Source organism: Rhinolophus hipposideros (genome assembly GCF_964194185.1).
Source record: "Rhinolophus hipposideros genome assembly, chromosome: 17".
Classification (NCBI taxonomy): Eukaryota; Metazoa; Chordata; class Mammalia; order Chiroptera; family Rhinolophidae; genus Rhinolophus; species Rhinolophus hipposideros.
This window is the reverse complement of record NC_138063.1, coordinates 9,568,507-9,687,067: the sequence shown is the minus strand read 5'-3', so window position 1 is coordinate 9,687,067 and position 118,561 is coordinate 9,568,507. Positions and strand designations below refer to the sequence as shown.

General features: G+C 38.9%; 2 protein-coding genes across 8 annotated transcripts; both read left to right on the top strand.

The window, feature by feature from the left end:
• Positions 1 to 35,429: 35,429 nt before the first annotated feature.
• On the top strand, positions 35,430 to 66,367 carry SERPINB2 (serpin family B member 2; the record flags this gene model as incomplete). The annotated part of the gene is made up of 15 exons (XM_081078222.1): positions 35,430 to 35,597; positions 37,497 to 37,613; positions 39,366 to 39,494; positions 40,002 to 40,119; positions 43,056 to 43,198; positions 43,803 to 43,967; positions 44,921 to 45,305; positions 49,557 to 49,614; positions 52,229 to 52,406; positions 54,214 to 54,279; positions 54,754 to 54,891; positions 55,851 to 55,968; positions 61,377 to 61,519; positions 63,337 to 63,492; positions 64,996 to 66,367. The coding sequence occupies 15 exons, from the start codon at positions 35,430 to 35,432 to the stop codon at positions 65,398 to 65,400; spliced, it is 2,487 nt and encodes an 828-aa protein (XP_080934348.1). The 3' UTR covers positions 65,401 to 66,367.
• Positions 66,368 to 66,578: 211 nt separating this feature from the next.
• LOC308509930 (serpin B8-like) lies at positions 66,579 to 87,316 on the top strand. Of its 7 annotated transcripts, none has more exons than XM_081078547.1 (8): positions 66,579 to 70,635; positions 76,067 to 76,189; positions 76,360 to 76,543; positions 77,859 to 77,996; positions 79,819 to 79,936; positions 81,690 to 81,832; positions 83,176 to 83,328; positions 84,884 to 87,316. In XM_081078547.1, exons 3-8 carry the CDS (start codon positions 76,376 to 76,378, stop codon positions 85,286 to 85,288), a joined length of 1,125 nt encoding a protein of 374 aa, XP_080934673.1. In that variant the 5' UTR covers positions 66,579 to 70,635; positions 76,067 to 76,189; positions 76,360 to 76,375; the 3' UTR covers positions 85,289 to 87,316. The 7 variants fall into 7 exon arrangements, with proteins under 7 accessions (XP_080934673.1, XP_080934674.1, XP_080934678.1 ...); XM_081078548.1 differs by having other exon boundaries at positions 76,067 to 76,203; XM_081078550.1 differs by lacking the exon at positions 66,579 to 70,635 and adding an exon at positions 70,691 to 70,786 and having other exon boundaries at positions 76,067 to 76,203.
• Positions 87,317 to 118,561: the final 31,245 nt, after the last annotated feature.

Sequence of the window (118,561 nt, the reverse complement as noted above, 5' to 3'; positions counted from 1 at the left end):
ATGGCTCTGTGGTGCTTAGTGCCCGACCTGGCTTTCAACAAATATGGTGGAATCCATTACTATGACATGAGCAAATCAATGTGTCATGATTTGAAAGATGTAGAAAAGACCTGGACCGCAGTAATTTGATCACTAACTTGCCACACCTGAAATGACTATGATGTCTTTCAGAGACCTTTACAGGGAGTGAATTTAACTGGTATGCAGTGGTATGTTTCTTGGGAGAAACTAATTTTTCTGATTAACTCTATTCCCACCTACTGCCATTCAAAAGCAACATACCTAGACTCTGTCCTTAGGTGGTAATCAGACAGGAATGGGACTCAGGAGCTTGCATCCCAATGGCGACCATGCAGAGCAGAAGCAGGGGAGCTTGTCTCTGCTGATCAGTTCTCTGGGAAAACCATGTGGGTCTCCAAACCACTTAGGTTTGAAGCAAATGTTGGAGAGAGTGAGAGGCATGTCTGTAAGGAAATAGTACAGAAAAACTAAATACAGTCTTTCCCTATAATTTTGGTTGGGCACCCAAACCAATGAGGTGGATATATGGACAGGTCCATATATCCACCTCATTGGTAAGGGCTCCAGCTCATGCTGAGATGGGCTACATCGTCAAGTCAGGATCTAAGCTTAATTTGTTGGAACTTCCACAAGCTTGAAACAACTTCTGAAACTGTGCAGTTGGAAAGAATTGATGTTTTTGGTTAAACATTGTCCATACACATCTCAATGCTAGCAAAGGTAACAGCTGTTCAACTTCTCTCTTAACACTGAGCTTCATGTTTCTGGGGCAGGAATCATGTCTGATTTGTTTTTGTGTCTCCACTTCCCTAGAACAATAGTTAACATACGTAGGCCCTCAGTATGTGTTTAGGATGAATACAGTCGTTTGTCCCAAGTGTGTGATTTGGGATGGAAATGAGACCTCAGGGACCAGTTGGTATAAGTCCAAGCCATTGATATTGTAATGAATTTCTTTTTATCCAAAGATGACTTTTTATTTATCATGTTTCCTCAATCTGATTTAACCTATGTGTTTCCAAAGCTCTTCTCCTCTTAATCAAAATTCTCTCTCTGTACGATCTCATCTGGTCACATGGCTTCAATAATAGTTGATGACACCGATCTATATGTTTAACTTCATCCAAATGCATAACTGCTTCCTAATTAAGTCCACCTGAATGTCCTAGAGTAAAACTAAACAGTCTGAGATGAAACACATCACTGTCCTTCGTGAGTCAGCTATCCCCGCTTGGGTGCCCACTTTTGATTAAGGACAAATTTCACTTATCTTCCTAAAACACAGATGAAACCAAGTCAATCTTCTCCATGCATCTGAAGATATTGAGTGGCAATTACTTATGTCAATTCAAAGATGGGTCAAAACCAAAACAAAACCAGGGAAAACAATTCATATTCCATGGCTGACCAGGTACGATATACTGCTACTCTTCTCAGAGGTGAAATTAAGGCCATCTTGCCACTCAACAGCCTCACATCTTCTGATCAGTTGGTACTGGGTAGTGCCATCTCCTTCAAAGCGACCTGAAATGTGCATTTTAGAAAGACCAAACCAAAACAATGCCTTCCAGGTTGGGTGATGTAATCTCACGATTTAATTTGTTTTTCTCTTAAAGGTAATTCTCAAAATTTTTGCCCTTAAAATATATTTAATTATTTCTGGTCTTAGGGAAATAATAATTTCCAAGTGAATATCCTAGCTACATACTTAATAAAGTATAGGTTTAGATTTACAAGACAATTTTAAAAACAATTATTGAAACTTTAAAAAAATTTTTCCATAGTACTTTTATCATAATTTGAAAGTAGACATGCTGTTTTTAGCACTATAGTTGTAAAATTAAAAAGTGATGTAAAATACAGATTTTGAAAGATTTTACAGTAGGTTTGGACTTTAGGCTAAGCTTAAACCATTATTAGGCAAATTACTAACTGTAAACTGGAAATAAAATCAAGTGATGGGAACACTCCTGGAATTAAGAGGCAGGTCCTTAAACTAATAATGTAATATTGGATGTGAACAGTAATTAAAAAAAATAAAAATAAAATATTCAGGAAAAAAACAAACAAAAACAGGCAACTCATTTGCAAAATGGGTGTGATCTTAAGCAAAGCAAAACTGGTGAACAAGATTCACAGTCCAAATAGAAAGTTCCAGATACACTGTATTTCTATCCATCAATCTCTCCAACTTCTTTTATTAGTGCTCCAAAAGTGCTAAATATCAGGCTGCCACCAAAGCAAAACATGTTATTTAATATAAAAAAATGGACCTATAAGTCCTATAATGGACCTATAAGTCCCTAAGCTATCAAATGGATTTCCTCTGTCAAATGTATTACCAACAAATGTTTGAAATTATTGGTCAATTTAAAATTTGTTATAGTCAACCGTAAAAATAAAGAGGGTGTATACTTCTGAATAAATATTTTTCATGTACAAGAAACAGTGAATGACTTTAAGGAAAAAATAATACTCCAGCCAAACGTATCAGTCACATCTGGAAGTATGGAGAACTCTTATTTCAAAGAGTATTGCCATCAGATATTGAGGTCATAAAGCAAATAGTGAAATTATAGATATTTTATAGCTGTGCTTTTTTTAAAACAAAAATTAAGATTCCAAGGCCATGTTCCTGAATTTCTGATTTGCAAGAAGTGCTTGAGTATATGTATTTTTAAATAGCCCCTGTAGGTCTGTTCAAGGATCAGCCCAGATGAGGAACCACAGTATAAGGAAAATGGAGTAAAAGATTTTAGCAGAATTCATAGAGATACTTGAAATAGTAAGCATACCCCAAAGTAAACATACTTACTAGAGGAAACAGTTAATGAAACAGAATCTTTAATTTTACTGTAAAATCTGGTCCATTTGGTTGAGATATACAATGCAGATATCTTTCACCAGTTCAATAGCATTTCAAAGAGAAAAACATAAAATATAGTCTTAACTAAGTTTCCTTAAAGTTGCCTCATTATGTAGAACTCCCTTAGCACCTTATTACATTCTTAGCTAATTTGTAACTATTTTGTCTGCAACTCAATGCTTCAGATTACTCAGATTTCACTTGAGCTGGAGAGATTTCTAAATTATATTCTTGAAAGGACCTACTGGACTTTCTAAAATGGTCATCCGGATAAGATCTTATGGTACATATTTCTCAGCTCTTTGAAGTGAATTAACTGCTTCTGGGCATCAAAAAAGGACAGTTGAATAAAAACTATCTGGTGGCAATCATTCAGAGAGACAGTTTTGAGTATTTTTCCCAGATATTTAAAATCCAAATTGTTTCTCTACTTTTAAGTGAGCTGGGGACACACTTCAGTTTACAACTAGTTCAATACCATTGCTCACGTCAAATCTTAAAAAAAAAAAAATTGCTATTATTCAACATTAAATTCACTGATATAATAAACCTAATATTAACCATTTACCTTAACTCACTTGATTGGTAACTTCTATCAGGTGAATCAGTCCAATGATGGTGGTTTATTGTAATGAGATTTTTTTTCAATCTCCACTACCTCACGGTTTAGATTTTAATAGCTTTAGGTTGGATACAGTAATTATATATTGACAGAACTGAAAAAAAATCTATAATGTGTAACCACTGAGGAAGTATTAGTAATATTGCACTATAAAACATTTGCTAATTGTCTAGAGTATTTGCATTGAGTAACTTTGCACGCCCTGTGCTATACAAGTGATGGAATGAACCCTGATAACACATTCCCAGAATCTATTGTAAATACCTTCCATTGTCTAAGTTGACATCTGAGTCACCATAGTTTCCAAATGAAGCACTGCCAAAAACAGCCAAAGAGGTACACAAAATCAATTAATGCTGGCAGAGCCAAAGAAGTCAAAGAAAGGTAAGGGGCAAGAGAGAGTAATCAATATGTTGAAACATTTCAACTTTGGTTATTTTCATTTCAATGTGGGGATTTTTCTTCTTGTTAAATTTTTGCATCTATGCCCCTGGTCAGCTGTACAGGAAAAAAACCAAAACAAAAGAAAACTATAATTGGGGGAAGTGGGACTCATAATAGTTTTTGTGAACTATTTTCTATAAAAATAAAATTCTGGAAGTCTAATCGTTAGTGCAAACAGAATGCATAGAGGCTGAGTACTAAACCAGTGTGTCTCTAATGTAAAGAAAACAAGCAAGTAACCCCTCCCCAAGGCTTTCTTTGCCAGGGACATGTTTTTGGAGGGTGTGGCAGCCAACTCTACTGACAAAAGCCCTTTGGTCATGGAATGCCGTCCCTGCTCTTCCCAACAAGTAGAATCCTGAAGCTTAATTTGCCATGATTTTTTTCGTGGTGCCTTTGGTTCCACTCATGAAAAAAATGTTATTGGTTAAAAAAAGAGATATTTAAATAATTTTAGTATTTCTTTCCTAAATAAATTTACTAAATGCAAGAATTTGTCCCCATATGAATCCATTGATTATAGTTTGTGAATTCTACATTGGGTTATGCCATCAGTTGCCTAATCAGGTGCCTGTTCTAGTGGTAGTATTTTTTTTTCCTCTTCTACAATTCAGATCATTTTAACTTTTTTCCTAGACTTGCACTTCAATATTGATTAGGTTATGTGGGGTTGTGATTTCATCTTTATTCTACTCAAGTTCTATTCCTCAAGTTCCTCTGCCTTCTCCCTCTGAATTCTGTATCACTTCACCCCGCACAGTATCCACATTTCCATACTCCTCCTCTCATACCATTTTTCTGCCCTTCGCCACTCCTCCATCTTCATTTTTTCAGCTATGTTTACTTTCTGCTTCTCCTTTGGGGAAAGAGAAAATTTTCTGGGTTCACTAGAATGTCAATTATTTCTTGATAGATTTACCCCCAAAAGAAAAGCTGAAATATTACTCCATGATGCCAAATATTACTCAATAATTACTAAATGATGCCAAACATTATGTAAGAATAAGACATTTTCTTCCCACTACAATATATTAGAATTTCATTTTAATCATAAAATCATTGCTGAATATATAAGTAGTTTGTCATCTTTGATTAGTATACATTTGTTTAAACAGCATAGGGTCCACTTGATAGACAGAAACACAATGCAATCAGAATTGATTGCAATTTCTATTTCCTAAAAATAGGTATAGATAAGAGTGTTGCATACAGGACACACCAAGAGTGACATAAACTAAACACCACCCATGAATACACTAAATTTGTTAACACCCAAAGATAGAAATTGTAAATAGAATTCTGCGAATTTCACCTGCCTGCTACAGACAAAGAAAACAGAAGACAAATCTCCACTTACTGAGATGAGAGAGAGAGAGAGAGAGAGAGAGAGAGAGAGAGAGAGAGAGAGAGAGAGAACTGTGTAAAATGGAAAAGACTATACACCCCAAAAATCATTAAAAAAAGTAATAAAGAAAATTTGGAAATCTAAATAACATTTAGAATTACTCCTAACAAACACAATTTTTGAAGATGAATGCTTAAACAAACAAATAAACAAACAAACAAACAATGGCTCTGGTAGATAGCATAGATTAAAGAAAAATGCCTTTACTTCAAATAAAAAAGATATGATTCAAAAGAGTCTGGAATGTGTGTGGAATACACACCAACAGGGAAAAATAACCATGGAGTTATATAATAGCATGAATAATAGGTGAAACAAATCCTTATTTCACATTTAATAAACATATTTCATTTCTATTCATCAACATTTATATCTTTACATGCCTCATCTTGTATAGAGCTTACTCTCTCCCTTAATGTATAGTTACATTTAGATCTATATATGAATCAATGAGAGTATTTGAGAAGTTAGTAAGTCAATCAGCCACCACCTGTTGTTTGAGCTTCTGTAGGAAACGTGGCGCCATCCAAAGATTTCTCCATCTTCAACATAGCAGCAAGGATACTTCGTTGCATGCAAAACTGAAACTCCCTCACACAGCTGTCATTCCAGGGAGGAACGCCCGAGGGCTGTTCTATGTGCAACTCTGTTCTTGTAGGTATGCGCTGGGCTATTGTGTCTCTCTTTTAAGAAAAATATAGCATAAGATGAAAGATAAAATTTGAAACAAAATATTTTATGAATGAATCTCTTTGATCTTGACATTAAAAAATTGAGGACAAGAAACGAGGGGAGGATATCTGCCAAAACAAGTAAATTATTAATCAACACTAAAAATAAGCTTCACCTGCCACTGCCTTAGACCAGGCACCTGGATGCCCAAAGGACCAGGAGTAACCAGTTGTAATTAATTGTATGGCAGCAATTAAAATTTCAGAGCGAAAAATTATACATTTCTATATGGAGAATAATATTGTCTGAAAAATAAAATTTAAATGTTTTTCTAAGTTGCTGTTTGGAAACAAGTATTCTACTTAGGAAATTGTTTCTAAAACAGAGAACCATAAAAAGCTATGGACTGTAACTTGTGCAGTCTCACATTTTCCCTGGGGCAACATAGAAATTTCTTAAAAAAGAACCATCCCTCCACCCTGTGACTGTTCTACAGAATTTTAACAACCCATGACACGCAATTTACCATCATGCTGATGAGCAATTTTAATATAGGCAACAGAATTGAAGAGTAAGCAATAACAATAATAAAGATTAAAACAAAAATAAGAGAAATGGTATTTGTTTGCCTCCAATTTTAATGAATAATTCTATCATGATTTGCTTACGTCAGAGGCTGGCACTAGTGTTTCTAACCTAAGTAGGACTTTTGATCTGTGAAGAAATAAAATGAGAAGGTTGAAATGAGGCAAATGCCTTGAATTCATACAGCTCTCCTGAAGAACTGAAAACTCTTTACTGCGGTTGCCTCACATCTTCCTTTTCGTGACACGTGGCACTTTCTCTTTAAAGAAACAACCCTAGCATATGAGTTTCACTTCTAAACTGACCAGTTATTTAAGTTACAATGTTCTTTTTGTTATAACTGTATGTGAATTAATAAAATACGAGCTAATAAAGTGAGGAAATGTATTTAAAACTATATTAGTATTTCCTTTAGCATACAGATTTTGCAGATAAGTCAGTTTACTCTGCATAGCTCTCTTTTGCAATAAGCTTCATAGACTCTATAAATAAGAATTCATTACTCAATCTTGTTATATTATACATTATTATAATATATTACAAATTTGTTATTTAATAAGTACTATATTCTTATTGCTCTATATTTTGCCAAACTAATAAAGAATTGGGAGGGGCTATTCATGTGTATTAACAAGAAGAAACAGTGGAGAAAACTCAGTGAAATTTTTTTTCTCAAAGCAGTTTTTCCATCAAGACTCTGCTTAAGGTAGTTATTTCCTTGTAATACTGACGACCATTTCCACTTTCACTGTGGCCATATTTTTTTCTCAGTGTGAAAATTCATTTCAGTTACAGCTCATACGCCACTTTTAGAAAATACAGTGATTGGAATGAGAGAAAGAATTTTCAAGTACATGATACAAATGTTGCAGTCCCATTTTTAATTATAGCTTTCAAATATTTATCATCCAGTAACTTGAAGTGGGCACAGCTGCCCATCAACACACTCTAGAATCAGACAAGTTTAGAGAGAATTGGTAATTATTAATGACAGCACCAAATAAAGACTGATGTCACTTTAATAAAGACTATGACGTCACATAGTCTCTAGATAAGAATAGGAAAGGAAATTGTGCCAGAATGTCCACATACTTTCCTTTTCATGTGGAAAACAAACAAAACATAAATTCTTTGTACTGTTAAATTGCTTTTGTTTATCACAGCAGTTCTATTGAAAAAAATTATGAATTTGCTCTATTTCATAAGGTGGAAAATCCTAGATGTAAAAAATGTAGCAAGTTTTTGTTTGTTTGTTTGTTTAATATTCTTAGGCTCAAAGAATGAACAGGCGGAGTCCTTGGATCTCAAAAGGGCATTCCTGAGGGAATTCTTCAGTGAACTTGAGCCTGAGGATTTTTCAGTTACCAAATCATTAGAAAAGACCCATCTGTAGGATGGTGGATAGAAATATGAATACAGAATAAAATACATTTTTTTTCTTTTTCAGTGATAGCAAAAAGATACAATGATTTCATTTTAATGAATGGCAATATGTTTTGCTCCAAGAGTTTCCCTGAATTAAATATTACATGCCTCACATTCATGAAGCAAATTGCTTAAACTGGCAAACCCACACTTAGCATAAATATACGCGTACATAGGTTGTGAGAACCTGACTGAGAATTAACTGATATAAATTTCAGTGATTTTTGGGGGTGGGAACGGGAGTGCAGCAAAGGGAGAAATATTAATATTGAATAAAATCACATGGAATTTTATTGTCTTCATCTTTTGAAGTCCATCCCTGAATTCTAGTAGGTTCACCTCCTTCCAGTGGCTGTAGCTGCCTGAATGTGGCTTCCACATCTGGGGATTCGAGAGCCCTGTCAACATTGAGCCCATGCCTTCTTCAAACACAGTGTTTTCTCCTTTGGGTACACTAGGAATCGTCTAACCAAGCTTACCAGTCATTCTGTCAATAGATACTTGTTTCTATAATACTTGTGGGGTGCCAGGCAAAGGGTTGGGTACTGGATAAACAGTGAGAACAAAAGAGACCCAACTACTGCCCTTACGGAGCTTATAAACTTTTAACTAGCAATTACAGGTGTGTGTATACAGTTATTCCATTTTGATGAGCACTGTGAAGGAAAAGTGTAGTGTGTAAGGAGAGAAACCAAAGAAAATTTTCTCAGAGTGAATTCCTGGAGAAGGCTTCTTTGAGAAAAATAAATGAATCAGAAACGGAACCCTAATTTGAGTGAATATCAGAATTCTGCCTGGATAGTGTGGATATTACCATAAAATCACTTTTCCTGTGTGCCAAAGGAGCTGTGCATAGCAAATGACTGACCATATTAATCAGCTCATCTGAATGTTCTGTGGTTGTTGGAAGATTACAGTGCACCTCCTTCCTTTGGGTAAATAACTGCAGAAAATCAGTGCCCCAAACTAAGCACCACCAATGGACATGACTGGGCAAGCTGTGTGTCTCATGTGGAGCGTTTGTAAGTGGCTGAAGGTTCAGGGGTTTGAAAATCTCATTTTATATTTTAAAATTTAAGGCTGCTTACCTCAAAGAATGAAGAAGGGGGTCCAAGGCATTGTCCTCTGTATCAAAAATACACTTGTATATACACTGGAGTCCTTCAAAAGCATTGGAGCTGAAGAAAAATTTTACCATTGTCAGTAATGGTCATAATAAAAGACAAAAACTTTCTTCCTTATTTTTCAACTGCCATTGCTGATGCAAAAACTCTTCCCCCTCCCCTTTTGTTTTTGAAAAGTTTCAAAATTGTAGAATGAACATCTGCATACTCTTCATCCAAATTCACCAATGTTAACATTTTGTTACATATGTATTTTATCTATCACCTATTTGTCTATCTACTCTACTCTATCTATCTATCTATCTATCTATCTATCTATCTATCTATCTATCTATCTATCTATCTATCATCTATCTATCTATCTATCATCTGTCTATCATCTATCATCTATCTATCTAATCTACTATCTATCTATATGCTTCCTGAACAATTTGAATGTAAGTTGCAGATACCGTGATACTTTTCCTTAAATTCTTTAATGTGTCCCCAAATAAGGACATTTTCCTTAGTACTATAATACCATTATCACACTTGAGAAAATCAGCCTTAATCAAATATATCATACTTGGTATCATCTATGGTAATATTTACATTTTCTCAATTGCTCTATAATATCATTTATAGCTATTGTGGATTGGGGGAATCTAGGATCCAGTGAAGGATGTCTTCATTTCTTAGCTCTTTCATTGGGAATTGAAAATTAATTGACATGATACATATCACATATCATATATGTGTATATATTCATGTATTTACATTGCTATCTGCAAGTCAAATCCAGCCACGCAAGGCTCTTCCTCACTTTGCCCCATTTCCTATTTGTAGTCCCGCTACTCCCACAGTAGAGAGACCTGGTTCTTCAAAATATATTTACTCACTTCCTGCAATACATGCCACAAAATATTTTAGAATCAATGTGGAACTCTTTTTAACAGGTTGAAGATTACTAGGGAGGTGACATTTCATGAGTTCTTGCTGACCTCTAGTGTTTTCTTTGTTTCATCTGTAGTTTTCACATGGTTATCCAAAAAAGGGTGGCCTGTTCTACATCAGGTTTTGTCAACCTCAGCACTGTTGACATTTTGTGCCAGATGATTCTTTATTGTGATGGGCTATCCTGTACATTAAAAGGTATGTAGACATATAGCAATATCCATTGCCTCCACCTTCCTCCCAAGTTGCGACCGTCAAAAATGTCTCAGACACTGCTAACGTCCCTTGGGGGACCAAATCGCCCCAGGTTGAGAACCAATGCTCTGCCTGGACATGTAGTAGAGACAAATGCTGTTCCAAATGCTTTCTAAGCATAAATATCTAACTTTCTGATAACAAGCAGGAGCTATTTCTAAAAATTTTCAGTTTAGTTCATTTAATGGTATTTTCCAAAGTCCCCAGGACTGAAGTTTGATGAATTGCTAGGCAGTTTTCCAATAGAATAATGTTAAAATATAATCAACTGTAGAATATGAATATGACCTGAACGTACCATTTCCCCATCAAGATAAGACTCATAGAGAATTTTTGCTTTGAATTGCCCCTTTCCCTACTTCCTTCTAATAGCCCAAATAGGAGTCAGGGGTAACCCCTTCTTCAGTCTGGCCCAGTGGTAACGTACAGGGAGAGGGTGGGAGTCAGAAACTCATACCCTCAGGAATACTTCCCCATTTTCGGGTGCTTGGATTCTACCTCTAAATCACTCTTGCAAAGCTTTAAAAAAAACTTTTCCTATTACATTTTATATTTTTGGATTTGATATGCCCTGAATGTATTATACAAACTTTTCCTTTTAGATTCTTGTCTTCTACAAATTCAAACAACTCATCATCAAGGCCTTCTATGAAGTCATTAAATAATATATCTAATGACTCTTTTCCTTGGGTGTGATATGAGGAGCCCTTAAAAACCCTCTGGCTCCAAACTTCAGCCAAAGCTGAAAATTGCTTATATTAGGAAACTATGCTTCTGGGTTAAGGCCTGGGAAGCCTTGTTAAAATAAAGGTGTAACATCCTGCAGTGGTAATCAAAGTATTGAAGGCAACAAGACCAGGGCTTGAAGCCATGGGGATTTGGAGCCCTAATTTTTCTCTCTGGCTCTCTGCTTCTTCCCCAGTGAAAACAGAAAAACTAGCATCAGCTTCAGAGAGTTGTAAGGATTAATATGATGGCATATATAAATGCACCTAGAACAGTTCCATGCACATAGTAGACCCTCAATAAATTATTGCTCTTGATTAAATTCTTCCAACATTCACTTTGACAGAAAATAACCTGAATAGCTAGGGGTGTCTGTTTTTCCCAAAGTGCTTCTGGCTTAAAATCTTCATGGAACCAGAGGTTCCTAATTTAAGATCTCTTTTGGACTCCTCTAATAGGTTCACCTCTCATCAAATGGTAACTGTCACCATTCTCATTCAGAAGACTACTCTTTTGGGTATTGGGGAGGCTCTTATACTAAACCACACCGATTTCCAATTTGTTACAAATTAAATACACACACACACACACACACACACACACACACACACACTTCTCCCAATATATCCTAGGGCTACTGCACACAGTGAAGATGAGCCAGTGTATTGACCAGCTTCTACAATTATTTTTATGGAATAAGCCTGACCCCTAGAGGACAGGCTTTGCATGAAAACCAACAAGAGCCAATGTCAACTACTAGTAAGTTATGGAGTATTCAAGCGGTATACCGAGTCAGACAGATGTTGGGGTTGGCATGGTGTGAGTGTAGGATCTTAATTCTGAACCAACTAGCTTGAACAGAATTTCATAGCCCCTTGATCTCAAAAGTGTACATTTTTTACAACCTTATGGACGTATGTTATATATAATAAACTGCCCGTATTTAAAATGAACCTTTTGGCCGGTTTGACAGTTTTGCGCACACCAGCATAATCAAAAAGAGACATTCTCTCATCTGCTTTTGAAATCCACCCTGCCTCCATCACCATCCTCAGACAACCACTAATCTGCTTTCCGTTACTATAGATGAGTTTGCATTTTCTAGAATTTTTTTTATAAGTGGCAGGATACAACATCTACTCTTTTATATTTGGCTTCTTTTATTTAGCCTAATGATTTTGAGTGTGTGTGTGTGTGTGTGTGTGAGTGATTTGTTCCTTTTTGTTGTTACATAGTATTTCATTGTGTGGCTGTACCACATCTTGTTTAACTTGAGGTAGATCATAGATCTTAGTAAGAGTTAAAACTTCTAGAAGAAAATATGGGAGAAAAATTTTGTGATCTTTTGGTCAGCAATGCTTTCTTAGAATATCAAATGAATAGATGATAAATGAAAAAAAGATAATTGGACTTTATCAAAGTTAAAACATTTGCTCTTTGAAAGAAGCTGTTAAGAAAACAAAAGGCAAGTCACAGGTTGGGAGCAAATACTTATTTACATATATCAGAGGAGTGACTTGTATTCAAAATAATAATGAACTCAAAGACAAAGTGTCATGCAGGGTCTCTGGTCCTGTTCCCCGCACCAGAACGCAGCATATGGTAAGGTCAAAAAAAAAAAATCACCAACAGAGCCATAGATAAGGGAGTGTGGGGACAGAGCCAGGAGTGCAGTTTCCAGGCTCTCGGCTTCACGTGGAAAGATGCTGACTCAGGTAGTAAATGGTCATCAACTGTGATTGGATGGTCATCAGCTGTGGCTAGTTGGCCGTCAGCTGTAACCAGTGAGCCATTGGCCACTAATATAACTGCTGTGGCTAGGCTAGCAGAAATGGGGGGCTAGCAAAAAGATGGTGGCTAGCTAGCAAGAGCAGATTGCAGCTAGCAAGTGAGGTTGCCTGCCAGAGAGAAGTGGACGACAGGTTGCAGATAGTGTGGCTCCTGCTTCCTGTGTCTCCAAACCAGCGACCAGTGAGAGTATAGTGGTATGGTTCCCCTACCTATGGCTCTGTGTGTGTTCCTTTTTGGGCTCACCATGTCCTGCGTTCTTGTGCGGGGAGCAGGACCAGAGACCCTGCATGATACCCCATGTGATAGGGAGTCATACCACTATATTCTTGCTGGCAGCTGGTTTGGAGATACAGGAAGCAGGAGCCACACAATCCTCAATCAGCCATCTGCTTCTCTGACAACCAACCAACCAATCAACCAACCAACCACCCACCAACCAACCAACCAACCAACCAACCCCTTGCTAACTGCAATCCCCTCTTGCTAGCTCAGCCACGGCAGTTATATCAGTGACCAATGGTTAACTGGTTACAACTGATGGCCAACTAGTCACAGCTGATGGCCATCTACTACCTAGCCAGCACCTTTCTACGTGAGGCTGAGAGCCTGGAAACTGCTCTCTGGGACTCTGTCCCTACACAAAATTTCATTTTTTAAAAAATAGGCAAAACATTTGAGCAGACAATTCACAAATGAAAACATACAATTGGCTAAAAAGCACATGAAAAGATGCTAAACATTTTTTTTTTAATCAGGAAAATAATAAAGGTATAGTTTAATGCCTCTGGAATTGGGTTATATTTTACAATTGATGAACTTGCAATTGGTGGGCTCCTTTTCATGTGAAGTTAAGTTTAGAAGCTAATATTTATTGAGTATTAAGGTTTGACAATGTTCTAAGCATTTTGCATGCATTGTTTAATTTAATCTTTACCAAACCCTGTGAAGGAGGTAGCATATTTCAACCTATCTTCACTATGCTATTACTGTTACTAATTTAATCAAATTGTAGTCTTTTCACACAAAAAATACTGTCTATATATAAGTACAAAAATAGGGGAGGGCAAATGAGGAGATTATTTCAGCTGAACATTAATGGATGAGGACTGTGGGGTGTGGGGAGGAAGAAGAAAGAGATGACATGATTACTGGAGCGTTCACAGAGAAGGTGCTGGAATGGACATGCAAAGAATTGGGTAGCTGGAGAGCTTGATTCAGTACCATAAAAATAATTCCGTTGAAGTGAATTCACCCAACATTCACCGAATACCTGCTTTACTCAAAGCAAAGGTAAAGATGACTTACTGTAAAACACAGCCTATAGAACAAGATGGACATGTAAAGCACTACCTGTTTGAATTTGAGGTGAAGGAACCAGGTGTGTGTGGTGAGAGGTTTGGGGAAGTTCTCATCCCAGGAAAGAGTCATATCAAGAATACGGAGAAGATGACGTCATAAAAGTGGCGGTGTGAGGTGAGCCTCTTGAAATCTCCCCTGGAATTTACAGTAAGGGAATAACTGTAACTCCACAAAGGACTCCCAGCACAGCAGACAGGCAAGACGAAGAGGCCCACTACTGAATTCACCTCCAGGTGGGCAAATTGCGTGAGCGGGTGAGGAGGGAAGGGAGAAGCGCGGAGATGGAGCCGCGGGGGCACAGGACGCAGACCTAGCTCAGTGCTCAGAGCCCGCTGCTCCCGGAACTACCGCAGCTGCGGGAGAGGGAAGAACTCGGACTGCTAGGGCTCCGCTTATGGCCCACAGGGCTGAAGGGGCAGCATATAACACAGCTGAACCCAACGCAGAGACCTCCGAGCAAAGACTGAGGCAAGAAGGCTGAAAATGGTGGTTTAAGCCCTCACTGCCGAGCAGAGAATGGAAGCCTTAGGCACTGAGACTAGCCGCCCCCTCCGTCCCCTCCCAGATCTCACCCCGCCCCCACCTGCCCGGTGCTAGAAGCGGAACAGTAGCAGTGTCAGACCAAAAGAACAGAATATTTGCTGTTCTGAGAACTGTGGACCACAGACACAGATTCGCAGCCCAACTAGTTCTGGCAAAGGGGAGGGATCCATGGAAGCAGGACTGGCTGTGGTGGAGGTCACTGCCATTACTCTGGGCCACCTCTCACAACCCACCCCGCCCCTGTCCCCACCTATCTGGATGGATCCCTGCACTCTAAATGTAAATGGACTGAACTCACCAATAAAAAGGCACAGAGTAACAGATTGGATCAAAAAACTAAACCCAACCATATGCTGCCTCCAAGAGATACATCTCAGCTACAAGGACAAATATAGACTCAAAGTGAAAGGGTGGAAACTGACACTCCAAGCAAATGGTATCCAGAGAAAATCAGGTGTTACCATACTGATATCAGATGAAAAATACTTCAGGATAAAAAAGGCAACAAGAGACAAAGATGGACATTTCATAATGATAAAGAGGACTATACAACAAGAAGACATAACAGTCATCAATATTTATGCCCCCAATCAGGGAGCACCAAAATATACCAAGAAACTACTAACAGAACTAAAGGGAGAAATTGATGAAAACACAATTATAGTAGGGGACCTAAATACATCATTGACAGCTATGGATAGGTCATCCAAACAGAAAATAAAGAAATAGCAGCCCTAAATGACACATTAGATGAAATCGACATAAATGACATTTATATGATTTATAAATAATCATTTATACATTTATATGATCTAGCACATCATCCTAGAACATCAGACTATACATTTTTTTTTAGTGTACATAGAACATTCTCAAGGACAGACCACATATTGAGACATAAAACTAGCCTCAGCAAATTTAAGAAGATTGAAATCATACCAAGCATATTCTCTGATCACAAAGCTTTGAAATTGGATATCAACTGCAAAAAGAAATCAGGAAAAACCACAAATACATGGAGATTAAACAACATACTTTTATAGAATGACCGGGTCAAAGAAGAAATAAGAGGAGAGATCAAAAGATACATAGAAACAAATGACAATGAGAAAACATCCTACCAAAATTTTGGAGATGCAGCGAAAGCAGTTTTGAGAGGGAAATTTATATCCTTACAATCCTATCTCAAGAAACAGGAAAAATCCCAAATAAATAACGTCATGTTATACCTTAAAGAACTAGAAAAAGAAGAACAAATGAAACCCAAGGTCAGCAGAAGAAAGGAAATAATAAAAATCAGAGCAGAACTAAATGAAATAGAGAACAAAAAGACAATTGAAATATTATTGTGACAAAGAGCTGGTTCTTTGTAAGGGTTAATAAAATTTACAAACCCTTGGCTAGACTCACTAAGATAAAAAAAGAAAAGACACTAATAAACAAAATCAGAAATGAAAAAGGGGAAATTATCACAGATGCCACAGAAATACAAAGGATCATCCAAGAATACTATGAAGGACTATATGCCACCAAATTCAATAACCCAAGAGAAATGGACAAGTTCTTAGAAACATATAGCTTTCCTAGGCTGAATCATGAAGAATTAGAAAATCTAAATAGGCAGATCACCAGTAAGGAAATCGAATCAGTCATCCAAAACCTTCCCAAAAGCAAAAGTCTGGGACCAGATGGCTTCACTAGTGAATTCTATCAAACCTTCAAAGAGGATCTAATACCTGTCCTGATCAAATGGTTCTGAAAAATTGAAGAAGAGACAATACTTCCTAGCTCATTTTATGAGGCCAACATTACCCTGATACCAAAACCTGGTAAGGGCAACACAAAAAAAGAAAACTACAGACCAACATCTCTAATGAATAAACATGCAAAAATCCTAAACAAAATTCTAGCAAATCGAATGCAACAATGCATTAAAAAGATTATTTATCACAACCAAGTGGGGTTCACAACTCAGGGGGACAAGGATGGTTCAACATACGGAAATCCATCAATGTGATACATCATATAAATAAAATAAAGGACAAAAATCATATGATTATATCAATTGATGTAGAAAAAGCATTTGACAAGATACAACATCCATTTATGATTGAAACACAATAAAATAGGTATAGAGGAATATAACATAATAAACGCCATACATGACAAACTCTCCGCTAATTTCATAATTAACGGTGAAAAACTGAAACCCTTTGCTCTACATTCAGGGGCATGGCAGAGCAGTTTTCTATCACCTCTGCTTTTCAACATAGTGTTGGAAGTCCTTGCGGAGCAATCAGGCAAGAGAAAGAAATAAAAGGCATCCAAATTGGGAATGAAGAAGTTAAATTGTCACTCTTTGCAGATGACATGATGCTATACCTAGAAAACCTTTAAGACTCCACCAAAAAAGTTATTAGAAACAATCAAAGAATACAGTAAAGTTGCCGGCTACAAAATCAACGTACAAAAGTCCATTGCATTCCTATATACTAACAATGAAATCTCAGGAAAAGAAATAAAAAAACAAAACAATTCCTTTTGCAATTGCAACAAAAGGAATAAAATACCTAGGAATAAACTTAACCAAGGATGTGAAAGCTTATATGCTGAAAACTATAAGACATTTTTAAAAGAAATTGAAGAAGACACAAAAAAATGGAAAGACATTCCGTGCTCATAGATTGCAAGAATCAACATATTAAAAATGTCCATATTACCCAAAGCAATATACAGATTTAACGCAATCCCCATCAAAATCCCAATGGCATGTTTTAAAGAAATAGAACAAAAAATCATCAGATTTGTATGGAACCACAAAAGACCCGAATAACCAAAGCAAGCTTAAGAAAAAAGACAATACTGGAGGTATCACACTCCCTGACTTTAGCTTGTACTACAGGGCAACAATAATCAAAACAGCATGGTATTGACAGAAAAACAGAGACACAGACCAATGGAATAGAATTGAGAACCTAGAAATAAACCTACATAAATATGGACAGATAATTTTTGACAAAGAAACAAAAAACATACAATGGAGAAAAGACAATAAATGGTGCTGGGAGACCTGGAAAGCCATGAGCAAAAGAATGAAACTGGACTGCTATCTGTCACTGTGTACCAAAACTAATTCAAAATGGATCAAAGACCTAAGCATAAAAACTGAAACAATAAACTGCATAGAAGAAAACATAGGTACTAAACTTATGGACCTTGGGTTCAAAGAGCATTTTATGAATTTGACTCCAAAGGCAAGGGAAGTAAAAGCTAAACTAAATGAATGGGGCTATATCAAACTTAAAAGCTTTTGCACAGCAAAAGAAACCATCGACAAAATACAAGGGCAACCAACTGAATGGGAGAAGATTTTTTGCAAAGAGCGCCTCCAACAAGGGTCTAATATCCAAAATATACAAGGAACTCATGAAACTCAACAACAACAAAACAAACAACCCAATTGAAAAATGGACAGAGGACCTGAAGAGACATTTCTCCAAAGAGGATATACAAATGGCAAATAGACATATGAAAAAATGCTCAACATCACTAATCATCAGAGAAATGCAAATGAAAACCGCAATGAGATATCACCTCACCTCATTTAGAATGGCTATCATCAACAAGACAAATAGTAACAAGTGTTGGAGAGGCTGTGGAGAAGAAGGAACCCTCATACACTGTTGGTGGGAATGCAGACTGGTGCAGCCGCTATGGAAGGCAGTGTGGAGGTTCCTCAAAAAATTACAAATAGAATTACCATATGACCCAGCAATCCCTCTCCCTACCCCAAAAATATGAAAACATTTATACATAAAGACACGTGTGCTCCAATGTTCATTGCAGCTTTGTTTACGGTGGCCAAGACATGGAAACAACCAAAATGTCCTTCGATAGATGAATGGATAAAGAAGTTGTGGTATATATACACAATGGAATACTACTTGGCAGTAAGAAAAGATGAAATAGGACCATTTGTGACAACATGGATGGATCTTGACATTATAAAGCTCAGCGAAATAAGTCAGACAGAAAAGCAGAGAACCGTATGATTTCACTGATATGTGGTATATAAAACTGAAAAGAACAAAAGAACAAAACAAACAAATGAAGGAACAAAAACTCATAGACACAGACCAGGGGTTACCCGAGGGTAAGGGGGGAGGGAAGCTATAGAAGAAGGTAAACGGGGTCTAATATATGGTGATGGAAAAAGAACTGACTCTGTGTGGTGAACACACAATGTGAGATAAAGACAATGTATTACAGAACTGTACACCTAAAATCTATGTAAATTTACTAACAATTGTCACCCCAATGTTAGATGGGAAAGTGTTTATCACCAAAAAAAAAAAAAAAAAAAAGCCGAAAGGGAAATTTAAGAATTGCCAAATCCAAAGGAGGTCAAAAGCATTGATGAAAACTGGGATCTGAAACCAGAAACCGGAAGTCAGGCAGGTATAAACAAGTTTCAAAAACATAGGAGTTAGCTGGGTGGAACGGGGCAATGATGAAAGAGAGGCCAGGATTTTGCACAGCTGTGTGCGCTCATGGATGAGTTTTATAACAGTACCAGAACACTTTTTAATTAATACGCGTATACTGTAAATTTTCATTTTAAATTGAATTAAAAACTTTAATGATTTATTGAATTAAATGCATACATTAAATTAAATTAATGAATTAATAATGCAGGAGTGTTCACAATCTCCCTCACCCTTGCTTCCCTCTATTCCCTTTGCTTCTATTATGTGGGGATGTTTCTTGCTTCATGGATTAGCCTCCAGGCAGGAGAAGATGAGTAACATATATAACAAACTGGAAATGGAAAGAAGCCAGGAAGCAAATTAACCAATGCAATGAAGAGCTGATTAAAAAAAAGAGAAGGGAGAGGCAGGATGAGTTGCTGTCGCATGAGGGGTCCTGGATGAATGAGAGGAAATGTGAAGATAGAGAATAAGAGAGTGGGAGGAGAAAAGGCAAGAGCTAGAGCAAGACACTGGGCAGGGCCTGTGCTGAGGGAATTGGAAAAGAGTCGCAAAGAGATTTACAAGGTGGTACTGTGTATGTGTTCGCAACTGGAAACCCTTTCATGTTCTTCCAAGAGATGGAAGTGAAGGGTGGAATTGCTTTTTGATTATTTCTGGTCACCATACTGTCTAGACAAAGTGCACTGAAGGCCGCACGTTTCTGTTGGTTTTAAGTGTAGAACTTGGGAGAGCTTTACCTGGATGGAACCTTGAAGAGTGGATATCAGGAAAGACCCAGAGACAGAAAATGTTAACGTTAGGCTTCAGAAGGAAAAAAATGTGCAAAATAACCAAAGTTTCCCAATTGATGGTAATCCATTCATGAGGGAGAAACAACTTTCCTGTATCCCTATGAGAGTCACAAGGGTCATGGCATAGCTTCAGATATAAGTACAACAAAAATCGGAAATGCAAGTGTTTCTCTTAGGGAGTCCCAGTTTATTCAAGGTTTGAATATTTAAAAAACCATCACCAGATCTGAACATGTCATTAATTACTTCAGGATGCATTTCTTTCTCCCTAATATGTGCTTTATCATATTGGAAGCAAGAAGTGTTGGTTTTTGTTGCCACACTAACAAGGTTTTATAGTCTATTCCAAAAGCATGGAGGAATAGTCAGAAATGGACGTAGAATGGGCCAATGCTACAATAAACCATTACACGTGAAAACTGAAATCAGCAGATGCAGACAGCAAAGCAAAATGTAAATCAGAGAAACGCCCTGCCACCCACGTGTATAGGAGAGTGTGTAGGGCGAACATTCTTTGTCATTGATTTCGCTCCTTTGAAAGCCCAAATCAGGTGCTTCAAACTTCTCCTGAGGGATGGGAATTGCTACTTGGCCAAAGTAATATTTATTTTGCCTTTTTATGTTTGTGTTCTATTGTCAACTGCATCTGGAATTCTATTATTTTGCATTGTGTCCACATGGGCCATGATACATTTTCACTTTCTCTTCCATTTCCTATCATGTCGCACAATGATTTGAAGGAACCACGCAAAACAAGATTTTGTGGACATTTTCTTCAAAATGTTCCATGTTAATTCATTGTCCTTAGAATGATGATTCTTCATACAGCATGCATGTGTGCTGGGCCTGTTTTCCAAAAAATATTGCAAGAATACTGTGCGCTGCCGGATTGCCACATGACACAGCAGCTCTGAGATACGCTATTATTACAAATACGCAGGAAATGGGTTTGGCATGTGGAGTGACCTTCCTGTTTTATCCCATGATTAGAAAGACACATTATCAAAGAGAAGTGCCGAGTCAGCAGCTTGGTGTTGATGTGGCGATTACTAAATGTTCTGGTGTTCTTTCCTGAAGCGGGGGTCAAGGGTGGGGCAAAAGGTTCAAGGGCTGGTGTGCCAGTACAGATCTATGTTAAAAGAGTGGGATCTGGGGACATTTGTCGCTGAAATGTCTGTACTTTCTAGAGATTGCCAAATAGTATTTGGGTGGTTGAAGGTGAGGGAGCGCTTGGGCCAGCTCTGCATGGGCAGGCACTCAGGGAGATGGGGGTGCAGGTTCTGCCATGATCAGAAAATCAGGTAAGGTTTCAAATCAACTCTCTCAGGAAATTTGATTCAATCATTCAATAAGTCATCTTGTCAAAAGATAAAAGTACACTTTAGTAAGGAGTTCGATGTCTTGTGTTCGAGGAAAAGCAATCCATGGACGGAGGGCAGGGTGCAGTGCCTCCCAGCAGGGAGCACTCTTCTGGAGGTATTTGGGGCAGGAGCAAGGTCTGTGGAGCCTTAGAAGAGGCAACGCGGAAACGGCACGCTGAGTTTGGAGTGGGCTCTCCTTGCCAGGCCAGCAGGGCCCCACAATTTAAGCAGGTAACACAGTTGACTCAGATATGCATTATTAAGGAGTCATGACACAACTCATACATGAGAAGAAACCGCTTCGGTAAAATATGTTGGTCACCAAAAGGCCCCCATCAATACAAAAATGTTTCTCGAAAATTCCTGCCATTCCAGGGTCACAATGCAGTTAGTCAACTAACATAGGGACACGGTCTCCAGAGGGGTGCTGCGGATAATTTTGGGAGACATCTGGTTTAAGATGGTTGATTACACACTTCATTTCACCTCATGTCCTTCCTAAAATCACGCAAGAAAACAGTAAAGTTTTCTTATTGTTGCTGCTGTTGCTTTAAAGTATTAACTAGGAAGATAAAAGTAATCAAAGAGAGTATAATAGAAATAACTTTTTTTTTGGGGGGTGCTAAAAAGTAGATTGGTTATTATGAGTTCTAGAAAGTGGCAAAAGAAGAAGCTGATATTAGTTCATTTAATGTACCCACAGAATGTCTCTGAAGGCTGGAGATTTGGTAGACAGGTACCTCAGGAATGGACAGTGGAACCCAAAACAGACAAATCGAAGCAGTTTGACATTCAGATCCTCTCCCACACTCCACACCATCAGCATACTGCCCTCCTTCACCAGGAAGGAAGGAAGGCAGGTGACTAGAGGTTGATACTCTAGAGAGAATAAAACAGAGGGTTACCTTTTGATTGCAATATACCAGACATAGATTAAGATCAGGTTGCCGTAATGAAAAAGGATGAGTAAGTGAAAGTTTAAATTCTGAACTGTGCAGATTCGGAAATCTGGCAGCCATTACCTTGTAGGCAGAAGGTAGGATCTGGGCATTCAAAGATAACAGTGTGGGGATATCCCAAAGATATCCCCTAGGCTAGAGCATTCTCCATTGAATACTTTTTTTCCTTTCTAAGCAGAGATTCTAGTAAGCTTTTTTGGAACACCATTCTAAAACAGGAGTAGTAGACTGACAAGTATCCACAAGCATGTAAGGAAAATATCCAAAAGGGAAGAATGACATCAAAGCATTTTCCATGTTAGAGATGCTCCTGCCAGCAGCTCTGCGGAGAGGGGCTGGGAAATGCAACCCAGAAGCTGAAAGAGTTAATGTGCCACACAACAAACTTGAATGTGAGAGAGATAGGAGCCTAGAACAAGCCTGTAGGTAAATCCCTCTCATTTTCATTTTGAAGGACTGTTCCAAGCTATGTTATTTCCATACAGCTTCTCTGAGATGTCCTCTGTGAATAAGCATCTGCCTGGGTTTTCCAGTGGTGAACAACCAGGTAATAGTTTTCCTTCCTTCTCTGTATCACTTCCCCTCTCCCTTTCCTCTTGATGCCCTGGGATGGCCCTATAATAACCATTAGTTGTGTAAGCTTTGCCCAAGGCTCTTTTCCTAGATAACAAGGAATCTTACATCTGGGTCTGGGAATGATTGCATAGAGCAGACCAGTCACCTTCTACGCACTGATCCACATGGGACCATGGAACAATTGAAAAAAATCTTTTACTGTATTAGGGAATTGATTTTTATTTTACTTTTATTATGGAAAAAATTAAATATGTACAAAAGTAGAGGTAACAGTTTAATGACTCTCAATATACTCATCAACCAGCTTTGATTATTATCACCCCGTGCCTTTTCTTGTTTCACCTACGCCTCCACCCTCTCTCCCCCTCAACTTTGATTACTTTGAAGCAAATTCAAGGTGTCATCTCATTTTATCCACAAATATTTCAGTACGTCTCACTAAAGGTAAGGACCCTTAAAAAATCATAACATAATATCCTTTATCATAACGAAAAGATGATATTTTTCATATCATCAAGTGGTGTTAAAAACCCCAAATTTGCAACATGGCCAGGGGAAGATCCATCTTAGCATGCTGATTGAAGACCAACCATTTGCTAATGACATTGCTAGGCCCTGGGATGTCGGGGGTGACTGCGACGTGGTCTCTGGCCTTGGGATTCTAACAGCTCCTGACGCAGTCAGAGAAGTGTGGAATCACACATTTCAAAACTGAGAAGAGCATGAAAAGTAGTGTCCATGGAAAGAGCATTGACCTAAACCATGTGGGTTTAATTGAATTCTTACCATTCATTAACAGTGAGGCAAATCCTTTGACTATTCTACTCTTCCATTTCCTCAGCTGTAAAACAAGTTTATCCTAATTAAACAGTCATTGAAAACATTAAATAATGTGCATTGAAATGTTTCATAAATTGTCTGGGACTTTTACAATGTAAAAAAGGGAAACCCGAAGAAGTTAAATGACCTACCCAATGTCACACAGCTATCATCAGATGTTGGTATGACATTCAAGAAGAGAAAATTACCCATAGTGCTTCAATAGTGATAATAATAATGATAATGATAATGATAAAAATAATAGGTGCTTATTATGATATGACATTCTGTCTAAGGCTTCGCCTAAATTATTTTATTTATAACAATACTTTAGTTTGTATATAGAATGTGTGACTTTTTTCAAATCTCTTTATAATTACAAAAAAGTTATAATTTACTTCAAATGTCTTTAAAATTACTTTATAATTTTATCTGGAGCTGTTGGAACTCATGAGCATTAATATATTTTAGATGAGAAATGAGAAATTTGGAAACACAGGGTATGTGCTTAACTTTCCACATTAATATGATAAGAAGCGTGAGGCTCTTACTTCAAGATCATGAAAATTATGAAACACAATTTCAGTATGAGTCACAGAAGTAGGCCAAGGGGTCATGACTCTTCATTAGAAAAGTGTGATGACCGAAGTTCTTCCTTGATGGTGAAGTTCTCCAAAAATGTTTGAAACGGGCTTTCTGTGCTCATGACTAGGCAAACAGGAATTTGTCATGGAGTAAGAGTGGTTCGACATTTGTAACTCTAAGAGATGGTTACAAAGATATGCATACCTGAGTGCTGTGGGAAAGTCTATGACTTTCCTTGAGTAAATGATATGGATTTATTCCTTATTCTTCCACGTTCTAGGGTTTCTCAGGACCTCTTGATGAGACATTAGACTAATACAACATGTAGCTGATTCTGATGAGTCAAAGAGCCACAGAACACTAAGAAGTCACTGTCATAGAAAAGGTAAATGATTGTACTCAGTACCATCCCCTGCCAGTGTGTGAAAAGAGGGAAGCACACTTTCATATTAAGGCAACAAGCACATGGGTGCCAATATTGAAACCACCAAGAACATGATTGAAATAGTGTTGGAAGGGTGATAAGAGCAAAGAATACTGAGTAATAATACTTTGGGGAAGATTCACTCCTTTGACTCGGACCTCAGATAAGCAAGGACTTCCAAGGGGTAGATTAAGTATCTAGAACAAAAAGTCAGGGGAAAAAAAATACATCACAAGTCCAGACCTGATGGAAATCTGAGATGTTCCAATCTGTGTATGATCTCACTACCTTCTTCCCTTCAATATCTAAATACAAAGATCATTTAAATTATTTCCTTCCCTGAAGCCAATATTCTTATCATTCCAATGTAATTAATCTATTACCTCGTGTGTGGTTTTTAGCAGCATCTTAAAAATTTTTCTTTTCCATTAAAAGTTTTGTTTCTCTTTGTAGTCAAGTGTCCAATACAAAACTTGGAAAACGGAGGCAAAGGCAAACGGAGTAGACTTGTTACTTTGTGAGTCGTCCACCTGTGGCCTTAACCCTTACCATTTTCTCTTAGCTCTGTGCCTTCTTCCTCTGTGCTTGATATTTGCTCACTACTTAGAATTCCGGGGGCCCCAGCTCCTATGACGCCTTCACCCATGCCCTGGAGGAGAGGAGACATTTCTGTTTCCACAGGCCTACCTCCTCTGTGCCAAGATCAAGGCTTCTGTTTCTTTGCCCCTGTCCTGTCCCAGTAGCTGCCCCTGAGGTTCCCCAAGCTCCTAACCCAAAACCCCAACATTCACCTCAAGGGACTCACTCTAATTGCTCCCTGCCCTGGAAGATCAAGTTTTCTATTTTCATAGAGAAGGGGGAAGAGAAGGAAGGCCACACTTTGAGGCTATCTCATTAGTGCTAGACAGGATCAAAATTGGGATACAAGAGGTTGTGTTCAGTTTAGTTAAAAAACATGATGTAGACATCCGCAATGAGCACATATTATACTAGGTGTAAAAATGAGATATAGTTTCTGCTCTTAAAAGACTTACCTAGGAAAATATGTAAAATAGAACTTTAATACAATTTTCTAAGTACAGCAATAGAGGTAAAAGTGATAGTAATCATCAAAGCTAACAATTCTCAGTACCAGCTATGTGCCAGATATCATGATAAAGACTTATCTAGAGTCTTGAATTTAATGTGAGTGGAGAGGAAGGCGGGAACCAGATCACGGATGATCTTGGACTCATGTGGACCCATTTAGGACTTGATCCTGTATTTAATGGGGACTGATTGAAGACTTTGAAGAGTTGTGGCTGGGTCTGATTTAGATTGTAAATAGATCAAGCCTATGGCTTAAGGGACAAGACACTAGAGACAGGTAGATTAGGTCAGAGATGATGAACTAGAGCCAGGACAGTAGTTTTAGAATAAAAAGAGGAGCTTGCCTCAAAAAATATTTCAAAACTAAAATTAGTGGGACTTGTTAAATTGTAGATGTGAAAATGGAAAAAAAAGAAGAGTCAAGGAGGATTCTGCTCTGATTTTGGCTTGGATGACTCATAGACAGATGGGAAGTAGGTGAGGAGAAACAGGGACAATAGTGGCGAGACGATGTGTCCAATTTTGGACATGTTGAAACTAGAGTGGCCAAGGGCAGTCAAGTGGGAACGTCTGTTAGGCGGCTAGGTTTGGCAGTCTCAAGATTGGGGGAGAGGTCAAGGCTGGAGACAGAGTGGTATGAGCCTTTTTTGTCTCCTTTTTCTTTTTTTCTTCCCAATCACCCACACATCCATTCCCATATTCCTGTCAATGCAGTGAATGGATTATGACTAATTAACAGGGGAAGAGCTGAGCAATAATTTCCTTTTCCTCCTCCTCATTTTCACACAAGTCTAAATAAGACTATCGCGATTTGAAGACAATGTAAATTCTCTGGCCCAATCCTGTGATAAAATGCATCACCATCTTACAATTAATCTAATTTTTATTTGACATTTCCTCCCTAGAAATCAAGGGATTTTCCCCAGTCATTTTAGATGGTCCCAAACCTGAAGTCTGTGTGTGAATTGTGTGTATTTTAATAGTAAGTGTTGATTGGTCTCTGGTATTTTATTTACTCTTAATGAAAAATAGATACAGAAATCGGTAAGAGGGTAAATAAAAGTAATTGATATCTAGATTTGGAATGTATTTTATGATTATATGGTTCTATGTTTACCTTCTAAGTATGTTTTATGAAAGGTAACATTGAAATGTGTTACTTTTACTAGGCATACAGCATTGTCTGAGATGTGCTAGGAATATGCTAGAGAAGAGAAAGGCTAAGACTTGGTAAGTAATATAATACTCCATTAATCCATAAATAATCTACATGGATAATAGAGAGTTGAATGATACATCATCCATTGTGGTTACGATTTCAATGTTATATCATTAGATCCTTGAAGGAAATGTATGACTGTCAGCATAGAGTTTCACCTGGTGTATAACATGAGTAAATCCGTGATTCACAATGCACACTGAAGCTGCTCTGAAAATGCAATTTCTCTTTACATGCTTTGGCATGACAAGTTCTAGGCAGGTTATTGGCTTTTTCAAATAGTTGACTCACAGAACTATGGATATTTGTTCCCATACTTTACCAACCATGGCATTTGTGTTAGGGTTATCACTTGGCAACAAAATAAATATTCTAACTGCGGTGTTACACTCCCTAACAAAGCTTGTTTCATGTGCAAACTTTCTCACACTCATGGCTGGCCCAAGGCAATATCTTAAAATAGGCTAGGTTTCCTTTCTGTTGCCCTGGATTCTGGTCTGCCCCTCCATGTGGCCTAGGCTCACTGTTATTCAGAGCCTTCTCATTCTTTTGCTTATCTTCTTCACACACCCCGAAACTCCTGTCTTCCTCCCTCCACCCCATCAGAACCCTCTCTGCAGGAACTTACACACACACATTATTTCTCCAGGAGCCACTACCATGTTATTTTATTGCTAACTGTAGGAGATGTTTATTCTCTGACAAAAATATTTCAGTAAGTATACAATAGAGGATGTTTTCATCAAGGTGACCCCAAATTCACACCTTGGAGGTGATCACCTTCACATATATTCAGTCCTGCTCACAGCAACAGCTGCTTAAATTTCTAGAGCAAATCATGCTGTCTAAATACTAAGGCTAATTAGTATTAATGATCTTTGTTAAAAAAAGTGTTTCAATATATTTAACTGAAAGCCATTAATAAAATGAGATTATTACATGGAATTTTATGTCAAAACAAGGCTTCCTTTTTGACCTACAATTATATCATGCTTTGAATAATTTCAGTGGGGATGTTACTTCTGCTGTAGCAGTGATACAGTTTTCTAATTTGTATATTCCCCATCTACCAATAAATCACACATGAAAGGTAATTACGGAAGCACCAGTGGTTGCTCATTCAAAGTAGAGAGGAGAATAGAAATGCATTGCAATGTGCTGAGCATAAGTAAGTCATTTAGCAAACACTTCATGGCACTCAATATGAGCCAAGTGCCTGTTCTAGTCATTGGGGAAGACTGTCATGATTGTGAAACTCGTGGTACTTACCGTTGAGCAGTGAGCTAGACACTGAACAGTTAACTGTACGGGTCATTCTGTTCCAGCTAGATAGGTATTTCAGAAAAAGAGCACAGTGTATGTATGCCACCTCCAAATTAGAATATTAAACTTTATACATAAAATTCTTATGTTGGGTATTGTTTCTCCTTTATACGTGATTCACTGCAGTACTACTGGGGAGAAAACAAACACCTCAATGTAGATACTTTGATACAGTATTTCTGGCTGAATTCATGTCTATCATGAAAAATGTGGAAAATTTTTTTAAAGTATAAAGAAAACAATGACAGATATCTATAAAGTTACCACCCAAAGATGACTCTTTACATTTTGACATATTTCCTTCAAATCATATTTCTGCACATATTATATATACATATAGTTGAGGTCATACTGCATAGATAATTTTATATCTTTTTTGCCACTTATGATCATCTCATACACATTTTCCAAGAAGATAAGAAAACGAGAAGGTGAAAGACTTTGTTTCACTATTCTCAGCTCCCATAGACGTGATCTGCCCTACAGCTGTACGTGTACAAGTTCAGGTAATTTGAAGGCCCTTAATCTTATTTATAAATAATCTTAATCTTATTTATAATGGAAAGAGACACTTTGCAGTAGCTGTGCTCTTTCTCCTAGTTGGCCTACTGACTGGGTTACTGGAGTGATCTCCTAAGAGTTGTCTCACCCTTTGGGTTCTTCTTCTTCTTCCAGAATTTCCAGAGTTTTCTTCTCCAAACACCACTTTTTACAAGTCACTTCTCTTCTCCAGAGTTTGCAGTAGGCTGCCTTTGATTAGCTCTCAACTCAGTCTGGAATCAGAGGCCCCTCTGTAAAATGCTGTCCCCTTTCTTCTCTCTCCCTCCCCTATAACACAGACTCTGCTCCAGGCAGACCACAGAGAGCCACTCAATGAAGCTTGCTTCCCACATCCATAATTTTAGTGCCGTTTCCTTTCAAACTTCAATGTTTTTCATTTATCTCAACTCTTTCCTTGAAATCCTAACAGCACTTTTATCAATTCTTCCCAGCCTCTCCTTTCACACTTCCTGCCGTTGGTGCCACTAAGCTTCACTCTTAATCATATATTGCCTTTTACAACCTTCCCTAATTGTTTGGAGTGTAAACACCTTCTCTTCCTAGGCTGAGCCCATAAAATTGCTCTAGTCTAGGCAGGAAGGCAATTCTGCACCTGGCCACCAACCATCCTTCTATTTTATTAGTTAACACTATGGCGCATTTACTTTGTGAAAGATAATATGCTAAGTACCTCATAGACATTAGCTCATCTATTCTTCACAAAAGTCTGTTTCATTTAGGAATGCTTTTGGTTGCAAATGACAGAGAACCCACAGTGTCTAACAATGCCTAAACATTATGGACTTATTATTTCTTATCTCATGTAACAATTACAACAAAACCTGGAGGTGGGTAGTTTCCACTTTGGTTTAGGAGTTCTCTGATGTCAGGGTTCCGGTTTGGCATCTCTTCAAATCTCAGCCTGCCTCTACTACTGTAACATAGCCTTAACATCTTCTGGCATCGCATCCTCCAACAACTAGATCAAAGTCAGGTGGGAAGGGATGGTGTAGGATAGGGAGCTTCTCTTTGCATCTCTCCCTCTTATCAGGAAGGAAAAATTTCCCCCAAACATTCCCCAGCAGACTTCTCCCATATCTTATTGACCTAATTGGGTAATATAGCCACCCTCTAGACCAGGGGTGTCAAAACTGCGGCCCGTGGGCCAACTGTAGTCCGCAATCCATTGTTAATTGGCCCTCAGCAAATTCCAAAAATATATTTAGTTTTCTTAAATAAACCAGGTGAGGCAATATATACTTCATCTCGAGTGAGTGGCCCGGCTGTTTGTGTATTTTACCGCATATGGCCCTTGGTGAAAAACATTGAAAAAAGTTTGGACACCCCTGCTCTAGACCAACAACTAGGCCTTCTTCCCCAAGATCGAGAAATCTCTGAATAATACTGTCATGCAGGGTCTCTAGTCCTGCTCCCTGCACAAGAACGCAGGATATGGTGAGGCCAAAAAGGAACACCCATGGAGCCAGAGGCAGGGGAGTCATACCGCTATATTCTTGATAGCAGCTGGGTTGGAGACACAGGAAGCAGGAGCCACATGATCTGCAACCTGCCGTCCGCTTCTCTGCCAACCCACCAACCAGCATAGCCATAGCAGTTATATCAGTGGCTAATGGCTAACCGGTAACAACTGATGGCCAACAAGTCACAGCTGATGGCCATCTACTATCCGAGCCAGCACCTTTCCCCGTGAGGTCGAGAGCCTGGAAACTGCTCTCTGGGACTCTGTCCCCACAAATACCTAAACAAAATCAGGGAGAAGGACAGCAGAAATGGATTGCATTCGCATAGGCAATAAACAGCACCAGCTGTAAAAATGAAATGAAAAGAAGAGAAACTGTCTTTATAATGTGTTGCAAACACTTTTCAATAAGCTCCAACAATAAGACTATTTTCAGACTCAAACTATATTTCATCATGCATGTCTTTTATTTACTTTTGTTCCTCAAATTCCTTTGGTTGTATCTAAAAACCTAGCAATATTCTCAATCATGTTTATGACATCACAATTTTCTAATCAACATTTATGTTTTGTCCAGAGTTAAAAATCAGCTTAAGGTACACTATGTATTTTCACTGTTTAATAAAAGATAAGATCTATGTTCTAAATAAGGTCAAATGAAAAGTGCTTTGGGTGTGGCTGTTGACAGGAGATTAGGGTGGAACCCAGAATTATTTAGGAAATTATAGTTTGAGAAAATGTAAGACATTTTAAAATAGAGAATTTCTAAGAAAGAAAAATAGTGGTTTTTTTTTTTCTTTCCATGACCAACGGATCCCTTGGGGGTTGTCTAGAATCAAAGGAGAGAAAGGAGTCCATTGTCCTTATGTATTGCAAAGAGCCCACAGACCATCCCTGTCGAAAGATAGAAGGGATATTGCAGAATTTGGTACTATCTTTGAGCACATATATAGAAGGGGGCACTTGAAACTAGGCTGACAGGCTTTAGCTAATTTCACCAGGCATGTGTAGCTATTGCCAAATTCACAAGTTTCTGAGTGATGTCATTCTTCCAACAAATTTCTTAAATGATGCCTTAGCAAACAAGCATTTTTCTTCTAGTGATGCCATTCTGAATCACTCAAAGGGTAAGGATTAGAAAGAGAAAAAAAAAATACTCTGTGGGAGGGGCTGAGCTTTATAAAGCCATCATCACCATATCTGAAGTCTAACAACTCTCAGAGGACCATTTCCTGTCAGACAGCACCTCAGAGAATAACAAGGTATTTCAGGGATTTCCACTGCCATTTCGATGAAATATAGTTTCATTGTTTCTCTTCCTTCATGCTGGTATTATTAACATAATGAAAATTAAAGTGTGGGATGTTTTTAGAGGATGAATAAAAATTTAGTGGTGTTTTCTTGTTTACTTTTTTGTTTAACTGAAAATATTTTAGTTTAAGATGTGAATTAAATTTATAGCAAGACTTAATCTTGAATCTCAGAAGCCAGCAAATGCCTTTGTAACATTAACCAAACCAAAATGTACATTTAAGCTGGGATGTCAATTTTATCAAACAGGTTAGAATATATTTACTCTTTATTAGCTAGTGTTTTGATACTGAATTTGATGGTTAATTAAGATACATTAATTTAAGCAATTGAAAGCAATCTGTAAATTGTATATAAATATTTTAAAAATTAAAAGATGACTCATTTTTAATCTAAAACCATAGATTCTGGGTTGGGTTAGTTCAATAACAGAATATATTTGTTGAATTTAGTTCAATAATCGGTCAATTTAGTGAAAGGGAAAAATCAACCAAACTTCTTGTTGGACTGACTGAAGTAATAATTTGATAAATAATTTAGTACCTTAGAAACTGACAATTGTTCAGTGTGAAAGTTATCAAATAACAGGAACTGCTTGTAATTTTGTGGGGGAAAATTTCATAATTTTTGGTGGGGAGTTTCCTTGACATTGTTTTCTCTTTGTTCTCATTGATTTTGGTGGTCAATTTCAAAACTATTTGAACTGTGTAGTCACAAAAAACAATTGTTTTAAATGCCACAACAAATTCAAGTCTAACACCCAGTGCCAGTGAGCAGAGGGACTGTGGTGGTGTGCCTGGTGGCACCTCCCACATTCTTCATTACCTGTGCCAAGTTTCAGTGGCACGTTTGTCAACTTATGTTGCAGTAACTGCCACAAACACCATGGAACCCAGTCCCACCTATGCTTTCTATCCATTCTCCCCAATGATAATATTAAATATTAATTAGGAGCATAATATTCGGAAGTTAATGAAGTTGTACAACTTACTCTGATATTAAGAAATTCACAGCAGGTGTTACCTGTTCTGGGAGATTATGCTATTTGATGTCACTCTGTGACTTTAATTTTACATTGTCTTAGGCAGATTCCCACCCAAATGTAAGGCGTGGACTTGTCTGAGGGTGAGGGTCAGGAAACACACACACACACACACACACACACACACACACACACACACACACACGCTTTCAGAGATTTCTGAAACTATAAACTTCTCAAACCTCATTTGAAAGGTTTGTAGAAAAATCCCTAGACTTGGAATCAGAAGACAGATTCAGTCTAGGCTTTGAAACCAACTAGTTATGTAACCTACATATTCATATTTTCATTTGTATAACAGGAATTACCAGGTTTTACTGGACAAGTAATTATGCAAATTGAACAAAACAAGGAATTTGGTAACTGCAATATAGATATCAGATATTATTTTTTAATGGTAAGTGCAGTTAATTGCACTTGATTTTAAAAATAAAATTTTGACCCTTTTTGATTTTGTCCTTATCTCCTTTTTTTTTCTTTGCAAAGTCACCTGAAATCCTAACTTGTCATTAAAAGCCCTGTCTGAGGGTCTGTCTCGACATTTAGTGTCTAGATGACTGACTGTGCAGGTTATTATAAAGAATTATGTATAGAAGACGCTTACATTTACTTTTCTAGTTCTGATTTCTTATTTTCATATGGGAATAGACAAATATTTTACTTATCTTATTAATTCTCAGCTTGCTTACAAAACATTGAGATAATTTACAAAAAAGATCTACCCAATAAGACTAACTATAAAGACAATGTAAAATCAGAAGGAGAGGGAATAAAATTCTGAGCCACCCAACTTAATCTAATCTCAATGATGAAGCAAGAGAAAGCAAATAGTATTTTTTTTTTTTTTTTTACTTAAAAAGCTATCTAGGAGCATTACAGACTTGCTACCTTCCACTTTTTATCTCCTTTTTCTAACATTTCTCACACTAGTAACTTGTCTACATGCTTACACATAATAGTGAAGTTGAATACCAACAGGCAAGGCAGTGTGGGACATTGGAAAGAGGGGGTTTCTGAAGCAGCCCTAGGCTGGGATCCCTGCACTATTACATACAAACTCTGTGACCTTATACAAGTTACTTAACCCCTCAGAGCATCAGGGTGTAACCTATACTTACAATGGAGTTAATAGTATCTACCTCATAGAGATGCTGTGACAATTAAATGAGAAGAAGAGGTGAGAGTTTCAGGGACAAGTTTTACTTAATTTCTTATTTTGTCTTGATAAAATACAATTGGGTGCTATTTTAAATGAGAAATTTTGATAAAAATTTTAATCACTTTCTTAAAAAGAATGAACCAAGTGTTCACATAAGACATCCCTGGACCAGGCAGAGAAGTGACTGCTGGCCCTTGTGGGGAAGCCCTGCTAAGGAAGGCATGCCTCATCCATGGGGCCTCCCCAGCTCCTGCCCAGTTCTGGGAAACTACTGTCACGAGAAGGTTTCTTGTGGAATGATGAGTGTCAGCATCGCTTGATATATTTATGTATTTTGGTAATTATAGGGCGTGCTATGAGCCATGATGGAAGCATAATATATGTCAGAAAGATGGTCATTGGCTGTTACCAACAGATACCGCCACACACCTGATGTGTCCAAGCATTTGGCTGCATGGGAAATCTTAGGTCATGGAAGGCATCTCTGTCTTTTATCTTCGGATGGGTGATAGGTTGTGTGTGTGTGTTTCACACACCCAAGTTCATCCCTGCAGGGTTACTTGGCATTGACTTCCCTGTTAGTGAGTTGCAGGAGAATAAGGGGCCCTTTATAGCGCTACCAGTAGTGAATTTCTCAGCATAGGAATCTCTTTGGTAGCAAGGGTGTGATATGTGTGTGTATGTGGAGGGCTGGGGGCAGATACAGGAGGTAGGACTGTGAAAATTCTAACCTTCAAACAATGAGTCTAAGTTACTTCCGGAAGCAAAGAATTTGAAAGAAGATTGACCATCTAAACTGGAGGCAACAAGAATATGTGTGCATGTGACACACATTTGAATATGCACTGATTTGCCTGTGTGTTTGGTATGTGTTTGTAGGTACAGCCGAGAATTTGAGAGCATGACCCCAGGGCCACCCACCTGACTCCAATTCCTAGTCCTATCCCTTATAGTTAAGTAACACTGGTTACTTTTCTTATTCTCTCTGTGCAGCAGCTTCTTTCTTTGTAAAAGATAAATTAGCAATGCTTCCTCATAGGGTTTCGGTGAAGACACAATGGTTAGTATAGGTAAAATATTTAGAACAGCCTCTCTTGTACAGTAAGAATTCAATAAATGCTATTTATTGTTATTATCATTATTATATGGAGTTTCACTATTCATCATATAACTGTTCACCCTATCTCGGGATAGGCTACATAATTTGCAGAATCCAGTGCAGCTGGAAAATGCAGAACCCTATGTTTAAAATTATTAAGAATTTCAAGGTGGTGGCAGCAGAGCATTGCACCAAACATGGGGCCCATTATGGCTGCACCAGTCACATACCCATAATGCTGTCCCTGATCTACTTTGGGTTGTTCCATGAAGGAAGAACAGAGAGGAAACCCCTACCCTATGCAGGGTACTACTCTCTGACATCAATCAAAATGTTGCATCATTTTCTAGAGCTGTTCTTTTCTTCCTCACTTTTCTTGTAGATTGAAACAATGGAAGATCTTAATATGGCAAACACAATCTTTGCCCTCAATTTTTTCAAGCATGTGGCAAATACAAGCACCACACAGAATCTCTTCTTCTCTCCATGGGGCATCTCATCCACCATGGTCATGGTCTACCTGGGTGCCAGAGGCAACACTGCAGACCAGATGGCCAAAGTAAGTTTCTGTTAAAGCTCAAATTAAGACTGAATGATTCCTGAACTGAATTGTAGAATTTCTCTAATATTATGCTTGAGATACCTTGGCTATAACAAGATGAGCAATCATTACATGCTATTACAACATAAGTTCCTTAGATTCATATCTACAAAACTGCCAAACCATGAAAATCCTTAATTGTAGATAGCAGAAGGCATATCAGAGTTTCTTACACAGTAAAGATGGACGTGATGAATAATGACAACATCTTACATTTTAATAATACAATAGTTTTTTAAAAAGTATTTTGTATGCGTTTTAAGACACGTGTCTTTTCATAGTTGGGAAGACTGGCATTGTGAAGGAAGCACATTTCCCAGGTCTCCTAAGCTTTCCTCACTCCTAGCTGAGGCTCCTTTCATCACTCAGCTAACGTGCTGTGTTTGATCCCCATTAAGAATTCCTCCTAATGGTTTTAAGAGAGTGTCATGAAGAAAAAAAAAATATCCCAGAGCTGTGGTCACCACACTCTTGGAGATGCACGGAGAGCAATGTTGACTTCAGAAGGCCTCAGCCATGTTTTCAATCTCGTGAGATCATGTCAACAAAATGGGGCCTGGCATGATGGTCAGTGTTCAAAATCAAGATGGACAGGGTGTGGGGTAGCTGGCTTCCTTCCTTGGTGAATGGACACTAACTCAGTCAGGAGACCCTTTCACTGAGTCTGGGGCCTTGTAAATACATTGAACTACTTCAACCACACCCTGCAGGATTCCTATGGGATGAATTTGAAACATTTAAAATTCACGTGATCCTGCTATCTCCTACATCAGTGACCCAGACCAGGTCATCATATAATTAAAATTCTTTCATTCACACATGAACACAACCATTAAAATTGAAGGCTTTATGTACAGGCTCTGGTTTCTCACAGACACGTATTGTGCTTTCAGTCACACCAAAATGCCACTGGCTACTTTCAGAGTACAATTCCCACGAGAATTGTACCTGAGTATATATATAGATCCTTCCCAGGTACATGGTGACCCATTTAAGATGGGCCTTGTTAGAAGTGGTTCACACAGAGAGTGTTGGCCAATCTCCTTGCAGGAGGAGAAGGGATGGCTGTATCACTCCTTGTGTTTGTGGCAGTTTAAACACCAAGACTTACAACAAAACTCAGTTGCTTAACTCTAATACCAGCAATATTTTGCAACACTCCTTCCCCTTTATTTTCTTTGCCTTGAAAAAATAAAGACAGTGAACTGCATTGCAAACTTTAGAAAACATCAGGGTAAGGAAATTATATTTAGCCATCAGAACAATATAGTTTGAGGGAAAATGCTAAATGAAGTGCTCTGGGTTATTAAAATTTTAAAAAAAATTGATTTTGCTACCAAAGGAAATTTAGCTTATTGGTCACTCTGGACACAATACAGCTCTTCTGTATCTGGAAGCTGCTTGAGCATGTGGGACCATGCAAAGATTTTATATCTTTTTGTAACTCTTCTGTATGTATAGATTTTAAAATTAAAGGCAAATGTGGTTAATTTGCTACCAAAAAGAAAGAGGATGAGCTCTGTAACTTGGAGGAAGAAGCTGGAATTTGGGGACAGAACAATCTGTTTGAGCGGTGGCTTTGCCATTCTTTACAAGGTGTGTGAGTGAAGGCATTTAATATCCCTGAGCCTAGAGACTAAGGACTTGTATGTAGATTAGTATAAATACTTCATACTGATTCCTGTGAAGGGAATTTTGGTTAACTGACACTTACATATTACATAAAAAGAGTATCTATGTGTATAGCCCATACAGGGAGCTACATTCAGGACTCTCAGAGGTACTTGATAGCCATTGGTTTAAAAGTGAAACAATTTAGCAGGAAAATGTAACCATTCCTTCTAACTCCAACTGAAGGTGCTTCAGTTTAACCAAATTGGAGTCCATGAAGTCACCCCAGCGACCCCAGAGAACGTCACCGGTTGTGAACTCATGCAGCAGATCCAGGTCACTTATCCTGATGCCATTTTGCAGGTATCTGACTCATTCATTCATATTTCTTTTGTATTTTGTTTCTAGAATCTTTGTGTCTTAAATTCACAACATTAGACTGAGAAGAAACCCAATACAACGTTCCCCTTCACAGAAGGAAAACTAAGACTCAGAGTCCTTAAATAAATATTCTGTGATCCCACCAATAAGAAAGGACAGAGCCAGGATGGAATCCAGACTTCCTGACTTCTAAGCCAAGGCTCTTTCTAAATTCTGTCATATCACCCTGCCACTAGTTGGGTTTGTGTAATTTATTCTAAAACCATGGTATAGACTCCTATAATACACATGCCTGGATGCAGATTTTCAGAGGGCAAAGGGTAAATTGTGATAATGGAGGAGAATGAGGAATGGAGCAAGTCAGGATTGATAACGTCACAAGAGGCCACTGATCTTCAGATATCCCTTCCCTGTTCTTCTACCTCTCTACTTATTGTCTATCTGTCTATCTATCATCTATCTGTCTGTCTGTCTGTCTGTCTGTCTATCTCTCTATCTATCCATCCATCTATCATCTACCTGTATATTTATCTCAGGTAGTAGTATCTTTTCTCAGTACTCTATTGCTTAGATACCAGCTATCCAGCTAAATTATAGGAACTGGAAATAGATGTGTTGCTGTTGGTAACCAACTTCCATACTCACACTCTTGAGTTAGGTTATGGAGAGATCTCTCCCGTATCTCCCATAGCTTTCTTCTTGGGAACAATGATACTTCATCTGCCCATTACCCAGGGAATTATGGGCAAGAAGAGGTGGAGAGGGCTCATTCAATATGGAGATCCAGCCAGGTCTCCTGAAACACCTGGAAATCATTTGCAGGGCTCTTTCCTCTGTTGTGACTGAACTCCATGTTTGTCATCGCGTTTGCAAACTTTAGGTTGTAGTTTGGAATTCCCCTTCACTTTCATGCTTTTTCTAAAACCTAGACTTTCCCCTGTTTAGACTATGCCTTAATTATAAAATGGGTACTTTTAGAAGTTATTTGAATTTTTTTTTATTTGAACTTTTAAAAGAACATTTGTAAGGTAACATTTTAATGTAATAAATTTTTTAGAGACCTTAAAGTTTAGGAAACTATAAAAGGAGTCTCACTTTCTTCTAGGATGTTGGTTACTTCATGGTTAAATCCAATCCATAGGCATGGCAAAATATGAAACAAGTAAAACATTATCTTATTACTTTTAAAACACATCCATATCAAAAGTATTTCCTCAGAGATTCCTCTAAAGTACCAGGAAAAATATACATTTGTCATGCGGGGCGGCCTGCGGGGTCTCTGCTCTCACTCCCCACATAAGAACGCAGGACATGGTGAGGCCAAAAAGGAACACCCACGGAGCCATAGGTAGGGGAGTCCTACCTTTATGGTCTCACTGGAGGCTGGGTTTACACGATGTGCGACCTGCTGTCCGCTTTGCTGCCAACCGACCGACTCTCCTCCACTCTCCTCCACTCTCCTCAGCTTCCCTCCATAGATGCGGCAGTTATATTAGTGGCCAATGGCTCAACGGTTACAGCTAATGGCCAACCAGCCACAGCTGACGGCCATCTACTACCCTAGCCAGCACCTCTCCACATGAGGCCGAGAGCCTGGAAACTGCTCTCTGGGGCTCTGTCCCCACAACATTAATACAGCATTTTGTTGTTATATTGAAAAAAAATATCATTGCTTAAGAAATGTCTTGTCTAGTAGTCCTGAGTTGTATGGAGAATCCTTTCTTCCTGTTTAAGGCACAAGCTGAAGATACAATCCATTCATCCTTCCGTTCTCTCATCTCTGCAATCAACGAGTCCACAGGGGATTATGTATTGGAAAGTGCCAATAAACTGTTTGGAGAGAAGTCTGCGAGATTCAAGGAAGTAAGAAAAAAACCTGTAATTGAAATGGCGGGGCCCTGAACCTCCAGTGAGGTCACTTTCAAGGCTTTTCTCTGTGATTCATACAGTGAGAGTTAGAAGTACACATGGCTCTTTAAGGCTCCCTAACACCATTGGTCACAGCAGTGATCCCTTATGTTCTCTCTGCCCTGCTGCAAAAGTCCCACTTGTAGTGCAGTAAGTCAGGAGGGACATAACTGACTTTCAGAGTCACTATCTCCCGAATCCCACCTCCCTCTTATTCAGAGTCTATAATGTGACAGATGCAGGAGGGCAAATAGAGTTGGGGCTGGAGTATGGGGGAAGGGGGTCCACAGAGCACTTATAATCTATACCTTTTCCTCTTTCAGCCCCTACCCCATAGCCAACCTCCACCCCTACCCCATCCTCAGGCTCCCAGTCTTGACAGAAAGCCTATAATTCAAAATTATACAAAGGCTTGTTCAGTATATATTCTATGTAACCCCCTGCATTTTTCTTGCTTTAAAGGAATACATACGACTCTCTAAGAAATATTACTCTACAGAACCCCAGGCAGTCGACTTCCTAGAATGTCCAGAAGGAGCCAGGAAAAAGATTAATTTCTGGGTCAATACTCAAACCAAAGGTAAAACCAAGGAAATATTTTCTGTTCTTCTTTCACTTAGAAAACTGATCTATTTTAAAAAATCATCCTTCAATATAGCTTGTAATCCCTGAAAATTCATCCAGTTATTTTGGTTAATGCGACCTTATTGTTTAGTTGAGTGGTATTTTAAGTGAGAAAAAAGAATTGAGGTCTGCTAAAAAAAGACACATGCTCAGTGTTCAAATAATCTGTTTTGGGATATTATGTTAGAATAGAATAGAAAACAGATGTTTTCCAACATAGGAAATATCAGTATTGAAATAATTGTGACAGTACATCACTGTGGACAAAAACAAAGACAAAAGGCTTGATTGTATACAAAACAGAATCCAGACTTTGCCACCGTAGAACTAAGCAGTCTAGGGAGGCATGCAATCAAATTGCAGTTGCTGTAACGTGGTAATAAGTGTTTTTATGTGGGAAGTACAGGCTCCATATGGGACCACATAGGTAGGAAAGGCACCTGCCTACAGTGCCCAGATGAGAGGAAGCTTTCTGGAATAAGAGATGCATACACTGTGGTTAGGAGAATGGGCTGTAGCTGGACAGGCAAACTACAGCATGGTACCATGGGCATGGTACCTTGGGAGAGAGTTCCAGACAGAGTGCACAGATGTATAAATATGCCGGGGTGAGAGACCTTGGCCCTCTGGGGAAATGAATGGAGTTTGGTTTGACTGGAGTGTACAGTGCTGAGGGGAGGAGATGAAACTAAAGAGATGAAGTAATACACTTCTTATGCTATTCCCACACAAATAACTTCAGTGACCTTCTACTGTCCTCAGAAGATCTTACTCTTTACCTTAACTTTTTAGTTCTCCATAGTCCAACAGACTGTACTTGACTCCTGCTGGAGCCTGAGCTCCTGTAAACACAACATACTGGCTGCTACCCCCATACTTCTAATGCATACTTCAACTTCAGAATTTCACTTAAGTGGCAACCAAAATCTTACCCTTTCCTGGAGGTATCTCCCAACAGCGTCTTGATCTCTCCCTCTTGTCAACTCCTCTAGGTCTTTGTTAGCTTCATGACTTATGTTGATGTTCGACATGTAGGGCCTTGAACTGTTTTTGAACTGATTTCATTTTGTTTGCTTGGATGTCTCATCTAGACTATAATTATTTAAGAGGAGGACCAGTATGTCACACTTCTCCTATGTCTCCACAAAAATTAGCACAGTCTTTTGCTGACAAACTGGCTCATCCAAGATCCCAATGCTAGTTAGTGGTGAAGCTGAAGTTCCCTTTTCTGATCCATAGTCTAATTCTAGATTTCTTCATTTGGATGTTTAAAGAATTTGATAACTTAAGGGCAAAGAAGAAAAAAAGGATTTTCTTAACTTCTGTGCTTTAAACATCATTTTAAGCCATAGTTTGGTATCTTGGTTTATTATCTACCATAATGGACTAAGTTCTAAGACTTTGAGTTCTATAGAACATAGAATCTAAGAATCTATAGAATCTAAGAACTAAGTTCTACAGAACTTAAAGAAAAATTCATTTCTCTGAAAATAGTTGATCTGCTTTAGTTTTTCATTTCCATTATGGATTTTAAAATCACTGTTTTAAAACACTGACAGACTACTGATATAAGGAAGTAGGAAAAGTAATGATTAAGAGAAGTGAAAGTAAAAAAAGGAGTGCAAAATTAGAGACACATGAGAGTTCTGCTTTTTGAGAACAACGTTAATTTTCTTTTTAAGCATTGTATTGAATGTCTGTAAATCAATCAATTGTATTGCCAAATGCCAAGTAGTCATTTGAGCTGTTTGTTTTACCAAATTTTATAATAATTTGAGAGAATTTTCTGTTTTATTTGTTATGATCAAATACTAGTTTTGTCTTGTGCATCACAAAGTCAAATAAAGCATTAGTAGATTTTAATAGTAACCAAGAATTTTAATTGCCTGGGGATATATTGAGTGGAGATATTGAATGGATATGTTAAAGTTGGTCATATTACAGTGACCTTTTTATTAGTCCATTTTCTGTCAGTAGGATTGGAAGGTGGCAGACTGTGGAGGCAGAATCCTGACTAGCTTACCAAGACTGTCGCTTTGGGAAGATGGCTAACCTCTCTCACCATGGTGTCCTTTTTTTGCAAAGTGACACTAATATTCACCTAATAATGTAGTTGTAAGGATTAAATAAAATAATGCATTTAGTGGTTGAAATATTGCAGAGCATGTATTCATTATAAGTGGGCTGTTTCTTAAATCAACTTAAAAAAAACCTATCACACCGAATGTTATCATTTTCTGAGAACATTCTGTGGCTCACTCTTTTACTCCCTTCTCTGTATTGTTGTGTACTTTGTATTATTTAGCTCTATTATAGAACTTACCACACATTTTTCACAACTGATTTTGAATGTCTCTTCCAGTATTCTCAGCCCTAGCAGAACACTTCTTCCTTGCTCACCTCATGAATATTGAGTCTTTGAGTGTAGATCTAGCCCAAACTCCTTAAAAAAAATGTTTTTGAATAAATCAATGGGTCAGACTCATAGACTATCTAGACCAGATCTAGAAGGAACATGCTTGCCATACTGTGGAAAGGCCCTATCATCTTTTTTCTATTTCACTCCCATCTGAATTAAATAACTTTATACAACCATAAAACTGAGAAAACAATATAAAAGGAAGTGAAAATCTCCACTGCAAATTTGATGGTAGATCTAAATTTTAAATGCATTACTTTTGATTTTCTCTTGGACTTTGAAAATCGTTTGACAAATTTGGTCTGATTTTTACTTATTCTTTAAATCAGGAGAAAAACTTGAATTTGAACATCCCTGGAGAATTTGACAAATGTGGTTGCTGAGTTTGATGGTGACTCAAAAGATTCAAGAAATTATAGTAACATTACAGTTCTTGATCATGAAACTTAAACATATGTCATGTTTTTTTGTAGGCAAAATTCCAAACTTGTTACCTGAAGGTTCTGTAGATCCAGAGACCAGGATGGTCTTGGTGAATGCTGTCTACTTCAAAGGAAATTGGAAAACTCCATTTGAGAAGAAATTAAATGGGCTTTATCCTTTCCGTGTGAACTCGGTATGACAACAAACTCGGAGACAACAAAACTGACTTTCCTAACATGTGCTTTTGGGCCTTAGACAAGACAGAGAAATAAAAATAGAGACCATTTGTTAATGCGATTATGTGATACGATAGTTATAAGTTATGGACTTCGGACAGTTGATTGACTCAGGCTACTGAATGATTTTATCAGTCATATGAATAGTTGTGAAAGATCATGGGCTTTATACTTATGCAATCCTGGACTCAAATGTAAGCTCTACGTACCAGATATGACCTTATTTATGTCCATGCATTCCATATTTTGGTCTATAAAACTGGAATAATAATAATATCCAACTCAAAATGTGGTTGTCAGGATTCAATGAGATTTAGCAGAGTTCTTGGCCCATAGTAGGTACTAACAAAGTTTTTAGTATTACTGTTGATCTTATTAATCATGGATATAATCTTGAAAAAAGATAATAGGATCAGAGTCATTGTAAGTGTATGCAAATAATTTGTTTACATCAAAATATATTTCTTAAACACAAAAGCAGAACCCATTCTCTTTTAAGTCTGACTACAAATCTCGACATCTTAGCATCAACCTTTATATTTCACTCTTCCATCATTTTAGACTCAGCGTAAACCTGTACAGATGATGTACTTGCATGAAAAGCTGAACATTGGCTACATAGAAGACCTAAAGACTCAGATCCTAGAATTGCCATATGTTGAAGATGTCAGCATGTTCGTGTTGCTTCCAGATGAAATTGCTGATGTGTCTACTGGCTTGGAGTTGGTAAGCCATTTCAACTTCAATTGTTTTAGACTTCTGGGGCTAAACTTACCTTTTATGATGAACATGTCTATAATTAGGAAACGGTGTGCCATTTTTCACAGAAATGTGTGAATTGCTTGATAGTAAATGTGGCATGTCTCAAACTTTTGTTCAAAGCCTTAAATACATGTCATACATGCTACCTTCTTGCAAAAACTTTACCAGTCTATTAAATTTTTATGTCACCCACATGTAATAAAGTTAAAGTCCCTGATTGTTTTCTTTAAATATTTCTTTGGGGGGGGGCATCATACTTCTACTCAATTAAGAGAAATATTTTTAATAGCACAGAGGTCTTTTGTAGTTTTACACCTATCATGCCATGAATTCATAGGGAATGGGTGCCAGCAGCTCAGGCTTCTTTCAGGGTTTTCACAAAATGTGAGTCTCTGAGTAGGGCAGGCTGGTGCTTCAGTTGAACCCAGGTACCTTGCTCTTTGGCTCCCTTCTTTTTTGACCATTTTCTTTCACACATTTCAGGAAGCTGTCTTGTCTCTTATAGTGCTTAATGTGTTGAATTACGTACGTTAATTTTACCTTTTACCTTGGTTTAAAACCATGCCAACTATATGCTGGGTGACACTGTAGACGTCTTCAGTTTCGCCATGGTGACGTTTGTGGGGCATTCCCTTTTGAACAGTGCCCATTCCCTGGATGTTTACAATATCACATTTCTTGTAGATTTGCATGTGTGTGGCTACAGGAATAACTGGTTTTCTAAAAGGTTTAGAGTCCTCTCCTTGTTCCCTTTATGTTGTTCTTTTTGCCAAATTACTGGAAGATGGCGGTTCTGGATGAAAAGATAGAGTCACTAATTTTTTTTTAACATCTTTAAACTTTTTTTTAACATTTAGAAGTTGTTTTCCTTTTTTTCTAAGCACTCACTGCTTTAAAATTTTTTTTTTCCTTTGTAGCTGGAAAGTGAACTAACTTATGACAAACTCAACAAGTGGATCAGCAAAGACACGATGGCTGAAGATGACGTTGAGGTGTACCTGCCCCAGTTCAAATTAGAAGAGCATTACGAGCTCAAATCCATTCTGAGACACATGGGAATGACTGAGGCCTTCAACGTGGGCCAGGCCAATTTCTTAGGCATGTCGGAAGGGAATGACCTGTATCTATCTGAAGTGTTTCATCAGGCCACTGTAGACGTCAATGAGAAGGGCACTGAAGCCACGGCTGGCACTGGGGCCATTGTGTCAGGGAGAACTGGCCATGGAGGCCCACAGTTTGTGGCAGATCATCCTTTCCTTTTCTTCATAATGCACAAAATAACCAAGACCATCTTCTTTTTTGGTAGATTCGCCTCACCCTAAAATTGAAAGGTTTGAATCTGTACAGGATTTTGTAGCATGAGCTATAAGCCTCACAAGTGCTCTAAGTACCAAAAGTTTAGGGACTTTATCCATGTATTTCTGTTTTCCTGAACAACTTCTGCTCCACACTAAAGATAAATGCAGAAATAACTAGACAACTGTCAATCATAAGATGACAACCCTATTAATTGTTTGGTCTCTTGAAAGGGGGTGATGTCCCATTTAGTGTTTCCTTACTCTTAGTTTATTTTATAGCATTAATTTTTCCTTTGTTATTTATTATTTTATATAATGTTTTTTTTTATTATTGTTCACTGTCTATTTAATGTAGCTGATACAGTTACAGAAATAGGGGATCACTATGTTTCTTTCTAAGGAAATGCATTTTTTGTTTTTATGATGAAGGATGACGAGGTGTCCTATGCCCTTCTATTATAAAAACCTAGAAGAAAGCATTGATTAACAGGCAAATACATGTTATGGGCATTTATAGCATTATGTATCACATAGATATGTCTGTAACTTATATAAACTTGCAAATATATAATAAATAAACATGTTTCCACACAACTATTTTTTTGTTGTCATTCCATGAGGTCATCAGATCCTAAGACTTCTTATATCTTGATTCCCCAAAATTAGGCATCATGGCTCATTTATGGGAACCGAGGAAAAGTAGAATAAAGGAACCAAAGGGATAACTACCCCTCTTGCAAGGAGGGGGTGGGATGGGATTGTGTGAAAAATTGTTCAGGGCTGCCTTCTGGCAGCAAAAGGCATCACAAATCTGGGTCAGAGTCCCTGGGGGATACCAGTGTTTAAATCTCAAGGACGTCAGAAACAAATACCAAATCCAGTGGTCTGGACACAGACTCAAGGTCATAGTCATTGATCTGAGAGTTTAGAGGAGTGGAGATGGGCTGGAGGGGACACGAAGGATGGCCTCTTTTAGGGGTGTTTGCTTCAAATAGCACTCAGTGCTTTTGAATAAATTGGAGGCAGAACAGAACACAATTTAAGACCTGAGAGCAAAGGCAGATAGGAGGTTTGGGGGTTTCTGAACTGGCTTGAGAGTCTGGCTTCAGAAGTGAGGCTGGATCCTGGAAATGTATCCCAGGCACCATCCCCCCTTTGATGGAAGGCATGGAGGGATAAACCATGGAGCATGGTGACTAAGGAGGTGGCCTCAGGACTTTGATTATCTGTATTGAAATCCCAGCTCTAACACTTCCGAGCCACCTAATCGTGGGCGAGGAATAGTGCTTCTTTGTGCTTCTTTTCTTTCTGTGTAAACTAGAGAAAATAATGCTTTTCCCATAGGGTAGTTATGGTTAAATGAATTCATGCATAAGAAGCAATTAAAAGAATTCTTGGCAGATACAGTATTTGAAAAATACTAGTGATTATGATTATTAGCTTTGTAGGTAATACAACTGTCTTGGATTTTATTTATTTTCTGTCAGCTGGTCAAATATAGAATCCCAGGAAGTCATTCAGTTAATATTTTAAGGCTTGAATTTTGTTTATTTTTCTGTAAATCAGACATTTGTAAAACTTAGGGGTTCTTGCCTTTTGCACCCTCCTACTTACTTTTAGATCCTGTTTTCTAGGTGTTTCAATAATTCATTCAGCAAGGCAGTCAACAATAATTTTCTGAATCGTTGTGAGTCTTAATATGTCCATTTCACTCTCATTATTGAGTTAGAATATGAGTGTAGAAGTCTAGGTTCAAAGAACTTTAAGGGTATGATTTTATTACCCCCGGGCCCCAAAGTTGCTAATGGGAAAGTTGATGTCAAGATATCATCTTGTAATTTTAATAATTTTTTGTTTTGTTTTTGATAATATTCTTGACATTTCATTGCATTAAGAGTACTTTTTAACATTGTTTTGTAAAATTTGTCTTCTTCATCAGCAGAATTTTTCTCTGGGAACTTGGATCTTGCTTTAGTTTGGGGAAACTCTCAGCCATTGCTATGGACTGAATGTTTGTGTACCAATCCCCCACCTGCACCCCCTGTCCCAATACAGATGTTGAAACCCTAATCTCCAGTGTAATGGTATTTGGAGATGGGTCAGTTGGGAAGTAATTAGGGTTAGATGAGGTCACGAGCATGGAGTTCCCATGTATTTAGCACCTTTTAAAAGAGATAAAGGGACCAGAGCTTTCTCTCCCTCCACTGTGAGAACACAGAAAGAGACAGCCATCTGAGAACCAAGAAGAGAGCCCTCACTAAGAACCCAACCAGCCAGCACCCTGATCTCAGACTTCAAGCTTCCAGAACTGTGAAAAATACATGTTTGTTGTTTAAGTTCCGAGTCAATGGTATTCCGTTATAGAAACCCAAACTGAGTAAGACAGCCATTATCCACTTCATTGGCTCTGCTTCACTCTATCTACTTTCTTTTTCTGGACTTTAAGGACTTTCTGGACTCCTATTAGAATAAGATTGATTCACCTGGAGTTCTCTCTGTTTCAAAATTTTTTTCACACCTAATAAATTTGTGTGGTCTAAACATCAAATGTCACAGAAGGACTCACACAAAAACTCTCTCCCACTTTCTCTTTCCCATTCATTTAGTTTGTATCACTCTATCCACACTAGTAATATCTGTACATAGTATAATATCTGTATATATTGTAATATCTGTATATGGTGAAACAGTAATATCTGTTTATAGAGAGAAACAAAAGAAAACCAGAGATGGTGAACCAACATCTGACTTAGTAACTGTGTCTAAACCATTGATCCAAAAATAACAATAACAAAAAAACCAAAATGATGCTAATAATATTATACTGTTAGCTTGGACACTATTACCTCTGCTCCCCACATCCCCCCCCAAAAAGCATCAAAATAATGCACAACCATAATTTTATGGATGTAGGTAGTAGTATATCTATTTGTAAAGATTTTAATCAAGAGAAAGTGGGAAACAAGTCTGGAGAAAATTTTAGGGAAAATGAATAAAACTTAGTCTATGACTTCAAAGAAGATGAAACGATGTCTTGGCTGGTTCAGCAGAATCTGCATTGCTGCATTTAATGCAACAAAAATAACTAGCGTGTCTTCATGCTGTGCAGTGATGCAGCCCAAGTCACTCTCTGGTGAACCACTGTCCATCAAGATGAACAGCCTCTCTATCTAGTGCCTCCACACGATGCTTTCAGCTAATAATAGTCTGGAGGCATCCACGGATAATCGTATCTGCTCTGCACACATCAGGCAGGCACCACAGAATTTCCTACCACAAGTCACACTCCCTAGTGAAATCCAGAGGAACATTCTGCTCGAGGTTCTACATCAACAATCAAATGTTAAACTCTGAGCCAGTTTACCAGAAGATACAAGTGCCCCCATGAAAAGAAAAATAAAAACTGTGTGAAGAAAAACATACCAAGTGTGTTATAAATAGAGAGCCTCCTCCTTTCCTTTCATCCCTTTTGGATTGTCTCTCCATTCCCACCACTCTCTTCACTCCCTCCTCTATTCCTCCATGCACAGGCATGCTGTGATAGAAAATGAAACTATAATGCATTGTTTTTCTTTTCTAATAAATATGGAGGAGTGAGGGAACATTTATAGAGAGAAACAAAAGAGAACGAGAGATGGCGAACCAACATTTGACTATTTCTAAACCATTGATCCAGACCCCTTGTCCCTGGGGTGAGGAATGGATGCCACACCAATTTTAATTATGCTCATGGTTCTACACCAACGTTCCAGACATGAAGAGTATGAAGGGTAATTTTAACAGTTTAACAGTAAATGCTTTACCAATAATATTTTCCATTTCATTGCCCATTATTCCACTAATTTGAATCTTTCTCTTTTCCTTCCTTCTTTCCTTCCTTCCTTCCTTCCTTCCTTCCTTCCTTCCTTCCTTCCTTCCTTCCTTCCTTCCTTTCCTTCTTCTTTTTGTTTTTTTTTAAAGAAAAGTATTCTAATTGCTACCAGTTGGCAGACTAAAGAAGAGATTAAGCAAGGAAACTGTGAGTTACAATGTGTCAGAATTCAGGTCTCTACATGTGGACAAACATGGAAAATGTGGGTAGTTAAAAAATTCAGGCACAACCTTAATCATCTCTCTTTATTTGAGCTTATGCGCAAGATAAATCTGAACGGAAGAGTGTATGGCTTGTGAAAGTGAATCAAAGGGTGGGGCTAAGATGAGGGAGGTGCTATAATTTTTTTAAAAAGTTTCTACTGTTAAAAGTTACTTAACTCAGCCACAATTTCTTACGTTAGGTACGAATTGCCAATTCTGCTCCAGTGGAAGAAAACAAGGTATCGTAAGAACTTCTTTGTTTAAAAATGCTTATTTGTGTTTATTTATTATGTTTTCCTTCTTTGTTAAAGTGCCTAACTTAAATAACTAATGATCAAGACTCCCAAAACCAAAAATAGTAGGTAAATCTCTACACTCCCCCCAAAAATTCTGTGTAAGTCAGAGAGATTTAACCTTGAAGTGGTTCTAAGTTTGTACTAGAAAGAGGGCTAATGAGGAAAGAACATTCATTTCCAAAGAAGTAGAAAACTTGTTTTACTAGGAATTGTGAAACTATGAATGGAATTTCTTCCAGTTACATTTCTGAATTCGTTACCTCTTATCTGTCAACACAGGCAAAGAGAAAAAGAACATTCTCAGAATAATTGAGTCAAAACACTTCTAACCCTTCAGTAGAGTAGGCTTGGCAGCAAGAATTTGATCCTCGTCACTAACGTATGGAACTAATGGTTTGACTCTTTACCTCTCTTCCCCACCCAACATCCGGTTCTGGTAATTCTATGAGCCATAAGCTTTCTTCTCTTTCATGGAATAATCTAAGGCTCTAACTCCACAACTTACACTAGGTGCTCATCTTAAAACATCTGATATATTAGGGATGATAGTAATGAGAGAATTTATAAAGCTGAAGATAACTGGATATTAATTTTTCACAAGAAATTAGCTCTTTCATTGGAGAGAATTTTGTCTTTCACGAATTTGTTACAAGTAACTAAGCCTAGAATAAACATAAACCATAGGTAGAAGATAAAAATCCCAGACCCTAAGATAGTACTTTTACTTCTCCTCCCTTTATGGTATGTATGGTTTTGCCACAGAGCCAAACATTTCCCATATGAACGTAATTCATGAGTTCTAAAAAGATAAAGTTTAATATATAAGGAGCAAATTCAAATGTTATTTGAATGAATGTAGCTCTAAAGGAAATAGGGGGGTTATTTCCAGGAAAGCATTGGATCTGTCAAGAAAAAATACTCACAGGCAAGTTTTGAACGTTTGATGAGGGTGTAGAATTACTACAAAACTAGACTTGTTGTTTGTTCTTTAATCAAACGATGTCAGCCTCGGATTACCATCAGCTTCCAGAATAGGCAGGAGCTGCGTGCCACTCAAACATGAATTAGAGGCTGGGAAGCTGTTTTGTTCAGTGTAAGCCTGTGGCTAGGAAGGATTTCAACAGTACCACTTACTGTTAATCCAAATTACGATGAAACCAAACCGTCTACACATGCCTCTCCCTTGATTCAACTATTTGATTAAAGAGAACTCCTGGCCTTTCTCAACTTCTCATTCTAGTTTTCCCAGAGGATTAGGTGATGTCAGTGGAAGACCCAGTTCTAGACGACATGTGAGAGGTTCTAGAGCCAAGAATTTGGTTTATTCTTAGTCATTTAATCAGTTTAAATTATTTGGCTATAAGATGGCAATAGATTAAACTATTTTTTCTTGAGACCCAGTCTTAAAGGACTTGAATTAAAACATCAGGGTAATTAAAGGTGACATTTAAAAGTTGATTATAATATTAAAAAATTACACGAGAAAACTTGAGTCTATATAATACTACAAAACCAGTTTCAAAAGGGCTTAAGTGAATGAGATTAAAGGCAGAAAATAGTCTTGATTTCTCTACTTCTCTATAGCCTGTCCCATTAAATTGTGCATGATTCAAGTTTAAATAAAAAAAGGTGGCTAGAGCCCAAACAGTGACCACTGCAAACAAGTAGTAAACAAGTATTTATAAGTATCCATTTTGTGCAAAGTTCTGAGCTAGGTACTGTTGGATGTACAAAGCAGTGTAAGACAATTTTGCTCTGGAGGAACTTACCCTGGAGTTGGCAAGATACAAACAGGAAAACAGAACTAGCAGTGTGATTAATACCAGGCAAGTGGCAGAAACTACGTTATGGGACTTAATGCGGCAGACACGCTCTGTGCACCCAAAAGGTCAGGAAAAGCTTCGAGAAGAAAAGGGGAACTTGGACAGAGTTGAATTGTAGGAGAATAAAGGAGGACAAAAGCATTCCAGAAGTCTGGTATATCATATAGAAAGGTATCGAGCAATAAATAGGTTAAAAATATGAAAATGCGGATGAAAGGTGAGAAAAAGTACAAAGTTGAAAATATGTATAATTATTTCTCATTCATGGTATAAAGTCAGCAGTCGTGGGGTGTATTGAACAGAAGTACAGGGCTGAGAGAGTGAGGACACCTGGCTCTACTGCCATTTGTATCGTGACATTCTCAACAAGGAGTTTCTAATTGACCAGAATCTAATTGTTCTCTGAAGTGCATTAGGGCTCAAATTTAAGGCAATTCTCTTAAACTCTGTGGACTTTGGTGTAAAATAATGACATTGGACTAGAATTTTCTTAAAGCCCATTCAGGTCGTGTACTGTACACAATATATACATATTATACACATACACATATATTTTGTATACATATATGGATGTATATGTATACTTATAAACCAAATTGGGTAATATATATTTTTGTCATCTCACTGACGGATGATTAAAAAAATAATGTGGAAGCTAACAAATCGTTTTTTAAAGGTAAAATGGATGGAAAGGATTATTAACGTGCTCTTTGTCTCTGCTTTATTTTCCTTAGATTTTTCCCAATGGATTCTCTAACAAAATCAATCAACCAATTTGCCCTGGAATTTAGCAAAAAGCTAGCTGAATCTGCTGATGGTAAAAATATTTTTTTTTCTCCCTGGGGCATCTCAACCTCCTTGGCTATGGTGTATTTGGGCACCAGAGGTATGACTGCAGCCCAAATAGCCCAGGTGAGAAAGCTCCGTCATCTTCTGTTGCCTTAAAAGGAAATGCTTTCTCTGCCTTTTATCTTCATTTTTCTCCTGAAATCCACATAGCTCACATTTTACAATCATTTCCTCCAAAACAAAAAATACACCCTAACAATTTTCTAGACCGTAAAAAGAAGTCTGGGAAAGGGAATCCAGTTGCAAACTGTTGCTAGAAAAACAATTTAAGAACTGTGTTCTCTAGCCCAATCAAGTGAAGAGATGATGAGGTTATCAAGTTTGGTTCAACACCAAAAGCAATATTTTGATTATTAAAATATTTCAAGAAGTAATAGCTCAAACATTAAAGAATAGAATTAGTCAGCATCTTTGTAACCTCAGACATATTGATGTCTTGAAGACACAGATAGGAACATCAAGTGAATTGTTTCTCATGCTTTGTTTGGCTGTTTCTTTGTTCAATACCTGGTTGTCTGGATGAATCTAAAGAGCCCATTAAGAGTATTAAAATAGCAAAACAATATTATTGTGCATGCAATTACTGATTTACTGTAAACATCCTCAAAGCATAGTGTGTGTGTGTGTGTGTGTCCATAGATAACAAAGTATGTAATAAAATATCCACATATATGTCTATATATATGTATGTGTAAACATATAAATATATGGGTGTGTTTTAATTAAAAATAAAAACAGAAAAGAGTAAAAACAGTCCTAAATCATACAATTGAAAGGCTAAATGACAGAATTTCCACCCCAGGATGTGTCCTGTGTACTAAGTAGGGAAATGGGCACAGCCAGGAATTCTGAGTGAGACAGGTGGAATACATATTCTTTTAATTTGGGCCTAGGATGTGACCCTTATTCTTGTAGTTCATAAGATATTGGGTGTTTTAAAACTATAACAACAAAATCCTGATTCACAACTGGTTAATACTTATTAAATCACAGCTAATTAATTATTAAAGCCTTAACCATTAATGCAATAAATTAAATGTTAGATGGATCCCAATTCGGCTCTATTTCATATAAATATATTGCTGGGTGTTGCTTGTTCTTGTTTTATTTAATATTTACTTAAACATTAACAGCTTCAGTTTGCAATTGAGACAGATGAGTTGCTTATGAGCCCCTTTTTTTTCTATGGCAAGTGGTTCCTGTTTGGTCACCATGTGTTAGCACAAGTTTTGGTGAAACAGACTTGATTCCTCTTTGTGAGCTGAGTCCAGGATGTGAGAGATGAAATTATCGCCTTGTTTTTTTTACTGTTGTACAATTCAGGGAGACAAGGATGCGCACATCCATCCTGGTAACTTCCAAACGAAATGCTGGCGTGAACATAAAGAATGCGTTTATATGTCAAGTGTGGGTAGACAGTGAGAATGGAAACACTAACCCCAAAATTTTAGCAATGAAAACCCCTGAGATTTCCAGATAATTGGAGCAATGGTGGCTTTTGCTTAAATTGCTAAAAAATGTTCTCAGTTGAGCACATAGCATTCTTTTCAAAGCAACCATAGATAAAAATGAAACATGGAAAACAAGAGAATTTTACCTCTAAGGGTATTCCCAACACCATCCTAAACCTCTATAAAAAATATTAAAGAGAAACTTAAATTAGATTTTTTAAAAGTGTAGTTAAAAGCAGCTCTTGACTTACTGTAGTAGTTCAGTTAACACACCATTTAAACCAAATCAGAGCCCCATTTGTTTGTTAATATTATATGTTCTGTAGCTATAGGAATGGCTGACTTGTATTTACTTATGTGTACTTCACATGATTTCTTCTCTGCAAAGTGCGCTCACATATTGTCTTTTGAAATTACAGGTGCTTCAATTTAACAGGGACCAGGACAGCAAGTTTTTTCCTGAAAGTGAAAAGAAAAGAAAAATGGTATATTTTATATTTTAATATCCATTTGGTGATCAAGGAAAAAGGGCACTTTTAGCACATGTATTTCAGTGGCTAATTTAAGCAACTTTTAATATGTAAATTTTCTTAGAAACATATATTAAAATTATAAAAACATTCTTCAAAATATAAAATGTCTACACTTTTTGGAAGGGTAATATTCTTTCCTGTTATCTCTCCCCCTCCTTTTCTTCCCTTTCAAAACTGCTCCACTTTCAAACTTGTTCCTGTTTTTGCAGACTAAAGTGTGAAGGAAATAATGCCCTTAATAACTTTTAATTTTTTTGCACTGATAACAGGGAAAATTTTTTATCTTAGAATAAATTTCAGCTTTTGTTCACAATACATCAAATCATTTAATTTAGTGATAGGTTTTACGTGTGTGTGTGTGTGTGTGTGTGTGTGTGTGTGTAGCTCTTGTTCATTTTTATTTGACTAATCCCTTTTCTTTTAAAGGACTTCAACTCGGGGAAGGTTGAAGAAATCCGCTCTGATTTCCAGACACTTATCTCAGAAATCAACAATCCCAGTAATGCTTACGTACTTAAAACAGCCAATGGGATATATGGGGAGAAAACTTACCCATTTCACAATGTAAGTGTAAACATGCTATAGGAAAGAAAGAGCCATGTGAGACCAATCAATAAACTCTGTACATTTCTCTAGGGATCCCAGGAACAATCTTAATGTGGTCAGCATTTCTGGTAAACAATTATTTAGACCAACTAGTAAGCGTCTAGTTGTAAAGAGAAGCTCAATAGGGCTCAAATCAGATCTAGTGATCAGATCTTTATCCAAAATTATAATATAGAAATGTGGTTTACATAATTCCTGTGCCAACGTGTATTTCATGGAAAATGGAGCAAATATGTAGAGTACCTGAGTAGGGTCAATCTGAAGGAGCAGAGGGTTATGTTGGTCATAGGAGGAAGGCTGGGGACTGTGTACTCAACAGCAAAGCTGACCTCGGGGTCAGACAAGCCATTTCACATCAAGATTTGAGAGACTTTGGAAAGACTCTCAGCATGGAACAATATCAACTTTGCCCCTTTTCTGATGGTGGGAACCCCCATAGTGCAGACCCTGACTTCAACCTCAGTTCAGACTCCAGGGCTCCTCAGAGTGGTCCATCTGGAACCAGGCCAACCACTTACTTTTTTCACATTTGTCCATCACATCCTTTGGCACATCTCAGAAAGGAGGAGGACACAGATGCCCGGTGGGCAAAGAACAAGGAAACTGGATAGGGTAGAGGGACAGTAACAGAAACTATAAAGCTAGCTCTTGATTCTAAGCAGTGCTGCCAGAGCTGTAGGAGGCAGGCCTCCCTTCCATACCTGGATTTTTGCATGGCTAGCTAGTGCCCAGCCAAGTTTAAAGAGGGGGGTGTTTAGTGTTTGACCAGATTAGGAGTGGGGACACAGAGAAGGCAGCAATGTGTGTGTGTGTGTGCGCGCACAATTGTTCCTTTGCTTAGGTTTTTGATAATCTAGATTTGATTTCTCAGTTTTGGGAAAACTCTACAAAAGGAGATTTTTACCTGAATTTTTCAGAAATACTTAGAAGATATGAAAACATACTTTGGTGCAGAGCCACAGTCTGTTAACTTTTTGGAAGCTCCTGACCAAACCAGAAACGAGATCAACTCTTGGGTTGAAAGCCAGACACAAGGTAAGCTTTCACCAAGGTGCTCGGCAGAGTGCTTTCTCCAAGCACTGTTTTATTATTTTGAGTTTGTGTTGTGTGTAAGTAAATGTATTTCTTGACTGGAACTATGGACACATTCTCAGTATTCATCACATCTCTTTCTATTCATGCCCAGGTTTTAGATGCACAGCTTTTCCCAATAAGTTTTATCTGAAACATGTAAGTCAAGAGACCCATTTTACTAAGTAGACAAGAAAATTGTATCTCATTGATTCCAAAGAGGCGTCCAAGGGGAAAAAAAGCATGAAAAATGCAAAAAAAAGGAAATTTGAAATACTGTTGCATTTGTGGCTTTTAAAGGATAGCTACTAATTAATAACAAAAAATGTGGCATTACAGAACAATAGCTGTACTGCTTCTGCTTCTCGGCTTCCTTAGCTCTGGATTCCAGGCCTTGTAGGTACCTCAGATTGGCTGAGCCTCCTACCAAGACACATATTGTATGGACATGCCAAGAATACAAAACAGAGTTTAGACAACAGGTAGCAAAAAACCAAAACAAAACAAAACAAAACAAACAAACAAACAAAAAAAAAAAAAAGGTGGAAAATTTATTAGAACTCCTTATGGCCGCAAGAGGGATCTTCTTTCCCCAGATAGTGGTAGGACAGGAACTGCTGACATTGCCACCCAGATTCCAGTAGTGCAGAGGTCCGTGTCAGGCCAAGTGTCAAGTTCCAACTCTGCCACTTTCTTTCAGTGTTGGAAAAAGAATGAAAAAGGGGTTAGTACACTACTTGGCATAGAGCAAGTGCTCACTAAACAGATGGCACCACTGGAGTGTCCAGTTCTGCCCACCCACATTCTAAGGCACAAGTCCTCACCATGTTGGTTTAGTCCTAGCAGTCTAGGAAAGGATTGTGAGTGGTTCTACTGTCTTCCTTATGTGTTGGTTTCATTGTTTATGTGTCAGGGGCAACGCAGTTTTCCTTGTTTCCAAGTCCTAGAAAAAGCTTGACTTAGTATCTATTGACAACATTTGCAAGAGTTGTTATATAAAGAATAAATGAGCTTACAAATAAGAAAATGCCTTGTATGACACACAGCACATATAAGGGAGTCAATCGGTATCAATTTTTATTTCCTTTTTTCCACCTGGAATGTTCTTCTTTACACCTTTGGTATCCCAAAATAAAATTATAAATAAAATATCAATTAATAAAAAAAAGTGGCATTAAATGTGCTATATGATCTTGAGTAATTTTCAAAATAAGGTACTATGTTAGAGTACGATCTAAGTTGCTATAACAAAGACACCCAGAATATATAGTGTCTTTATAATAAGATAGCGTTTATCTTTCTGTCACATAATAGTCAATAGGTAGCTAAGTATTCTCTTCCACAAAGCCATCCTGAGACCCAGACTGGTGGGGTCAGCTCTGCCACCCTTAAGACATGGCTTCCATTTCTAAGTCTAAGATGATTCTTACAATGGTCAGTTTTGTAGACAGCAGGAAATGGGGAAACAAAAACGTCTTTGCTTTTAAGAGTATGGCCTGAAATTTCACACATCAGTCCCACTTGTATCCTAAACTTAGTTACATGGCACACTTTATCCTTGGGTGACCAACTTGTCCCAGGTTTGCCTGGGACTTTCCTGACTTAAGCACCTAACATCTCTCACTCTTAGGCAAACCAGGGTAGTCGGTTACCCAAACTTGCTGTAAAATGTACTTTTTAGCTGGACAGCCACGTACTCACCTAAAATTTGAGAGTTCTGTTTTTAAAAGGAAATAGAGGGATTCTCCTAGGCAATTTAGCAGTCTTTTATTATGGTCTCTATTTTAGAAATTGGGTAGCTGAAGCTTTTGAGAAATTAAATTATCCAAGATCAGATAGATTAAAGCTTCAGAAATAGGATTCAAATCCCACATTTCTGAGTTTGCTTTTCCTTTTCTATCTCTTCCTACTCTGACTTCAGTCTTCGTCTTAATTTATCTGCATTGATACAACTTTCTGCCCCTAACTGTGCTCCCCTCAAATCCCATCTCTGTTCAGCATCCCGAAAGGCCTACTGAAAATATGAATTAGACCAGCTAGACCAAGTCACTCCTGTACTCAAGACCCATCATGGTGCCCCATGACCTGCAGGGTGAATTCAAGTTCCCCATCCTGACATTTACGGCCCACTTGACCATGGAGCCCTGCCTGTCTCTCCATTTCAACTCTCATCGCTTCCTGACTCAAAATTTATACTTCAAGAATTCTAAGTGGCACAGAGTCCCCGTAACTCCCCGTGCTACCTTATGACCCAGTGTCTTTTCTCATGGCATTCCCTGTAACTGAAACCTTTCCCTGCCCTGCCACTCCCAGCCCCTGCACAGCCACCAGATAACTTCTCAGGGCACCACTCAGGCACAATGTCCTCCTGGAAGCCGCCGGCTCCCAGGCCTGGCTCAGAGCCTCCCTCTTTGCTCCCCCAGCACCTTGACACTTCCCCACAGTGTTAGTAAAATCAACTCCTGACACTTCATTTCATCTACCTCCCCTGCTAGACGCAAGGACCCCAAGTGCAACAGTTCTGCCTCACGTGAGCTTCAGCTTTGAATCACTAGCACATAACAGACCCGCTCACGGTAGTTGTTCGGAACATTAATTCTCATTGGAGTGACTTGAGGAAGTTGGCAGCCCCAAATTCTCAGTTCCTTTTTCCTTGCACTAGTGACTCAAAAGCCTTGGTGAAGCAAGAGTGACCATTATACATGTATTTAACTTATTCCTGATTTGGATTCATCCAAAACTAAGTTGGCTTTTTAGACTTAGAGATTAGCTAGCATTTACTGAGTACTTGCACTGCTCCAGTGTGCATGAAGACCAAATGTGACTGTTTAGAGAAAAGCAGGTTAATACACAACTCAAATTCAACATGGTAGAAGCAGGAATGAGAACAGTACCGGAACTGAACAAAATCTCAGGTCTCAGATTTTAGCCCAGTGTCTGTTACATTGTCTGGAAGACAGATGGGAACCCTACAGGCAGGAAAGCCAGGAGCGACTCACCTGCTATCTGTACACCCAGCAAAGCCTGGCAGAGCTGAGAGAGAGCTGTTGTCTGACGGTGCATGAGCTTGGGCCTTGCCAAGCTTCCTCAGTGTAGACTGACACACTGAGAAGCACGACAAGACCCAACTGTCTGAGTTACAGAGCTGTCCAGGAAGTCTTGCTGTGATGACAAATGTGCCATAAATCTGTACCGCCCAATTTGATATAGACACATGTTCTGTCCACATGTGAATATAGATAATTTGAAATGTGGCTAGTATGACTCCGAAACTCAATTTTTAACTTTAGTTTATTTTAATTAATTTACATTTAAGTAGTCATGTGTGTGTCTAGCGCCTACCATGTTTGACAGCACAGAGGAAATTCTGTCTTAAAAGAACTGAACAAATATTTTAAATTATGAAGGAAAGAGTAAACATCAGATTATGGTCATTACACGGTCAAAATAGAGGATGGGAACACTTTAAAAAATCCTCCATTGTCACTCCACTCATCAAATGAGAGATTCCCATACATAAGTTCACTCTGGGCATGGTCAGAACCTTTCATTAAGCCCATTTCCCACATCCCAAAACTTCTTTCCTCCAGTTGGCGCTGATGACTCTATTTCTTAGAAGTGGAATCTCCCAAGGAGAGAGAAAGCTGTAATCTTTCTGCATTTTTTTTTACACATTGGACCAGATATCTGCTATTTGGGGGCTATTCAACATCAAATAAAGGAATTAATCAGCTGTTCAGGAACTTTACTTTCTCAAGGCAGAGTTCCAAATGTCCTTAAGGAAAACTTGCTAGAAACTCTTTGGCTTGAGTTTCTAGGTTCTAGCTGAACTACCTGACAGAAGCGTCTTCCCTTGAGTTTTCAAACAGGCCTCCTTCAAAATGGCTATATGGACTACTGGGACATACATGGCATTCAAAGTCAAATTCTCAAAGATAACACCAATCATACATTGCTACTATTTTTTCTGGTTTGTCTTCTTTAGAGTCTATAAGCTCCTCTAGAGTGGGGGATTGGGGAAGGTTATTGTCTAGATGTTTTTAATTTCAAAATCTATTAATGTGCCACATGCTTGGCACATTGGGCACCCTAGTGTCACATTACCATGTGCTCAGAGGGACTTACTGTGACTATCTGCAGAGAGAATGTCCTTCCTGTTAACTAAAACTATCAAGGATGCTTGTAATGAGCGAGCCAGTAGGTGGCACTTTAGCTCTCAAGAAGAGAGGAAAACGTTTAGTCATATTTTGCTTTGTGTGTTACTTTGAATTTGTATGTAAGTACATTGGATTCAAGAGGCTACGTTCCTTGAACACATATGAACCCAGAGAACAACGCAATAAAGCTTCAATCAACTGGATGTCAACTCACTTGAGATCAATCTACAGAAACCTCAATCATTAATATGTTCTCTATTTGCATCTACAACTCTGTCAAACGAGAGAATAATTAATTTAGAATGACACAGAGCTTTAAAAATGTAAAACTTATGAGCAAAAAAAAAAAGAGAGGTTAAAAAAATGACACAGAAGGCCTCCCCATGTTAAATCATCAAAGAAAATTTAAATTAACTTGACTATACTATCTTTAAACAGAAAAACAAATACGACAATGTTTCAGAAAGTTTTCACATCAGCATTTAAAACCAAATTTAAATTTAATTTCTAAAACGAAACCGTGCGTCCCATGGGGGGAGGGAAGGATTTCTTGTGCTTTGTTTTGAGCAGACTTGTCCACGACACACCTCAGATCTAGCAGACGCCCTAGAAGTGCTGCCCTTAGAACTTTCAAATAAAGCTGCCCAGTGTTTCTGAGGTGTCCATGCGAGGACTGCAGCCGTCAGGGGGTGTGCTGGACAGGCTGACAGAGCAGGTTTACTGAATGTCCACTTCCACATCTCTTCAGGGGTCAGGACTTAACCTTATCTTTTTGGGGGGATGCTATTCAACCAACAGCAGTAGTATTCTCACAAAAATGCATAACCTAAACATAACCTTGAGGAAACAGACAAATCTGAACTGACACTTGAGGGACATTCTACAAAACTTTTTTAATAGTGTCAAGGTCATGAAAGACAAAGAACAAATGAGGAACAGTCCCAGATTAAAGAGGACTAAGAGGAAAGGACAATTAAATGCAACTTGAGGTCTTGGATTGATTTCTGGTCCAGAAAAAGAGCTTACTGGAACAACTGATGACGTTTGAATAAGATCCGTTAACAGTATTCTAGCAATGCTAACTTCCTGCCTTGGTTCATTCGTGGATATAAGATGTTATCATTTAGCCGTACTTCATAATCATCCTTGTTATATGTGTGGCATATCATTAGGACGTATCTATACAATTTGAAACCTGTCCTTTTGCTCTTGTAGGAAAAATCCAGAGTCTCCTGCCTGACGATGCTGTGAATTCTGCAACCAGAATGGTTCTGGTGAATGCTATTTACTTTAAAGGTATCTGGGAACATCAATTCTCAGCCCGAGACACCAGAGAAAAACCTTTCAGAATAAACAAGGTAGGATCCATTTTATAATCAGTATGGATTTGTACATGGCATTTTACATGGACTTCTATTTTAAATTCACTCTTCTTTCTGAGTACATGTTCCTGTAAACTATTGTGAACTATGTCTCTTACTAGGGCACAGATGGCTGAGCTAACAGCTTCCGATTCTATCCCACCTGGAAATTCTCCTTTCGTTGTTTTTCTTTGAATATAGACTAGTCACATATTTTATCACTCAGTCCTTGCCACAGCTAAGATAGAGTAGGTAAGGTAGTTATGTTTATATCCCAAGTGAGAAATATAGTGTGGCTAAGTGACTGGAGTCATGCCAAAGTTAGAAGTCTACGAGGACCATAACCTAAAACTCTTCACTATTAGTTCTGCTTTTGTTCTACTAAACCTATATTACCTTCTACTAAAACAGAAGAAATAATAATTTAAAAGTTCACCTCTTTCATTTGCATTTTTCTCTGTGTTAGGACACAACACACTTGTGTTTGTGATAGCAACCAACTACAGCGAAAAGGGAGACTAATATAAGGTGACAGAGATTTCGTAGAATCCAGGGGCTGGAACATGTCTGGGTCTTGGGATTTGAGCGAGACTCAAAGACTCAAAAGTCAGAAATCATTGTCTATTTTTCAACTCTGTTTCTCCCATCATTTTTATCTCAGGCTGAAGTCTAACTTTCTCTGCTTCTCAGTTCTAGAGACCTCTTCCATTCTAGAGACCAGTCTGATAGATCTTTCAAATTTCTAGGAAAGGAACTGATTGGGCAGAGTTTGTTAAAGTTGGTGGGTCCGGGGGGTGGGTCATCTCACACAAACAGTGCTGCTGTTTACCTATGGCTGTAATCCTGCAGATGTGTGCAGTAGGCATTTCTGATGGTTGGTGAGATAAAGATGGAGAAGGGGCTCAACAGATGCTCCAATGGGCTAACTAGCAATGAGCTGACAGTCACCTGGCTTAGCATAGTCACCGGGAATTTTCAGTTGCAAGTGATAGAAAAGCACTGCAAACTAGCTCCAGTAAAATGGGAATTGTATTAGCATTAACTTATACAAAAGGAACTGAGGTGTCTTGGAGTGGCATCTCTAGAGACTCAAAACATAATCTCAATTCCTTCTCTTTTTCTTTCCCTCCCTCCCTCCCTCCCTCTGTCCCTCCCTCCCTTTCTCTCTCCCCTGTCCCTCTGGGGAGGTGTCTGTTCAGATCTTTTTAGAATTGGGTTGTTCATTTTATTATCACTAAATTCTTAAGAGTTCATTATAAAGTTTGCGTACCAGTCCTTTATCAGATATGTTTTGCAAATATTTTCTCCTAGTCTATTGCTTTTCTCTTCATTCTCTTAATTAATTTCAGCTTTTTATGATACTAGAACACTTTCTCAAATGTTTGCATGTGATATACGCCTTGTTCAGTTTCTGAATCATTGGCATTTCCATAATTTGCATAAAATTATTTAAGTGTTTGGTAGAATCCAGCTTGCTGTGACTTACAGAGGGTCTCACACATAATACTGTTAGAGAAAGGAACTCCCATATCACCTGTTACTGATATTATCCAGCAGAACATATATTTGTACATCTTTTGTCAAATAAATTAACAACATAGATGTGGATTCAAGAGGTTAGGTTCCTTGAAAACAAATGAACCCAGGGAACAGTGCAATAAAACCCTGAAATCTAAGTCTGAATAACTTTATCCAGCGGTTAGCAGAGGGTAACCAATTTTGCCAGTGTTCTAGACTCCTGGGGACCAATAATGACAAAGAATAAGGAGTTGATGGAATACCTCCTCAGTGACTTTGTTACTTATTTTCTATAGAATACGAGCAAACCAGTACAAATGATGTCGATGAAAAAAAAGCTTCAAGTTTTTCACATAGAAAATCCACCAGCCATCGGCCTTCAACTCTACTATGAGAGCCGTGACCTCAGCCTGTTCCTACTGCTGCCAGAAGACATCAGTGGGCTGGACAAGGTAAAAACATCATGTCTGATGGCAAGATGGTTCCAGTGTTGACGCCTGTGTAGAATGGCCTCCCTGATCTTTAGTTCCTATAGAAGAAGGAAACCAACATACCTTGAGTCCTAGGTACTTCACCTTCAGGATAACAACTCAGCTCTAGCTTGAGGTAACCATACAAACAGCCAACACAAACAATAGATACTGATGTTCTTCATGAGTCACAAAGCCATGTGGACTGATCACAACAATCTTTCAGTTGTTCTAGGTCTGTCTTCTCCCTCTGGTAGGGTCTACCTAATGGGAGATTAATTTTTCACCACTTGCATTAATGTAGCACGAGATATACACTTTAAAACATTAAACTAACTTCCAAATTTTTTAAAAATATTTTTTATCAAGTAAATAGTCTTTAGGAGAAATATCTATGTAAACACCACCTTCAAGTATTATTTAAGTTGTTTTTCAGCCAAATTTCTACTAAGTCTAACATAACTTTCGTCAGATGATGTTTCTGAGTAATTTGCATGTCTAAACTGAATATTGCTTTCTCATAGGTGGCCTGTCTTTCTTTGCAGAGTACCTAATTTTTCAAGTGTGCCAAACTTTATATTTATAAGTTTCTATGGCCCTACTAGTGTGTAGAGAAGATTTCTAAATTGTATCATAAAATTTGTGAAACTGGAAAGGGTGGTTACAATAGGACTAAGTGTGGACATTAAACCATTAAAGTCACACTCTTATAAGATAAGCCTTTTTTCCTAAGACTGCAGGTTCCTGAGATGAAAATATTGTCACATTATTAATGTCCATCATTTACAAGTATGTCATTGACAGCGATACTTGGGTCTAGAAAACTGTCAAAGTAGCAATAGCATGTGATTTGAAACAAATGTGCTATTAAAAATATCAAAAACATTGTTTTTTCTCACATATACATATATATTAAACACACATGCATACATATATTATTAAAATTTAAAATATAAAGAGGAGAAAAATCTTCCTGAAAACCGCTATAAGAAAGTCATTACTCAAGATTTTCTTTCTTTATGTTTCTTTTTTTTGCATAGTTTATAGTTGCTAATTTCATATTGTTGTGATTGAGTGTAGACATTTTGTTTTCAAAGAACTGTCACCCATGTTAATAAAGCTAATGTTTTTTTGTGCCCTGACATACAACTTGTCCTATAGTATATGCTTTTGAGTAGACAACACATAAATTATAATTATTTCGATGTATTTGAGTGTATAGTTGATGTCTTGCATACAGTCATAGAAGTACTTCCATTTTGAATCAAGGTCTAATTATCCCATATCCTGACAACTATTAATCTGCAAAACAAATTCTGTACATGAACAGTGTGAAAAAAATTTCCGAATGTGCGTGTTTTGTTATGCTGGATAATGGGAGTGATCCTCAGTCATCTATGTAATATCGAGAGGTCTCACTCTACCAATATTTCTCACTACACTTTGGAATTACTGATTCTTTCTTTCTTGGTTCCACATCTGCAGCTGGAAAAGGCCGTCACCTATGAGAAGTTGAGTGAGTGGACGAGCGCAGACATGATGGAGTTGTACGATGTGCAGCTGCACCTTCCCAAGTTCAAGCTAGAAGAGTCTTATGATCTCAAGTCAGCCCTGAGTAGCATGGGCATGAGCGATGCCTTTAATCAGAGCAAAGCTGATTTCTCAGGAATGTCTGTGGAGAGAAACCTATTTCTGTCCAATGTCTTCCACAAGAGTTTTGTAGAAATAAATGAACAAGGTACAGAGGCCTCAGCTGGCACTGGGAGTGAGGTGAGTTTACGAATGAGTCTCCCTTCCATTGAATTCAATGCAGACCACCCATTCCTCTTCTTCATTAGGCATAACAAAACCAATAGCATTCTCTTTTATGGGAGATTCTGCTCCCCTTAAACCTGCATCTCTCTCATCAGATACGACCATCTCACCATGTGAAAAATGCATCATAAGATGGAAATGCAATCATCATTAAAAACTAGTTTGTAGTCTGGATATTTTTCACATTTGAATATTAGCAAGTAAAACGTGAAATAATGCATTCTATGTAGCTAGAGAGACTGGCAAATTTTATTTTTAGCACTTAACATTTTGTCTTAATGTGATTTTTATTTACATTTCAGAAATACTATGTTATTGAATTGAATGCCTTGCAATTCCTGAGCTCTTTGGTCACTGTGTTATCATTGTCAACTATATTTCACACCTGTCATTTAGTGAAGAAAAATCTTTATACAGGTGATATACTGATAAACAAGAATTTTCTTAAGAATTTTCATAGTTCGGAAATTATCACTGTAACATTAAATCCCCTTCTTCTGCTACTGACTACTTAAAAATACTTATGTTGACATTCACAGAAAAACTAGTGACATCCAAATGAAACGTGGAGTTTAGTTAGTAGAAATGTACCAATTTTGGCTTCTTCGTTTTAGCATATGCAACATGGTAGGGTTAGATATTAGCGTTTGGAAAAAGTGTGTTAGGAGTATGCAGAATTCCCTGTATTATCATCTTTGCAACTTTTCTGTGAATCTAAAACTATTCCAAAATAAAAATTTTATTAAAAATAATTATGTGAAAATGTTAATCATACTAACATCCTTCTTTTTAAAAATCTTATGAAGTATAGGCATAAATTTCTAATTTATATAAATATCTATTGTTAGTTACAAATATTCTTAGTGATACTAGTTCTCCATAAAATTGTCTGCGTTTTTCTAATTTATTTTTAAATGTTCATACACAATTGCATATTGGTAGTTTCATTAGCTATTATTCTAATTTTAGAGAATGACTGTATCACGCTAGGTTGCTTTTGTGACATTCATTTAATAAAATGAAAGAGCGGGTCTGACCTGAAAAGTGTATAAATTAGTATAAGATAATGTGCTTTCTGTATCAGATCTTGATTCAGTATTATAGGATAAACAATAATTCTATGCCTTAGCTCCAAAGATAGAAAATTGTAATATAAACCTTTGCGTCTAGGCCTAACATCTCACATTAAGTAGAAATGAAAGAAATCCCATGTGTCTGTATGCCTACCTGGCATTTTGCTTCGACCAGCCAGCTCCAGTTTGCCCACACACACCCTCCTGCAACAGCAGACAGCTTCTGTGAACTAGCTTTGATCCTCTGGCAAATTTCTTTGCCTCTGGTAGACTGTGTGTTCCCATTTCAGCCATACCTTCTGAGAAGTCTGAATCTCAGTCATGGGGCATTAGGTTGCTTGTAGGTAAAGTTGCAGTTTAGGTATGAATGAGAAAAGCAACTACTTTTTGAAAGACTAGATTGATCACTTTGAGACTCTCTATTAGATGATATCCCCATCATTAGCTTATTTTATTACTAAAAAGGACATTAAAATTCTCATATGTGGGCACTTAAACTTGGAAATATAATTTTCCAACCTTCATACAAATCTTCCCAAAAGAAAAGATATTGGCTTCAAAGTGTTAAAAATATTAAACATGCAATGTTTAAAATACTGGCTTGCAGAAACAATTGATTTTCAAAAGGCTGAATGGATTTTTACTAGTGCGATTTTTACTAGTGTGAATTGAATAATCAAGTGTCAAGGTTAGTAAGTACAATCAATGATGCCTTTATTCCATTTAGATCAGTACATTTTCTGAGAAGCCTTTCTTCATGGCAGCCATCAGTGCAAGTTTAGAAATAAACTAAACTTAAAACAAGGTCTTAAAAAATTGAAGAACAGGCAATACGTCCTAACTCATTTTATGAGGCCAACATTAACTTGATACCAGAACCTGGCAAGTGAAATGCACAAAAAAGAAAACTACAGACCAATATCTCTGATAAATACAGAGGCAAAAATACTAAACAAAATACTAGCAAATCGAATACAACAATACATTAAAAAGATAATACATCACGATCAAGTGGGGTTCATCCAGAGGCGCAAGGATGGTTCTACATACGCAAAACAATGTGACACACCACAGTAACAAAATAAGAGATAAAAGTCATGATTGTATCAATAGATACAGAAAAAGCATTTGATAAGCTGTAATACTCATTTATGATTAAAACAGTCAAGAAAATTTGTATATAAGAAAAGTACTTTAACATAATAATGGCCATATGTGACAAACCCTGAGCTAATATCACACTTAATGGTGGAAAATTGAGAGCTTTTCCTCTAAGATCAGGAACAAGACAAGTATGCCCCTCTCACCACTGTTATTCAACACAGTACTGGAAATCCTAGCCAGAGCAATCAGGCAAGAGAAAGAAACAAAAGGCATCCAAATTAGGAATGAAGAAGTGAAATTGTCACTTTTTGTAGATGACATCATTCTTTATATAGAAAACCCTAAGACTCCATTAAAAAGCTATAAGAAACAATAAACAAATATAGTAGAGTTGCAGGATACAAAAATCAGTGTGCAAAAATCCATTGCATTCCTATATGCTAACAGTGAAATTTCTGAAAAAGAAATGAAAAAAAACTGAAAAACCAATTCCTTTTGCAATGGCACCAAAAAGAATAAAATACCTAGGAATAAACTTAAAAGGATGTGAAAAACCTATACACTGAAAACTATAAATATTATTAAAAGAAATTGAAGAAGACACAAAGAAATGGAAAGATATGCTGTGTTCATGGATTGTAAGAATCAACATAGTGAAAATGGCCATATCACCCAAAGCAATATACAGATTTAATGCAATCTCCATTAAAATCCCAATGGCATTTTTTAAAGAAATAGAAAAAAAAAACAATCATAAGATTTGTATGGAATCACAAAAGACCCTAACAGCCAAAGCAATCCTGAGGAAAAAGAACAAGGCCAGAGGTATCACACTCCGACTTCAAATTATACTACAAAGTGACAATAATCAAAACAGCATGTATTGGCAGAAAAACAGACAGAGCGACCAATGGAACAGAATTGAGAGGCCAGAAACAAACCCCCATATATATGGGCACATATGTAATTTTCAATAACATACAACGGAGAAACAAAAGCCTCTTCAATAAATGGTGCTGGGAAAATTGGAAAGCCACATACAAAAGAATGAAACTAGACTGCTATTTATCACCATATACAAAAATTAACTCAACATGGATCAAAGACTTAAATATTAGACCTGAAATATAGTAGAAAACATAGGTACTAAACTTATGGACCTTGGTCTTAGAGAGGATTTTATGAATTTGATCTCAAAGGCAAGGGAAGCAAAAGCAAAAACAAATGAATGGGAGTGTATCAAACTAAAAAGCTTCTGCGCAGCAAAAGAAACTATTAACAAAACAAATAGGCAACCAACCAAGTAGGAGGAGATGTCTGCAAACATCTCCAATAAGGGGTTAATAGCCAAAATATATAAAGAACTCATACAACTCAACAAGAAACCAAACAATCCAGTTAAAATATGGGTAGAGGACCTGAACAGACACTTCTCCCAACAAGACATACAAACGGCTAACAGTATGTATTCACTAGCTATCAGGGAAATGCAATTTAAAAGCACAATGAGATCCTACCTCACAACTGTCAGAATGGCTAGTATCAACAAGACAAGTAGTACTAAGTGTTGGAGAGGCTGTGGAGAAAAAGGAACCCTCATACACTGTTGATGGGGATGTAAATTTGTACAGCCACGATGGAAAACAGTGTAAAGGTTCCTCAAAAGATTAAGAATAAAATTACCAAGTGACCCAGCAATCCCTCTTTGGGTGTCTACCTAAAAAATCTAAAAACATTTACCTGTAGAGTATGTGTACCCCTATGTTCATTATTCATGGTAGCCAAGTCCTGGAAACAACTGAAGTGTCCTTCAATAGAAGATTGGATAAAAAAAGATGTGGTACACACATACATTGGAATATTACTTGGCCACAAGAAAAGATTAAATACTGCCATTTGCAACAATATGGATGGATCTTGAGGTATTGCTAAGCAAAACAAGTAAGGTGGAAAAAGTTGAGAATCATATATATATGATTTCACTCACACCATGTTTCCCCAAAAATAAGACTGGGTCTTTCATTAATTTTTGCTCCAAAAGACACATTAGGGCTTATGTTCAGGGGATGCCACCTTGAAAAATCACGCTAGGGCCTATATTTCCGGTTAGGTTTTATTTTCGGGGAAACATGGTATGTGGGATATAAAACTGAAAACAAGGAACAAATAAGACAAACAAAAACTCATAGACACAGACAACAGTATAGTGGTTACTAGAGGGAAAAGGAGGTGGAGAGGAGATAGTAAAGGGTGATGGAGGTCAAATGTATGGAGACAGAGATTTGACTTTGGATGGTGAACACACAATGTGATATATGAATAATGTATTATAGAATTCTAATTTGAAACCTATATAATTTTATTGACGAATGTCACCGCAATAAATTTAATGAAATAAAAAAATAAAAGTACTCTTAATGCAATCCATCCCCCACAAAACCAGGTCTTCAAATTAAGTATTTCAAAGCCTTAAACTAAGATTAAAACAAACACATATTCAATTACATTGTCTCATGACATTTTAAAATAATTTCGTAAGCACAAAAATGTGTATTTCTAATAAAAAATTTCCTTCTTTTAAATTTCCATTTATGTGTTTTATAGAATTCATCGCACATTAGTATTTAGCATATTAGCACACATAGGTACTGGGGATGAGTGAACGAAAAATTGTTTTGATGGGTGTCCAACCAAAACAGTTTGGAAACAAATAGCTTTAGGAACCTTTTTAACCTCTGGTTTTGCTTCTGGTTAATTTTCAAAGTCAAGTCTCAATGTTGAAACTGCTCTTGCATTCATGCACCAAATACGAAATCTGTGCTTACTAACCCAGGAAAACGAACCAATGCCCCCAAAGCCTTCCACACACACCCTCAGAGGACAGGCACTAGCTTCCCCCGCTAAGCCATCAGCACTCCCGCCTGGGCAGGGGTTGCGTGCGAGGCTCAGGCTCCTCCCGGGGTCCAGCCTGGGGATGCGGAGCCAGAGATTGCAATATCTGACCCGGGTGAGTCATCCACCGGAAGCCTTGCCTGAATCAAAGCGGACGTGAATTATCCACCAAGCTGGACTAGGACCCGCGGCCGCAGCAGCAGCAGCAGCAGCAGCAACAGCCGCAGCAGGAATCCCCCAGGTACCGGGGCCGGGAGGCGCCCTGGTCGTCACGTTCCCAGGGCGGAGCTCCGGGGGAGCGCTGCAGGGAGGCAGGGAGGGGGCAGCTAGGCAAGAGGCAGACGGAGAGGAGAAAGAAGAACGGGAGCGGACCAGAGGAATGGTGGCAGGAGGTAACCCGGCTGGACGGCGGCGGGGTGGGGGTCACCTGACCCCCGCCGCCCCCTTGGCCCGGGCGCCGCGCAGAGTGGGGCGCTACCGAGCATCTCCACCTAGGTCAGGGCCGCGTGGCCCGAGCGTGGGAGCGGGGCGACCCTCCCCGGATCAGAGGCCAGTCTCGGGGTTGGGAGTGACACCGGGGTCTACTGACGTCACCGCGCTGCGATTTGCCAGCAGGGAGGGAGTGGCCAGTAACCCGAGCCTGGGGCGGTGACGAGAGAGAACGACGGGCGGAAACTTTGGGGAGGGTGAGTGGGAGGGAGCAGCAGGACGACTAGGGCGCGAATTGGAGCCCGGCCTGCAGTTTCCATGGAGCCTAGGGCAAATTCCGGGGGCGGCACCCTCGCCAGCACAAAAGCCTGTCCCCTCTGCGATCCAGGTTGTTTGGACATTCTCTCTCTTTCCCTCCCTCTCTACGTCGTCTGTTCTTTCCTCCTTCCCTCCTTCCTTCCCTTCCTTTTTTCCTTCGGATCTTTTTTCCTTCTATTTTAATTCCATCCTTAGCCGTTCTTTTCTTTCTTTCACATCTTTCATCTGTTCTTCATTGGCTGCTTTCCCTCAATTTGAAGCTAGTGCCGGTCCCCAAGCCCCCAAAATCGCCTCTTCAGCTGTCTTCCCTCATCCGCAGCCACAGTAGTTAATTTAATGGGTTGCTCACTTCCCAGATACCCCGCAATCCAGTAGCCTCTGCTCACACGCCCTGCTGAGGCTGTTTCAGGTGCAAACTGCCTCCCACATTCACTGCCTTCCCGCCCTCCCCCTGCAGCCTCCCACTTCCCACTTCCCTCCCCCACCCCCAGCTCTCCCTAGGCAGTCTGTTGGGTCTTCTTCCCTGTCTTCTCCCTCTTACTACCTGCAAATATTGGAAAGTCTCCAGAACCAGGTAAATTCCTTCTCTTCTGCCTCCACTGTACCTTCTGAGTAATTCCATCCCATTGGCCTAGAATCCGGATGCCCGGGCTCCCACTCTTGCTCCAGGACTTGGCCTTAAGTCACCTACCCCTGCCCACAAACACCCCCTGACTGGCTTTGTTGCAGGTTCCGTGGGTGGGGTGTGCTCCACCCACCAAACATGGAATGTACACCTTCCCCATTCCGTGTTGGCTCCTCTGTAAACTTCCGGTGGTTCATGGCCCACCCTCCACGTAAATTACCTAGGGAGGCTGTTAGAAGATAAACTGAGGCACATTACAAATTTTAAGAGTGTATTTGAGCAAAAATCAGTTTGAATCCAGCAGCATCCAAGCTAGCAGACAGAAAGGAGCTCCGAGGAGCTGTACAAAATGAAAGATCTTTATAGGCAGAAAGGAGCAGGAACAAGGAAGTTATACTGGCAAAAAAACAGGTTGGTTATTGCAGTTACTTTCCTTCAGGGGATGGAAGGGTATGTGGGGCAGATGGCCTCACTAATGCTGATCAGGCGATTCCTGATTGACTGGTTTAAGATTCCATTCCTGGGAGAGCTGAAACTAATTAAGTCTAGATTTGGTGACATGGCGCTTAACATCCAGGTAAATGATTCCATTTGGGGCCTCTTGTTTTGAGCAAGCCTCAGCGTAATCCTTGACTCTGTGGGCTGCCTCTTCCCCCGGCGTGGTCATTCACCGAGCTGGGCCAGTCCACCCTCCACTCTGCAGTGTAGATGCTTCCTCTGTATTCAGCAGTCCCTAGTTTATGGCAGCCATCCACCAGCAAGTTCCCAGCCTTTTTCTACGCTGTACGGTGAGCCACAGTACCGTTCTATAACTCCAGTGTATTCTTACAAAACAGTTGTTTAAAACCCATGCGTGGCTTTCCAGATCACAGCTCAAATTCAGGCTTCTAAATCTGTCAGGGGAGCCCATCCTGTGACTACGACAGGACACCACACAGACCCACCCCATGGCCCACACAAACCATGCGCTTCTCGCTACATTCTTTGCACCCGCCAATCCCACAGTCACAGCCTTAAAATTCACCTCCCCCGTTCACCACCTTACAGAAACTTCTGTCCAACCTTATAGAACCGGCTCACCGCTCACCTTCTCCGTAGCTTCTAAAGAGAAGTTATTCTGCTTCTCTGTGGTCTTCCTTAGCTCTTTGTAAATTGTCCTGTTGCAGACACATGGCTGGCTTCAATCCATGCATTTATGTTGTGTGTCTCCCCTAGGATGGGAATTCCCAGCCAGGAACTATGGCATTTATTGCTCGTTTTCTTCTTCAGAATCATGTAAGGGAAGTTCTACATAAATACTCTTTGAACAAATTCACATTTGGATATGTGTATGGAGGGGGTGGGGCAGGGAGTTGGAAGGTGTTCACGGACCTCAGGAAGAGAACAATGCCATATGCTTGGAAGCAGAAGGCTTGCTTTTGTGACTGACTCTTCCGCTCTTACTATGAGACCTGAGGACAGTATTTCAGTGTTTTGACCTGTCTGCCCTCCTGTAAAAGAAAAACTAGTTTAATGCCAATTTATTTTATTGGCAGGAAATCAAATCTTTCCACATTGCTGTGGTTTTATGACACAATTGAATTGTGGCACTGGCACCCAAAGGTTTTATTTTGTTTTATATTGAAATTAATTCCTTTTTAGAATTATTGGACAAGGTCCATTTGGTTTCAAGTTTCAATCCTCTCACAGGCTTTACTGTACAAATGAGATGGGGACATCAAAAAGAACTGAGGGGAACAGAGTCATTCCATTACCTTGTTCCAGCCCCTGTCTTTCAATGGTGTGAGCTGGGCCACTTCCTGGAGTTGCACTTGTGTGTGAGTGTGTACCAACCAGTGTGTGTCATCGCTATGGGGCAGATACTAATGGGAAATCCTGTGCTCCTGACCAGCACCTGCATGTTGAAAAGGAATGAAGGGGAGGAAATGAGATGAAGAAAGAGGGAAGATGGAAGAAACCAGAAGCGGGCCTTTGTAATTAAGGGCAGTTAATAATGTAAAGTTGAAATTGATGAACGGATACTCCAGTTCATCCCTTTGCTTGTTCAGGCAAGACAACTACACCTACACACACTCTCACACTCACCAGTCTAAGCTTATGCCTGCCTCACCCTGGGTGGAAAGCTCTTACGCTCAGGTGGGACGAAATCTAAATTTATTTGTGTCTTGTCGTCTCCAGCTCTCCAGTTCTGTCCTTTGGGTCTATTTGGTGCCACCTTCTGGTAGGCCTGTGGCACTGACGTTTGACTGTCCCCCTGGCTTCCCTCCTAGCTCTTTATTTTCTGAAATGTCCTCAAGTGTATGGTGAGGACAAATGGGCTGGAAGTGGCCTGGAGGAAGGCTGGACTCCGCTGCTCTGGGGGCTTTGCCCACTGCAGACATAACAGCCTTCCAATGTCTGCAGCCGTTGCGTTTAAGCTGTGCAGCTGCAGGCTCTGGAGAGGCTGGCTCATGACCTGAGGACAGCAAAGAACTTCAACATTTTGTCGTCCATAAGTGACCTATTAAGTACAGAGGACCGCTGTGAAAACTGCCGCTGCTGCATTTACTTGGTTGATGTTATAATACATTTTTTTTTTCAAACTTTAAAGAATTGGCACTGGTTTGGGCTATTGTTCTCTATTTAGAGTGTGGCCTTCAAACTTTTTTTTTTTTTTTTTACACGACACTCTTTTTTTCCCCCCTTCCAAAATCAGAGACATCTCCTCTTGAAAAAATAATCTTAGGAGGAAACGTCAAGGAAACCATTCAACAGTGGAAAGGCTCTGGTTGAAATAGTTGTTGCCCGTCCTCGTGGCTCACCCACTCAGCTCCTCTTTCCTCTCCTGCTTCTGAGAGACGTAGGGGCCTGCTGACTCCTATTCACCCACAGAGCCTGGGAGGTAGGGCGCCATCTTCCATGAAAATTACATTTTTGAAGAGATACCTTCTAAGGACGTGAGAAAGACTGTCCTGGATTGTAAAAGGAGAAAGAGGCTTTTCAAAAGATTTCAGTCTCAAAGGAACAGAGAAAGAATTTACAATGACAAGTTGTCTGAAGTAAATGCTCTAAGGCAGGAGTGTCCAAACTGCGGCCCGTGGGCCAACTGCGGCCCGCGATCCATTTTTTTATTGGCCTGCAGCAAATTCCAAAAATATATTTAGTTAAATAAACCAGGGGAGGCAATACGTACTTCACCTCGAGTGAGTGGCCTGGCTGTTTGTGTATTTTACCATATATGGCCCTTGGTGAAAACCCTTGAAAAAAGTTTGGACACTCCTGCTCTAAGGAAAGCGAAGTCTGGGCTTAGAGGCAGGATGAAGCTTGTTCTAAAGTTTAGTCAAGCTGAGGGAAGGTCAGGCCGGCTTGGTCAGGCTGGATCCAAAATCGGTGTCTCTGCTTCGGTGTCCATCTGATGACTTGAGATTCGGGCTTCATGTTTTACAGCCCTGCCCAGGGACTCCCTTTGCAGCTCATTTCCTGCAACTCCGGTGGAAAAGGTGTATCTTTTTTTGGAGTCCCTTTGATTCAAAGTACATTTTGAGTCTCCCCAGTAGTAGTCCATATTTTAGGTCAGACCATCCCAAACAAGCCCTCTACATCTGTTGAAATCCATTCAGCTGTTTAAACATGACACGGTGACAGAAATATCATCATTTTTATTTACAGAGAATTATTTATAATTCGTATAACTTTGTTTCTAAATTACACTAGGGACACGAAATGGAGTGGGGAGTAGCAACAACAGGGGGACTTTTAGCTCTGGCATCAAACTGCGGCTTCTGGTCCTGACTTCCTGGATGCTGCCGGTGGGATGTGGAATAAGCAACTAAACCTCAGTCTCCTGGTCTCTAACATAGAGTAATACCTGTGTTGACCTTGTATGTTGTGGGGATTATATGAGATAATACATGTGAAGCGCTGGGAACAGTGCCTGGCAACCAGACGTGGTGGCCATCGCTACACTCAGGGAGGGAGTCAGCAGGTCTCAGGGCGGGCGTTCTGGCCCCTACAGGGGTCCTCTGGCTAAGGGTGGTACCAACCAGGAGCCCTGGGATTGGCTACTTTGTGAATAAACCAGTGTATTTGTTACCTATTGATGCTGTAATGCTTTACCAGAAATTTAGTGCCTAAAAACAACAAAAATTTATTATCCGATAGTTCTGGAGGTCAGAAGTCCAAAGCAGGTCCGCTGTGCTACATTTTTCCCCATAGGCTCTAGGACAGAATCCTTTCCTTGCCTTTTGCAGCTCCTAGCAGCTGCCTGCATACCCTGGATGGTGGCCTTGCGTCCTTCTCACCTTTGCTTCCCTCTTCACAGCTCCTTCTTTGACTTTGACCTTCCTGCCTTCCTCATGAGGACCCTGTGATTACATCGAGCCCACCTGGATCATCCAGGAGAATCTCCCCAACTCAAGATCCCCAATTCAGTCACGTTTGCAAGGTCTCTATTGCCATGTAAGATAATGTAATCATAGGTTTGAAGAATTAGACATGGATGTTTTTTGGGGTGCAATTATTTTCCCAACCACACCCAGGGTCCATTGACAGGCGTACTAATGACAGGTGACAAATTGGAGGGTTTGGCTGATGTGCTTCTGTGTTGTGTTTTAGATACAGACCTTCCCTGATGGATAATCTTGGGGAAGCAAATGGCACTTTTGCCATCAACTTATTAAAAATGTTGGGTGAAGAGGACAACTCACGGAATGTGTTCTTTTCTCCCTTGAGCATCTCCTCTGCCCTGGCCATGGTCCTCATGGGGGCCAAAGGGGACACAGAGGCCCAGATATCGCAGGTAGGTGGGACATCACAAAGGGATTACAATGGCATGCTCCTATCTGTGCTTCCACCGAGCTGGTCTTTTCATACTTTCACACCAGCTGATGAAAGCCAGTGTGGCTGGTAGGTGGGAGGTGGGGACACTATGGTGATAGACAAAGGGCAGACATGGGTAGAAAGGTAAATTGTGTGAGACAGGTGATCGCTCCTTAGAGAAATCAAGTATTATGTTATTTTCTCTAGATAAAAACATCAATGTGTTATTATAGCAAAATTTGATAAGGCAAACTGTAATTCTGCCCCACAGAAAAGACAAGAATTTCAACTTTGTTATATTTAAAATCTTTGCTAACTTTATGTTTCAAATTGAAATGCACATGTGTAAATGAAGTTTTTGTTAAATGGGTTATTCCTAGTATCCAATTATGCCCAAGGGGAAGAAGAATGTGGCACAAATGTAGACTGCTCTCTTCTGGAGTTATTCAGAGGGAAATGTGATCTGATTAATCTGAACGGGGTGATATGTGACCTCAGCTACAAATGAAGGAGTGGATGACACTTTAGGGAAGGAGTCCTTAACCTTTTTGTTGCTTTGGCAGGCTTGTGAAAATGTCCCAGAATATTGCCATATGCACATCATTTTACCACCAATGTCAGGGGGTACGGATGCCCTTGGCAGTGCATGCAAGGTTTTGGTGGAAACCAGAGGTGGCGCTTCTTCTTCCAGCTCACCGCAGGACTGAGGCTTAGGACTGGGAGTGTTGGGTGATACTGGGACAACCTGAACTCTCACTCTAATCTGACATTTAAATCACAGTCTGGCCTGGAGGATTGTGACAGTGCTGATGGAACATTTTCATGTGTTTTTCTCCTCCTTCTTGTAATTCTGTTGGTCAAATCCATTCCAGCTACCTACTTGTTCTGTTCAGTTTCCCTCCTGAGTTTTCACACCCTGCCTTCCTGGCCTGGATACATCAGCTAGGGCAGTGATTTACACCTGAGGGTGATTTTACTTCCCAGGGGACCTTTGGCAATGGCGGGGTAGTTTTGTTTGTCGTAACTGAGAGGTGCTGCTGACACCTAGTGGGTAGAGGCCAGAAATGCTGCAAAATACCCTACAACGCCCAGGACAACCCCCACAACAAAGTCTCTGGCTCAAAATGTCGACAGGGCAAGGTTGAGAAACCCTGTACCAGATGGTTAAACCAAACTCCTTTTAAGATAGGATCCTCTGTGATTTCCAGTGCAGAGATTTGTTTGGAGAGATAGTTCTTTGAGGGAACAACATGGCAATGTTAAAAAAAGTTTGTGTCCTTGTTTTCTATCACCAGGCACTTTGTTTGAATACAGGTAAAGAAGTCCACCAAGGTTTCCAGTCACTTCTCTCGGAAGTTAACAAATCCGGCACACAGTACTTGCTCCGAACTGCCAACAGACTCTTTGGAGAAAAGACGTGCGAGTTCCTCCCAGTAAGTAATACTCACACCCTAATGAAAAAGAAATTGAAAATAAAATAGAAACTACAGGGGACCAGAGATAAAGTACATAGCTCTAATGTTTTAAAAATGTACTTAGAATTACACCTCTATAATGATAATTTTGAATTTTATGATTACTTCTGAATTATGTCCTTTTTTATTGTTACTGATACATCTCTCCTGGACGTCAGTCTCAATATGTCCATCCTCCTGCACCTAGACCTGCTTCTCCCCCTTGATCTCCATCCCTCAGTGACCATATTATCTCGTAGATGTACAAAGCTCCCCCACCTGCCCAGTGTCACCTCTGGTTATTGGGCTGTTCCTGCCAAGCTACCCTCCCAAAGTCTCTTAAATTTGTCCCCTCATCTGAATCACCACCTCCCTTGCCTGGGTCCAGATACTCACTGCCTTCTACATCATTATTTTAATTGTTTCCCACTAATCTCTCCAAGTCCAGTCAGGTCCTTCACTTTGTCTCATAAGCACACTATTGATAGAATAGTCTTTCTAAAATCAGTTCATAAAACTGAGGTTTTAAATCTGAGTAGTTCCTATGTATTGCAACACATAGGTCCCAAGTTTCCTAGTCCAGTGAGAGCCTACCACAATTCAGTAAGTGAGGTCCAAACAATTACAATATGTAGGGTGAAGCTATCTCTGAGACGAATGAAATGAGCAGGGCACCCCACTCCCCTTACTGGCTGGCAGTGCCCCGGATTCTTCTGTAAGACTCAAATACATCCCTGTGTTGGCTGTTGTTGGGTGTTACCCACGGAGGTTGCCTGCTCTGGTTATAAAAATCAGTGGAGATGATTCCAGATCTTTTAGCGGGGTATGTCTTCTAGGGTAAGCATGAGTGGTCCCAGGAATCTCCTGGTTAAGCCACGTTCATTTTGAACATCAGCCTGATCTTTGAATATTGTAGTTCAGGAGAACTGGGGACACAGGGAGCCACCCTCTATTTTTCTCGGTTGCTTGGCTTTTCTCTGTACCTGTTCTTTCTTCTGTAGAAGCTAAAATATTTGAGAACAGGAGATGGGCAGAGGATGGGCGCCAATTGCCAGGCACATTATATCTGAAACCAAGTTTTTGTGAGGCGAGTTATATTTGGGTCCTAATGTATTGGGTGTAGGCCCTTCCTGATGTGACTCCAACTTACATTTCAAGGCTCATCCCTGTCACTGTGTTTCCCCTGATCCCTGCACACACACACACACACACACACACACACACACACATATACACTACCCTCTAGGCTTATCACATTCCACTCCTGGAGGACCTGTAAGATTTCTTGATATTCCAGTTCTACAATGGAGCCTCCCAGTCATTCCACAAATATGTTTCAGACACTGGGGTTGGTGCTGGTGATACACAAATGAATAAAAGAGAGTTCAGTTGCCTAATGTGGGGGTGGGAGGGAGAAAAATCAAAATCAAGCAGAAAGTCAGTATGGAGTTTAAGTGTTTGTGGCTGTTTGGTGCATGCCTGCCACCATGCCTGTTCTCAGAACATCTTGTAACTCTCTGTGTGTATATGTCATCTCTCGGCAGCCTGTGAGCCACCCCAAGTCTCATGCCATGTTTTCACTCTGGTGCCCAGCACCGAGCAAGGACCAGGCACAGGGTTGGTGGTCTATACCTTTTTGTTACATGCATGAATGAGTCTTAATGTGCAGGGTGACCTGTGCATTTAGGCTAGAAACGTGTTAAGTTGAAAAAAAAAACACAAAAAAACGAAAAAGAAAAATGTTTTCACACTGTGGGAACCTTTCCTGAATAGGGCCAAACTCGGTATTTTGCATTTGTAGGCTTTTAAGGAATCCTGCCAGAAGTTCTACCAGGCAGAGCTGGAGGAGTTATCATTCACTGAAGACACTGAGGAATGCAGGAGTCACATTAATGACTGGGTGACAAAAAAGACTGAAGGTGAGAGATTGTATTTCAGCAGACCTGGCATTGTGAAGGAAAAGAGAGCTGAGATTGCCTGGCATGACCTGTTGCCATCGGGACCCTGTAACCAGTGGAACCAGTAGCCTGTTTGTGTGTGCTTGCTGTGTTTTTCAGGCAGCCATGTAATTCTGTTATTTTGTTTGGGCTTTATCAGATCACAAAGTGGTGATGTCAAAAAAAATGCTTAAACCTAGTGTAAGGATCTCAGACCCCTCCCCTCTGGACCATGCTGGAAAATCCCCCCAACATGCTTCCTCTTGGGGACCCTGTTTATCTTCTGTCTGGGAGGACCCTTGCCCTGCTCTGAGGGCAGAATGACATTGAACTTGGGTGAGAGTGGGGTAGGGCCATATTTTATGTTAAGTCCCTGTGGTAACGTGAATAGCTCTGGTTTTATCCATGGCCCGTTCCTTCCTTGATTACGTGACTGTGGGTAAGTTTGCTTTCAGATCATGACCTTTTCTGAATTTGCTTTATATCCTGGGGGTTCAGCTAATGTAGAGGCTGCAGAGTCTCTGCCTGTCCAGACCACATTCTGTCTCACCAGAAATAGTTCTGCCCATTCCAGACTAGATAAAGGACATGCTTTTTTATTGTACCCTAAATACCTGACATGTAATTTAGAGACTTCCAAAAAGTGGGGGAGTTAAGTTACTGATTTCTTCCTGTGCCCACCAAGCACTCTTTATTCTGTCCATTCAATCTTTATGGCACACCTGCTGGTCTACACCTGCTGTGTATTAGACAACAGTAAATGACCTTTGGAAGAGAAGGTCATGTTTTCATAGGCCACCCATGCAGTGGTCTCTTGCTCTCTGGCAGTCCGACAGTCCTAAGTCACTGAGGAAGCCGGAAGCTTCTCCACACTTTACCTCCTTATGTCCCTCACTCTCCATGGCTGCTCACACTCTTCTTTCCATCAGGCTGACCTCCCATATGTTTTGCTAGAGCATTAGAGCTGGGGGGACTTTGGGGATCACCTTGTCCCTGCTCTCATTGGACAACTCAGCTTGTGCCCTTTTATTCATCCCCCAATTCCTTTGCCCCAATTACTCCCATTGGGAAACCTGCCTTCTCCCATTTATTGCTCTGTATCCCCATCCTTTGGAAGGCTCTCCTCACCTACATGAGATTTGAAGGTTGGCATACAGCAATGATACTCAAGCAGAATTAACCTCCAGGTGACATTTGGCCATGGCCAAAGTCATTTTGGGTTGTCACAATTGGGGGGTGTGCTATTGGCTAAACACCCTATAATGCACAGGACAGTCCCCACAACAAAGAATTATCTGGCCTAAAATGCCGAAGTTGTATGGTTGAGAAGTTACAGTGCTAAGGTTGAAAGGCTTACAGTTGCAATCAAGACTCTTGGGTCATTTTCTCAGCTCAGCCACTTGCACCCTATGGGACCTGGGCAAAAATAAAGTCAGGAAAATGCTCTTAACTTGAATTTATAAATTGAGGGCAAAATGATAGTTGACCTGTCTGCTTCAGGACTATTTTTTAAGGACACACAATACCGTGTGTGTGTGTGTGTGTGTGTGTGTGTGTGTGTGTGTGCATAGAATGGAAACCATCACCCTGAGTTATCAGGCAGCCGGAAAGACGGGATTCCAGCCTGGCTGTCAACTAAGGCTCAATGTTATCTGTCAAGAAGATTTTTGTAAAAAAGTATTCATCTCCCCTAGCCCCCCCAAATGGCAATAAACTTCTCTGATGTTTTCTGCAGGTAAGATTTCAGAGATACTCGGTGTCGGGACAGTTGGCCCACTGACTAAGCTGGTTCTCGTGAATGCCATCTATTTCAAAGGGAAGTGGAACGAGCAGTTTGACAGAAAGCACACAAGGGGAATGCCCTTTAAAACCAACCAGGTAGGGAAATAGTTTTCAGATATACTGCTACTTTCTTTAGGAAGTATGCTGGGAAAGACGGTGATTGGAAGAAGTAAATAATTTATTTCGCACTATCGTGTTTGTTAATCTATTTCTGAATGTATTTTGTGCCTCCTGTATACCTACCTTCTATTGGAGAGAGAGGAGAAAAACCAAAATAATCTTTATATTGATAGTTTCCTTTTTTCATCCTTGGTCAAATTGATCTTCTATCTCTGGTCATAGTATTCAGATTGAAAGGAAATTTCTTCTAAACCTTAAGATTATTCTTGTACTGTACTGCCACCATCTACATTTACTTAGACACCCTCTTGCAATGTCAGGGACAACTATGCTTATTTATTGCTTTAGAATTCATGGTGACACAATTCTGAACACAAGAAAAAAGGTCGTAGCGGATGTTAAAGCTATATTTATTTTTTAATTTTGGGGGCTCTTTTAAAAATAAAAATTGCATGTATTCACGGTGTACAAGATGACGATTTGATGTATGTAGTGAAATGACTACTATAGTCAAGGTAACTAACATATCTTCCCACAGTTACCTTTTTTCGTGTGATAAGAGCCCTGAAATCTACTCTCAGCAAATTTCCAGTGTTCGATACAGTATTATTAACTATAGTCGTCAAGTTGTATATTAGATATCCAGACTTATAAGCCTAACATGAAAAACACTTCCCTCCATTCTCTTTTGAATATGATAATGGTTGGGGTCAATAGCTATTAGCTTGGAATTTGACCTCCATCAACTTGATAATAGCATATTACACAAAAATTAAAAAATCTAAAATTATTTGGTGCAAGTTATAAAAATGGTGGACCCAACACATCTTGTTAAGATTCCCCCTTCATGAAAACCAAAGGCATAAAACCAATTATATCATTGAGCAACTTTTCAGAATTAAAATATAACTCCCTCTGGCCTATATATCTTCTCTAACCTGATCTTATAGCCCAAAGGCCCAAATTCTCTTCTCAACTTATAGAAATAACTTTTAATTATAAAGTCCCTGGGAGTGCTTTTCTGTGCATATTCTCAAAAGAGAAAAAAACACCCACAACTTCTTCAAAAAATAACAAGAGTTTTATATCTATCTATACTTGTCAGTTCATTCTCTCACCTGTTATAGTTGATCTGCTGGGGCAATAGCATGTTATATTCAATACTAGTATGTAATAATGAATATTTTATATGTATCATAATAAGTGCATAGAAGTAATAATCCTCTTTTATGTACCCAGGGGTTCTACACATTAGACATATTTTTAGTGACCTGTGCTCATTTTTCAGGAATCTGATTTTAATTTCATGTTTCCATTAGGAAAAAAAGACAGTGCAGATGATGTTTAAGCATGCTGACTTTAAGATGGGCTATGTGGATGAGGTGCACAGCCAGGTCCTGGAGCTGCCCTATGTGGGGGAGGAGCTGAGCATGACCATTCTGCTGCCTGACGACAACACTGATCTCACCATGGTAAGCCCTCGGCAATGAGTCTGAGTGTCTAAGCCTCCAGCCTGAGCTCTTTAAGTCCAACCATGACATAACATTTGAGGAGTTTCCATTGATTATGAAGAGTGCTGGGTGAACACCACTGCATGTGTTTGGTGAGCATGTGTATGCATTTCTATGGAATATACATCTAGGAGTGGAATTGTGGGTAAGGAGACATTTTGATGACGCTAAGAAGAGAGCGTTCCAAGCACATAAGAACATTATTCTTTATTTGGAAGAGAGGGGCTAGTTGAGGACTCAATAATTATTGAACATATTGGAAGAAGGTAAGGATTGATCTGGGCAATGTTTCTCAAACATTAACATGCATACGAATCTCCTGGGGATCGTGTTAAAATGCAGATTTTTGACTCCGGACTATGGCCGGAGATTTTGCATTTCTGACAAGATTCCAGGTGATACCCGTATTGGTCACTGGCGCACTTTGAGTAGCAAGGATGTAAAGTACAGGTGAGGAGTTTATCTTAGACAGGAGGAGAGAGACCTCTTCCCACGACAGAAAAGGAGTGGAGTTCAGGATGGGAGAAGGTAAATTTGTAACGTGGGAGGTGCAGGACCTTGGTGTGTTGGTTGGTTCCCTGGGGTTTGGGGAAGCCCTCATTTGTAACGTTTGCTGATTCCATGGTGTAAATATACTGACCATGACTGAGTTTAGGCTCCCAAGGGTTTAACAATTGCCTCTCACCAGAGATACAAGCCAGCTCCAGTGTTCAGAATGTTGAGGGTGGGGCCTGCTTGATTTCCCTGGCTTCTCTATGGAATCAGGAAGCTATCAGCGTAAGTCAAGGATGAGGTCTGTCATTACTACTTAAGGAGAAAATTAGGAGAGTCTAGGGATAGAGCTAATGTCCCAATAGCTGTCACTGGAGAGGAACACTGACCTGGGCTCCAGGTGGTAAAGGGAAGCGGGGAGATGCAAGTGGAAGCCCCCTCTCATTCTTTTCTTTCTTGTGGATAAATAGAATGACTGACGGGTTTTGGACATTGTGAAGCTAACTCCAGGGCCGGCAGAAGGCAAACAAGGGTGCCAGAAGCAACAGTCCTGTTGAATCCCCCATTTCTGCTCTCCCCAGAAGCCACGTCTCCCTTCCTATTCAGATGATCCCTAATTCCTCCCTCGTTCTCAGATCAGAGTTCTGAACCATGCTCTGTCTTTCTTTTGGCAAACAATCTCTCCACTCATGGCGATGTGTATCACATGAATATAGTCAATTGGCTCTGAGAATTTTCTAAACTAAAAAACATTTGGAATAAATTTGGTATATGTGGGGAAAAAAACAAACAAAACTACCTCTTCTTGTCTCAGGTGTTTTCTCGCTGTTTTGTATTCATAAAACAGTGAAAAAATACAAGAATTTGAGGGAAAATCTTGGTGTGTTTACAAGAGGGAAAATCTCTGGGGATTGTCTTAGGCCAGAACTCACCACCTAGTTGCATGACATTGGGTAATGGATGGGGAAGTGGGCACCGGGCTATTGTCATCTAGATTTGAAGATTTGACCCTTGGTTATTTCAGGTGGAAAAAACACTTACGTATGAGAAGTTCAGAGCCTGGACGGATCCAGAAAAGATGACTCTGGGTAAAGTTCAAGTTTTCCTTCCCCGATTAAAGCTGGAGGAGAGTTATGACTTGGAGTCTTTTCTTCGAAGTTTAGGAATGACTGATGCTTTTGAGGAGGCCAAGGCAGACTTTTCTGGAATGTCAACTAAGAAGAATGTGCCCGTGTCCAAGGTCTCACACAAGTGCTTCGTAGAGGTCAATGAGGAAGGCACAGAGGCAGCTGCGGCCACTGCTGTGGTCAGGAATTCCCGGTGCAGCAGAATAGAGCCAAGATTTTGTGCAGACCACCCATTCCTCTTCTTCATCAGGCACCACAAAACCAACAGCCTTTTGTTCTGTGGCAGGTTCTCTTCTCCGTAAAGAGGTGCTGTACAGGTACTCCTTTCCCTTCTGCCCACCTTGCCTTAATTCAAATTCTGTGTGACCAAATTGGTGTGATGGTTTGAGTGCCACAATAAAGTGTGTGCACCTGGGAAGTCGGCGATAGTCTTGACTAAATAATCCACAGCCACTGAGAGTGACTCGGGCTTCCGACGTGTAGAGTTGGGGGCTGTTCTCATTCTGGAATATCTGGGAGCTCCTCCCTCTCATGAACTCTGCCCTCACCTACCTATTATAGGATGGCCAGCTCTCCTCAAAGTGCTGCGCACTGTTTGTGGGCGTCTTCAGGAGCATGTCAAAGATTCACGATCAGCCCCCCATCCTGCAATGATCTCAAAGCTGTGCCCAGCACCACTGCTAGGCTCACCAGAAGATGCCAGTGCTCAGGCCCGACTGCACACAAAGCCCGGATGGACACTGCAGAGTGAACACTGCAGCCACAAAATTCTCTCCCCTGTCAGTATCACACAGACAGCCCTCCACATCCCATGTCTCACACAGGCCGTTAGGAAAACCACTCCTCCAGGTCTTGTCATCAACCTCAGATACGAGTTCAGGGGCTTAGCATTGAGCTTCAGGAATGAGCTTGGCAGAGCCAAATCTACATGCCATGTAGTTGTCTCCATTCCCTTTGCTTCTGAAACATACACACACCCCAAAGGAACCCAGACCAAGCACCTCTTGGAAGCAGTGACCCTTCTAGTTCATCATATATGATCCGACATGGCTCAAGTACCCTCCTGCTTAAAAGCAAATCTCCCTACATTATTTTTTTTCTGATTAAAAAATAATTTGTGTTATGGCAGAACTTTGGGAACTATAGAAAATTATACAAAGAAAGTTTAAGTTACCCACAGTGCCACTACCCAGCAATCATTGCTGTTAACGATGATATATATCCTCCTTATTCTATGTCTGCGAATAGAAGTTATAAACATTTTAACCCAAGTTAATCATACACCTCTGTAGCTTATTTCTACCTTTACTATAAATCTTCAAGATAATTATCTTTTTATATCATCAATTTAATGTGTCAAATTGTATGACTTTTCTATAATCAAATCTAATTTGGGTAATTAAAATTATTCATATATTATTCTGTTATGAATATCCTAAATATTTCTAAACATGCTTAATATTTTTAAACATACATTCCTAAAAATGATACAGTCAAGATAAAAGTTGGGCACATTTTGAGACTTCTTCCAAATTGGTTTTCAGAACGTTGTTTTATACTCCCACTTCCGTCACCATTTTATGTTCCATTAACTGCCGCTTAACTTTTTTATTATGAGTTGGACTGAAAAGTGGTTATTCCTGACTCAATTTTCGATTCAGTCCACAGCTACATGAACCATTCATATTATAGCTCTTACAGTTCACCAAAGTAGAACACGTTCTCTATTGGGCCATGTTCATATCAAACTTTCCAAAACAGGTTTGGCCAAACATTAATCATACACTGGAAAGCATGCCTCTGTGAACCTAAGTCTCACTTCTACCTTTAATTAAAAAACAAATCTACACCTTTAGTGGGGTATAATTTACACAGGAAACCTTTACACATTTAACAATTTGATAAGTTCGATACATGTATGCTCCCAGGAAACCATCCCCACAATCAAGATGATGAAAGTATCTGTTGCACCCCAAAATTTCCCCTGTACCTTTGTAATCCTTCCCTCTTGCCCTTCCCTTTCCCACCCTAACCACTGACTCCTAATTTGTCATGCGCCATTGGTCTGCTTTCTGTCACTATAGCTTAATTTACATTTTCTAGAATTCTGTATAAATGGAATAAAACATCATAGACTCTTTTTGGGATGGCTGCTGTGACTCAGTATTGTTGAAATTCATTCATGTGCATATCAATAATTTGTTCCTTTTTACTGCTAAGTAATATTTCATTGTATGGCTATCCCACCATTTGTTTATCCATTCACCTTTTGATGGACATTTAGGTTGTTACCAAGATTTTTCCTATTGCAAATAAAGTTTTCATGTGCATGTCTTTGTGTAGGCATATGCTGTTATTTCTGTGGGGTGGACACATGGGGGTGGAATGTCTGGGCCATGTGGAAAGTGGAAAAGAGTTTGGCCATTCCTTTAAAAATTAGGCATATGCCTTCCACAAGGCCCAAAGTGGTTGAACTATTTAACATTCCCAGTCGAATAGATGAGGTTTCCAGTTGCTCTACCTCCTCTCCAATACTTGGTATGGTCAGTACTGTTATTTTAGGTGTGTACTGGTATTTCACTGTATTTTCAGTTTGCATTTCCCTGAGGACTAATTATGCCCAGAATTTTTTCATGCTCTCATTTCCCAGCCATACATGCTTTTTGGTGAAATGTCTTTTAATATCATATGTATATATATTACACACACACACCCACACACAGGCATATATATATATATATATATATATATATATATATATATATATATATATATATATATATTTATATATATATCACATATATATTTACTTTTTTTGTTTTATATTTCTTACTGTTTTTTGAGAAATTTTCTATTATGGACAGCAAATCCTTTATTAGATATGTGATTTATAAACATTTTTATTCCAGCTCATGGCTTGAATTTCCATTTTGATAATAATGCCTTTCAAAGAGCAGGAGTTATTAATTTTGATGAAGTCTAATTGATCATAGTTTTGTTTATGTACCATGCTTTTGTTGTTATAGCTGAGAACTCGTTATGTTGCAACCCATGGCAACCAGGATTATCTCCTATGCCCTTTCTGTAAGTATTGTAATATTAGATTTTGCATTTAGATCTATGATCCATTTTAAGTTCTTGTTTTTGATATAAAAGAATATCCTTTCTCCACTGAATTGTCTTTGCACCTTTGTCAAAAATCACCGAATTTTAGAAGTAGTTTGTCTACTGCTAGAATTTTGATTGTGTTGAATCTAAATATCATTTTGGAGAGAATAGATATCTTAATAATGTTAAATCAACTCATGAACAAGGCATTTTTCTTCATTTAAAAATTTATCTTAGTATCATTTTACTGTTTTCAGTATACAAGTATACATATTTTGCCAGATTTATCCCTAAGTATACTATTTGAATGCTATTATGAAGAGTATTGCATTTTAATTTCAACTTTTGATTTTTTGCTGCTAGTATATAGAAATATAATTGCTTTTTTGTGTTTCAGTCTTCTATCCTGCAAACTTGCTAAACTCACTTAGCTATCTTGTATTATAGATCCCATTAGATTTCTTATATAGTCTCTCTTCTTTCTTGCTTGCTTATAAGTGTTCTTTAAAAACATTATATTAATTGTACTCAAGTATTTTAAATTTACATACATTATATTGTGTTTTGTGTCTCCTGTTGTTTTCTTGCTTTTCAAAATAATTTGTTTACTGTATTTATATGATTATAAGATCCAGCCGTGCTGTTATGTGTGTTTGTTCATTACTTCTAACTGTTATATGGTGTATATTCACTACATGTCTCCTTTTCCTTTAAATGTAATTGCTGGCAATTCTTCACCACTACTCATGACACTGTATTGAATATCCTAATAAATGCATCCTTCTGGTCCTATATAATAAATTTTTCATTATATGTTCCCAGGAGCAGATTTGCTAGGACAATTTTTAATTTTAATTGGGGAATATTGGGGAACAGTCTGTTTTTCCAGGGCCCATCCGCTCCAAGTTGTTGTCCTTCAATCTAGTTGTGAAGGGTGCAGCTCAGCTCTAAGTCCAGTCACCATTTTTCAATCTTTAGTTGCAGGGGCACGGCCCACCATCCCATGCTGGAATTGAACTGGAAACCCGGTTGTTAAGAGCTTGTGCTCTAACCAACTGAGCCATCTGGTCGACCCAGGACAATTATTTTTTTAAAGGTATCATCCCTTGCAAATTTTGGATATGAAAATATTGTCTCCCAATCTGTCATTCTTCTCATCATTTTCTCTGTAATACCATTCAATGACAGAAGTTGTTCATTGTGATGTACTTCAATGAGTACTCTTTTTAAATCTTATTGTTGAGAAGTTTTGCATAAGAATTTTTTTGTTCCAGGCCAGAAATATTTTATACATTTTCTTCTAACTTTAAAGTTTTACCTTGGACTTTTAGATAATTAATCCAATTTGTGTATACCTGGTGTTACGTAAAGTTACAATTTTAGTTTTCTTCATATTGGGAGCCAATTTTTATAGATAGAACTGTCTTCCCCGGTCCTATTGATCTGCAGTAACATGATCATAGTATTTTCTGTTCCTATACATACTTTTCTGTCCCTACAACCTTTCCATCTATTTATCTGTCTTCAACCAAGTTGCACTGTTTTTATTTGTAGGGCTTTGTGGTAGGTCTTAGTTATTTACTAGAGTTATTTATCTCTGGTATAGAGAAATACTATGAATTTTCATAGTTTGATCTTGGATGTCTTTGACTTCCTTATATATCTCCAACCCTGTTCTTTCTCCTTCTGCCATCTGAGAGTTCCTCAGCCTAATAGCTCAATCCATTAATTTCTGTTTTACTATATTATTATTATTATGAGCCTCTTTTATTTTGTTTTTATTTCAACCATTGTATTTTCTTATATATTTCTAATTGTTTATATTTTATCACTAATATCTTCTTTTATTTTCTTATTTAAAATATTCGTCGGTTGCCACAGTTCTACTTCAAATGTTTAGGTTGGTCAATTCCTTTTATAGTGCTTTTCCTCTTCAGATATCTAGTTTTTGGCCTGTGGGTTCAAGTTGATTTAGGATTATCAGATATGGTTTACTGATACAGGGTGAGTAAATTTTCAAAGTCAGAGCATTTTATTTGGTGACAGCCCTACCCAATTTGATGACTCAGATTTCCTGTCAGTCCATCAGGAAAATCTTATGGCCAGGGTTGAAGCAGTAATACTCAATGGGTAGTCAATTCACACCTGTTTTCTTCAACTATTCACCCCTGCCAGGCTTTTTTAATGCACTAACATAACCTCAGGGACACCAGCACAGATGGCCGAGGCTACTGATTTAGGTTTTCTTCTGAAGAAACAGACTACCAGGAACCAAGGCAAAAACAAAACCTCAGACGTTTGGTCCAACCTATCTTCTCTCTGTTGGCTGCATAAGCCTCCCTTTCCAGATGGCAGCCATGTACTGCCTGGCACACTAGTCCAGGCAACCTTCTGTCTTCCCGTGGATGCCTTTGTTGTCTTGTTGCTTGACTCTTACTTTGTTGTTATTGTTTGTTTGACAGATTAATTCTTAGAATCCTTGTTTCCTTCCTGTTCTTAATTTCTCCAGAGCTCAGTTTTGGGAAGAAAGTCAAACTCCTGTTTTGTGCCATCTTTGCAGGAAACTAAATCACCTTTTTAATGATGTTTTGCTAAGATGTGAAAGCAAAAAACAAAAACAACAACAACAACAACAACAACAACAAAACCCTAGCCTTTTTTACCATATACTCATAGGTCCTTCACAAATTTCAATTCACTCTTCTGGAGATTGTACAAATTTGTGCAGAAGACCGTATATTAGGGAAAATGAATTAATCATAGCTACCAGCATAAGACATAATGCTGACCAAACATTACAAGTGTCAGTTGCATTTGTATAAAGTTAAACAATAAGCAAAATGATTATTGTGCTGCTTCAAGATAGATATGTATAGTAAAGCTATAGAGGAAAAAAAACTAAAGGAATTATTAATACGAAATATAGAATAAGATTAAGTCCAGGGCACGGAAAGAATGTGATCAGTTAGGTCAGCAGGGAGCTCTAAAGTTACTCATGATACTCTGTTTTTGTAAGCTGGGTAGTGGATATTAGATATTCATTCAATTTATTATTAACCTTTAAATATACATATATGTAAATCCATTGCATTGTATGCATGATACATTTCACAATGGAAAGAAATTTAACAAAAGAAGGGAGAAATCATGGTATAATATGATGTAGTAAGACCAACAATTATGCAAGAGAGATAAGATTAAATATTGTAAACTTAATACTCCAACTCAATATGATTACCCTATTAAAAGACAAAATCTTTTAGGTTAGAAATGAAAAACAGTATTTTGCCAAATGTGAATTTCAATTAGCATATCTCAAACAAAATAACAAAAAAAATATGAATGTGAAATAATAAGCAGAGATATATCAAATTTAAAAGGACAGCAATAGTCAAGCTATTAATATCAGAAGCAGACTTTAAGGAAATGAATTAAAATAGAGAAATGCTATCATTTGGTATAGAAAAGGGTATGATTTATAGTAAAGATAAAATTTAGACTTCAACATGTCTCTCAATACTGGATAGGTGAACACAGAAAAAATAAGTCGTAAACATTTGATGAAAAAGCTCAATGTTTGATCGTACTTTATGCTAAGTCCCATTTTTGTACATCTTCACACCTCTGAAATGAAGATTTGTCTGGATGCTTTGGTGTTGTCCATACATGCCTGTATTTAGTCATAGACATCTACACTTTTTTCACTTCAAGTTATTGTTGGTGCTATGTGTGATTAATATAAATTGCCATTAATTTTTAAAGATTATATTATTACTTAGATTGAAAAATAATATTGTGAATGCCAAAAATTATAGAAGTGAGACGGTGATGTGGAATTTGATATTAAAGAAGCAAACCCTTATGTTTGGAGGAATGAATGAAATTCCCTATTTTCTTGCAAAGCGATGACAATGATTTATAGGAACTAAGAAAAGACAAGTAGAAGAGCACATGCCAACAGCGAAATCTGCAGAAACAGGGTTAACAACTTGGAAGAAAATTCCAGAGACAATAGTGCTATGTTTGCTCCTGTTAGGTAGTGTTTGGTGATACCCACGTACTGAAGTTGTGATGGCACAATAAACAATATTGTGATGAAAAACATTGAACATCCATGGTTTTAAGCTCCATAGTGACTTAAAAGAGTCAGACTCTGAATATGTTTAAGGTTATTTTGAAATGTATTTTGCAGATATTTAATTTTACATATGAACAAGAATAAGATAAAATATCTATCTATCTACATATACCTAAGAGAACTGGAATTTACAGTTTTTTGTCGCTGTCTATATCATATGTCAGACAAGGCTAACTATAGACTAAATCTGCAGTTGTGGGGGGGTAGTCTGTGGTAGTGAGGCAGGTACTGGCAAGCCTATGGCTCAGTGAGCATAATGAAGAACGGATCAAAGAAAGCAAGACAAAAACTAGGCTCCAGTATCTGGTGACCTTGAACTTCAGGTCACCCTCATCATGGCTGCCTCAATAATTGGGCAAAGGTCGATTTGCAGGTAGAAGAAGACTTCAGATATTGGCTCCACGGCCACAGAGAAGGTAGTTGCTAATAACTCAGAAGTCACTAACTGGTCATATGACCTTGAACAAGTAACTTAAAGTCCTTTGGGTTTAGCATCTCCTCCTTTGTAACATTAAAGAGTTTGTCCAGATGATCCCTCAATGGCTTCCAGCTCTCACGTTCTCTTAACAAAGGTACAGCAGGAAGCTATTTTGGGCCATATACTTTACTTGCTGCATTGAGAGTTTTCATTACTTTATAAGCTTTTGTTATTTCAAAGATGACTGTTGTTGTTAGAAATCTAGGTTGGCTCTAGTGGGCTTGTTATATCAATACCCTTTTCATTTCAGTTCAAGACTTTGATGATCGTTTCCAGTGAGAGCATCACAAAATAAAATCATGTTTTCTGTCTAACATTTGTTTCATCTTCATCTTTTGTCAATGGAAATATTTGTCATTTCAACATTTTCCAATGACACTTCTTTCCTCATTCGGGGCCTTTGAAGTCTCTCTCATCAGAGTGAAAGCTTTTGCTAATGGTTCTCCAGGGCTGTGGCTTGGGTCAAAGAAAGGGGTTCAGGCAAGCCTGCTTAAGTGTTAACCAAGGTCTCTAGGCAGTCTCTTTCTCTTCCTGATAAAGAGAACAATATTCAATTAGAGGACAAAGATTTGGAGGGAACAACTCCCACAAGGCTTGGTGGTTCCTGTTACCTTAGTGTTGCTGATTGGAAGTCAGCTTACTTAGAAGGCAGTCCTTGTAGGCCCCTTCCCAGGAGAAGCCTGGGCGTCCTGGGTTTGGGGGCGAGGGGACAGCTGACCTGGTTAGCCCTTCCTGAGAAGCACAGCTGGTGACCGAAACACGTCAGCAACTCCTGTAGCTTGGAGAGGCTTCACTTACCCAACGGGTCGCAAAGCTTTTCTGAAGGTGCATAAGGAAAGCTTTCCACATGAATCAGGTCACAATGCAAGTGTGTTTCTGAGAAACAAGGTTCAAATCAGGTTTTTTTTCAGGTTTGAAATCAAGATTGTTCTGGTTGAAATCAGGTTTGTTCTAGAAAACCCAGGATCTCTGATGCTTCTGCTTTCAGGGGAGGTTGAAGCAGGATGATTTCATTACCTTTAGGTAGACCTCAAAGAGAAATATCAATGGTGATGAGTAGAAGGGATAAACACACTTGTTATTGCAAAGAGTAACAGGTGACTTTTGAATTAAGTGTCCAGTAGCACAAATCTTGCTGGGGGCAGTCCTGAATGGTGTGTGCAGAAGGAGAAGAATGGGAGGCATTAGACATACTGAAGAGTCGTTGAAGGTTAAAACTCCTTGTCCACAGACTGGCCTGACCCTTGCTCTATGCGCTGACTTTCACCAGGACAAACAGTAACAGGCACTTTCTTCTCTATTTATAGGACATCGTCCACCAAGGCACAAGATAAACCTAGGCATCATCCTGATTTCCACCAGTGGTACCCTCCTATCCAACCAAGTGAAAATGTTGCCTGACCATTTGCCACCCTCCCAGCCCATCCCTACTTCCTCTGCTCTAGCCTTACGTTATCCACTCTCTCCCAAATCTAATCTTTAAACTGCTATCAGGGTCCTAATTTTAATACAGTCACGGGGATGGAAAGTACAGTGTTAAGAATATAGTCAATGTTGCAACAAGTATGTACAGTGCTAGGTGGGTGCTAGACTAATCATGGGGATCACTGCACAAATTATATAATGTCTAACCACCGAGCTGCACACCTGAAACTAATATAAAAATCATACTGAATGTCAACTGTAACGGAAAAAAATAATTCAAAAATAAAAAAATAAAAAAGTAAATATATTTAGACCATTCTTTGCTTTTCCATGCCTTCATGATAGAACCCAAGTCTGTTTGAGTGACACGGCTTTTTATGACCTGTCTCCTCACTAATTCTTTATTCTCATCCTTCCCATTTCCTCTCACTTGCATGTAACATTTCACTTCTAGTGAACTTGGTAGTTTAATATCCCATGCCGCTTCACGGACTTGTGCCCAGGCGCCTCCTCTCTGCTTCTTGTCAGCATGTATCTGCCCGATAGAGCACCTTGTAACATGGAGGACTTCTCAGGTGGTCCCCACGTAAAGGTAACTGGGAGGAGCCAGCTGCCTGAAAGTGTGTAGGGACAGAATCCCAGACAGCAGTTTCCAGGCTCTTGGCCTCACTGGGAAGGTGCTGGCTCGGGTAGTAGATGGCCGTCAGCTGTGACTAGTTGGCCATCATCTGTTACCGGTTAGCCATTAGCTGCTAATATAACTGCTGTGGCTGAGCGAGCAAGCGCGGATTGTAGTTAGCAGGGCGGATTGCAGTTAGCAAGTGAGGTTGGTTGGCAGAGAAGCAGACTGCAGGTTGTGGATCCTGTGGCTCCCGCTTCCTGTGTCTCCAACCCAGCCGCCAGTGAGACTATAGTGGTATGACTCCCCTATCTATGGCTCCATGGGTGTTCCTTTTTGGCTTCACCATGTCCTGCGTTCTTATGTGGGGAGCGGGGATCTGAGACCCTGCATGACACATGGTGCAGGGAGCAGGATGTGGTGTCGGCCGAAACTCTCGGAAAGGCAATGGAGCAGTTTATATGCATGAAAACTCAGTTTTAGGAAGCCCACGAGGAGCTGCGCCGGGAACAGGAGGCGTGATCTGCTTGGGAGAAATGTGACCCCTCAGTGAATTGGTAGGTCTGTCAAGCCTCCGGATGGCACGCCACCCTGTTGGCCATGGCGGGCGTCACCTTCCTTTTGGTGGTCCACTGCTGCCGTGGGCTCCTAGAGTTGTGGCCATCTGACACTGAGGCCTCCACCCAATCGAATGCCTGGCACGGCAAGCAGGATTCCGGCTGGGTAGCAATGGTATCTGACTCTGGGCAGGAGGACAGGTGGCCCCCACACAGTGTGTGGTACCCGGTAGCCACTGTTTTCAGTAGCTGGACCCCTGAGGAGAGGTGGGAGGATATGGGTGGTTCTCCAGCCAGCGTGGAGAGGGCTCTGCAAGCTCTAGCTGAACGGTTGCCGGAGGAGACGAAGAATACAGCCGGCTATGTGGGCTGGATGTTCCTTACCGCCTTGTGTCGTAATATGGAAAACACAGTTAATGAAATAGCTCAGGAGCGGGACCAAAGACCCCACATGAGACCCCACATGACAAAATGATATCAGATCCATTGGCTGGTCTGGCTCCTTCTGTAACCAGCCTCCTCACATACTGATGAGTTTAGGTCTCCCCATTTTAAAGATGGGAAAAAAATGTATTAATGAAAGATTTTAAATAGTGGACTGGCAATCATACACCTAATAATCAGCAAAGAAGGAATTGACCTTACTTGGTTGAACCTTCCCATCGGTACCTCTCATCATTAGGGGTGGCAGCTCTGTAGACCTGTGATGCTATATTGCCTAACACTTGCCTCCTTCTTAGTTCCAAGATGATAAACAAAATTGCTTATGCTCATTTATATACTAGTTGTGGTTGTCCATTCAGAATTTCTTATTTGACTCTGAGTCTGGGCTGGAGACAAATTTTTTTTTTTTTTAATTAAAGTTTATTGGGGTGGCAATTGTTAGTAAAGTTACATAGATTTCAGGTATACAATTCTGTATTACATCATCTATAAATCCCATTGTGTGTTCACCACCCAGAGTCAGTTTCCTTCCATCACCACATATTTGGTCCCCTTTACCCTCACCTACCACCCTATTTCCCCCTTACCATCTGGTAACCACTAAACTATTGTCTGTGTCTATGAATTTTTGTTTCTCATTTGTTTGTCTTGTTCTTTTGTTGTTTTTGGTTTATATACCACATATCAGTGAAATCATATGGTTCTCCGCTTTTTCTGTCTGACTTATTTCACTTAGCTTTATAATTTCAAGATCCATCCATGTTGTCACAAATGGTCCTATTTCATCTTTTCTTACTGCCGAATAGTATTTCATTGTGTATATATACCACAACTTCTTTATCCATTCATCTATCGAAGGACATTTTGGTTGTTTCCATGTCTTGGCCACAGTAAACAAAGCTGCAATGAACACTGGAGCACACGTGTCTTTATGGATAAATGTTTTCAAATTTTTTGGGTAGATACCCAGGAAAGGGATTGCTGGGTCATATGGTAATTCTATTCGTAATTTTTTGAGGAACCTCCACACTGCCGTCTATAGCGGCTGCACCAGTCTGCATTCCCACCAACAGTGTATGAGGGTTCCTTTTCCTCCACAACCTCTCCAACGCTTGTTACTATTTGTCTTGTTGATGATAGCCATTCTAACTGGGGTGAATTGATATCTCATTGTGGTTTTTGTTTTGCATTTCTCTGATGATTAGTGATGTTGAGCATTTTTTCATATGTCTATTTGCCATTTGTAAGTCCTCTTTGGAGAAATGTCTCTTCAGGTCCTCTGCCCATTTTTCAATTGGGTTGTTTCGTTTTTTTTTGGTGTTGAGTTGCATGTGTTCCTTGTATATTTTGGATATTAGCCCCTTATCGGAGGCACTGTTTGCAAAAATCTTCTCCCATTCAGTTGGTTGCCTCTTTATTTCGTCGATGGTTTCTTTTGCTGTGCAGAAACTCTTAAGTTTGATATAGTCCCATTCATTTATTTTAGCTTTTACTTCCATTGCCTTTGGAGTCAAATTCATAAAATGCTCTTTGAACCCAAAGTCCATAAGTTTAATATCTATGTTTTCTTCTATGCAGTTTATTGTTTCAGGTCTTATACTTAAGTCTTTGATCCATTTTGAATTAATTTTGGTACATAGTGACAGATAGCAGTGCACTTTCATTCTTTTGCACATGGCTTTCCAATTCTGCCAGCATGTTTATTGAAGTGGCTATCTTTTCTCCATTGTATGTTTTTTTCTTTTCTGTCAAAAATTATCTGTCTATATTTATGTGGTTTTATTTCTGGATTCTCAGTTCTATTCCATTGGTCTATGTGTCTGTTTTTCTGCCAATACCATGCTGTTTTGATTATTGTAGCCCTGTAGTATAAGCTAAAGTAAGGGAGTGTGATACGTCCAGCATTGTTCTTTTTCTTAAGATTACTTTGGCTATCCAGGGTCTTTTGTGGTTCCATACAAATCTGATGATTTTTTGTTCTATTTCTTTTAAAAAAACACGCCATTGGGATTTTGATGGGGATTGCATTAAATCTGTATATTGCTTTTGGTAATATGGCCATTTTAACTATGTTGATTCTTCCAATCCATGAGCAAGGGATGTCTTTCTATTTCTTTGTGTCTTCTTCAATTTCTTTAAAATACGTCATAGTTTTCAGCATATAGGTCTTTCACATACTTAGTTAAGTTTATTCCTAGGGATTTTATTCTTTTTGCTGCAATTGCAAAATGATTTTTTTTATTTCTTTTTCTGAGATTTCATTGTTAGTATATAGGAATGCAATGGACTTTTGTACATTGTTTGTAGCCGGCAATTTTACTGTATTCGTTGATTGTTTCTAATAGCTTTTTGGTGGAGTCTTTAGGGTTTTCTATATATAGCATCATGTGGAGACAAAATTTTCATTACAGAAGCACTGGCTGTGATTATAATATTAAAAATGTCATCCATTTAGAATCAGATTACAGATTATACTGTCACAATAACCATTCTTCCAGCTTGTACTTCCGATGTTTAAAAAACAGACTAAAACCATTTCCAATATTATACCACTTGGTGTCGCTATTAGTCTGTTGACCAACGGATGATTTCCTTTTCATATATTCCAGACAAATGACAATTTATTTGAAAGAAATACGTTCGGGCTAAGCTGGAATAGATTTAAGCAAGAAATTTAGTTGAATTCTAATAGAGAATTCAACTAAATTTCTTGCTTTTTAATTTTATTTTTCAAAACAATAATGAGCAACTTCGGGTTTATTTCAGTAAACGTATTTCTGAATAAATAATTCTTCTCTTAATTAGAAATAAAAAGCCTCAGTTATTACATCCAAGTCACCTTAGTATACTGAACAGAAATAAAAGGACCAAAGGAAACTCTTAAAATGTTGTCAAGGACAAATCAATGCAAAATGAAATGGAATGTTTAGAATTGATTTTTTACAACTAGTAATTTGATTGTTAGTACCATTCTAGTTTTTATTGTGCCAAAGATGTTGTAAGCCTTTGGGTCCACTGAGGTGGCTTTAAAAAAAAAAAAAAATATATATATATATATATATATATATTATAATAAAAAATATATATATTATATATATATTATATATATATAATACTTATCATATAAAGATATTTTGTTAAGTGATTTACATGTACAAAGTCTAATCATCTTCATCATTATGACTCTTTTAATTCTTTACTTTTGTTTAATGTTTTGTAGCTCACAAAGTGCTTATCTTAATGAGTCCCATGAGACAGAGAGAAAATGTCAAAAATACTCAGGGAAACCATTAGAAACAAAGAAGAGACGGGGAAACATTTATGACTCATACTTCCTATTATTCTGGGCTTACAAAAGTATATCAAAGTGTATTAGACTCATCTCGCATCTTGCTATTTGACGGCATATTTTTCCTAGTACTTGCTAAGATCACCAGATTTCTTCATGGCTTAAAAAAAAAGCCACATTGAAAATAAAGTCAAGGAGAAAATGAATGACTGTGTCTAGTTTTCCGTTCTAAGACTCTAACTTTCCTTCAGGATCAAACACCGGCTGGGTCAAGAATCAAGGCCAGCCAAGACGCATGAGAGTCGAGTACGTCGTGACCATCAAATCTTTGTGTCAGCACAGATTTCACCTTGAGGTCTAGGACTGTATAGCGAATTGTCTATTGGAAATTGTCTTCCAGATTGTCTATAGTCTATAATATTGTCTTTATTTGTCTATTTCAAATTCAACATATTTCAAGTAAAGCTATTTTCCATCCCTACATCTGTGGCACCCCACCCAGCTCCCAGCGGATTTGCCTCCTGAGAGTCCAGTCTCACTGAATGGCACCAACCCTATTCTCCTAGCCAGAAACCTGGAAGTCATCCTAGAATTCTTCTTTCTCTCATCGCTCACATCCAGTCACTCATGTCTTCCTATTTGTCCCGTGAACACTGATATCTCTTATAATCTGTCTTCATCTCTCCATGCCTATGGCCAAAGATTTAGTTCAAGTTCTCGTTATCTCTCTGTCTCACAGCAAAGGGCTACTTCCCAACTCTTGCTCCTGTTTCTCCTCTACTCTGTCCTCCAGATTGATGCCAGAACCAGCCCCCCGCCAAATCTAATCATCACACTGCTGTCCAGAATTTCCCAGTAGCTAACCCGTAACAGTAGGATAAAATACTCTTTCACGCCTTGTAAGAAAGCCCTTGGTGTCTGCCCCGCTCTAACACTATACAACTTTGTTAAGACTGGTGCTGTGACAAGACTCAACTACGCAGTAAGTCCTCAGTGAATCTCAGTTGAATTAATAGAGAGATAAGTGACAATGTGGTTTGATGGTTAATAGACTTGCATCTCAACCCTATCAATTGTCATATCACCATTAACATTTTCATTTGGGGGTCTTGAAGTTTTATTGGGTTTAAAAATCCTCATTATATGGTAATTATCTTTCTCTGTCTGACTTATTTCATTTAGCATAATTCCCTCTAGGTTCATCCATGTTGTCACAAATGATAAGATGTTATTCCTTTTCATGGCCGAGTAATAGTCCATTGTATATATGCACCACCACTTCTTTATCCAATTATCTATTGATGGGTACTTGGGTTGCTTCATGTCTTGGTCGATGTAAATAGTGCTGCAGTACCAGATGACCTCACTTATATGTGGAATCTAAAGAACAAAATAAACAAACAAACAAAACAGAAACAGACTCATAGATACAGAGAATAAACTGATGGTTGCCAGAGGAGAGGGGGATTGGGGGCAGGGTGAAAAAGGTGAAGGGATTCAAAAGTACAATTTGGTAGTTACACAGGAGACATGGGGATGTAAAGTACAGTACGGGGAATATAGTCAATAATATTGTAACAACTATGTATAGTGCCAGGTAGGGACTAGACTAATCAGGGGACCAATCACGGCATAAATTATATAAATGCCTAATCACTAGACTGCACACCTGAAACTAATGTAAAATAATATTGAATGGCAACTGTAACTGAAAAAAAAAACGAATTAAAAAAAAAAACAACCCTGAAATATTAATTAAATGTGTGAGTGCTTGTGAAAAGATTTGGGAGTATTAATTAAATTAAATGTGTGAGTGCTTGTGAAAAGATTTGGGAGTATTAAGATTTATTAGGCTATCCATGAATTTTTAGTTAGTCAGCTTAGGAGCTTTGCTGTGCAGAGATGAATCCTTTGTTTGAGGCTGGGGTGTGGCCAGGGGATGCTGTAGACACCCTCACCTTTACAAGGTGGCTCAGGGCCATTGCTGAGAGAAACTCTGCTTGTGTAATTCTGGCTGCCACAGATGGCTGTAACCTTGGATAAGTTATTCTACTTCAGTTTCTCCCAAGCAAAGTTAAAATAGCGGCATTAACCTACCCCCTACAGGCACGTTAATAAGTACATTTTTCCCCAAAGTGCAATGTACAAATTTTCATTAGTCATAGGGCTACGATAATAGTTAATTGTCCCTAGTTCTCCTTGTTATTTACTGCTCGCTCCAGCAAAAGACGTTACTGAAGGGACTGAGAGGGGAAAGTTGCAAAAAAATGCTGATGTACCAAATATGTTGCCAAGATAATAAAAATGTAATCAAGATTGCAGTAGACCTTCTGATTTCCATCCCAACTAATCATTAGAGATTCTATTACAAACGAATTTTCTTATCTCTTATCTTTAAGTCAGCTCCTATGCCAAGGACTTAAGGACTCAATTTATCATGTCTTTTAACAGGTAGCTTGGCTGCCAGTATGCCTTGGCTCCAGACCTCCCCAACTGATTTAAAGCAAAATTGATTGTGACTCACGATATATGTGCTCTGGGTTTTAAATGTAGATGCCCGAATGCTGAAGTATAATAGTAGACACTGCAACACATACTGTGATTATGCAACTTTCACTCTCCCAATCTCCTCTTTTGAATGACTAACATTGTCTTTAGGATACACCAAATGTATCATACCACAAAAGATTCTTTCTCTCTCTTTCCATCAGGACATGAGAAGAAAAGACCAGACTTTCAGGGGGAAAAAAAAAAAAAGAGCCTCTGGAACATCAAAAATTAAAGCAACTTACCAAGGTTTATATCTCAGTTGACCTGTCTCAATCTTTCCAATATACCTGTTGGTCACTTGGCAGGACAACTACACAATAAAGACAGAGAAACGAATCAATAATTGTATTGAGCTTCTGAATAGAGATGCATCATTAGTGCTTGAACTTACAGATTTTAGATGGAATACAAAAATAATGATTTTGCAAAGGAGAAAACTGAGACTTGAAAGGGTTTTCCCAAGATACATAGACAGTTATGCAGGTCAAAGACACCTAGGGGATTGATTCCAGAAAAAAAGTCGGATTTAAGGGGCAAGTTTGACCTTATCTGGAAAATAATATGCAATCCCATTTTGATTCTAAATAAAATGCTTGGCTATTATAGTTATATGTTGAAGCATATGCGTTGGCATTTTTTTGTAAGTTGAATATATTGCAGTATGTTTATACATTCTAGCTAAACTGTGGTTATCAGAGAACATGATTACTTTGTAGCAGTTGAGCATTTATAAAGCTAGGGTATCAGATATAGCTTATTTATTAATCAGCTCTTTGTTCAGCCCATATTAGACATCTTTTACTTGTCTTTCTTCCTACTCCATGTTCAATTAGTAACAAACTGTCCATTTTAACTGATATTGCTGCAATGCCTTTCCCTTCTCTCCATTCCTTTTTTTTTTTTCTTCAGATCAGGAGTTGGCAAACATTTTTTGTCAGTGCCAAAGAGTTAAGTATTTTAGACTTTGGGGACCAAAGAGTCTCTGTGATTGTAGCAATGAGGCAGACATAATGTGGAAAACTTGAAAGTCGAAAGTTTGCAGACCCCTGCCTTGGAATATTTTAATACTGTATTTCATCTGGATGACTGCGACCACCCTATCTAAATCTTAAATCCAGTCCTTACTAATACTAATCTGACCGTGTCACAGCCTGTTTACCACCCTTCCCAGCTGCTGTTGCCCACTGGAAAAAGTCCAGACTCTGCGGTATGTTATACAAGACCTTCAGGATTTGGTTTCCATAAACCTTTCCAGTCTCATCTCTCCTTACGTGCAGAATGACACCATTCACTTTATCTAAACTGGACTGGGTGTAGTTCTAGAACTCTGCAAAGAAGGTCTCCTCCAGGTGTTTGTGCATGCTGTTTATTCTGTCTGGGTGTTACTCTCCCATCAAAATCTTCTCTTGCTTTTCTAAGTTTTATATTCCTTTAGTTCCCATCTTTGAGGCCACTTCCTTGTAAGTCCTCCTTGACCCAAGACTGGAATAAGTGTGTCTCCCGTGGACAGATTTAAAACAATCAGATCCATAGTCACATTGTAGTATAAAATCACCCTCTCTCTTGGAACATAAATTATGAGGGCACAGAACTGTTTGTCACGGTATGCTTGAACGTGTTATAGTACAGTGTCAGGAGGTACAATACGTGCTGGTTAAATGGGTCCATGTGCATGTCAGTACTTTCGGGAGAGGTTCGAATATCGTATAGCCAGAATAATCAGGATGATAGCTAATACATGGAACTTGAAAATTTGTGAATAACTTTATTGTGTTACAGCTCATGTAATTGATCTTCACACTCACCGTGTTAAAGCAGATCTTTTAGAAATCATCTCTCTTTTACAACTGAAAAACAGAAAATGAAGACTCAATGAAACTAAAAGATTTTTCCAAGATTAGAGGATACATTAGCATTAACAGGTTGTTTAGAGTTTGTTTGTTTTGTTTGTTTCTTGAAGAGAAAGTCTTCTACTTTTAATTGTTAGGGGGTAGGAAGGAAGTTATTATGAGTCTTGAACCTGAGAACAATCTCCCGGGAACGTAATTTAATACTGTGCAAAGTGGCCTTGTCGTTATCTCTCCATGTCATCTGTGTCTAGTTTTCTACCCAAGAATGTGAACATAGGTTACTGTTTATTTAATAAATATGAAGGTACTACCCTGAACTTGCCACAGTTTGGCTCCCCTCAAGGTAGGGCCCAGTGTACATGAAGTCAAATCTGGACACAGCCATTGCCTGTGCCAGTAACTGCAGAGTGAGGAGAGGACAGCTCCCAGCAGGCCTTGGAGCATGGTTCTTGTGAATAATTCATCAGGATGGCCACCGGCTGGGGAATATCCTTCTTTCGCTGATTGCTTGCTTTTATCCACCCATTTATCTTCATTAAAGACTTTGTTTCCTCTCAAATGCTTGTCTCCAATTTTCCCATTTAAACCTTTGAGGTTTTAGATACCCTCTTTCTACCCATACGAATGCTAACCACAAATTTCTAGTGCAATGAAACTTTAAACCCTAAAATTACTCTCACTATCGAGACATAACCAAATGTCACTATGTTCGGTCTTGACATCATTAGTACAGGGTAGAGACCAGTGGAAATTAGACCTCTGGTCAACTATTCTGACCCTTCACTAGAGATTTCTTTAATATGAAGATAATTATATCTTCCCTTGCCAAGAACAAGTTTCAAATTACATAGCTGAACTTCTCAACAAGTCAATTAAAAGTAATTTGGCAAGGACATGTTTGATTTCTCACATTCTAAAATTATTAAAAAAACACCACATATTCATAGTCAATGTAAATTTTGTATTACTTCTCTCTGTATTTCATTGATATTGAAGGAAAAACAATAAAATTGCTTTTGTTTTCTGTGCTTTTTGAAGAGAAATATGCTTATGATTATTATGATTCTGGTGCCATGATCTTTTTGTCATGAACTGAATTTTGATCTTATGATTCTCTAATAATTAACATGATGTGTGAGGAAATTACCCACTGGCAATTTCTGAGCTCATTCTTTCTAATCTTTTTCTGAAGATGGATACAATATTGCCAGTATCCGATCTCCTATAAGAGTTTTGAAAAATCATTGTAAGTTAATTAAGTTTCTTGACTAATTTCCTTAATAGCCTAGGGCATTTGTCATTCAGACCTATTGCTTAATATATATCCATGTTTCCCCAAGCATATTCTCACTTATTCTTTGTAAATAGCAGTTTTTACAAAGTCTTCATTAGTTCCTAATTGTTCAAATTTATCTACTTCATTACACCTGCTAAAGAACAATTTTAAAATGAGTTCATTTTCCCTGCTATTTAAGAGTTGTTATAATACCTTATATTCTTTTTTTATTACAAGATTTAAATTACTTCGGTATATTTTGCCTTTGGTTTTGGGAATAGCTAAAAAATCCTTTGTGTGTATTTAGCATAATTCATAGTAACTAAAATTAAGTATTTTGAGAAAAAAGATTTTTCCTTCATTAAAAGAGTTATGCATTAACATTTCATCTACATCTTGTTAAATAAAATGTTAAACAGATTTAGCTACTGAAGCTTGTAACTCACTCAGCTTTTGTTTTTTTTTAACACGTCTCAGTACCAATCAAACCAGGATGGTTTATTCTACCATCCACACTAGACGTTTTTCTTACTGCTCACCTCAAAAATTTGGTCCTAAGTAGTGACATTTAATTCTTTAGAAAAGTTACTTAGGCAACTTTTTTGTCTTGATGGAAAGATTTTAGTTTTTTGTATTTAAAATTTTGTTATCTGTAACTTTTGTCTCTATTTTAATACTTGCCTCCAAATGCAAATATTAAAAACCAAGTATTTTGAATTTAATATATAACTCCAAAACTGTGTTTTTACTTTTCTCTCTTCTTATGAATTTGTACATCATAAGGGGCAGAGTTTGAATACATAAATCTGACTTTCACATATGAAGTAACAGTCTCCAGGAAACCCTATTAAGTACGGATGTACTCATGAGGTTTATAATAGTGCTAAAAATGATATCAAACATCAAAAGTTTAAAAACAGAACACAACACACACAATGATTGAACAAAGAGAATCCTTTTCCTATGTCAGTGTCTACCTCTCATCAACTATGATAAAGGAGTTTGAGACCACTATCCAACCTGCTACTCTTCCCACTTCCTGTTTCACTTGTAGGCTGATAACTCTGCATTACTGGACAAAAGTCCTCCCCTTTTGGGGTCTCAGATTCATAGCCTTTTGGCTGCAAGTCAAATGTAGGTCTCGGCTGGTGCTTTTCCCACAAAACGCAGGGCCCCTCCATTTCTGTTTTCCCTAGCGATTTCCAGTAAAGCCTGTCATTTTTGCCTAGCCCTCCTCCTTCCTCCCTTCCCACGGAGCTCCCTCCCATTCCCTCCCTCCGTTGTTTCTCTTGTTCTCACTTCCACAGCCCCTCTGGCAGGCGCCTGGTCCAACCTTTCCATCTGGAGAAGCAGATTCCACTTCCCTCACAGTTTCTCTCAGAATTGACAGTTTCACTAAAAACAAACAAAAGCCCCAAATTAAAACAAACAAACAAACAAAAAAAACCCAAATAAAACACTCTCTTCCTTCTTTGCCTTCTCTACCATTCATTTACGTAACAGCTGCTCAGGACTCAATGTTTCGTTGTGATTTACAAACGTCCCCTTCCCATTTTTGCTGCCACCACCATCACCTCTGACCCACCCCTCAAATCCCTACTTTAGGTTGACACGGTCCCAAGGACACTTTTAGTCACAGAGTCCTTAGGGCACATGGGACTTCAGAGTGGGGTCATCCATATTGAGGGTCTGTTTGTGTCCCCCCAGATGTCACTTGTTGGTCTGCTGTTGTCATTCTGTTACTTCTGTGGAGCAGATGAAGCTACTGAGTGGAAAGGGATGGTCAGTTCTCCTCACAGATTTCCTTGTGAACTCTCAGTTCTCCTTCCCTAATTTCTTGTGTCTGTCCAGCCCCATGGTGTTTTCATTCTCCTGGTGCTTTTCAGCGGGCTGCAGTTCCTGAGATCAGGTGGTCTACGCTGCTCTGACGCTGCTGATGGCTGACTACTACCGCCTGGCATTCAGATCCACATTCTCAAATCACTTCCAAATTGTGGAACGTGAAATCCTGGATGGAACTTTACAATAATTTATGTCATATCAGAGGCATTTGGGAGCTCAGAGCCCCTTGGTGTAGACGAGGTGGCTCTCACTGCCCTCGTTCTGGGGCATGTAGGTTTCCTTCTTCCCATCAAGGTTGACTGTCAGTGTGGCTTGGCCCTTTGTGTCTCAGTGCTTCTCATACAGAATCAGATATTCGTGGTGAAGCCAAGCCACCCGGCAGTGGGGAAGGACTGTGTGGTCTGCGATAGTGTGAATTCCTATTTGATGGTGAATAGCATCCCTGGGGTGGCAGACAGGGATCACTTTCTGATTACTGTTAATATCTTAGAGTAGTTGGCAGAGGTGTTATTTCCATAGATACCACAGAGCAGAAAGTAGATTAGACACGCTCAAGCACGCACTGGATGCTAATGCTGTTCTAGAACAGGGAGGAACTATTTGTGGTGAAGCATAAAGTCGAACAAGATACAGAGGCTGATGCAGTGGAGGGCAGTGTAGAAGAGAAAGCTGGCTCTTCACAGAAAATGCATCCTGCCCTGGGTGGTAGAAGAAAAACCTGAATTAGTTCTAAAACACATTGTTTTGGAAAAAATATATATATAAGTTCGACTGGTGTAAGGATACGTGGTGGCTTACTGGGAGCTACTGAAAAGGGGGTTACTTTGACCGTAGAGCACCTCTGAGATTTCCTCTACCCACATGCTGACCCTGCCATGTGGCTCCAGAATTCTAACTTTGTACAATAATCAGTGAGAGGAACCAGAAGTACCTCTTGAACCCAATAAAGTCTCTCCCTCTCCATATTCTCAGGGAAGGTTTATCTCTCCACACAATATGTGGCTGGCTCATGGCCAGATCCCATAGAATCCAGTCACCCTGGTACTTTGGCCATGACTCAAAGAGTGGATGTGTGTATGAAAGCCAAGGCTATCGAGATTCTAGAGCGTTTTGGCATTGGAAGCTCATGCCTATGCAGTGACAACATCTGAGCATGACAATGGGAAGGAAAGACCATTCTGTTTTAGGCCAGAAGTTGTAGGGAGTCCTTCAGTTACTGTAGCACTGAGACTATCAGGCGAAGTGTCAGTGGTGGCTAAGTGAGGGGCACGTGATCCTGTGGCACTGAGCATGCTCTTTATTTTCTCTCCTTGGAGGGACACAGTCAAACTGACCCTTTGGATTTAAAAGAACCCAGGGAATGTGCTCATTTCTAGGATAGAAAAAAGGACATTGTTACAAGACTACATCATTAAAATTTTGTTCCTGACGTGTTTCTTCTTGTATGGTGCTTGCAAAAAATTATGTTATGAAATAACCCATGAGGTTTTACTTTTAATATTTTGTGCTAGCTAATTCACATATCTTCATCTGTCTTATCCAAATCTTTATTAACGTAGATTATCAAGTGAAATCATATCAGTTAGTTCTCCTTTACTCACTAAAAACAGAATTTGGCAATAATGCAGAAACTGGCAAAAAGGAACATTTATACCTTCAATCATCACTTGATCTAGGCGCTCAATTGATTTCATCAGAGTTCAGTTCTTTTCCATTTTGGGGTTCTGCTTTCTGTTGTGTAGCCATCATTCTCCGATTTCGTGTGGTGGTCCCTGACATTTCTAGGCTCATATATTTCCAGATTGAAGTCCATAGATGTTAGAATATAATTCTGTTACCAGGAAAATGACATTGATAACCTCGGTTCTTGTCTTCTTGAAGGAAAGACTTCAATCAAGAGAGAAATTTGTGCAGCATGAACAGCAGGAGTTTATTAGTAAAAGACAGTACTCTCCTCCCAGACATGGAGCAGGCTGACCCAAGAGAGGGAAGCAGCCTCGCCTTACTTGGCATGAAGGCTTTTATTTCTGTGGGTAGAATCGCCTCCCCCTCTCCCTTCTCTTATCTCTCTTCCCCTGCAGTGCCTAGTCCTCTGACACTGAGCAATGCATTTCTTTGATTTAGGGGCATGTGTAAACACACCTCTTTGATTTAGGGGTATGGGTAAACACAGGCCCTGATTTCGGGGGATGAATAAACATATCTCTTAGGGGTGTGTGAAAACCTGGAATCCTGTTGGGCTAGTGAGGTATTGATGGTCCTGACAAATAGGATGTGCCCCCCGCCCTTCTCTGACGTCTAACAACATATCACTTTGATTGATTCAGAGGAATATGTAAACCTGGAGTCCTGCTGGGCAGCGGCCAGGGGTCTTGGCCCAAGTAGGAGCAAGACTTCTCTTTCTCCTGCTCATTTCTGTCTATCTACCTACCCTGTCAATAATTCCTTTCCTAGTCTTAGAAAAAGCCTTATGTAGCCTATGGACAGTGACTGGATCACACACCCCTGGTCTACCTTCATCAATATTGATGAGTGTGAACGCTCTGTTCTGACAGGTCAGACATGAGTCCCAGGCCCACCATAGCACTGAAAATGGAATCAAAATGGAGGAGATGTGGTTTTCCACAGAAAAATCAGAGTGTTATAGAGATGAGTGCTGCCCATCGCTCTGCTGTGTAGACTGGGCAAATTGGAAATCAAGGAAAGTGGGTGCTACTAGGAAACAGGATTGAGCCCTTTCCAGGCCTTCCCGGATAATTTTATGCCTTCCTCACTCAGAAGAATGGGATGGGAACCTACTTTTCCCATTATGTATCAGTGCAGCACAGAATAGAGAGGGGGAAGAGCAAAGAAATATAACTTTAGAAATGTACAAGAATAGAAACATCAAACACAAATAAACAAAACTAAGTGTAACAGAGGGGAGGAAGAAAGTGAAGTTAAAATCCAGCCCTGGAGGGCAGTCACTCTGGCAGTGATGGTGCCAGCCCTGCTTGCACTGCCCCAGGCTGGGAATGAGGGATCCTTTGAAAAGTTCTATCCACACTCGGACATCTGTCTGCCCCAGGGCCCCATGTCCTGGGGAAGCAGCTTTGACAGGTTTTCTCACCCTCCTCACTAGCAGAAGCATGGCTGCAATGCATGAAGCCCAGGCTTGCTGCCTCAGGAGGAGCCCGTCACTGTGGCTGTGAGCCCCTATGAGGCGTCTTGATGGTGGTGTTTTATCTGGCTGTTCGTTAGGAATTGAGATATATTTGTGAGCAGCCATCTTTCACGTGCAGGTAAGTGGTGGGAACAGATGGACCCCACAGAAATGAAGATTTATTTTCCATGTGACTGTCTTCAGAGGTTAAGTATGAAGGGAACCCCAGAGAAAGAAAGCGTGGGGAGAATGAGGCTATGTTTCTCTCTCTTCTGCACCCCTCCCACAGGCTGGAGGACACACTGAGTGTCAGGGGCTGCCCGGCCTGCTGATTTCTGTCCTAACCTGTGGGAGGAAACAGCAATGCTGGGAAGTCTGGGCACTGTAGGGAAGTGCACAGACCTAGGGAACAACCTATGCTGACTTGTTCTGTGATCTTGAATAAATTTTGTGTCCCCTCAGGGTCTGTGTCAGTATATATATGCATATACAATTTGACTAAGTGCTGAAGTGCCTTCCAGCTCTGAAATCTTATGAGTCCTTGAGCTGGATCTTGTCATCTCTTCATCATTGTCACCAATGTCACGTCCTGGGCATTGTACTCAACATTTACACATATGGTTTTATCCTCACTCGGCCGTCCCAGGGCTTTGTGACAATCATCGCTTCACAGATTAGGATATTCTATCTCAGAGAAGTTACATGATTTGCTCTAGATTACTTGGCTATGAAAAGACAGAGCCAGGAAGTAGAGCGAAGATCCCTATAATTCCAAAATCCATGGTTCCTACCTAGAGAAAGGCAATTTCTCTGCCAATGATGGATTTATTTTTTAATCTGTGCATTAATTTATGACAAGCCTCCAATCAAATTTATTTAAAATCAAATTTAGATGATTATATTAGTGAACTAGGGACAATTGTCTCTTTTAACAATACTTATTAGCTTATCTGTAAAAGGAGAATGATACTATTCATACCATAATTAGATAAGTTAAATGAGATGAAGCAAGAAGTGTATGGAAACTAGCTAATAGAGTATTGGCACTAAACAATTTACAGTTCTTTTCTCCCCTTGTGATCCAACAAGGGTAACATCCTATGAAAGAAGGTATCGCTTTGGTATTGCTGCACTGAGCAATTTCAATTGGGTTTCTAATAATCTTTTATTAGGATTTGTGAATGAAAAGACTTAAACTAGTAACAAGTTCAGCCTGAAATCAAATATGGCCTAGACATGGCTCTCCAATCAATGGCAAAGAACCTTCTGAGAGATTATATTTATTCACTGAAAGCCCTAAGGGCACGACTAGAATGTGTGGGAGGAAGCCAGAGATATCAGTTCAATAAAAGAAACAACTTTCCAACAATATAAGCTGTTCAAAGAATGAACCAACAGCCTCAGAAGACAGTGAGCCTTTTATCATCCTAAATCTTCAGGTGGTACAGGCTGATTCTGGAGACTTTTAATAACCCTCTTGATGCTACAACTCTTTGCTTCAGAGATCTTACGAATCTGCTAAGATTTAACGAATGTTATAGAGGAGCCAAACACCTTCGGAAGCATTTTTTTTTAACCTATTTTCTCATTCATTTAATTGTGTGTGTGTGCATGTGTTTGTGTGTTTGTGTGTACATGCCAGCGCCTGGCCTAAGCACGAGAAATCAGAGATGAGTAAGATGTGTTCCTTCCCCATGATGAGTTAATAGTCTAACGAGGGAGAGACACCCGCAAATAGGAAATGCAATGCAACTTGGCTGATGTGATATTAGGTAACAGGTATAATGAGATGCACAAGTGGAGGGATCAGTGCTTTCTCTTTTGGGTTTAATAGCTTATTTTCTTTATTAGTTGGGCCTAGTCTTTGGTTTTGAACATTCTAATTCAGTCCCTAGCTTTTTTTGAACTAGCAGTGGATATCTGCTCTGCAGATTGCAATCAAGGGGAAAAAAGACACTTCTTACCATCACCCAAATGGAAATTGCCATCCTCCTGGTACATCTACACAAAGATGCAATTTGAGATTTGGCAGTATAGTTGGAGTGATGACAAAGGATAAGCTGAACCTGGGATAGTAGATCGATGCAGAAGAGAGAACCAAACAATGGTAAACAGTAGTAGCTTACTGGTCTATGTATGCTCTTGGGTTAATTAGTTTCCATGGATAGAATCAAAGTATGTATCGACTGTGAAATGACATAGCTTTGAGGATGTAAAGCACAATTCTTTAATCGCTACTCTCAATACAACACATTAAAAAAAATCTAGAATAAGCTACCATCACATAACCTGAGAATGTCGCATGAACATTAGAGATATATTTCCTTTCCACAGCATACCTCTCCTCACCTCTAGGAACTTTGTATCTCTTTTCCCCTCAGACTCACAGAGGTTTACTGACTTGTCGAAATTACTCAATCTTTAGAAATTAGAACCTAGAGGTCCTGTTTTTTTTTAGTTAGTTTGTTTTTTAGATCACGTTCAGATAGATTGACCTTATTCTATTTCTTTAATATAAGAAGGACCCACTTCCACATGTACTGAGAGAAAAATGGTCTAATGTAGCTGCCACTGGATTCACCAATCATTATTAGATGGGGTGGTGGAGCTTTGGACTTCACACTAATTTTCATATTCTGCAAAACATGGGACATAGACTAGATTAATAACTTGAGCATAAAAGAAATATGACAATTGGGGCTGCATTTTACAAAAGGCATGCCAAAACAAAATGAAACCATTAATTTTGTAGTCACCAGATTTTACCAGCAAGCACAATTTTGTGTGGTAAATAGATATGAATTAACCGCTTTTAAGTGATTATGGAAGATGTTTTTTTTTAATTTTAATTTTTAAATTAAATTTATTGGGGTGACATTAGTTAATAAAATTATATAGGTTTCAAGTGTACAATTCTATAACACATCATCTGTATATTGTCTTGTGTGTTCACCACCCAAAGTCAAATCTCTGGAAGATGCTTTCAATGGGCCACACGGGGCATAAACCAATATCCACTCTTCCAATCTTTCTTTGTAGCGATTAGTTAAGAGACAGTAAAACTACTTTTAAATTAATGAGTGACTAGAGGGAAAGTAAAGAGTAAATTCCAGTAATTTTGATAGGTCATCTGTTCCAGTTTCATGTGTGCAGTTGAAAAGTCTATTCAATTTTCAAAATGACTTTAAAAATCTTTTTAGGTTTATCATTGCAGAAGTTAATGAGCACAAAATTTAGAAAAGACAAGCAAAAAGAGTAAAATAAAAATCACCACCAGAGGTCACCATTGCAAACATTTTTTCCCATGGTTTACACCACGGTCTCAGCTGCAGGTGGGATATGAACTCTAGCTGTAGGGTGAGATGAATCCCCTGATAATCGCTATTATTTTTTGACTTATATTTAAAGCACTCAAAGGCTGTCAAGATTCACTCAATATGTCTTTGAAATTAGGAAGCTATGAGCACTGTGCTTTGTGTAGATTAATGGATGCGAATATAAGGTCATGTGATATGAAATGGACGACAGTTTGAATAGAAGCACAAGGTGTGTCCTTTTCAAAGGATTGGTGTTACCTCCACATGCAAAGGTTTCCTTTTGGAGAGTCCTATAGGTTATATTTCAATGAGGAATATGTCCGAAGGTCATCATAATGACAAAGGGTATTCTCTTTATGTATTCCAAAGTAAAGAAAAAAAGTCTATATCTTTAAAGTAATAGCTATGTGCTTCATAAGTATTTCTGTTAGTCACATTCCCCAAATTGTTATATATTCTTTTTGGTGAAGTAGAGTCACTTGACTCTGGGCTTTCTAACTCTTGCTCATTACTATAATGATGCCCTGTGGGTTAGAAGAATTATGAAACTTTTAAAAGTCGCTCTTTAAAAAAAAAATGAGTTTTGAAACTATCGATCTCAAAATTTTTTCAGGCATTACATTGTACATTGTGGTGGTTTCGTTGAACTGGGCAAAGCCTTTTGACATTGTTTGGTTGATTTTACTCAGAAACTCCATGGTCAAATGTGGGCATTTGCAATGTGGTTAGAAAAGGGGATTTTGCAGAATGTCTGATAATTTTGTGTATGTCTATTGACACTTGTTTATGAAATTGTCTTCATAATCACCCCCAGCAGAGACAGCAAGCGCCAACCTCACAATGGCCACACAGCATGGTGATAAATGCCATGAGGACCACAGGGGGTACTGCTCTGCTGTATCTAATGACCCAGACAGAATTATAGTCACTTTATTAAATCTTTGTGACACAAAGCAATGTTACCACACTTAGGGCTTATTATAATCTTTTTCTGAATTAAATCTGCAACCATGCCACTTAGTTTTTACCAGTAAGTCTTCAATGTTTTATAATCTAGAAGAGTTCAAGGATAGAACACTGGAACGTTAATCTTAGCCTGTGCATAGTAGATGATATTTTCAAGTTGATGCTCAAGAGCTTTAAAAACTGGTCATGAGGGTTGAGTATATATTCCTAGGCTTATTTTCAAAAGCCTAAGCTTTAATTTCTTCTTGAAATTCTTTTAAATAGCAAGAAAATTTTAGTCGAATCTAAACATAAATATAATAGTGTCTAGAGACTAGATTCTAAATATAGTCTTGAATCTAGACTAAAAATATAATAGTGTCTGTAGAATTGTAAAAATCAGTAGTTAAAAAGTTGAATAAAGATAAATAAATAAAACTAAAAAAAAAACAAAACAAGAAAAATAATTATTCTTTCTCCTCCAAAGAAGTGGAAGGCCACTGAGAAAGTCAATCAATAAACATTTAATGAATACCTCCTTGAAAAGATCACTTTAGAAGTTGTTGGAAGAATAACAATTAGTAACATAGAGTCATTGTCAACCAACAAAATAGTCATTTAAAGTAATCATACATATATACATGGTAACTATAAATTATTCATTTGTGGACCACTTACTGAGTACCTAACAGATACCGTGCATTGAGAAGTCCACAAGAGAAGCAATAATAACAATAATGATCATTTGAATAATGATAGCAGCTACAGCTTATTGAGAGACTTTTGTGTGTCAGGCACTTAAAGTTTTCTCCATCTTGTTTTACCCCCATTTTAAAATTAAAGAGCAGAAAATTAGACAAATTAAGTCTCTAACACAAATGTTCAGATCTATTTGCAGAGCAGGCAACCGAATTCTGGCTCAAAAACTATTTCAATAATATCATACTACTTCTCATACAAAGACATACAAGACAATCTGTTTTCCTTCAAAGATCACAAGTCATAAAGGAGATGCCGATATGTGAATGGTTACAAAACCATGTAAGAATTGTTAGGATGCAGATGTCTTTATAACATAATATGCATTAGGGAGAAGGGACTGTCTCATGTGACTCATTCACAGAAGAAATGGTGATGCCCATTTTGAACTATGAGTCGGAGTATGAGTCGGAGTTCACTATGCAGTCAAAGTACAGGGAGGTATGCAATTAAACATAATAGAAAGAGCAAAGTGTTATTGCATGAAGCGACATGCACATGGTTCAGTGGGCCTTTGCGCAGAGTGCATTTATGTAATTGACAGGAAACTATGCTAGAAGTAAAAGCAGGTGGAGAGCATGAGGAAGATAAGATATGCTTTGGTAATGAGCTTGCGCTTTCTTCTGTAAGCAGCGGGGAGAAATTAAAGCTGAGTATTGACACAGTTAAGTTTATCTTGTCAAATGATTACCTTAGAAGCTGTGTGGAGGATGGATAAGAACATGGAGAACAGTTGCAATCATCTAGATAAGAAATGGCAAGAGACTTAACTAAGCCAGTTGCACTCAATAGAAAAGAGACAGGTTGAAGGGACGGTCAGTAAGTTAAATCAAAAGAGACCCACTGAAAGCATGTGCATAAAAGCATGTGTCCTGTGTTTCTGGCGTGCGTGACTGAATAGAGGATGATGCTACTACATTTGGGAACACTGGAAATAAAGGAAGCTTTAGAGGTGGCTGGGTATGATGAGTTCAATTTTAAACATGCTGTATTTTAGGTGCTATATTACCACCTAAGTTGATAAGTCCAGTAATGATCAGAAATCCACAGATGCCTGCAAAAGAGAAAAAGATTTGTGGCATTATAAGCTAGATAGGTAGTGACTTGGTCTCCAGCTTCAGAGTGAGTGAATGGTAAGAAGAACAGACGTCATGGGTAGACCCAAACTTTTAAAGGGGAAGTAAAGAATGGTAAACTAATGAAACAAAATGAGAAGGATCCAACATAAAGGGGAAGGACACTCAGTACAAAAGACTCCTTATTCAGCCATTTTTACATGCCTACACTCTGAGAAGTGGGTATGTGAAGATGAAGAAGATATGATTTCTGTCTTCAAGGAGCTTCAAGTACAGTGGGGGCAAGGAGAAGTGATTTCATAGAGGAGGAGTTCCATTGTGTTTAATGCCACAGAAAGGTAAAGTGGGAAATAGACGGAAAGTTACATTTGGTTTGGCGGTTAAGTACTTGGTCACTGCTACAGTGTGATGGTGAGAACAGTAGGCAGAGAAGTAAATGTAGAGTGATTCTACTAGCTTATACCATGTCATCACATAATTTAGTTATGAAAGAAAGGCAAATGGTGGGGTTTTAAATACAGAATGTGGGAAATAATTAACCATGATTATCTTTATGATGGGAAGAAATTTAGCAAGCTTGGATTTCAGGGAAAATAAGAGTAAAGAAGATGATGAAGAAACAGGGTAGACAGGAAATATTGATGGAACAAATCTTGGAAAGGAATGAGATGTACGTCATAAACCTGGGGCAGAGCAAGAAGTGACTCTGTCTAAGGCAGAGGACTTGAGCAGTTATGCTGGGTCTATGGTGTAGACATTTTTTTTCTCAGTTAGGTTTCTCAGTTAGGGTAGGTTGATCTGTAGGGAGTTATGAAGGCTTTTAGGAGCTCTGAGGATTTGAAATAACCATTGGAGAGAAGAGGACAAGGACCTGATCACAGAGAGGAAAGCCTTACCGAGGAGTTTTGAGAACCCAGCTGAACCTGAGATAACTAACTTGAAGCGACATCACTCTGTTCTACTGTGAGGTTTTCCTTCCAACATTACTTAAGGAATTCTGTGAAAGAGTGTATATGCAAATTGTTAGACAAGCACTAAGGCCTGTAGGCAAGGTGTGTGTGTGGCAGTCCAGGCTTCAGGGGGCGCTGAAGAAACTGGCAAGAAAAGTGTTGATATGATAGACTGTGGTCTAGGCTGGATATGGAAGTACTTTTGGGAGAATTTTCCTTCATCGGGGATTGCTGCACATCTTCCCAGCAAAGGTTGTTGACAGCTTGCTCAAGGATATTTGCATATTAGACAGCTTTGGGGAATCTATAGACAGTGATGCCCTCCAGAGCCATGGAGGGCTTTCTCTCCCGGATGTCTTCTTCTTCTCAGTAGAGGTGTTCTTGGGAAGAAAAGTGATGTCTCTCCATGGAGGGAGAGAGAGGCAGGTTTGCCTCAGGTCCTTATGTAAGATCAGGGTCTCCTTATCTTGGATTTCCTCACCTGTGACAGCAAGCTGTCATGTATACAGTATCCACCTGGGCCTGCCTCTTCATTGCCCCGTGGGACCTGGGGGACAATGGGAGCCAAAGCAAACACGAAACCCAGGCCTTCTGTGCCATGAGTAATGAACTGTCTAAATTCATGTACACTCAGTGTAACCTTCCTGGTCGCATTCATGGACGGACAATGGACTACCCTACCTGCCACGGAGATTGCTGCTGCTTAAGGATTGCCCGTTGGCTTGACAAAGTGAAGTCAGACGAGGAGAGGCCCACTACTGAGTGGGTTTGAGAAAGGAAAGGGGACCTTGGTGGGTGTGACGAGAGAGTGTGAGCGCACGGGAGAAAACAAGTGCCAAGGGGGTATTAAACATACAGTGGTAATACATGGGAAGGATTTGTGGAGGAGGTGAGATTTAGACTCAGTTGTAAATGATTGAAATGATTTATAGATGGGCCAAGATGAAAAAAGATGCTGCTACTTCAGTGTGGGTGAGTGATGAGTAATGTGGAAGTAGAACGTGGAACAGCCCAGGGCGTTAATCATGGGGTCAAAGCAGTAAGTTAAACCTCAGGGTTTACTTATTTGAAGAATGAAGACCATAGTTTACTGCTCATCCTATACCCTCACCTTTCTCAGCAAAGAGGAGTGGTGAGTAATTGCACTTTATTTCAGCATCTTCTCCCATGTTGAATTGTCTCCTATGGGATCTCTGCCCAAATGGGAACTTTTACTGCAATGGGTGAGGCTGTGTAGTCCTGGGCTTTGCTTTTCACCTTTATGTGCTGCCCACTGGGCTCAGGCTTTACGCTTTGGAAGGATAACCCTCATCTGATCTAATCACATAGATTTATCGCAGCCTTGTTCTGGGTTACAATAAAGTTACTGTATGCCCCCTACCCCCCAAAAAAGGGAAGTGAGAGACTATGGCACTTACTTTTATGAAGTTTCAGGTTGTAGTAAACGTGTTTTTTGAGATGCACTAATTTCTTTAGTTTTGGGCGTCCTAACTCTTAAAAAAGGAAATTAAGGGATTTACTAGAAAGACCGATTTATAAGGTAGAATGCTGCATCCGAGTTGGGCCTCATTAAGAAAAATAAACCTTGAGTTAAAGTACTGTTTAGGAATTGGGATCTTTATAAGGACAGAGACATAGCTCTAGGGGACAAGTTCACAAAGCAGCCTTGAAGTCAAAAGACTTTGAATGATTTAAAGAATTGCTTTACTAGGAAAAAATGGGTTCGGTGCTATTTTTTGGTTCAGCATTTGCTCCATAGAACTTTTTCATTGTCTTTATTTATTTAGCAAGAATGTTGTCTTTTCTTTAA

Coding starts and splice junctions, on each gene's coding strand:
- LOC308509930 (XM_081078552.1), top strand. CDS start 76,376: ATGGATAATCTTGGGGAAGCAAATGGCACTTTTGCCATCAACTTATTA. Junction 76,544..77,858: donor CAGAGGCCCAGATATCGCAG/GTAGGTGGGACA, acceptor TTCTATCACCAG/GCACTTTGTTTGAATACAGG. Junction 83,329..84,883: donor ACAACACTGATCTCACCATG/GTAAGCCCTCGG, acceptor TGGTTATTTCAG/GTGGAAAAAACACTTACGTA.